Raw genomic sequence first — 144,179 nt, forward strand, 5'->3', positions numbered from 1 at the left:
GTCATGGACAACTCAAAGAATTGTAAAAATGCCAGTAAATTAATAAAGAAGTGCTTTCCACACATTTTTGCCAATGGTTGTAATACGCACAGCTTAAACTTGGTTCTGAAAGATTGGTACACTAGCGAAGAAACCACATGGTTCGCCAAAATAATTGATACAGCACGTCAGGTTGTGAAATTTATCTTGAAACGACAAAGAGTGCTTGATTTGTATAGGATGCGCATGTCAGTGATGTTGAAACTTCCTACTGAAACTCGGTTCTGCACACACTTTTATACCTTGGAATCACTTCTCCGTAATAAATGCATTGTGATTGACACATTCAATTGCGCGGCCTTTGATGAATGGTAGCTTGAGCAGAAAGAAAAAGTGAAAGATAAAATTACATGTCTACGTGGCAATGTAAACAAGGCTGCTTGGTGGAGGAGTGTAATGGATGCATACCATGTAATGATGCCCGTTATGTTCGCGATCCGCAATCTTGATCAAAGGGCATCAAACTCGTGCAAAGTGTGGATAACAAGGTGGTTAGTCCAACAGAGTCTTGAAAATCTTGAAGAGCTGAAAGAGTCTGTAGTAGAGAAGGAGTGGCGATTACCATTCTCTGGCAAATAGCAAAAACAATTGGCTAAGTATTTTCATACAAGGTGGAAGAGCGCTCATAGTCCACTCCATAATGTTGCTTACATGCTCGATCCACAGTATTGGAATTTAGATTTGATGTCCAATACAGAGGTGGTAAGCGATTTCAATCACGTGGTCAACACGTTTTACTCGAATGTTTAGGACCGAATTGATTGCATCAAAGAAATGAGTGCATTTAGATTAAAACAAGGTCCTTTTGCGAATGATTTTGTACAGGTAATGGCAAAAGAGCAACCTGCATGGAAGTGGTGGATGATGAATGGTGGAGAGCATTACTCTACCTTACATCCCCTTGCAATGAAAGTACTCGCACAATGTGCAACAAACTCAAGTTCAGAGAGAAACTGGAGTATGTACAAGTATGTTCATAGCACTATTCACAACAGATTGTCAGCAAACAGAGCAAAAAAATTAATGTATATGTTTTGCAACAAAAAGATATTGAATCACATCGAAAGTGCTGGCTACGAGGAGGAAATGCCAACCTAGTTGTATGATTGTCAAAACGAAGATGAAGAAGAGTTCAATGTTGGTGCAGTATCTCATTGCATTGTGTAGACGAGATAGAAAAGAATTTGATAATAGATGTGGAGGTTGAATTACAAGGAGAACCACAACACTCACACTTAGAACCAGATAACAACTTAACAGATTCAATATAGCTTGAGAGTAGAACGAGTAAATGTCAAAAACCATTGTAAAAGACCTTGTATTCAAATGTATTTTGAGTAATTCAATGCTTCATATTCGCAAGAGTACATAGTTTGTCGATCTCAATTGTGTTGCCCTGTAGCAGCATCTTGCTCATCAAACAGATTTCTAATTGTGCTAGAGGTATCTTGGCGTGCTTGCTTGAATTTATACTCGTTTATATATTCCTCATGGAATATCTTGTGAACAGATTGCACATCAACTACTATTTTGCATTAAACGAATAAGACAAACCAAATGATAGTAACGACCACATGTCAATGTATAATATCCACTCCATCCATCAAAATTCTTGTAGCAAACTGGACATTGGGAAGGTGAGGATGCATCTGATGTAGACAAGGGGACCAAATCCGGATGCATGACAAGGTGGCTGATGTGTGTCCCTTGTACAAGCGTTGGATTCAATCGCTGTTCAAATTTTGAACGTCCTGACTTAAGCGGTGAATGCTTTTCTTCGTCCGGACTTGTGAGGGTTGGCGTGTCTAGGTGGCTATAGAAAGACGGTTATTTCTGCATCTTTCTCTGCCAACTGTGTCATGTAAATATCCTTCTCACTTTTTAATTGTAGATCATGAGTGGCAACAGTTGTCTCCTTTGACAAGAAGTCTATTGTCGCTCTTGCACAAAGTGAACATATAACATTTTTGCAAAATATAGCGCACAATCTGCATTGTGCAGAGAATGGCCATAAACCTCCAAATAAATCCTCTCAGTGTTTCCTTTGATCGCATCATGGTTGCACTTCAAAACCTTCCACCTTCCTTTCTTAAACTCTGCGTCCTCACATGGCTATATTGTCTTGATCATGTCCTTTGTCACTTCTTTATTGATCTCTTTCCATTGCATGTGGTTTGGATTTGCCCATTTTGAGAGTCGTCGAGCAGTACGCATCACTTGTTGTGCCAACCTGCCATGTGCCAGAGACTTCATGCGCTGAAATGCATTAATAGCCGCATGTTGTTGATCATCGAGCAGTGATTGGGTGCCAATATCTTGTTCTTCATCTGCCATTTTCTCTTAGAGTTGTAGTCAACAGATAGACAAATATTCAACATCATTGGCAAATATATATGTTGGAATTAGGGTTGCAGAGAAACGCACACAGCTTGGAGAAGACGAAGGAAGCTCAAGGCACACAATAGAGAGTGTGCTACTTAGTGTGCAATGGAAAGATAGATAGCCCTAGAGTGATGGGCAAATATATATGTTGGAATTAGGGTTGCAGAGAAACGCACACAGCTTGGAGAAGACGAAGGAAGCTCAAGGCACACAATAGAGAGTGTGCTACTTAGTGTGCAATGGAAAGATAGATAGCCCTAGAGTGATGGACGTATATACAATTCTCGGGGGAAAAAACCTCCTAAAGAGGGAAAAAATGCCCCGGCGGTCCTAGTGTGTTCACACACATCACTACTACAAATATATGGTAACAATATATTCTCACGATTCAACAGTCTCATAGATGCAGAATATAGAAACTTCTCGTTCATAGGGAAAGTGTGCGGAATCCACTAAATTAAACCACAAAAAGTGCGACTAGTGGAACCATAAAGCAAATTTGAAATACTGACAGTTAAATGACAAATTTGACATGACTAAAGATAATTGACTCAATTAGGTGAACCACAACCAGTAATACACTTCAATAAAAAATACAATACCCTGGAAAAGACATGTATATCGTAGAAATGTTTAAATGGGATAAAATGATGGTGCAAGTTCTTACATTTGCACACTTTGTCCTCTTGTCCTTTTATGACAAAACCGCGAGGCTGCGTTACATAAACTTCCTCAAATATGTCACCATTCAAGAAAGCAGTAACAATGTCTGATTGATGTACATCCCAACCAAAATGAGCTGCCAATGCACATAGAAAACGCATAGTAGTCATACGACAAGTGGGAGCAAAAGTCTCTTCATAATCTATGCCTTTTTGTTGTGCATAACGTTTTGCAAAAAGTCGAGCCTTATGGCGATTGATCTCACCATCCGGCTTGCGTTTCAACTTGTAAACCCACTTCGTACCAGTGCCTTTTTTGCCAGGAGGCAAATCACATAAAGTCCATGTGTCATTTTCTATAAGTGCATCATATTCTGATTGCATGGCAGCCATCCAATTTTCTGAATTATGTGCTTCATCAAAAGACAGAGGCTCCTCAACATCATGTAAGCTAGACACAGCCAAAGCATAACAATCTGATGCATAATATGCATGGCGAGAGCCTGAACGAGTACGACTAGACAAAGGTGCATCCAATTTACTGTCACGCAAAGTGTGCACCAGCCATTTTGGCATACCTCTAGCCTGCTCATTTTCAACCCTTTCCTCATCAAGTACATCATGTACATCTGCATCACTATAATAGGCTGATCTGTAACATTTTCAGAAACCCCCATAGGCTGTACATTTGCCTCATTGAAACTTAAATTCGTATTTCCACCACTGAAAAGAGGCAACAAAGTGTCATAATGTCCTGTGAGCTTACATTACTGTCTCTAGTACATGACAGCAAGGGCTGAACAGAATCTTCCACAAACACTACATCCCGTGAAACCAGAATACGTTTTGTTTGCGGATGATACAACCTGTAACCTTTGCTTTCAGCACTATAACCAACAAAAATACATTTGACAGCCTTATCATCCAATTTTCTACGTTGCACTTGTGGCACCAAAGCATATGCCAAACATCCAAAAACACGCATGTGCTCAATAGAAGGCTTTCTATCATGCCATGCTTCATATGGAGTAATAGACTGCAAAGCTTTTGTAGGACACATGTTAAGTACATAAGTGGTACACATGATGGCCTCAAGCCAAAAAGAATGCGGCAAAGCTTGACTTTTGACCATACATCATGCCATTTCCGTCAGTGACCTGTTTTTTCTCTCAGCAACACCATTTTGCTGAGGTGTATAAGGCACTGTACATTGGTGTTTTATCCCACGACTAGCCAGAAATGCATTAAATTCATGAGACATATACTCCCCCCCTCGATCGGAACGGAGGGTGCCCATAGTACATTTCGAGACATTTTCAGCCATAGCCAGAAACTGTTTGAAGCACATAAAAACTTCGGACTTTGCTTTAAGCGGAAATACCCATGCATGCCTGGAGTAATCATCAATGAATGTCACGAAGTACAGGTAATTGCCCAAGGACGGAGTTTGCATGGGCCCACAAACATCACTATGCACAAGCTGCAACCTGCATGTGGCCCGAACTGAACCATCCTTTAGAAACTTAGAACGTTGCATCTTACCCAAAATACAGACTTCACAAACATTTTTGACAGGTGCTTCAAGAGGCGGCAAAGATGCAACCATATCAGATTTCTGCAAACGCAGCAAACTGGCAAAATTCAGATGACCAAAACGTACATGCCAAAGTTTTGCATCTGAAATAGCCCTTGAATCTACAACAGCATTTGCAAAATTTTGTCCACGCTTGTCATACAAAGTGAGCTTATACAGCCCACGGCACAAAAGGCCAAATGCAACAATTTCATCACCAAAACTGAGATCATGAATTGTACATCTGTCATCCACAAATTTGACTACAAGTCCAAGTCTAGCAAGTGCGGATACAGACAAGAGATTCTTCTTGATCCTAGGTACATAAAGTGCATCAACAAGTGTGAAAGAACTGCCATTAGCAGCAGTAAGTACAATCTTTCCAACTCCCTGAACTGGATAAGAGGCATTGTTGGCACAAGTGACTGAATTCCCATGAGGGACAGACTCGAGAGAGGTAAACAATTCACGATGTGAGGTAATGTGCTTTGTAGCACCACTGTCAAAATACCACACATGTGAATCTGCAGCAACTGACAAGCATGCATCATGGACAACAGGATTGTAAGTGCACTCTATGCTAAAAGCCCATTCTGCATCAACATCAGCAACACAATCTCCTTTCACAGAAGACTCAACAATGGTTGCATTTGTAGTGGAACCAGCATTTGCAGTGGAACCACCCTCTTTCTTCTTAGCCTCTTTGGCCTTCAACTTAGGACACGACTTGATCAAGTGATCATTGGATTTACAATAATGGCAACACATCTTCTTTTTGCCCTTATCACCAGAATTTCCAGAGGAATTGCTGCCAGCAGAAGCATTAGGAACAGAATTTTTTCCACTCGCAGCAGAACCATAAGAAGTGGTTGCATTGCTGTTACCACCCTTTCTTTGAGAAGCAATAAAAGCCTGTTTAATTGCACGCTGTCTAGTCCTGTTTTTTATGGAAAGTGACTCTTGCAACAGCAATGTGCATAATGCATCAAACTTGACAACTTCTGGATTTCCTTGGGTCATAAGTCTCCAAGTACTAGCAAAAAGTCTGGTAAGAATCTGGTAAGGCATCAAGAACAGTCTGCACAAGGGAACTGTCTGAAATAGCTTCACCTGCAGAAATAAGTTGCTCATTGATATCCTTGACACTAGCAAGGAAAGTGTCCATATCATCTTCCTCATGCATAATCTTCGATTCTAGCTCTTTACGCAGCAAAGCAATTTTAGCCTCATTACGGCTTGCATAAAGACCTGCTAGAATATCCCAAGCCTGTTTTGCAGATTTTGCTAAACGGATGTGAGGAACAATGGTGCGCTTCACAGACAACGCAATCAATGCATGAGCCTGCGCAACCTTAACATCCCAACGAGCTTGTTCTGTCATAGGCAAAACAACTCTAACAGCTGCAATCCTTGCAGCAAGACCTGCAACATCCTCAACATCGCCTACATCCTCAGAACCAGGACGTACATCAATGCCCTACACAATGTTCCAGACACCCTTTGACACAAGAACATGTTGCATCATATAAGCCCACATAGGGTAGTTGTCCCTAACCAACTTGTCCTCAGCACTGAACACATCTGTGTTGTTGTTGTCAGCCATGGTAAATGTTGCACCTGATGTGAAAACTGCCCAAAAATAGGAGAAACAGAGCGGGAACAACCTGTGCTATATAGCACAAACCGTAGAAGGCTATAAGGCACCTGTTATGCAGAAAACGGCACTGACAGAAATTGTGCACAAAATGATGAAATAGCCTGTGCAGTACTGCCTGTAGTGGAAACGGAGGCCGAAATGAGCCCAAATCAAAATGCCGAAATGTCGACCTGCGAACGCTTGCCAAAGCTCACTGAAATTGGAGAAAGTGAGTAGGCGTGTGCTGGAGCAGCTGGCAACTAAGCCCGGGAGGACGTGACCTGCTCTGATACCAATTGTTGGAATTAGGGTTGCAGAGAAATGCACACAGCTTGGAGAAGACGAAGGAAGCTCAAGGCACACAATAGAGAGTGTGTTACTTAGTGTGCAATGGAAAGATAGATAGCCCTAGAGTGATGGGCGTATATACAATGCTCGGGGGAAAAAACCTCCTAAAGAGGGAAAAAATGCCCCGGCAGTCCTAGTGTGTTCACACACATCACTACCACATGTATATGGTAACAATATATTCTCACGATTCAACAGTCTCATAGATGCAGAATATAGAAACTTCTCGTTCATAGGGAAAGTGCGCGGAATCCACTAAATTAAACCACAAAAAGTGCGACTAGTTGAACCACAAAGCAAATTTGAAATACTGACAGTTAAATGACAAATTTGACATGACTAAAGATAATTGACTCAATTAAGTGAACCACAACCAGTAATACACTTCAATAAAAAATACAATACCTTGGACAAGACATGTATATCATAGAAATGTTTAAATGGGATAAAATGATGGTGCAAGTTCAACAAGGGGACGTTGGACAGGGTTAGGATCTATCTTTTGAAAAATATCAACACATCAGAAGCATTCCTTCTTTGTTCCCGCTCTTTTAACTTCATCCAACTATCTACTTTAATTCGAATAGCCCTCATAACATCTTTGTCCTGGTGGTGAAAAACTTCTTCTGGAAAATCAACTTTTTTGGGCGCTGCACTCCAAAAATCTGTCAGCATGTCAAATAGGTAGCCCAATGCATAAATGTCACTCGCTTTTGTGTATGAATCTGCACACCGTGGATCGTATAGTTCGGGAGAAATCCACAGTCACTTAGTCATCTCGGCATTCCCTGCTCTCTGTGCATCCAAAGCTGCTTCGTCCGACTGTGCGCTTGGATGCAAATAATTAATTATTGCACACTTAGCTGGTGTTCTCAGCATCATAACCCAACCAATGATGCCAACGCGCGATTTATTGGCACGAGTAAAGTCCAACATTATGTTGAATGGGTGCAGGTCACTGCGCACTATACCGGCCGAGTGGGCAGCCGCAATGCCGTCGATTAATGCATGACAAATGGCTGGCATTTGCTCGATCACTGCTTTGATCCACACCGTGTCTATCTCGCTTATAGGAAGATTTGCTACAGGCAATGACCTCCATCCGTGTTGTAGCCTATGCATGTGTCGTTTGAACAATCCATGAGCGAATGGTAAGCGGCACATAATGCCGCCCACGGTACCCCCATTGTAGTATGTGAATATTGTGATCCAAGGAGCTTCTGTAGTAAACCCAATGCACCTTACAATGGAGGGGTGAAGCGTTTGCATTCCTTGCTCTGTCTGAAAGCTATCAAACTTCGCCTCACTCCCTCCCTTGTAACATTTTTCCACATATGTAATGTGGTCTGGAAAAAATGAGATGTCTTTGATGGTGTACAATGTGCACACACCAAAGGAGCCTGCTCCAATCCTCATACCTTCTACGAAGGCTTTGTGAGGGATGCCGACAAGATGAGTGCACTTTGCATTCAAAGCCGTGCATGATTGTGTCGGTGCCACTGGCATCGGGTCGAAATCCCAAAGCTGTTTGCGCATCTTGGGCCATCTTCAATCTCTTGGGTAAGGCTGCTTGGTCCTGCGCTTTTACACGCTTCATATTTACCTTCTGCTCTTCCCACAATTTATCCGAGAGCTGTAATTTTGATATGTCGCAGGCAGGTGGGATATCTTCCTTTAAGTCTCTGCAACATACTTTCATATTGCCCAACATTGTCCTAAAGGCTTGTGGTGGGGGTCAAATTCTCGAATCCCTGCTGGAATCAACAACTCGTATTGGCCTTCAAGTCACAACCTGTGTTGTGTGTTCTCCCATATAGCGCTAGTGATGTCTTTGATGTAGACATTGCTTTCACTAATCTGTTGTATGCGATCATTTGTACATGATGAGATTGCCAAAATACATCTTTACAAATGGCACGCATAATACTTTTCTTTTGATCTGGCGTCATATTTTCACTAGACAATAAAAAATAGCATATCAAATACAAATTCATGGTTGCGAATGACACTAACACTCTCACACTATTTCAGGTAAACCCTTAACCACCACTTGAAGACTTTAAGAAATGTGTAAGGAAATAATGATAAAAATTAAAAACAATATTCACTAAAAATTGCAATCTGTTACACGTGTAAAATGCAAATCAAGCAAGTGGTTTATAAGAACTTAATTTAGATCAAACAATACATGTTAACAGTCTGGCACATTTCAACATATATTGAATTTTTAACTTATATTTTTCTCCGTGCGCACATACTAATTCAAACAAAGCACACACTGACTTAAAAACTTCAAAAAAAATTAAAACATTGGAAGTATACAAATTGGACTAGCAAATTGTGTTCACACACTTTTTTACATAGAATTTATGTAAATGTAGCAATCAAAAAAGCGATGATAATTGATGCTCTTTAAAAAGATACAAAAGAATATTTAACATGCAAATTGTGTGCATTTAGATTTTTTCTAGAGAATTTATGAAAATGAAGCATTAAATATAGCAATAATGCTTGAGAGTCCTTTAAAAAGATAAAAAAAGAATATTTAACATGCAATTTGTGTGCAATTACTTTTTTACATATAATTTATATAAATAGAGCATTTAAAATAGCGATGATTGATGAATAAAGTATTCTTTTGAATATGATTAGCTAGTATATAATTTCAAATGGACAGTTAAAAACAACAAAATCAAACAATTCATACATTTTGTATATGAAATACTCTTCATAGCCGCGTTACCGACCAAGTATTTCATATACTTAATGCTTAAAAAATTAACTGCACATGCACATACAAATTACTCAAAATGTCTTGAAATGTACTATGGGCACCGTCCGTTCCAATCTAGGGGCAGAGTATATGGCTCATGAATTTAATGCATTTCTGGTTAGTCATGGGATAAAACACCAATGTATAGTGCCGTATACGCCTCAGCAAAATGGTGTTGTTGAGAAGGAAAAACAGGTCACTTACGAAAATGGCAAGATGTATGGTCAAAAGTCAAGCTTTGCTGCATTCTTTTTGGCTTGAGGCCATCATGTGTGCCACTTATGTACTAAACAGGTGTCCCACGAAAGCTTTGCAGTCTATTATTCCATATGAAGCATGGCAAGATAGAAAGCCTTCTATTGAGCACAAGTGTGTTTTTGGTTGTTTGGCATATGCTTTGGTGCCACAAGCACAACATAGAAAATTGAATGATGAGGATGTCAAATGTATTTTTGTTGGTTATAGTGCTGAAAGCAAAGGTTGCATGATGTATCATCCCCAAACAAAGCGTATTTATGTTTCACGAAATATTGTGTTTGTGGAAGATTCTGTTCAGCTCTTGCTGTGATGTACGAGAGATAGTAATGTAAGCTCACATGACATTTATGACACTTTGTTGCCTCTTTTCAGTGGTGGAAGTACGAATGTAAATTCCAATGAGGCAAATATACAACCTATGGGGGTTTTTGAAAATGTTATAAATCAGCCTATTACTGATGCAAATGTACATGATGTACTTGATGAGGAAAAGGCTGAAAATGAGCAGGCTAGAGGTATGCCTAAATGGATGGTGCATACTTTGCGTGACAGTAAATTGGATGCACCTTTGTCTAGTCGCACTTGTTCAGGCTCTCGCCATGCATCTTATGCATCAGATTGTTATGCTTTGGCTGTGTATAGCTTACATGATGTTGAGGAACCTCAGTCTTTTGATGAAGCACAAAATTCAGAAAATTATATGGCTGCCATGCAATCAGAATATGATGCACTCATAGAAAATGACGCATGGACTTTATGTGATTTGCCTCTTGGAAAAAAGTCCATTGGTACAAAGTGGGTTTACAAGTTGAAACGCAAGCCGGATGGTGAGGTTGATCGGCATAAGGCTCGACTTGTTCCAAAAGGCTATGCGCAACAGAAAGGCATATATTATGAAGAAAATTTTTCTCCCACTTGTCGTATGACTACTGTGCGTTTTCTATGTGCATTGGTAGCTCATTTTGGTTGGGATGTACATCAATCAGACATTGTTACTGCTTTCTTGAATGGTGACATATTTGAGGAAGTTTATGTAACGCAGCCTCTCGGTTTTGTCATAAAAGGACAAGAGGACAAAGTGTGCAGATGTAAGAAAACTTTATATGGGTTGAAGCAATCTCCTCGTGCTTGCCGCATTCTTTTTGGCTTGAGGCCATCATGTGTGCCACTTATGTACTAAACAGGTGTCCTACGAAAGCTTTGCAGTCTATTACTCCATATGAAGCATGGCATGATAGAAAGCCTTCTATTGAGCACATGCATGTTTTTGGTTGTTTGGCATATGCTTTGGTGCCACAAACACAGCGCAGAAAATTGGATGATAAAGCTGTCAAATGTATATTTGTTGGTTATAGTGCTGAAAGCAAAGGTTACAGGTTCTATCATCCGCAAACAAAACGTATTCAGGTTTCACGAGATGTAGTTTGTGGAAGATTCTGTTCAGCCCTTGTTGTCCTGTACTAGAGACAGTAATGTAAGCTCACAGGACATTTATGACACTTGTTGCCTCTTTTCAATGGTGGAAATACAAATGTAAGTTCCAATGAGGCAAATGTACAGCCTATGGGGGTTTCTGAAAATGTTACAGATCAGCGTATTACTGATGCAGATGTACATGATGTACTTGATGAGGAAAGGGCTGAAAATGAGCAGGCTAGAGGTATGCCAAAATGGCTGGTGCACACTTTGCGTGACAGTAAATTGGATGCATCTTTGTCTAGTCATACTCGTTCAGGCTCTCGCCATGCATCTTATGCATCAGATTGTTATGCTTTGGCTATGTGTAGCTTACATGATGTTGAGGAGCCTCTGTCTTTTGATGAAGCACATAATTCAGAAAATTGGATGGCTACCATGCAATCAGAATATGATGCACTTATAGAAAATGACACATGGACTTTATGTGATTTGCCTCCTAGCAAAAAGGCCATTGGTACGAAGTGGGTTTACAAGTTGAAACGCAAGCCAGATGGTAAGATCGATCACCATAAGGCTTGACTTGTTGCAAAGAGTTATGCATAGCAAAAAGGCATAGATTATGAAGAGACCTTTGCTCCCACTTGTCGTATGACTACTGTGCATGTTCTATGTGCATTGGCAGCTCATTTTGGTTGGGATGTACATCAATTAGACATTGTTACTGCTTTCTTGAATGGTGACATATTTGAGGAAGTTTATGTAACGCAGCCTCACGGTTTTGTCATAAAAGGACAAGAGGACAAAGTGTGCAGATGTAAGAAAGCTTTATATGGGTTGAAGCAATCTCCTCGTGCTTGGTATGAGAAAGCTGACACTCATTTGGTCAAACGAGGCTTTCGTAACAGTCCAACAGAAAGCACATTGTATGTAAAGCATGAGGGTGATGTACTTCTCATTGTGGTTCTTTATGTCCATGATTTGCTGATCATTGGATCAAATGAGAGACGACTGATTTGAATGCCACTTTCAAGATGAAAGATTTGGGGCTGTTGCATCATTACTTGGGTATACAGTTTAAGCAGTGTGATGGTGGTATTGCCTTGTGTCAGAAAAGTTACATAGAGACATTGCTTTGTAAGTTTGGACGACTTGAGGATTGAAAACCTATTGCCACTCCCATGGAAACAGGTTTGAAGTTGAGTCTACATGATGCTGGCAATCCTGCTGATGTCACTCTTTACCAAACTGCTCTTAGTTGCCTCATTTATTTATGCAACACGAGACCGGATATTCAGTTTGAAGTCTCACAGGTCAGCAGATTTATGCATAGCCTAGGGTCTAAGCATTGGCAGGCTGTCAAGAGGATTTTCCGCTACCTTAGTGGCACTTTACATATTAGCTTATTTTATCCCAAGGGGGGATCATTGCCGCCAGACTTACATGCTTTTTCGGACTCAGATTGGGCTGGTTGTTTTGACACGCGAGTGTCCACAAGTGGTTTTTGTTTCATGCTTGGTAGTTCATGTATATCATGGTTGAGGAAGAAGCAACCTATTGTGGCCACTTCGAGTTGTGAGGCTGAGTACAGGGCAGTCTTCACAGCTATGGTTGAGTGTGTATGGCTCAGACGCCTTATGGCTGATTTGGGTGTTGGACAGGACACTGCCAACACTATCTACACTGACAGTCATAGCGCATTGGCAATTGCGAGGAACCCAGTTTTTCATACTTGAACAAAGCACATTGAGGTGTGTTACCACTATGTCAGGGAGAGGCTCTCAACAGGAGATCAGCTTGGCTTATGTGCCAACACACGACAACCTTGCAGATCTTTTCACAAAAGCATTGTCTCATGAGAAGCTTGAAGCTTTCCGCAAAGCTTTGGGCTTACTCCCCTTTGTGGACTAATCATGTCCTCAGGGCATGGCACTTCCCTTTACTCATGTGCCATCTCTCGTTCACCGCATCACTCCAGGGGGGATTTGTTACCATATACATGTGGTAGTGATGTGTGTGAACACACTAGGACCGCCGGGGCATTTTTTCCCTCTTTAGGAGGTTTTTTCCCCTAAGCATTGAATATACGCCCATCACTCTAGGGCTATCTATCTTTCCATTGCACACTAAGTAACACACTCTCTATTGTCTGCCTTGAGCTTCCTTCGTCGTCTCCAAGCTGTGTGCGTTTCTCTGCAACCCTAATTCCAACAAAGTACACACTGAATAAACAAAAAATCAATTGCGTACCTTATCAAGTACTGTAGCCAATGTGTCTTGCCATCGATGTTTGAACGGAGCCTTGCTTTTGTTGTCCCAATGATGAACAATTATCGACCCTCTCGACCATTGGTCGAGGTGTTCGAGGTGCTCTGAGCTTGGTGGTTGATGTTTCGAATTGCCTTGATCTTGTCGGTCGATGTGTTCGAGTTGCCTTGATCTTGAAACCGATCATCAAGATTTGCCTAGGAGCCTTGCCCCATCCAAAATTCAACTTCCAAAGGTAAGCGGCCATGCCGAGCAGCTGTATACTTGTGCTCAGGCCTTGCCTTGCCAATAGTTTGAAGTATTCATAATCATCGTGAAGGCAGATCTATTGCCGAACACCAATATGATGATAATGTCAATCTTCTGTGAATAGCAATTGAAGCCTTGAAAAATTCTCCTGCAGAGGACCATGTCCTCATCAAGACTACGTTGAAGCAGTGATTGAAACGTCTCGTGTACAGATGAAGCCGTATTATCAATGTGTTAACCCTCTTTGGGACTCTTATCAAATTCTCGTGTCGAGGTTGGATCCTATTTGCTGTATCGCACTCATGCAATCTTTGCCGCCCGATATAGGACGACGTCAACAAAAACCGCCAAAAAGCAAGCCTTGTCAAAGAGAGGCGATAGTTGCTTTAAGGTCAATACGTATGCCGAAAGAAATCTTCAAAATCAATGTGGCCATGCCAAGAATTTCTGCAGAATCTGCGGTGTGGCAGGTTCATTGATGCAAATTGAGTTCGGAGATGCTTGTATAGATGCTCGTACGCAGGCCACAAGCCGAGTTCCGCAACAAGGCTATGAAAAAGGGGTGTGTGCCGGGTGGGCATGCACTCTTGCTTGACTTCAAGACCCAAAATAATCCCTTGGGCGGCCAATCCTCCAAGAGGATATGGCGACACAGCGCGCAGAACTCACAGGATGAGAGAAGACGAGGTCCCGCTCGCTACTGTGGTCGAATGACGGCCTTCCTGTGTTGAGATAGCCTTGGAATGCTAAGGCGCAGCCGTCAAGCCCGGCCTCGGCCGATTTCAAGCAGGTCGAGGTTCTGACCTCCCTCCTCGCAAGCAGTGTTTCCCATGAAGCTACCGGCAGTGGCTTCCCCTATGTAGAGCATCTTCACGCCTCATGCAACATGCAAAAGCTAGTGGTTGCTCTCTGCCCCTCAAAAATAGAACCATGCTCTGATACCAATGAGAGCCCCTTGGTGGGACTTCTTGAGAATGAGCCTCGCAACCTCCCATTAAATAGCCCCTTGGGCCTCATTCCCTATCCACACATGCAGCCGGCCCCTTGGGCCTGGCCCTTGACCACCGGGCATTGCCCTTGGCATGACAGACGACGTCTCTCAAATACCATGTAGAATCTGTCACTCTACTTGGGAGGTTGAAATGGACTAAAGAGCAGAAAATGCTTGCGGCAGCTATGTCTCCCAAGCACCAAATGGATTAGTCATCCATCTTGGAATGATGTCGTAGGGTAAAAAGGGATCCTCTACCCGCTAAGACAAATTGACTAATGACTATGGCTTTATCTCTTTTACTTCATAGTCGAGGACGGCTATGATTTCAAGAGAGAGGTAATGTCATAAAATCTAATATCTAACCAACCCAAATGGTGGATAGTAAACGGGAACAAGGGTTAGAATATAGAAATGTGCTTACGGATCTATCTCAACACGGGGCCAATGGTAAAGGGGTCCAAATGTTTGTCAAAGAGCAATGCTACTTAATGGAGCTTAAAATATCTTAGGGTTAGCTTCATTTAATTAAAGACCTTTAAGAGTTAGTGTTAAAAATTCCTTTGACCTTACGCAAGCTAGAGCTAACCTCGACGTGGGAATCCTACCCAAGCATGAGGTGCTAAGACGCTTAAAGTGGTTGTGGGAACCTTGCCCAAAGCTTGAGGTGATTTTTGTGCTTAAATGACTAAGGTTTTTGAAATGTTAAATTCAAAGATAAATTATGAAGAGGCATGAAAGTCCATGCTTGATTCATTAAGACTTGAAGTGTTCAATTCAAAACAAATGACTTGAGAAGCATAAAAGACACATGTTTTCTTGATTGACTAAGTCCTTGAAGTATTCAATTCAACCAAATGACTTAATAAACATAAAAAACACATGTTCAAATGATCCTCCACATGTGGCCCTCATGATGTGTTTGAATGCTATTGGTTAGGTTTTAAAGGGGTCCAATGAGAATTTAGATACATCAAAATAAATAATTAAGTTCTTTCTCTCAAAAAAAAAAAAGAGGACACATGTCCAAATGAAATAATAAAATAATGAGAGAGAGAGAGAGAGAGAGAGAGAGAGAGAGAGAGACCAAGCATGAGAGGGGGGGTATACTCTCCCACACACACACACATTCTCTCATTGTGTGGAGTGCAAAGTGCAAGTGCTCCATCTCCTTCTCCAAGTTTGTTGAGAAGTGGAGAGCCTACACCAACACTCTTGGCTATGGAATACAAATCCAACCAAGAGCCATGCTTCAATGCTTAAGCTTGCCATCTTCTTCATCTTCATTACTATGCTATTATGCTATGTTAAACAAGAAGAGTGATGATAAGTGAGGAACTATTTCTTTCTCCTATGAAATGTTTCTTCTTCCTCTTCCCTACCCTCAGTCCCCGCTAGCTCTCTCCACCTTCGAAGGTGTTTGAGGCCTTGGGCGTACTGAGGCTTGGGATAGTTAATGCTTTTTGCAAAGTTTATGTTAAGCTCGTGATGCATGAAGCTTTCCATCTTCATAGCATCACCAAGGTCACAAGGAATACAAAGATTGTATTGTAACAAAGTCTCTCTTGATGGGAGAATCTATAATACAAACGCCTTTTGGAGGGGGGACCGGCTCCAAGTAAATCCGGTCCTCATCTATTGTCATGTTCTTTAATACTCTCTCTCTTGCAAAAGTATTGTTTATGCCATGTTAATTAAGTACTATGTTTATGTTGCTACCATCAATTAAGTTCACCACCATCACTCTAGGGCTATCTATCTTTCCATTGCACACTAAATAATACACTCTCTATTGTGTGCCTTGAGCTTGCTTTGTCTTCTCCAAGCTGTGTGCGTTGCCCTCAACCCTAATTCTAACATCTTCAATATGTTTGGACGTTTTTTTTTGTGGAAGAGTACTTTTATATAATGACATGCATGATTCTTTAAGGCTTCAATCTCCCTAGCACATGAGATAGAGCAAGATGTATTGTAAGGAGGCAAGCTTTTAGATTCTTTTTGATGAGATTCTCTAAAAATGCATAGGCAAACAATTAATAGCTCCGAGTTTTTGTGAATTTCTAAGCTTTGTAAGTAATAATTAATTATTATTATTTTTTTTACTTTAATTTTTATGGCTGAAGTTTGCACACTTTCAATCATAATTAGTAAAAAACTTAAATTTTGTAAATCTGCCCTGTACATCAGGGACTAAGTAAAAGGTTTCTTTTAAACACTATCCTCTCTCTCTTTCTCTCTCTCTCTCCCCTTGTCGGAGATCATTATGAGTTTTTATCTTTTTAAAATAGATTTTTAACTCTCATGACCCCTCAATAGTCATTTTTTTGCCTTTTGAAGGCCCCTGTGAAGACTTCAGCTTGTTGAAATGCAGAAGAAAAACTTAAACTTGCTGGCTTGCTTGAGTTTTTAGAGGAGAAGAAGAGACGTTCTAACTTCGTGGGAACCCCTCATGTAGGCCAAAAAACTAAAGAGAAGAAATGGCGAATAAAACAGTCCTCCAGCGAGCGCCTTGCGAAGATGTCTACGACGTCAGGAAATTCTCCTCTATCTCTCTCTCTCTCTCTCTCACACACACACACACACACACACTCATTGGTGCCTCCCTTTCGTACGTGTGTGATTCAAGCGATTGAGAACCCGCTAGGGAAGACAGCAGGGACGGTGAGTGTGCCTACTTAGACAATGATCCTTCTTTCTAATTCGGCAACTGTATACACGGATAGGCAAGTTTTCTCCCAGACTGCGTTGTGGACGAGAAGCAGATGCCTCCAGCCTTGTGTAGCAGGCTTAAACAACAGTTCTACAGCAATCGCAAAACGCAGGTCTGTGCTTGTTCCGTTTAACATTTCTGAACTGACAAGAGGAGCTTGGCTTCATATAAATAATGTGGAAAGATTATTTCTTTGAGTAATGAGGCTTTCTACAGCAAAGCGCAGTCAAAAAGCTCGACATGAATTTGAAGATAAACGATGTTGACACAATGCCTTGGATTTAATGGATGCAGATTTGACAGAACAGGCATATGGACTTCTTTTGTATTTTTCACAGTTGATTTCGAACATTGCCTTCTAGAAACACAAATCAATGATCATCCAGAGAGACACGGGTTTGAGATTGTGTACAATAAGAAAAGTACACAATTGTGAATAGATGGGTTCCCAATCAACCCTCTCAAGGGCCCTCCACACGGTTACCGGGATGTGGTATTTGCTTTAGATTGTGTAATTGGAATGTACAACAATGCAATACCTCAATGAAAGACTTGACTAGACTTGCATGGAGGATGTGGCTGCAACAAGTCTTTGAAGGAAGTGAATTGAAAAATTCCAATTTAGTGCTTTTTGGCTCTTTATCCTCCATGTAGATTCGCAACTGAATTTGAAATTACTATAGAGGGCCGAAGAAATCAAATTGAGCAAGGAGGAGGATATGGCTGATTTTTCCACTGTGATTTGTGTTGTGAATTTTAGGGGCTTTACAGACGGCCGACTCTTACTCTCCTCAGTCTAATCCGGTTCCCAGTTATGCCACTCAATCACTTTGTGGCATGTCCTATCCGAAGCCGCCCACACCACACCACACCACTTCCATGCTTTGTATACCATCCACAGTCTCTGACGGAGGTACATCATAGAGGAGACTCTTCTTTTGATTGTGTATACTATGAAACCAAGATGACACTGATACTTTGTACATGGCTTTGTCTCATAGGCAAATTCTCTTTGGCCTCTACGAGACGTCAATAAAATCTCTCTCTCTCTCTCTCTCTCTCTCTCTCTCTAGCAGTCTTGGCAGCCATGAAACAAGAAATAATCAAGAAAGATGAACAGATTGTAGAATCGCAAGCACAAATGCAAGCCAATCAAAGTAGAGCAGTAGAAAGCAAGAGAACCCCATGCCAAAGACACTACAATAAGAAGTGACAAATCCAATATCATGGTAAAGGCTCCCCCGATATCTTCTAGGAGCAGACCAGGAAGTAAGGGCTGTTTTGTGGCTGTACCCAGCTGTATTTTTCAAATGTACCTTCTCCGGTGCTATGAGCCATGTATTTGCCCATTCTGTATGCTTGCTTGAGGTGGGCCCCTTGTTCCTAGGCTCTTGAAAGTGCACGTTTAGATGTGCCTATAGGTTGTACATTTGTCTCATTGGAATTTACATTCAAGCTTCCACTGGGTCAGAGTCTTTGTATATTGTAGTTTTCATCAGTTTGTCATGCTTATGATGTGGCATAAATATGCAAAGTGGCATTTTTTATGCCGTGTGGCAGTTTTATAATGATATAGCGTATAGCATATAGAACCCCCCCCCCCCCTCCCCGCGGGCAAATTCTGGGTTGTAGGGTATTTTGAGGGAGGTTGGGCATTGCCTGGTGGCCCCCTATATACCCTCGTATTTGTTTAGTGTTGTATAGCAGATTGCCAGCATTTTGGGTCGCACGCACACTGTCTCCCTCTCTTGAGCGTTTCCTCTCTTTCTCTCTCACGTTGCAATCTGCACTTTCGCTCATCACCCTCTCTCCCCTCATGTGTGTGTTGCACTTGCAGGTATTTCACAAGGGGGGGCTGCGTAGGCTGTGCGCCATTGCCACAAAGGGCTGCCCTTAGTTTGGGGCTGATTTGGATGAGGTTGATTGCAACAGTGCGGAGATTCATTGGCTGCCCTTGATCAAGTGAGTCCTTCTTTACTGGGTTGCAGACTCGGTCATCATCCCAATCTCCTTTTGTGCTCCACCTTTGACATGGTATCAAAGCTATGGTGTGCTCTCGAGTTGGATTGGTGATTTGTGTTGATTTTCAGTGCTAATTTTTTGCGACATAGGGGAGTGCACGGCTGGTAGCTGCTGTTTTTTCACCTCCTTGGGCTTGATTTAGTGCTGTTGTGGGCTGATTTGAAGAACCCTCTTGATTTCTACATGTCCTAGCTGCTTCACATGTCCAAGTATACTTCAGCCATGGAGACGGGTAAAGGTTCAAACAAGAATACCATCTCTAATGAAGAATACCTGTCCTAGCTGATTCACTCATCCAAGTATACTTCAGCCATGTAGACGGGTGAAGGTTCAAACAAGAATACCATCTCTAATGAAGAAGTACAAGGGTAGGTTTCAAAGGACGGGTCCGTGAGTGATGAGGAGTGGGAAGATTGGTCGTAGTTGTTCTCGACGTTGGAGACCAAGCAATCAAGATCCCTACTCTACCCACACTTCCTATGGATTGACAATTGAACGGCGAGAATTATGCTATTTGGAGAGCGACGATGATTGCAGTGTTCGACTCATACGAGCTTGGAGGCTTCGTCAATAGCGACTTCAAGAATCCAAAGGATCTAGTGGGAGTGAAGTTGTAAGGGCGTGTCGATGCTCAGAGTTGGTCCTTCATTATCCTCATGTCACGTGACACATCCAACCCTATGTGTCCGTGGACAAGCTACAACACGACCAGGGTTCAGTTCAGTCAAGTCAGTCTAGAATAAGAAGTGATTTGGCACTTTTATGAGTCTGTTTGCAGACCGTGCATGACCAGACACGTAGAGTAGATGCATATCCTCCGGTTGCACACAGCATGATCATCAGCATTCCCATCAGAATCCATCACGGGAATTTTCCAGTGCATTAAAGCCTATTTTCCCTATTTTTGACATTTTTCACTTATTTATTAAGCGACTTTTGTTGGGAATTAGGTAGGGAAATTTTGCAAAGATAATATATAAGTAAACAAGAGCTAGCACTTTCTGGCAGAAGAAGGAGAGCATCAGACACTCAGTGTAGCAGGCCTCTGGAGACCCTTCTCAGCAAGATGACCCTCCCCTTCAACCTGGCGTTTTTGGAGCCTAACAACCAGCATTTTTAGCCCTGCAATCTGCGTTTTCAGCCAGCCTATTCAGCGTTTCTGCACCAGCAAGATCAACGATTTCCATGGCAGTTTGACAACGTTTCCCATAACATTTTTACAGCAGCTTGGCAGCGTTTTTCAGCATTGGTGAATCAGCGATTTCAGCCATAGAAGACAAGCAATTTCAGCCCATGAACCTGCGTTTTTGAAACACCAACAACCAGCGTTTATAACAGCCTGCCTAGCGTTTTGGAACGAGTGCAGATCAGCGTTTAGGGAGAGCATTCCAGCGTTTTTGTCGCAGCATGAACTAGTGTTTTTGCAGTAGCAAATTCAGCCGACTAACCAAGAACTTAGCAGATAAAGAACACCCCGACAAGAAGCATCCCAAAGCATGCAGATTTCACCCATAGTCTCGTCCTCGTCATCCACACCATCGACCTCGACATAGCAAGCATTTAGACTCATTGCATCAACCATTGTACCAGATTGTGCAATCAATAGTAGACCACTCTCGCCATCGAGAGTGGGGCCTTTGGAGGACGGTTTTACGTCGTCTCTGGTGTCGTATTCTCTTCTTTCTCTATCTCTCAGTCTCAACACCTTCACGCACAGTGTCTATTCACTTTGTTTGTGATCACTTGCACTCTCTCATTAAAGCACGGAAGGCTCTCCCTTCCCTAAGAAAAGGAACCTTGAGCACAGTTCGAAGCACTCATCTTGAGCAAAGTTCAACATTCACTTCTGCTGCACCTTACATTGGTATTAGAGCTTTGGCAGTGTTCTGTATCACTCAAGGAAAGAACCACAGTATTTTTTTGCTTGTTGCGGTTGCACGTAACCCAAGTCCTCTTGGGCGTGTCGATTCCTAATCGTGTTTTTGAAGAGTGACAGGAAACCCAAGAAAGAAGGGCTTGTCCAGCCTCCCCTTGTGCCTCTTTTCACTCATTGAGAGCGGACCATGCACTTAGCGGCCGGCCAATCGAAATGAGGTGGAAAAAAGCAACCTTAGTGTGAGCGCAAGGCCGCCAAGGGGTGCGCCCGCGGAAAAGAGCAAAACTCGGGTGAAGAGAAGATCCTTCTCTAACACAGATTGCAAGCGAAAGAAGAACCTCAAGAACCCAAGAACCTCAAGACCCCCAAGATCCTCAAGACCCCCAAACACCCAAGAACCCAAGATCCACAAGAACCCAAGTTCCTCGTGAACTTAAGAACCAAAGATCACAGTGTATGGTCATCACCCGAAGCGGAATGGATACTTCGCATGGAGGTGAAGGGCATGAAAGTAGTGAAGAAGAGTTTCCTCACCATGGAGGTTTTCGTGACTCTCCCCCTTCGCCATCTACGCCAGGGATTGCACCAAATCCTATGGAGGCTTCTGGCCAAGTCGATGATGGACATGATGGCACAACAACAAGAAGCGAATCGTGTTGCGCTGGCACAATAAGAAGCGACTCGCATTACTTTGGAACGCGAGCGTGATGCACGAAAAGAAAGAAAAGCACAAAGAAAGGAGGCAGCCGAAGAAAGATGAGCGGCCTTGGAGGCCAATCGTGAGGTTGAGAGAGACCTATGCACACAAGAATTGGTTCGACAGGTTCTTGCCTCGAAGTCCGAACCAGCCAAAGATGTTGGTAGTTCCTCAAGTGGCGCAAGCCAAGATTCGGACTCCAACAACTCAGTCACAGAGAAGATCCAGTTCAATAAGTATGATGGTAAGATGGATGCCATGGTTATTCATCCTTGGTTGCATCAATTTAATGCTTATTTTGCAACAACTAAGAAGACAGGAAATAGCAAGGTTTTGACGGCAGCTATGTACCTTGCTGGTGATGCCATCAATTGGTACCACGCATGGCAAGAGGCACAGTTAGCCGCGCACCTACAGGAAGCCGACGAATTCACGCCCCTTTCCTTCAATTGGGCTGATTTTCAAGACAAGCTCAAGGCGCAATTTATGCCCCCACAGTACCTAGCACGATTGAAGGACGATTGGCACGGTCTCAAGCAAAATGGTATGCCGGTTATGTCTTTCTCTAATCGTGTTTTGCAGCTCGGCACTCAATTACGCAAATCGGATGCGGAGCGCAAGGAGGCATTCCTTTATGGATTGGACGAGTATATCAAGTACGATGTCGAGGTGCTCGATCCAATCGATCTCAACAAGGCGGTAGCGATTGCTCTTGCACAGGAGATGAAGCACAACAAGGGAAAGCCTAAGGAAAACAAGACTTCAACAAGTACCTCTCAGACTTCTCAGAACCCTCAGAATGGTAAGAGCGGTAAGAATGGTAAGAACGGTAACTCTTTTAACCAATCTTCCAATATTCTCTCAGAAAAGAACTCTTCCAATGAACCTAAGGGTAAGGCTAATACAATTGCTAAACCTAAGCTCACTCCAAATGAAAAGGTAGCACAAGGAAATTTAGGAGGATACATCACGTCGGAAGAGCAAAACACTTATTCCAAGGAAGGTCGTTGTTTTCATTGTCATAAGAACATGTCCTAAGCTTGAATCGAATGAATCTAACGGATCCACAGAACCCACTTTCTCTGTCAATGTAATAAATGACAACACGAGTGTGCCCCAAGTTTCTCATGACCCTCCCATTGATGAGTCTCTCATTAAATGTTATGGTCATATGATGGGGCAGCGTTTTGTTATATTGTTTGACCCAGGCAGTATGCATGATGTGATTAGTCCCTCTCTTGTTGAGAGAGCCTGCCTACAGGTTTGTCAGAAATCTCCTCTTGAGGTCTCTGGCTTCGCTCCCGGTATGGATTCTCTCATCACGAAGGAGTGCCTTGATGTGTTGTTTAATTCAACAAGCTGCTTTCCATAGAATTTTTTTTGTCTCTCCTCTCTCAGGATGTGATATGATTTTGGGCATTCGATGGTTTCGTGAGCATAATCCTCTCATTGATTGGGCGGAAAATACGTTCACTTTCAATGCCAAAAGTGACTCTCCCATTGTCATTCGTGTAGAGCAAGTTGTTCATTCTCAATCTCTCATTTCTAATGTGCAGGCGAAGATTGAAGGGATTCAGGAGAAGGAGACTCTATCGGTCTCGTCTTCTCCAAAGCATGATACACATGATTTGCATAATGATAAGCATGATGAATTCCATGATGATTTGGATGATAAGGACAAGCATGATGATTTGCATGATGATCAAGATGTGTTTTCTCACAAGCATGATGATTTGTATGATCAAGACGTGATTGTTCACAAGGATGATGGTTTATTTGATGCTTTTTATAGCGAAGCTAACCTCGTTGCAGATTCGATCAATCACGAAGAATCGATCTTGGCTTTCGAGTCGAGGTCCACAGCACCCCCCAAGCAGATTCGATCAAACACGACGAACCGATCTTGGCTCTCGAGCCTAGGTCCAAAGAACCCTTACATGAAGTACTGTGTGTGCGAATGATTCGTCAGCACGCATTGTTCGAGTGTTTCATTTGTGATCGTTTCTTGTATTATAGTCAGCGTCTTTATGTGATCCCTTTTCTTAGGCATGACATATTGTACGTTGAGCATGTTTCACTCATGAATGAGCACAGATGTATGCGGATTATTCATGAAAAGCTGAAAAGTATGCATTCAAGGAAGTCACATTTCATGTCTCTTCCTTGGCACGACACAGTTGTAGAAAGAGCACTAGAAAGTATGAGCACCAAGCATGGGCATTTTCGTTGTGAATTGCCACTGTTGATTGATTTAGATCAGCAAGACGAGTCGATCTCATTGTTTGCGTGTGTGTGGTGAACGGTTTGACACTCCATCTATTTGTTCATCTACATTGCATGCACAGTCTTTTAGGAAGACAAGATTTTTTTTAGTCACTTTACATGGCATAGGTATGTTCATGTTTTTGTGTTGGAAGTGGTTTTAGGAATTTTCATCCTCGGAGATTCTTGAAGAAGGTAGACGTATGGTTCTAGACGAAGTGGAAGCATTGAAGATGACTTTGTGTTGCTTTCGGCACGGCCCATAGAAGAAGACTTTGCAGACCTTTATGAAGTTCAAGTATCGCACGACCCACACATCAGAGTGGGCCAGCGAAGAGTCCTTTCGAGGATTCCGGATATTGTTGGCGATCTCCCTCGATGCCATACAGTTCAATATCAATACCTCACTTTGAAAAGGAGGGGATGCCACGTGACACATACAACCCTATGTGTCCGTGGACAAGCTACAGCACGACCAGGGTTCAGTTCAGTCAAGTCAGTCTAGAATAGGAAGTATCTGTCACTTTTGTGAGTTTGTTCGCAGACCGTGCATGACCAGACACGTAGAGTAGATGCATATCCTCCGGTTGCACACAGCATGATCATTAGCATTCCCATCAGAATCCATCAGGGGAATTTTCCAGTGCATTAAAGCCTATTTTCCCTATTTTTGACATTTTTCACTTATTTATTAAGCGACTTTTGTTGGGAATTAGGTAGGGAAATTTTGCAAAGATAATATATAAGTAAACAAGAGCTAGCACTTTCTGGCAGAAGAAGAAGGACAGCATCATGCACTCAGTGCAGCAGGCCTCTGGAGACCCTTCTCAGCAAGACGGACCCCCCCTTCAACCTGGCGTTTTTGGAGCTTAACAGCCAGCGTTTTCAGCCCCTGCAATCTGCGTTTTCAGCCAGCCTATTCAGCGTTTCTGCACCAGCAAGATCAGCGATTTCCACGGCAGTTTGACAGCGTTTCCCACAGCATTTTTACAGCAGCTTGGCAGCGTTTTTCAGCATTGGTGAATCAACGATTTCAGCCATAGAAGACCAGCAATTTCAGCCCATGAACCTGCGTTTTTGGAACACCAACAACCAGCGTTTATAACAGCCTGCCTAGCGTTTTGGAACCAGTGCAGATCAGCATTTTAGGGACAGCATTCCAGCATTTTTGTCGCAGCATGAACTAGCGTTTTTGCAGTACCAAATTCAGCCGAAGAACCAAAGACTTAGCAGATAAAGAACCTCGACATAGCAAGCATTTAGGCTCAATGCATCAGCCATTGTACCAGATTGTGCAATCAATAGTAGACCACTCTCGCCATCGAGAGTGGGGCCTTCGGAGGAGGGTTTTACAACGTCTCTGGTGTCGTATTCTCTTCTCTCTCTATCTCTCAGTCTCAGCACCTTCACGCACAGTGTCTATTCACTTTGTTTGTGATCACTTATACTGTGTCATTAAAGCACGGAAGGCTCTCCCTTCCCTAAGAAAAGGAACCTTGAGCACAGTTCGGAGCATTCATCTTGAGCAAAGTTCAACATTCACTTCCGCTGCACCTTACACCTCAATAGTATGCCATCGATTATTGATCAAAAAAGGGATGTGAAGATGATTTGGGAATGACTTGCTTCTTTATAAGATCGAATTTCATTGGTGAGGTGGGTTGCTTTGGAGGTGCAATTGTGTCAAAGTCTTTGGCCAGTTCTAGGAACGGTTTCTTTTTGGCGAAGTTAATTGAAAGCATTGACTTCTAGGGCTTTTTGAGCACCTTGTTTTTAGCAAAAGAGCTTCTGGGCGTCAGCTTTTGTATCCATTGCTTTTGGGCCTTAGTGCCTTATATGAGCCTACTCTGGCAGATCAGTGCATGATGGCACGAATTCCATTGCCGACCCACTTCCTGTCTGCTGGTAAAACTACCGTTCACATTGGCCATACAATGTCCGACCATTTGCAACTTCAAAAAGAGGGTCTCAAAAATAAAACAAAAATCATTGAAAAGAAACCAACAACTAAGGTTAGCAGTTGCCACGTCCTTGTGACATAGTTAACAGTTGCCACGTCGTCGTGACATACCGCCCTCTTGAAATCGTAGACGTTCTCGATTGCATACCATAAATACACGCCACTGATGATCTTGTGTTGTTAGCACTCTTTTATCATCGCATATATTTACAAGAAAGGTCGTAACACATAGATACAAATGACTTAATGAGACCTTCATACTTCTGTCATTTCCATCTTTTACACTGAATTCATATGTACATTTGATGTGCTAGTCCTATCATTACCCCTCCTTTGCACACGTTGGGTTGGGGCATAAGTAGGTTGTAACCCAGAGAATTCAAGGTAAAGCTGCAAGACATTTGGTGACTTTGAGAGTTCATGCTCTTCCATCCACTTTGCATTAATAGGTGGATAGTTTTTGAACTTCACCAAGTAGTGTCTTGCAACCTGTCCTTTAACTTTTCTGTCCTTATGTGCCAAAACTTGCTCAGGTAACACGATCTCATCAAGTTCCTCAACTTCTAGATCCTCAAGTTCCTCAACTTGGCTGATCCTCATCTTGCATATCTTCTGGCACATCACCCACGAAGGGTCTTAGAAGACTCACATGGAACGCATTATGAATCTTCCATGCATCAAGCAATTTTAGCTTGTAAGCCACATCGCTGATCTCAAGTACTTGAAAAGGCCCATAGTAACGCATGCTGAGCTTAGGAAACAGCCGTTTCTTGCCCTTCATCTTCTTTAACCTTGCCTTTTCGAACCTTAACAGAACCTAATCACCAAGTGATAACAACAATTCACCACGGTGACGATCAACATCCTTTTTCTGCTTTGCTCGAGTCTTCTCCAAAGCAACTTTAATTTTGTTGTAATTTCATCCATGTTTTCAACATATTGATCTGCCTCAAAGATCTTGTCCTTTGTATGCAGAATGGGAGGAAGTTTTTTGCCGCCTTCAACAATCTCAAAAGGTGCTTTGCCAGTCGACGAATGCACCGTATTATTGTACGCATACTCAAGCATAGGCAAATACTGTTCCCACTTGCCCTTATTATCTGACACACAGCATTTCAGCAGATCTAAGATAGTAGAATTAGCCTCTTCTGACTGTCCATCAGTTTGTGGATGAAACGAAGACGAGAACTTGAGAGTGTAGTGCCCATGTTCTCAAACAATCCTCTCCAGAACAAACTTGTCATGCGAGGATCACGATCATTCATAATCGATTGTGGCATACCATGGTACTTAAACACATTGCACATAAACAAGCGTGCCATCTGATCAGATTTTATCTTCTTCCTAACAGGGATAAAATGGGCTTGCTTGCTGAACCTGCAAATAATGGTCCATATACCATCATTCCCTGTCGGCGTTCTTGAAAGATCAAAGATAAAGTCCATAGCAATGCTTTTCCATGGCTTATCCGGAATCGGCAGTGGTTGTAACAACCTTGGTGCCTTTTGCCTGTCAAACTTGACCTTTTGGGAAATTATGCATGGTCGCACAAAGGCATCCACATCTCTCCTCAAGATAGGCCAATAGAAGAATGTCTCCACCGCTTTAAGTGTCGCATCAATTTCACGATGCCCTGCATACGGTGAGACACGACTCTCTTCCATGACCTATGGCCTAGTGACACAAAGTCTGCCATGCATCATCATAAAACCATCTCTGAGGAGGTAGTGCTCATGATGTTGCCCCTCTTGCAACTGCTCAAAAATCCTTGCAAAATCTTCATCATAACATACTGTTCCTTCATGTCATCTAACTCATGATGATAAGGAATTGACACAATTGAAATTTGTGGCTTCCTTGATAACGCATCAGCCACAACATTCTTCTTGCCTTCCACATGCATAATCTGGAAGTGGAACATAGAAAGAATGTTTGCCCATTGCATATGCTTTTCGGATAACTTTGACTGTGTCAAGAAGTATCGCAAGGTCCGATGGTCTGTTTGGACAACAAAATCAACACCTAAAAGGTAGTGCTTCCAGCTAGAAAGCGCATGAATCACGGCCAAGAGCTCTTTCTCATAGACTTGCATAGTCTTCTCTAGCCCTTGCAAAATTCGGCTTTCATAAGCTACTACCCGTCCATCTTGCATTAGCACCGGTCTGATGTTACTGCCACACGCGTCACACTGGACCACAAATGACTTCCTGAGGTCTGGCAAAACAATTACCGGATTTGAAGTCAACTTTTCCTTTAAGAGACTAAAAGCTGAAATCTCTTTTTGGGTCCATCTGAAAGTGACCTCTTTCTTTTGCAAAGCGTGAAGAGGTGATGCTATCTCTGCAAAATTCCTGATAAACCTTCTATAGTAGGAACACAATCCCAAGAAGCTTCTGACATCGTGCAGAGTCTTCAAGTCTGGCCATGTCTTAATAGCTTCGACCTTTGCGGGATCCATTCTGACACCATCCTTTGAGACTATGTGGCCAAGAAAGTGGATCTCTTCCAAGAAGAATTCATTTTTCTTAGGATTGACAAGTAGCCTGTGATTGCGTAGCTCTTCGAACACAATGGTCAAGTGATGCCTATGCTCCTCTTCATTCTTCGAATAGACTATCATGACATCGAAGAATGTCCCAACAAACTGTTGATGCGAGCGGAAAATCCGGTCCATCATTTTGTTGAACGTGGGAGGAGCATTTGTTAGACCAAATGGCATCACTAAGAACTCATAAAGACCAAATGTTGTTCTGAACGCAGTCTTGTGCACATCCTCTGGCCTTATACAAATCTGATGGTACCCACCCTTAAAGTTTTCTTGCTGAAAATTGCAGCACCCTCTAAACGATCGAGAATATCATCAATTCTAGGAATAGGAAACCTATTCTTGATGGTATTCTTATTCAACGCACGGTGATCAATACACGTGCGCCATGAGCCATCCTTTTTCTGCACTAGGAGCATTGGGGAGCAAAAGGGTGAAGAACTAGGCTGAATCAGTCCCTTCTCTAATAACTACTCAACTGGCCCATAATCTCTTTCTGCTGCGCCGCACTAATCCTGTAAAAAGATCTATTTGGTGGGCTACACCTTGGCACCAAATCTATCCGATGATCCTTAGGTCTCTCTGGCGACAATTGCGACGGTAATGAATTAGAAAAACAGTCACTAAACTTTTGCAAAAATGTTGACCTTTCTTTATCTAACACAGAGAAATTTGACTGACAATTATCTGAGACATCCCGTGCAAAAATCAAGTACATAGAAAGATGATTCTTTATTACAGAAGTGATAGGGGAAGCAGATACAATAGGGAACTCCCCTTTGAGCTCTATATCCAAAACATGAGTTTTGCCCCTATGCTGAAGGGTGATGGTCTTGCCGAAGGCATCCAGCACGCCATGCACTCTGAACATCCACGGAATTCCAAGTAGCGCATAACACCCTTCCAGTGGCATGATATAAAATTCTTCTGTATCTACATATGACTGAATATGCAAATGCAGCTTTCCAATAATGAGAGTAACACACTCTGAGTGGCCAGGACACGCCAACCCTGCCTGTGCTGTGTATCCTATCTCTTCAGCTCTGATGCCCAGCTTCATAGCTAATGTAAGGTGCAGTTGAATGAATGTTGAACTTTGCTCAAGATGAGTGCTCCTCAAGGTTCCTTTTACTTAGGGAAGGGAGAGCCTTCCGTTCTTTATGAGAGAGTGCAAGTGATCACAAACAAAGTGGATGAAGGTGCATGAGACTGAGAGATAGAGAGAATACGACACCAGGAAGTTGTCAAACCCTCCTCCAAGGGCCCCTCTCTCGATGGCGAGAGAGGTCTATGCTATTGATTGCACAATCTGATACAAGGGGCTGATGCAATGAGTCTAAATGCTGCTATGCAAGGTCGACGGTGCGGACGACGAGGACGAAGCTAAGGCGAATGCTGTGAGTTGGTTCTTGTCGCACCAAATTGGGGCTGATCTGTGTGCTTAGTGCCTTGCTGAAAATGCTGCCTTAGGCTGAGGAAAAACACCGACTTACTGTTGCAAAAACGCTATCTCTGCTGTTCAACAACGCTGAAATGCTGCCTTTCCAAAATGCTGGCCTGATGGTAGCAAAACTCTGGTTCTAATGCTGTCCACAACGCCGGTCTGCTGGACCAAAAACGCTAGGCTTGCTGGGTTAAAAACGCTGGTGCAAAGGCTGCAAAAGCGTCGTATAAGGCTGCTGAAGATCGCCAAGGTTATGGGGCTGAAAACGCTGGCTATGATGCTTGAAAAACGCTGAATTGGGGGGCCTTCAAAACTCTGCGCTTTGATGGTTCTTGCTTGAGAAGTTGCCTGTCGAGCAATGCTCCTGCTACCTCTTCTGCTGTGGAATGCTAGCCCTGGTTTCCTTATATATTATCTTACTCATTTTGCCCTAGCCAGTTTCCCAACAAAAGTCACTTAATAAATAAGTGAAAAATGTCAAAAATAGGGAAAATAGGTTTTTGGCTCTGTAAAATGATCCTGATGGAATCTAATGGGAATGCTGATGATCATGCTGTGTGCAATCAGAGGATATGCATCTAATCTAAGTGTCTGGACATGCACGGTCTGCGAACAGACTCATAAAAGTGTCAGATCACTTCCTAAGCTAGACTCACTGGACTGATTGAACCCTTGTCATGCTGTAGCTTGTCCATGGACACGTAGGGTTGGATGTGTCACGTGACATCCCCTCCTTTTCAAAGTGAGGTACTGGTACTGAACTGAATGGCGTCGAGGGAGATCGCCAACAGCGTCTGAAATCCTGGAAAAGACTCTTCGCCGGCCCACCTTGATACGTGGGTCATGCGATACTTGAACTTCATAAAGGTCTGCAACGCTTGCTTCTTTGGACCGTGCCGAAAGCGAGAGAGTCATTTGTGGCTCCTTCAATGCTTCAACTTCGTCTAGAGTCATGCGTCTACCTTCGTCAAGAATCTCCGAGGCTGAAAATTCCTGAAACCACTTCCAACACAAAAACATGAACATACCCATTCCATGTAAAGTGACTGGAAAAATTCTAGTCTTCTTTAAAGACTGCATGCAATGTAGATGAACATATAGATGGAGTGCCAAATCGTTCATCAAACATACGCAAACAATGGGGTCGAATCTTGACTTTCTGATCTAAATCAATCAACTATGGCAAATCACAATGGAAATGCCCATGCTTGATGCTGAATCCTTCCCGTGCTCTTTCTACGACCGTGTCGTGCCAAGGAAGAGACATGGAATGTAAATTCCTTGAATGCAAACATTTCATCTTTTCATGAATCATCTGCATACATTCGTGCTCATTGAACAATATGTCATGCCTGTGAAAAGGGATCACATAAGGACGGTGACTAAAACACAGAAAAGCATCACGAATGAAACACTCGAACAATGCGTACTGACTAATCATACGAACATAGAATACTTTCTGTGGGGGTTCTTTGGACCTCAACTCGAGAGGCAAGATCGGTTCTTCGTGATCTATCGAATCTTCCTGTGGGGGTTCTGTGGACCTCGACTCGAGAGCCAAGATCGGTTCTTCGTGATTGATTGAATCTGCAATGAGGTTAGCTTGACTAGACAAAGTATCAACTAAACCATCATCCTTGTGAACAATCACATCTTTTTCCTGCAAATCATCATGCTTGTGAGTAATCACATCTTGATCATGCAAATCATCATGCTTATCATCCTGCAAATCCTTTGTGTCATGCTTTGGAGAAGAAGAGACCGAGAGAGTCTCCTTTTCTCGAATCTCTTGCATCTGTGCTTGTGTCACAAGACGGGCACCACGTGCCAATAGAAAAGAACAGACTGAACAGACTTTTAGCACTTCAATAAGACCAGAACTGAGAGAGAGAGAGAGACGACACGCGACACAAAGTGGCGGAATTCCATCCTAGAGGGTATTGGCCCCAAACCTTGGCGCCCCTTTCGGTATTTCTTTATATTACTGCTAATTCACAAAGTACAACAGCCTAGGAGCACCTCCTCTGCAATCTGCACGCTGAAGAGTGCCAGAGAGGGCCCCCAAGGCTCATATTTAAAGTCCCAAAGCCTAAAAGCATCAAGTATGAAAAGCTGACCCCAAAAAAACACTTTCCTAAAATTTCGGGATTTTCCTAAAAATCCACCGCAAATTGCGGAACGTCCGTACAGGTGCCACATCATCATATTTTGATGTGCAAAGTCCTTTGAGTGTGTTCTGCTTTATTTTTAATGCCTTTATGTCACTTGGGGCCCCATCGGACAGGGTCCCCATAAGTTGGTAGGACTTCTTCTTTGTTACTTGTTCTTCTTAGGGTTTAGGCCCCTCGGCCGGCATCTGCAAGTTGACTCCATTCTTTAGGGCTTTGACACGTCAGCAGTTTGTTACATCTCCCCTTCTTGAAAGAGAGTAATCGTCCGCGATTACAACATATCTGCAAAACAACTCAAGTTAGCTCAAAAATTTCCGAGGGTCATTCTAAGGGACAATCAGTTTACTCTTTTTGTTAAGGAGTTAGCTTCTCCTTTCGGCTCTTTTGATCAAGGAGTTAGCTTCTCCTTTCGTCCAGATCGGAACTCTCGATATTCCGGCGTAGTAAAATTAGTCATCACACCCAGACCGTATTGATCTTCCACGGGTGTCTTGATGCACTAAAATTACATACCCAGGCAATCTCATCCAATTAGGAATTGTTAGGTGCAGCGGAATGATTGTTTGCACTTTGCTCAAGATGAGTGCTCCGAACTGTGCTCAAGGTTCCTTTTGTTTTGTTTTTTTTCCGAGAAAAAGATCCTTCTATTAGTTAATGAAAACTGCCCATAGGGCTACAACCACCTCTGCAAGAGAGGGCTACAACAAGCATGATGGGGAGACTCTCCCAATGAAAAAACAACATAAAGACAATGGGGCTAAATCAAGAGATGGGAGGAGGGAAAAGCCACACAGGTGGACAGTAGTGCCATATGAGCACCCCCTGGACTGTGGTGTAGAAAGGCCCAGGGCGCCAGAGTCGAAGGAAAGCCTCGCGGCGCTCCCGCATGCGGTCGGAGCTGCCCTGTAGTCCCTCAAGCTGTCCTCTGAGAGTATGGATCAGCTCTAGCCAAAAGTCACGAACAGTCTCTGCTGGTGGCACAGGGCGAGCCTCAAAGATGCGGAAACAGCGGGCCCGCCAGATGAACCAAAGTGTCAGGCCACTGATGAGCTCCCAACACTCCTCTCTCTCATTGCACCACTCCAGTGGAGTAAGCTTTGTAGCAGGCTGGAGTGTAGGTCGCCCCCCCTGTATCACTACCATCCTGCTGGTGGAAGATAGCTCAAACTGAAGTGCCGGGCCCGTGAGGGTGGACCAAGCCGCTGCCCCCCAAGTGTACTGGCGAGCTGTGGAGAGAGCAGGCATCAGCCGAAGAACTCGTAGCCACACCTGTTGGGCCGAGGGACAGTCCCAAAGACAGTGACGCTGACTCTCCACCAAATGGTCACAAGCTGCACATGTGGCCGAGAGACCACTATGCACAAGCCAGCTCCCTACCGCTGTGGCTCTATGTGCGAGCAACCACTGAAACAAGGTGACTCGCCTCGGCTGTCTGAAGTCCCACAGCCTCTGCCAAAAAGCTGCGAAGAACTCGACTGTGAGGCCCTCCTCCTGCCAATGACGTGCTGCAGCGGGGCGGGCCTCTCTCTGTGCTGCTAGTATATGACGTCCCAGCCGAACGGTGTACTGAAAGAAAGGGACTCCTGGGTGGTCTACAGAAGAGAAGGGGTCCCTCCATAGCCACTCACTAGGATCCCACTGTACTCGTGCCAGTGGACAACACTCCCAAGCCCATAGCCTCTAGTGTCCAGTCTCAAGAGCTGTTGGGTCAGGGTCTATGATGCAAGTCCTCCCACAGATGTCCACTACTCGGATCCTCTGAAAACAGCACTCTGCTACCTGCGGGGCCTCTACTGCAACTCACTGTAGTCGTCCCCCACCCTAAAGCTCGAAGAACAGGGCTGGGACAGTCTCTGAGCAGGCCCTGACTGAGATGAGAACCTCCAGTCGTGTGAAGGCTCCCATCCACCGGGGTGCTACTGGCTCGAGAGGTGAGCCACTCAGTTGGAACTGACTCTGAGATGTCCTGACACATGCTCTGCACCCCTCTCATGCCCTGAAAGCTGGAACCCCTGCACCTCCTATGACAAACCTGTGAACTCTAGCCAGTCACCTAGAGAGCGCGCTGGACCAGCTGCCATGGGACCCCAAGAAACATGAGGCCGACTCCCAACCAAGTGGCCTCTCTGAGTGCTAACCATGGGGTTCCAGACGAGGGGCTGCCGTAGGCGCTCCTCCGTGCACGTCGGCTGTCTCTGCTCTAGGCCACGCCGTAAGAGCTCCCAAGATCGAAGCAAACTCACAACAAATCGGTCCTCCAGTCTCCTGCTCAAACCAACTCGGCACAGCTCTGTAAAGATCCATCTGGTCGAAGGTTGCCAAGGGCCTCCTGACTGAGGCACCCTGGCACGAAGCCTCTGCAGCAAGAACTCCTTCCATGGCTCCTCGCCTGGAAGAAGTCCTCTGACGACGAACTTCCCAAGAAGGGCTCTGCTCTGCTGTGCTGGATCAATGATCCCAAGCCCTCCTTGAGAACAGGGAAGTGTGATGACCGACCAAGCCACCTTGGCTCGGGCAATCTGAGTGTCGCGACCTGACGAAAGGAAGTTCCTGATCAGCCTCTCTACCTGGCTGATACAAGAAATCGAGAAGATCCAGCAAGAAGTGATGTACCACATAGTCGCCAACAACACCTGGTTGGCAACTACTACTCTACCAGCCAATGAAAGTCGTGTTGAGCTCAAATGTAACAGCTTTCTCGTGATGGACAGGAGAAGAGGAGCAATCTGCTGCTCGGGGGACAAGTCCAAACCAACCTGACAACCCAAGTACCGAACTGCAGTCCCTGGAGGAATCCACCTGAAACCCTCTCCTGGCATCCAATCTGGCACAGGAGCACTGCCAACCGAGAAAGCCACTGTCTTTCTCCAGTTGATCAGTGCGCCCGATGCACAGCAGAAGGTCTCCAAAGCTTGCTCACATCTGTGTAAATTGGCCTCCTGGCCCTCTAAGTACAAGGCCAAGTCATCGACAAACTCAGCGTCCAGAAGCTCATCTCCCCGTATAGGGAGTGCTAAGCCCCTCAGACCAACCTTCTTTGACACCAAAAATCTGCTCATCGCCTCCGCATAGAACAGAAAGAGGAAGGGGGCAAGAGGACACCCCTGTCTGACCGATCATGTGAGCATGAAGCGCTCACCTCTACCTCCTGCCAAAAGCACCTGACTGTGAGCCTGTCTGTACAAAGCTGACACCCCTCTGATCGAAGCATCTGAGAAGCCCATCCTGCGTAGCGTGCCCTCTAGAAAGTCCTAGTCAACTCTGTCGTATGCCTTCTCAAAATCGAGAAGAAGAATCACAAGGTCCTCCCCACGGAGTCGTGCCAGGGCAGAAGCCTTCCAGAAGGTGAAGATGTTGTCAAGGATACTACGTTCCTTGACAAAACCTGTCTGAGTCCCATGTATAAGGCTCTCCAAAAGTGGCTGAATCCTCAAACTCAGAGCCTTGGCAAGAATTTTGTAGGCTGAGTTTAGGATTGTGATGGGGCGCCACTGTCGAATCTCATCCAAGGAGCCACCCTCCTTTGGAATGAGGTAAATCAGGCCCTCAGTCATGCTATCTGGCATCACTCCTGTGTGCAGAATGTACTGAAAGGCACTACAAAGATCTGGGCCAAGCAGGTCGCAGTACTCCAAGAAGAAGCTCCAAGAAGAAGCTGGGAGTCAGCCCATCCTCACCTGGACAGCTACCACGAGGGAGGGCCCTAAGAGCCGTGTGCAGCTCCTCAAGCTGAAGAGGTATCTCCAGCCTCTGGCGCATCTCCTCAGTCACAAGACAAGGGATCTGTGCCCAAACCTGCTCCCTTCAATGCATCCTGTCTCTCTGACTGGGGCTCAACCGACAGTAACTCACGGTAAAAGTCAGTAGCAACTGCACGCATATCCTCGGGCTCACAAACAACTGAGCCATCGGGTCTCCTCAACTGATTGACCTTGGCATGCGAGTGCCGAGGTCCCACTGTCTCAAAAAAAGCACCTGTCACTCTGTCACCCACCTGAGTCCACTGAGATGCCTGTCGGTGAAAGGCAAACTCATGGCGCCTCTCCTCTGTGCAAGCAAGCTCCTGTCGAGCCTGCTGTAACTGCTCCTCCAACCATGGACTGTCTGGATGCTGCTCCTGCATCCTCTGTAGTGAAGCAATGCCTCGTCTGAGACGCTGCGCCTCCTCTCTGGCTGCAGCCCGTCGAGCCAGAGACTCCTGGAGAAAAAAGTGGGTAAGCTGAGCTAGGCCTAAGGCCACTCTGTCTGCAGGTAGAGCCTGGCTGTCCATGCCCTCTGTCCAGAGAGCCTCTACCCTCTCTCTGAGTGTTGAGTCCAACAAGACCCGCTGTGGGATGCGAAGCATCGTGCTCCCACTCCTCTGCCTGTCTGCCACTGTGAGGATCATTGGTGCATTGTCCGAGAAGGATGTCCCTGCCAGGATGCCCATTGAGCCCCCCAAGTCACTGAAGTGATCACTAGTGTAGAAGCGATCTATCTGCGATAGATTCACTCCTCCCACTCTGCAGTCTGATCTAGAGAAGGCAAGACTCTCTGGAGGCCTCACAAAGCCAGAATGCTGCCATGTATCCGAGACCCTCAAAGTCATACACAACCTCTCCCAAGCTGCTAACTCGACTCCATGCATAGTAGCATGGCTGCCTCCGATCCTGTCAGAAGGATCCTCCAACATGTTGAAGTCCCCTCCTACACACCAATGGTCAACCTGTGGCAAAGACTCAACAATCTGTGACCAAAACTCTGCACGAGCACTCGCCACATTGGGCGGATAGATGTTCAGGAAGCCCACAAGGCCATCCTGAAGCTGCATAGTAATCCACTGAGCCCTGCCTGGCACAATAATCCCTCTGCCCACAATGGCCTGCTGCAATGAGTCCGCAATAGTCATACATACCCCACCTTGGATGCCTCCAGGTCCAAAAGCAGCTGACCAAAAGGTATCATAACGTCCACGCAAAATCTGACCACATCGCCGAATGCGGCTCTCAGACAAATGGTGCTCCTGAAGCATAAGGAGATCAATCTCTCCTCCCACAAGGCAACGCTGAAGCTCCTGACGCGATCGGCCCCGCTGTCGCTGAAACTGGGGCCCACCTAGTCCCTGCACGTTTCACGAGACGATCCTCATGGGGAGTGAGAGAGAACAGATGCTGCCGCAGCAGCAAGACGGGCTATCTTCGAGGCTGGCTTGGATGGGGAGTAATCCGCATCCGAGCGTCCTCTAGATAGGCGAGACTGCAGTGAGTGCCTGGCCCAAGCCCAAGCAGAGCGAGCCGTGCGTAAAGCAACCTCCTCTGTCCAGGAATCCTCATGAATGTATACATAGCAAGGCAAACACTGCGTATCAGCAAAAAAGTACACCACAATGTGCCTACATCCTGCTGAGTCTGGGGGTGTCACCGCAAACTTGGCCAGTGGCCACAAAGTCTGCAGCAAATCTGTAACTCCAAGTTCTCCCATGTGGTGAGAGAACTCGAGAACCTGTGTATGCAACCATCCCACCACTGAGTCGAGGGACCACTCTGTCTCGGTCCTACCACAGAGGGGGAAGGAGAAACCAACTGCTGAGTCCAAGGCCTCTGTTCCCCTAGCGGCGAGGAACAAAGCGTGGACCCTGAAGCAGGCTGTCTCGTGGTCTGCTGCGGAATCGCCGAGGAGGCGAGTGAACCCGTAGTCGAAGAAATCCTAGCGGCGTCGTAGGTCAATGCTCGTCAGACCACGAGGGATAGCTGCAAGGGAAGATGTCTGAATTTGCAGAGGGGGCCGCAAGAAGGGCTGACCCTCTCTCGCTAGGCGACTCGTGGCAAAGGCGCTGCCAAGAGATCTCCTAGCCGCCGGTGAGGGACCAGTCTCCTGAGTCGACTGTGGTACTGGAGCAGGAGGAGGGGGAGAAGGAGCTGGGGGGAGGGGGGGGCGGAGAAGAAGAGAAGCGGGGTGGGGCGACAGAGACAGGGGGGCGAGGAGGGGAGTAGGCGGGAGCAGAGGGCGGGGGAGGGGATGAGGAGGAGGAGGGGCAATCTGAAGGTGGGGCGGCTGGCGAAGGTGAAGCTGAGGTGGAGGTTGGCGTAGGGGGCTCCTCTTGCTCGAGAGGACCAAAGCGGTTCCCCGTGGGAACCCACTGTTGCGGAGTAGGCACCTGAGGGCCACTCTGAGTGCCAGGCTGTTGCTGTGGCCCCTGGCGTCGACGGCCACGAGCCTGCTGCCACCCCTCCTCCGCTGGAGCCCCGGGCTCGGAGGGTGGCTCTGAATTTGTGCGTTGTGCCGCTGGCTGTGGTTGCGGCCCAGCCTTGGCAGGCTGGGGTTGAGGCTAAGGTGCAGGTCGTGGCCTCCTCCATGGACAGGCCTTCGCTAGGTGGCCCATCTGTCTGCAAATGAAGCACTGGTTCGGGAGACTCGAGTACTCCACACTCTGTCTAAACCAACCCTCACTCACCCGAGGTAGAAGGATGACCTTTGGGAGCGTGTGGGTATCTCTGACCAAAACTCGAACTGAAGGGATGTCAGCCGCCTTGGCAGCTACTGATGCTGCCGTAGGAGGTGTCTCCAGGACAGTCCCGATGGTGGAGCCAATCCTGGAGAGAAGTGGAAGGTACTCCCTCCGTAAACCCGGAAAGCAGACTGAGATGGGGATGTCTGCCTCCTCTACTAGCACATCCGAGGTCGGGTCAAAACCATGTCGCCACTGTCAAAAGTGGGCGCGTGATGCTCGGATGGCCGGTGGACTCATAGCTATGACCTTGGAGGCCATCTCGGAAGTCTCGAACTCGATCTGGTAGTACCCCCGTCCGAGAATCTGGACATCCAAGATCTTGCCCACCTCTGCGAGAAGGCGGGCCTGGAGAAGGTCTCGCAGCTCTCCTCTGCTAGGACGGGTGCCGAGAACCTTGCAGATGACAGAAGTCGCCTGCAAGCGCTCTACCTCTGCGGCAAGGCTCGCTTGCTCTGTCGGCGAAAGAGCAAGTCGAATGGTGGGCTCAGCGGTGTCGGGCGAGGGGGCTTCGGGTGAGTCCCTGTGTGGCGGAGCTGGAGCCTCCATCTGTGTCTACTGCTGAGTCGAAGAAGCGGACGGTGAAGAAAATCTGCAACCGAGCACGCCGAGCACTTGTCCGAAGAAGAAGTGTTGCAGAGCCAGGTGCAGAAGACCTTCGGGAATGATGAGGACGGGGGGGGGGGGAGGGGGGACGGATAAAGCGGCGAACGAGAGTTCAAAAGGCTGCGGGGGGGCCGAGGGGGGGGGAGGGAGAAGCGGCCAGGGGATGGGGAGCAACGGCGGGCTAGGGGGCAGCTAGGGGCGCGGGCGGCGGGTAGTAGAGGGCGAGGGTGGCGGGTAGCAGGGCTGGGCGAAGGAGGCAGCACGAGGGCGAGGGGGGCAGCGCTAAGGGGCTGGAGGCAGCGCGAGGGCGAGAGAGAGAAGGGGGGGGGAGGGGGGGGGTGCAGCAGCAGCGAGCCCGTCTCGATCTACCAAGAAAGTTACCTTCTACCCAAGGTTCCTTTTGTTCTTATGGAAGGTAGAGCCTTCCGTTCTTAATGGAAAGTGCTATGATCACAAACAAAGTGAATGGACACTGTGCGTGCAAGTGAATGAGACTGAGAGATAGAGAGAGAAGAGAGATACGACACTAGAGACGTTGTAAAACCCTCCTCCGAAGGCCCCACTCTCTTCGGCGAGAGTCGTCTACTTATGATTGCACAAAGTGGTACAGTGCGGATGCAATGGACTGATGCAACTTGGGACTATGCCGATGATGACGACGACTTTAGGGCTGAAATCTGAGGTCTTTCTACTGCTGAATTTCGGGGCTGTTTCGGTGGCTGAAAATGACTGTTTTGGCTGCGTTTTCGAGGGCTGAAATTGGGAGTCTTCTGCAACCAACTAGGGATGAATCTGCTGCTGTCCAATAGGGCTGAAAACACTGACCATCTGATGCGACAATGGCTGAAAACCAAAAACGCTGCTGCATCTGCTAACGCTAGGGAAAAACGCTGGCCTTTCTGGGACTGCTGGCGATCAAGGGATGGCTGAAAACGCCAGGGAACTGTGGAGGTGCTGAAGGTTTGCAAAAACTCCAAGGCTTAGTGGGAAACCCAAAACGCTAGGGCTAGGTATCTGCTGCGGTAAGGTATTGCTGAAAACGCCAAGCAAAGGTGGGGGCTGGCGATGGCAAAACTGAAAACGCTAGGCTTGGGAAGGGAGGTCGCCAAGACTTGCGGGTGCTGAGGGTACTGCGGGTTCGTGCTGAGAAGATGCCCGTTGAGCATGTGCTCCTGCTGCCTCTTCTGCCATTTAGTGCTAACTTGGGTTTGCTTATATACAAACTTAGCAAAATTGCCCTACCTACTTTTGTTGGAAAGTCACTTAAAAATAATAAGTGAAAAATGTCAAAAATAGGGAAAATAGGCTAAATGCACTGGAAAATTCCCCTGACTGAATTTGATGGATTTTGAAGGGAATACTGATGATCATGCTGTGTGCAACCGGAGGATATGCATCTATGCTTAGTGACTGGGCATGCACGGTCTACGAATAGACTCACAAAAGTGCCAGATCACTGCTAATCTAGACTTGACTGGACTGACTGAACCCTGATCATGGTGTAGCTTGTCCACGGACACATAGGGTTGGATGTGTCACGTGAAATCCCCTCCTTTTCAAAGTGAGGTACTGGTATTGAACTTATGGCGTCGAGGGAGATCGCCAATAGCATCCAGAATCCTGGAAGGGACACTCTTCGCTGGCCCACTCTGATGTGTGGCACGTGCGGTACTTGAACTTCATAAAGGTCTGCAATGCTTGCTTCTATGAGCCGCGCCGAAAGCGACATAAAGTCTTCTGTGGCTCCTTCGATGCTTCAACTTCGTATAGAGTCATGCTTCTTTCTTCTTGAAGAATCTCCATGGCTGAAAATTCCTGAAATCATTTCCAACACAAAACCATGAACATACCCATTCCATGTAAAGTGAGTGGAAAAAATCTTGTCTTCCTAAAAGATTGTGCATGCAATGTAGATGAACAAATAGACGGAGTGACAACCCGTTCATCAAACACGTGCAAACAATGAGATCGAATCTTATCATTCTTTTGATCTAAAGCAATCAATTGTGGCAAAACACAATGGAAATGCCCATGCTTGGTGCTCATACTTTTATGTGCTCTTTCGGAAACTGTGTCATGCCAAGGAAGAGACATGGAATGTGACTTCCTTACATACATACTTTTCAGTTTTTCATGAAAAATCTGCATACATTCGTGCTCATCCATGAGAGAAACGTACTCAACATACAATATGTCATGCCTAGGAAAAGGGATCACATAACGATGCTGACTAAAATACAGGAAACGATCGCGAATGAAACACTCGAACAATGCGTGCGTATCAATCATGCGAACACATAATACTTCCTGTGAGGGTTCTTTGGACCTAGGCTCGAGAGCCAAGATCGGTTCTTTCTGAATGATCGAATTATCCTGTGGGGGTTCTTTGGACCTCGACTCGTAAGCCAAGATCGGTTCGTCATGATTGATTGAATCTACAACGAGGTTAGCTTCGCTAGAAAAAGCATCCACTAACACATCATCCTTGTGAACAATCACATCATCTTCATGCAACTCATCATACTTGTGAGAAATCACCTCTTGATCATGCAAATCATCATGCTTGTCTTTATCATCCAAATCATCATGCTTATCATTGTCAATCAAATCATCATGCAAATCATTGTCCTTCAAATCATCATCATGCTTCACACAATCATGCAAATCCTGTGTGTCATGCTTTGGAGAAGAAGAGACTGAGAGAGTCTCTTTTCCCGAATCTCCTGTATCGGTGCCTGAACTTGAGAAAAGAGTCGCAACATCTCTTGCAATCGTGCCTTGTTCTCGCGATAAAATCTTGCTTCTCTTGCTTTGATCGCTGCTTGTCTTTCTGCTTCGTCTTCTGCGTGTCTGTGTTAGGGAATAAAGGCCTAAGTGCCTTGTACTTATTAACTTATAAGTTAAAAAACTTATAAGTGAGGGGGCCCAAGTGTGAATGGCCCCCTAGTCACTTACTCATATACTCAAAGGTCAAGCCCAAAATGGATCTATCGTGACTTTTCCCAAAACTTCTACGAGTTCTCTCTCTCTCTCTCACGTATTTTCTCTGCGTGTGCTTCTTCTGCGCCACTCTCCTCTTCTCCTTCACTCTCATTGCATAGAGTAGCAAGTGGGCTCTCTCTCCTGCTCCCCCACACATGGTATCAGAGCATTAGGGTTTCCAAGAGAGCCATTTTCGCAACACAGATCAGAATTCTGTTCTTGCTCGCTGCGGGAAGGATATTCAACCGTTTTCGATCACTCTGTCGCGAAGGGATCCTCTCACCGTGTAGAATCGACCTCCGGTGACAGTTTCCCCAAAATTAGGGTTTCAAAAACTGGCGAACAGCAGCCTATTTCTGCTGAAATTGACCAATTTCGGGGTCAATTTGATGCAATTTCATTAGGGCAAGTCTCACAGGTCAATCTTACAGGTGTTTCCACCAACGAGGTTCTGAAAATTCAGCAAAACAGGTGTTTGCAGGTCTGATTTTTGCCCTAAAACAGGGAATTTCAGCAAGCAAATGATGTATACACCTTGTGGAAACCTTTGGTAAGGGTTTGGCAGTGAATATACGCCGTTTTGGGGTGATTTCGCGTGAAATTTGCTCGCTGTTTTTCTGTAACACGCACATTTGGGCGTGTTTAGGTCGGCAAAACAGGGTTTCAGTGTTTGCAATCACTCAGAATGGCTTCTAGCAGTGAAAGTGGCAATTTGTTGCAGATTCGCAAGCTTGAAGGGGCCCATAACTTTGCTATATGGAAGAAGCAATGTTATAATGTGATGTTGCAGAAGAAACAGGCGAAACCTATTAAGTTACAGGGTGAAACCGGATGATATGGAGGTTGAAGAATGGGAAGAAGTGGACGAGTTGGCTCGCTCCACGATCATGCTTTCGGTGTCTGACAATTTACTCTTCAATGTAGAGAATGAGCAGACAGCATGGGGCATGTGGAAGCGTTTAGACGAGTTGTATGCACAGCAGAGTGCTGCCAGTAAAGTGTATTGGCTTAAGAAGCTTATGGATCTCCGCATGAAGGAGGGCACGCACATGTCAGTGCACCTCAATGAATTCAATTCTATTTTCAGCCAACTGACAGAGCTGAAATTCACGATTGATGAGGAGTTCAAAGCTACTTTTCTGCTATGCACATTGCCCGAGAGTTGGGATGTATTCCGGACAGCTCTTAGTAACTCAAGTGTGTCACTTAAGTATGCAGATGTAGAGAGTTCTCTCTTGATGGAAGAGATGAACAGGAAGAACACCACAGGTGGGTCTTCTAATGCATTGCACTTGAGAGGCAGGTCTCAACAGAGGGAGAAATCTGACAGTAAGGACAGGGCACGCAGCAAATCTCGTAGGAAAGATGTTGTGTGTCATCATTGTGGAAAGAAAGGGCATTATAAACGGGAATGCTATGAGTGGAAGAAAGAGAAGAACAAGGGTGCTGAAACTGATACAAAGGACAAGGGAAATGCCAAGAAGAGCACTATGTTGATTGAGGAAATCAATGTTGCTAGTAGTTGTGACAGTGACAGCAGCACTAATGTACTCAATGCCTCTTCTGTGGATGCACATACCCTTGCTATGGGTTCTGATGTGGACATGCATACTTGGATTCTTGATTCAGGTGCCTCCTTTCATGTAACACCTCATAGGGATTGGTTTACACAGTACTCAGGTGAGGTGCAGGGCACTGTTTATTTGGGAGACAACTATGCATGTGACATTGCAGGTATTGGCAGTGTCCAGTTTTCCTTTGCTGATGGTATGACTTTTGTTTTGCACAAAGTGCGCCATGTGCCACAACTCAAGAAGAGTTTGATTAGTACAGGGCAGCTAGATGATGCAGGCTATCACACCACTTTTGGTGATAGCAAGTGGAAAATTTGTAAAGGGGCCCGGATTGTAGCCAAGGGTTGTAAATCGGACACTTTGTATCCTTTGCATGTATCTAGTGTGCGTGACCATGTTGTCGCCGTAACCGAGCAGCCAAGTGTTTCTTTGTGGCATGGCCGGTTGGGACACATGAGTAAAAGAGGAATGGAAACTCTGTCTCGTTGTGGTTATTTGCCGTGTTTGAGGTATGCTGATTTTTATCATTGTGAGCACTGTATTTATGGTAAGCACAGTCAAACACCGCACAAAAGGTCTCTTTCTTTGAAGTCTGACAGGTTAGACTTAGTGCATTCTGATGTATGTGAAATGCCACAGTTGTCCTTAGGGGGAAAGAAATATTTTGTTTCGTTTATCGATGATGCTACACGTAAGGTGTGGGTGTATCCAATACGTGCTAAAAGCGATGTTTTGGATACTTTCAAGAAGTTTCTTGCGTTTGTTGAGAATCAAACTGACAAGAAGCTTAGGTCTTTGCGCTCAGACAATGGGGGGGAGTATGTATCAAAAGCATTTATTGACTTTTGTGCTACTAAAGGTATTAAAAGAGAGCTCACGGCTCCTTTTAATCCCTCTCAGAATGGAGTTGCAGAGAGGTTGAACCGGACTATCCAAGAGAAAGTTCGGAGTATGCTGTCACATGCTGCATTACCTCATGGTTTTTGGGCAGAAGCTGTGCAAACAGCTATTCACTTGATTAATCGCTCACCTAGCAAGGCTTTGGGTGGAAAGGTGCCTGAGGAGGTGTGGTCTGGCAAGCCACCCTCATATGCACATTTAAGAGTGTTTGGTTGTGAGGCCTATGTTCACATCCGGAGTGAACTGCGCACCAAACTAGAACCAAGGTCTCATAAATGCATTTTCCTAGGATATGGTGAGGATCGTGAAATGGGGTATAGATTATGGGATCCCGCATTACGGAAAATCATACGCAGCAATGATGTCATCTTCAATGAGAATTGCATGCACAAACAGCCCACAAAGGTCGAGGAAGTGCGCCGGGTTGTTTTTCGTGAAGATGTTACATATGGACAGCCAAGAAGGCCCAATGTTCAGCAGCCTTTACATGCTGAAAATGGTGCTGAAAATCAGCCATTAGCTGCTGAAAATCAGCCCCAACAAGTTGCCATTGATGCACCACAGGTAGGGGAACAGGTTGATGCTCCTAGACCGCCCGTTGTTGCGATGCAACCAGCTGAACAGCCTGCTGTTTTTGATGGTTTACATGCTGAAAATCCACCTGTTATGGATCATTGGGTGCGTAGGTCTACTCGGGTGACAAGGCCCCCCGATAGATATGAACCGTCTTTGGACTATGTCATGCTTACTGATTGTGGTGAGCCGTCTTGCTATAAAGAGGCTATGCGACGGGAAGACAGTAAGAAATGGTTCAAAGCAATGGTTTCGGAAATGCAGTCTTTGGAGAAAAACCATACATGGGACTTGGTTGATTTGCCTAAAGGGCATAAGGCTCTGCCATGTAAATGGGTTTACAAGACCAAGGTCACATCTGATGCTTCTTCTAAGTACAAGGCACGTTTGGTTGCTAAAGGGTACAAGCAAAAGCATGGTGTTGATTTTGATGAGATTTTTTCTCCTGTTGTAAAGCTTGCCACATTACGTCTTGTTTTAGGCCTGGTTGCTTCTGAAGATATGGAGTTAAAGCAAATGGATGTCAAAACAGCGTTTTTGCATGGCGATTTGCTTGAGATGATCTATATGATGCAGCCAGAAGGTTTTGTGTCAAAGGGGCAAGAGAAGAAAGTATGTAGACTCTTGAAGAGCTTGTATGGTTTGAAACAGTCTCCCCGTGCATGGTATCACAAGTTTGATACATTCATGAGGTCTCAAGGATACAAAAGAAGTAATTCTGATCACTGTTTGTATATCAAAACGGCAAGTGATGGATCTCTTCTATTGCTGATTTTGTATGTTGATGACATGCTTATTGCGGGTAAAAATGTCACGGAGTTGGATGCATTGCAGCAAAGCTTAAAGAATCGCTTTGACATGAAGGATCTTGGTGATGCTAATCATATTTTGGGCATGCGTATCTCTCGAGATAGACCCAATAGGCGTCTGTATCTATCTCAACGAGATTATGTTAATAAGGTGCTACATCGTTTTCATATGGATGGGGGAAAGGCACTTGGTACTCCGCTGCCTACATATGTAAAACTAACTGCACATGACTGCCCAAACACAGATGATATGCGGACTGAAATGGCCAAGATTCCTTATGCATCAGCCGTTGGCAGTTTGATGTATGCTATGGTTGCTACACGTCCGGACATTGCATTTGCGGTGGGAGTGGTAAGCAGGTACATGAGCAATCCTGGCAAAAAGCATTGGGAAGCAGTGAAGTGTATCTTGAGATACTTGAAAGGCACTAAAGACTTGTGCATTTGTTTTGGGAAGAGTGAGACATCTGTGCATGGCTTTATAGATGCAGATTTTGCTGGACATCCAGATTGCAGGAAGTCTACCTCTGGATATGTGTTTACATTCACAGGAGGTGCAGTTTCTTGGATTTCTAGACTACAAAAATGTGTTGCTTTGTCTACCACTGAGGCTGAGTATGTGGCTGCCACTGAGGCATGCAAAGAAGCTTTGTGGCTCATGCGTTTGGTAGAAGAGCTTGGCATTAAGTCACCGGTTCTTGTGCTACACTGTGATAGTCAGAGTGCTATTATGCTTGCAAGGAATCCTGTTTTTCATGCCAAGACAAAGCACATAGAGGTGAAGTATCATTTTATCAGGAGTGTGCTTGATGACAAGAGCATTACACTTGTCAAGGTGCACACAGATGACAATCCTGCAGATCTTTTGACCAAGAGTCTTCCAGCAGAGCGGTTTGCATATTGCCGTCAGATGATGGGTGTTGGATGAGTAAGTGCATGATCAGCTGATGTATCATAGTTAGCTGATTCTTTGATCTCCCAAGGTACATTGCCTTTAGGTGGGAGGTTGTTAGGGAATAAAGGCCTAAGTGCCTTGTACTTATTAACTTATAAGTTAAAAAACTTATAAGTGAGGGGGCCCAAGTGTGAATGGCCCCCTAGTCACTTACTCATATACTCAAAGGTCAAGCCCAAAATGGATCTATCGTGACTTTTCCCAAAACTTCTACGAGTTCTCTCTCTCTCTCTCACGTATTTTCTCTGCGTGTGCTTCTTCTGCGCCACTCTCCTCTTCTCCTTCACTCTCATTGCATAGAGTAGCAAGTGGGCTCTCTCTCCTGCTCCCCCACAGTCTGCGTTCCATTTCTGCTTTTCTTTCTTTGAATTCACGATCCAATTTGGCTTGTCGTTCTTTGGCTCCCAAGCGTACTTGCTCACGCTCACGCGCACGCGCTATGGCTGCCATTCGTGCGGCATTTCTTGCTTTGCGTTGTAAATTCTGTTCCATAAACAACAGCTCCAACTCCTCCATTGGAAGCAATCGGTGTCGTAGATGGGAAAGGGGGAGGGTCGGAAAAACCTCCCGGTGGGGAAAATTCTTCTTCGCCTCTCTCATGCTCATCACCTCCAAGCGAAGTATCCATTCCGCTTCGAGCGATGATCATTCTGAAGTCGTGGGTTCTTGTGGGTCTTGGGTTCTTAAGTTCACGAGGAACTTGGGTTCTTGGGGTTTTTGGGTTCTTGAGGTTTTCTTTCGCTTGCAAATCGCGTTTGAGAAGGATCTTCTCTTCACCCAAGTCCTACTTCTTTCTGCGGGCACACCCCTTGGCGGCCTTGCGCTCACACCAAGGTTGCTTTTTCCCACCTCACGTCGATTGGCTGGCCGCTAAGTCCACGGTCTGCTCTCAATGAGTGAAAAGAGACACAAGGGGAAGCTAGACAAGCGCTTCTTTCTTGGGATTCCCGTCACTCTTCAACAAAACACGATTAGGAATCGACACGCCCAAGCGAACTTGGGTTCGTGCGACCTCAACAAGAAAAAATAAAATTCTTATGGTTCTTGTGGTTCTTTCCTTGAGTGATACAGAACACTGCCAAAGCTCTGATACCAATGTTAGGTGCAGCGGAATGATTGTTTGCGCTTTGCTCAAGATGAGTGCTCTGAACTGTGCTCAAGGTTCCTTTTGTTCTTATGGAAGGTAGAGCCTTCTGTTCTTAATGGAAAGTGCTATGATCACAAACAAAGTGAATGGACACTGTGCGTGCAAGTGAATGAGACTGAGAGATAGAGAGAGAAGAGAGATACGACACCAGAGACGTTGTAAAGCCCTCCTCCAAAGGTCCCACTCTCGTCAGCGAGAGTGGTCTACTTATGATTCACAAAGTGGTACATTGCGGATGCAATGGACTGATGCAACTTGGGACTATGCCGAGACGACGACGGTGATGACGACGACGACTTTAGGGCTGAAATCTGAGGTCTTTCTACTGCTGAATTTCGGGGCTGTTTCGGTGGCTGAAAATGACTGTTTTGGCTGCGTTTTCAAGGGCTGAAATTGGGGGTCTTCTGCAACCAAGTAGGGCTGAATCTGCTGCTGTCCAATAGGGCTGAAAACGCTGACCATCTGATGCGACAATGGCTGAAAACCAAAAACGCTGCTGCATCTGCTAACGCTAGGGAAAAACACTGGCCTTTCTGGGACTGCTGGCGAGCAAGGGATGGCTGAAAACGCCAGGGAACTGTGGAGGTGCTGAAGGTATGCAAAAACGGCAGGGCTTAGTGGGAAACCCAAAACGCTAGGGCTAGGTATCTGCTGCGGTAAGGTATTGCTGAAAACGCCAAGCAAAGGTGGGGGCTGGCGATGGCAAAACTGAAAACGCTAGGCTTGGGGAGGGAGGTCGCCAAGACTTGCGGGTACTGAGGGGTACTGCGGGTTCTTGATGAGAAGATGCCTGTTGAGCATGTGCTCCTGCTGCCTCTTCTGCCATTTAGTGCTAACTTGGGTTTGCTTATATACAAACTTAGCAAAATTGCCCTACCTACTTTTGTTGGAAAGTCACTTAAAAATAATACGTGAAAAATGTCAAAAATAGGGAAAATAGGCTAAATGCACTGGAAAATTCCCCTGACTGAATCTGATGGATTTTGAAGGGAATACAGATGATCATGCTGTGTGCAACTGGAGGATATGCATCTTTTGCTAAGTGACTGGGCATGCACGGTCTACGAATAGACTCACAAAAGTGCCAGATCACTGCTAATCTAGACTTGACTTGACTGATTGAACCCTGATCATGGTGTAGCTTGTCGACGGACACATAGGGTTGGATGTGTCACGTGACAGGAATATTCAGTGGTTGGCACATCACAATGCAACACAAATGCTCACATATGCATGTTACAAGACATAGAAACATAAAGCCACCGATGAACAATCCCCCTGCAAATAACCATCCAGGTCCGGGCCATGAGCTGTTCAACGACTCCCTCAGCACTCCTCCCGCACATAACCTAAAAAGGTCTGGGCCATGAGATATAGAGGCCTTTTACAACCAAACGCCCCCCAGACCGCAGCCTGCGTCGTTTGGAGGTGCTGAGAGTAACCACTGCTCAGACTTCTTAATACTCCTCCCGCATAACCATCCAGGTCCAGGTCGGGAGTCACAACAACAATACCCCCCCCCCCTCCCCCGTAAATAACCCCAAGGGTCCGGGCCATGAGTAAAAAAAAAACAGGACTTTTCAATTATTCAATACTCCCCCCGCAAATAACCACAAGGGTCCGGGCCATGAGTATGAACAAGCATTCTCAAACATCATTTCTCACTACTCCACCCGGGAGTAAAATCACCAATCAATGAAACCAGTATTAAAACCAGAGTCAAACATTTCAAATCGGCACCAAAACAGGTTCAAAACAGATACCATCCATTTCAAACAAATTCCAACAGGATCACCAAAGAAGTTCTCAAACAGATTTCAAACTTTAAAAGCAATCTCGATATCAGTCAAGCTCGAAAAATCGGTTGGCTTTCCATCCTTGAACTTGCATCAAAAATTAGGGTTAGGTTTATTCCATAAGGTCGTAGCCAAGCACAACATGGTCCATCAGCTCTTGGACAGATAGTGTTTCTTTGGCGGCGATGGTAGTCCCAAGATAGCAATCGCACTGGAGCTCCAAGGTCATCTACTCGTGAAGAGACATCTACTGAGAGATGTCGAGAAATTTCAAGTTATAATCTGCTAGGGTTTCCATGGCAAGCATTTCAGGATACCCCACTCTACCAGAAGTTACACTCCGAAGGAAGATGTCAGAAACCATATAGCTTCGGGCAATTTTTTTTTTTTCTTGAAAGCTTGCCAAGTACTTGGAAGTGTGCGGCTTGGTAGCTACAGACATCTACATGGTACTGTCTCTGAGAAAAACAGCAGCTCGAAACAAATCTTGAATCCTTCTCTTGCAAGTGATCTTAATGGCTCATGTCCTGTAAGACATGAGCTGTGAAGACGGGAGCGCGCCCGATTCGCGATGAAGTAAAGGTGGGAGTGACTAATAAGCCCGGGTTGGAGGGCGAAGATACTGTCACAAAGCGGGAGCGTACACGAGCACTTAGAAAATCTGAAAATTATAATTCTTTGAAAACATGAGAGAAGGGAGAAGATCGACACAGTATTGGGGACCAGAAGATGGGCTGGTCCCCCCCGTTAAGAGTATTCTTTTATTCAGGGAGAATTCTTATACAAGCACGAGAACCCGAGGAAACCCCTCCGTTCTGTAGTCTTAGACCCGAAGGTCGTGCTTTCCCATAAAGGGCTGGGCACAAGGCCGTCCTTCCCGTAAGGGACTTAGGCGGGAAGCCATACTTTCCCGTAAGGGACTTAGGCGTGAAGCCGTACTTCCCGTGAAGGGCCTTCCCGTAAGACGGGAGATTCCTACAAAACAAACCACATGAAGCAACAATTCTCAATGCGTAACAACACCTTATACCTGTCGCTCCTTGCTCAGAGAATCGACCTCCGTACTCAGTCGTCACGCGAACACTTGCAAATTCTGTCACCAGGCTCTACTCCAGAATCCTAGTGCAAGTACTTCCTGTTGCTCGCGACGTATCAAAACTGGAACGCTTGTTGCCCTTTATAGGCTCTGGCACCTGGCGGGAATAGCGGCCCAGAAAGCAGAGCCAGCGCTCCTAAAGAGAGGAGAGAGAAAGATCGCAAATTCAGCCCCCCCCCTCTGCGTAGCTTTTCTAGTGCTGCCTTTTTTTGAAGTACTTGTTTTTTTTTAAAATTAATAAAGGCACGGTCACTTAAAAGTGACCGGCCACTTTAATAAAATAAAGTGTGAACCTTTTTAAACTTTAAAAACTCACTTAGTCAATGAAAACAATGCTACACGGACACATTCCAGGCGTCCCCGGGTGCAGGACACGACACAGATGCAATGCAGACACAGACTCCTCGCGGGAAAACATCTGTCCTCCCGCGACTGTTCCTGCTTTTCGTAAAAAGCTTCATTGAACCCATCTTTATTCTTGTGCTTGCGTTCTTACGCGTATTTTCTTACTCAGTTCGGATTTCCTCCTTAGCCTACGGGATGCCCCCTTACCGATGCACCCGTCACCCATCATGTGACGCATCAGAGACACTCGTAACCCAGCCCTTTCCACCGAACTTACGGAAACTCCTTCGCGATGTTTACCGTCACCCATCAAATGACACATCAGAGTTGTCCGTTCCTGATGGCATTTCCTGTAGCTACAATCTTTTAACAGTTCTTAGTGTACACATTAAAATATCCTAATTTGATAAAAAGAAATTAATCATTAAAAATAAGAAATAGTCCAATTAGCAACAGATACCTCAAATAAAAATCCAATAACTTTGTCTCCTCTTTTGTAGGACCGTTATGCTTTCAGAAAAGCACACGCATGATGCTCTGATACCACTGTCACAAGACGGGCACCACGTGCCAATAGAAAAGAATAGACTGAACAGACTTTTAACACTTGAATAAAAACAGAAACTGAGAGAGAGAGAGAGACAACACGCGACATGGAGTGGCGGAATTCCACCCCAGAGAGTATTGACCCCAGACCTTGGCGCCCCTTTCGGTATTTCTTTATATTACTACTGATTCACAAAGTACAACAGTCGGGGAGCACCTCCTCTGCAATCTGCGCGCTGAAGAGTGCCAGAGAGGGCCCCCAAGGCTCATATTTAAAGTCCCCAAGCCTAAAAGCATCAAGTATGAAAAGCTGACCCCAAAAAAACACTTTGCTAAAATTTCGGGATTTTTCTAAAAATCCGCTGCAAATTGTGGAACGTTTGTACAGGTGTCACATCATCATATTTTGATGTGCAAAGTCCTTTGAGTGTGTTCTGCTTTATTTTTAATGCCTTTATGTCACTTGGAGCCCCATTGGACAGGGTCCCCATAAGTTGGTAGGACTTCTTCTTTTGTTACTTGTTCTTCTTAGGGTTTAGGCCCCTCGGCCGGCATCTGCCAGTTGACTCCATTCTTCAGGGCTTTGACATGTGAGCAGTTTGTTACAGCCTGCACTTGAGAAAAGAATCGGAACAAGGCGGCTTTCCTTTCGTTGTGCGCATGCTTTATGGCTGCCATTCTTTCTTTGTATTTACGCTCAATTTCTGCTTTTCTTGCTTCGCGTTCTAACTTGCTGTCCATAAACATCTGCTCCAACTCCTCCATAGTAGTCAGTGCAATCCTTGGCGTAGATGGGGAAGGGGGAGGGTTGGAAAAACCTCTTGGTGGGGAAAATTCTTCTTCCCCACCTCCATGCTCATCACCTCCATGCGAAGTATCCATTCCGCTTTGGGTGATGACCATACGCTGAAGTCTTGGGTTCTTAAGTTCACAAGGAACTTGGGTTCTTGTGGGTCTTGCGTTCTTGGGTTCTTGAGGTTCTTCTTTAGCTTGCAATCTGTGTTAGAGAAGGATCTTCTCTTCATGCGAGTTCTGCTCTTTTCCGCGGGCGCACCTCTTGGCGGCCTTGCGCTCACACCAAGGTTGCTTTTTCACACCTCACGTCGATTGGCTAGCCGCTAAGTGCACGGTCCGCTCTCAATGAGTGAAAAGAGGCACAAGGGGAGGCTGGACAAGCCCTTCTTTCTTGGGTTTCCTGTCACTCTTCAAAAACACGATTAGGAATCGACATGCCCAAGAGAACTTGGGTTACGTGCAATCGCAACAAGCCAAAAAAAATTCTTGTGGTTCTTATGGTTCTTTCCTTGAGTGATATAGAACACTCCCAAAGCTCTGATACCAATGTAAGGTGCAGCGGAATGAATGTTGAACTTTGCTCAAGATGAGTGCTCTGAACTGTGCTCAAGGTTCCTTTTACTTAGGGAAGGGAGAGCCTTCCGTTCTTTATGAGAGAGTGCAAGTGATCACAAACAATGTGGATAAACACTGTGGATGAAGGTGCATGAGACTGAGAGATAGAGAGAGAAGAATGTGACACCAAGAAGTTGTCAAACCCTCCTCCAAGGGCCCCTCTCTCGATGGTGAGAGAGGTCTATGCTATTGATTGCACAATCTGATACAAGGGGCTGATGCAATGAGTCTAAATGCTGCTATGCCGAGGTCGACGGTGCGGACGACGAGGACGAAGCTAAGGCGAATGCTTCGAGTTGGTTCTTGTCGCACCAAATTGGGGCTGATCTGTGTGTTTAGTGCCTTGCTGAAAATGCCGCCTTAGGCTGAGGAAAAACACTGACTTTGTGTTGCAAAAACGCCATCTTTGCTGTCCAACAACGTTGAAATGCTGCCTTTTTAAAACGCTGGCCTGATGGTAGCAAAACGCTGGCTCTAATGCTGTCCACAACACTAGTGTGCTGGACTTAAAACCTAGGTTGGGTGGGTTAAAAACGCTGGTCCAAAGGCTGCAAAAGCGGCGTATAAGGCTGCTGAAGATTGCCAAGGTTATGGGGCTGAAAACGCTGGCTATGATGCTTGAAAAACGCTGAAGTGGGGGGCTTCAAAACGCTGGGATTTGATGGTTCTTGCTTGAGAAGTTGCCCGTTGAGCAATGCTCCTGCTGCCTCTTCTGCTGTGGAATGCTAGCCCTGGTTTGCTTGTATATTATCTTACTCATTTTGCCCTACCCAGTTTCCCAACAAAAGTCACTTAATAAATAAGTGAAAAATTTAAAAAATAGGAAAAATAGGTTTTTTGCTCTATAAAATGATCCTGATGGAATCTAATGGGAATGCTGATGATCATGCTGTTTGCAATCAGAGGATATGCATCTAATCTAAGTGTCTGGACATGCACGGTATGCGAACAGACTCACAAAAGTGCCAGATCACTTCCTAAGCTAGATTGACTGGACTGATTGAACCCTTGTCATATTGTAGCTTGTCCACGGACACATAGGGTTGGATGTGTCACGTGACAACTAACTCTGGTGAGATAAAGTTTGATTTGGCACCTGGATCAAAGAATATGAGTGCCGTCTGATCCCTAAGTTTACGCCATGCCCTGCATAACTCACTGGCATCTGTACTGGGCTTGTCACCCACCATATCTGGCACCAAACCTGTCGTGGGTTTAGGCTTCTTGCCTTTCTGGTCTTCTTTATCATCTGAGTCAGCTGGTGATTTCCTTTGTGGACAATTGGTAGCGAAGTGACTAGGTTGCTCACATATAAAGCATTTGTTTTCAGCCATTAGGACCTTTTTCCTTGAGCGACTTACGCACAAAAGGCTTCCTTTTCTGTTTCTTTGCCTGTGCTCCAGAAGTCCCGTATGAATTCTTGTCTTTGGTGGCCTTTTCTGACCCCTGTGACGCTTCAGGAGCCGTTTTCACAAAGGGCTTCTTCGCTGAATTTCTCTTTTGCTGCCCTCCTTTCTCGTTGCTCGGAAACCCACTGTCCTCTTCTTTCAACAAGGCAAGTGTCACCAGGAGGTGTATTTATCCTGTTGCCTTCCGTAAATAAGTACTAGATATTTTTATTTATTTTTATTTTTACTTGTTTTCCCCGGAACCCTTGAAAAGGTGCAAGTGGACATTGCACGGCCAGTGTGAAACGGCTGCAGCCGAATAGGTTTCTCACAGCGGGAGTCTGGGTCGGTTAGTCTGGGACTGGTCGGGCCAGTTAGCACTGAATTCTGATGAGTATGGAAGCCTGTGTGCGCCAAATGAAGTCTGGGCTACTCGAAAAGTCACTTATAACTTTATAAGTCAGTGGGAACTAGAGAATTAACTCAAAAGGGGCAAACTGGACACATGGCGGCTCCTAGCAGTTTTGCTACTTCCAGCTGAAGAGGGGGCGCCCAATTTGAGAGAGGAGGCTGATTTTTGAACTACAAGTGACCTACAATGTGTGTGTGAGTAGTGGGTGCAGGTCTACAGCTTTAATGGAAAGCTTGCCTTCTCCTCTGTCTCATGTAGCGCGATGACTTGGTCTCGTGCATCTCTCTCTCCCCTTTGGCACATATGGTAATGCCCCACTAGTTGGGCTACTCAGTTGAACATGTACAGTTCTGGGGGTTTATGCGCGTTTGCCAAGGCAAGAGCCTTCTGAACAGGAACCGGATTAGCTAATTGCTAATCCCCCACAGGTACGCATAGTTCCATCGCGAAAGATTGTGAGTTCGGAGAGTTTTCTCGCGTGAAAACTCGTCCAATTCACAAGGGAACTGTCCCATTGCGTGCGGGAGCCCTTGGGACACGCGTAGGCGTGTTCGCTCCGCTAAAAACGATCCGAAACAGCGAATTACAGCCTGCTGTGTTTTTCTGCAGGTTTAGGGTTTCGCACCTAAACTGCAAGGGAACACCGGGGGAGCCTCGTGAGAGCCTTGGGATGCGTGTACAGGCTTTTGGGCACCCGGCAGTGAAAAACAGGGAATTACAGCCTGCTGAAATTCTGTGACAGCTCACCAGAAAGCTTCCAGATAGCGAGGGAATCCGTCCTAGACAGGTGCTTTTGACCTACAGGGGTTTTTTCGCTGTTATGCTGCCAAAATCAGGTCGAAAACCTGCGTTTTCAGCCCTCGCCAGGTTTGGACAGCTTTGTGAAAGCTTGTGCGAAGTGGTTGGATCGTCTACTTTAATTTGAATAAAGAAATACCGAAAGGGGCGGCAGTCTTTGGGGCCTACAGGGTGTCGGTCTCGTGTGCGCAGTGACATCTAGTCGCTGGATGCAATTGTGTTCTCTTCCCTTCTCAGTGCTCTGTGTAAAGTTAACAAGTAATTAAAATAGTACCGCCCTCTACGTTGTACAGGCCGGTTATAGCAAGACCAGTGTTAGCAACTTCCATGAGCTGGGTGAGGGTATCGACTCTGTTCTTGGTACAGTAGTCTCGAAGCCCTTTAGGCAGCCCACAACAATACTTCTCTATCTGCTCTGTCAATGGTACAAATCTATAGGAGGTCACTGAGAGTAACGCTATACAAAACCTCCGATTATACTCCAGCAAGCTATTGCATGTAGCTGAAGTAAGCTGGCGCCAATCTGTCATGACGTTGGCTTCAAATGCATTTGACAGCCAAGCAGATGCAAACATTTGCTTGAAGTAAACCCAAGTGGCAGGTGCCTGTCCTTGCATTAACAATGTCGTCCACCATGTAAGCGCATTGTCCTTTAAGAAAGTGGCAGCTTTCCTGACCTTAGAGGTCTCTTTAAAATTCCCTCCTGCATAAGCTGTATCGAACTGCTGGAGGAAAGTGAGAGTCTTTGCTTTATCCTCGAAGCCACTGAAAGTGTTGAACTTTACAGCTGCACCACCTTCTTTGTAAGCTTTCGGCTTCTCCAGTGCCCCCAAATTGTCATAAGGATTAGTCTGCAACATGGGCACTGTAGTAGGCATCATCGGCATATCTTGGCCATTACAGAGGTGCCGTATCTGACTGCTGTCTAGAAAAACCGGCCATGTCACGGCACCTCAAACTGACCCTGGTTGCTCTGAAAACCCTGCTGCATGTTGATGCTACCATACATGGGGTTTGTCATCATGCCTTGTAGCGCCCAAACACTGTTCCTAACATGTACGGCTGACTTCGAGGCTCATAACTAGCCATACTTTGAAACACAGATCCACCCCCGAAATACCCAGGATGTACCGTGGGTGGTGGAAAAACTGGATGCATTGCTTGGTAACCAGTTCCCTGTTCATTCAAGACAGCATGCGGGCTCTGAAAGGTGGCAGGCTGAACTGGCATAGCCTGTGGAATAGGCGTTCTAACCACCTGTTCAAGGACGGGAGGAACCTGCTTTGGAGCCCCTGACTCCGCAACATGGGAATGTTCCCTATCCTACTGAATTGCATGAAGTACTTGGGCTTGAGCCTCAACAAGCTCCGTATGTGGTGCAGGTTGCCTATTTTGCTGTAGCACTGGTGGCACTTGCAAGAACTCCATAAACCTTGGGTTTTGCACCAGCTGCGAAAACGCATTCACCGCGGCAACTAACTGAGTCCTGAACGCATCATCCTCAAGTTGCCCAATCATAAAGCCCTGTACTACTGGAGGGACATTCATATCAATAAAAGGTACAGACTGACGTAGCTGTGAGCTCTCGCCAATCTCGAACACCATAGGGGTTTCCCGTCTGTCCTTCGAAGAGGAACCCTCTTTCATAATGCCCTTCCCTTTGTCGGCCATAGTGTAATCCCGCGTTCCTGTACTCTGTGTCTTTACCCAAAACAACCGAGGCTCACTTCTTGAGGAAAAAGTGATCGATGTCCCGGCAATGGAACCTTGAAACCGGCCCGTGGGGCGGTAGGCTTTGGCTTTCACCCGAAATTCTTTACTTTAGACACAGACACAGAGCACTTTAGAAAGGTAACGTGCGACGGGAAGTAACACTTAAGCACACACGGGGCTCGGAAGCTAGAATGCTTGGAGCAGACGCCGACAACCTGTAGGCCCCAAAATTGGTGCCCCTTTTGGTATTTCTTTATACTTAGAGAGGGTAAATTACAAAGTAGAGTCCTAGGAATTCTGTATCCAGCTAGATACCACCTGCTTTGGCCAAATTTCGACAGCATAACAGCCTCAAAACTTGCGCGAAACTTATTCCCTTGCTGGAACTCACTCCACTGGCATAAACCCTCTGATTCCTGCCCAAAAACAGTAAATTCAGCATGCTGTATTTATTGGTTTTTCATCTGTTTTCAGTCCTAAACAGCCTCCGAACTATCGTCTAACAGTGGGGCACGGTTCCCATGCTTCTGGCGTCATTGCGGTTGCAAAACAGTCCAAAAACAACGCACCTGTTTGGTGAGGTTATGACCCTCACCGGTGCCTGCTTTGGAGTAGCAAGTAGCTACTCCTGTTCTTGCTCAAGGAGGCTCTCGCCTCGGCACAAAAGCATGAAACGCACCAGTCAAATGAAGAGCCCTCTTGTGGGGCATCACATAACTGCACGTAGAGGGGAGAGAGAGCAGTGTGAAGTGTGCAGGTCATCACTCCTAGCACCACACTGTACATAGAGTGGAAAGAAAGCACTCCATAGCTCTTAACCTGTGACAAATTGCAAAATGAGGCCTCTCCCAGCTTAAAAATCAGCGCCCAATTTTTTGCAAGAGGAAAGTGCACCTAACCTGGCGCGATTACAAGCATTTTCCTGTTTCGGGGTTGTCGCCTAAAAATCTCCCGGCTTGTTGCCCAGTTGACTTCGCGGCAGAGTTGTAAAATGTTCCCCTTGTCATTCCGAAGGTAATGATGCGAACACATTTCACGGCCCAAAATAGCAGCTCCTTGATATTTAGGAGATGCTTCCGTTGGGCTCCCACTAGTCTTCTGACCATCTATCCTCATTGGGACCGCATCCAAAAGTGCAATGTGGCCCAATTGTCGGATACTTTCTGTTGGTGATCCCACCTTGACTTTATGCCTTTATTGAGTTCACTTCCTAGTATCCACTAACTTGCTAAGTGCGATGGGGGGACCTACATGACCTTGGACTGAGCCTAGACATCCTCTTACTATAAGAATTCCAGTGTCGACCCACTTCCCGTCTGCGGGTGAAACTACCGTTCACATTGGCCATACAATGTCCAACCATTTACAACTTCAAAAAGAGGGTCTCAAAAATAAAACAAAAATCATTGGAAAGAAACCAACAACTAAGGTTAGCAATTGCCACGTCCTCGTGACATAGTTAACAGTTGCCACATCCTCGTGACAGCGATCCATCGGTAGTTGTACTCTCGTGATTATGAATATATGAAAGAAGTACCGAAAGGGGTGCTTGACTTAGGGGCCAATGCTTCTGGTAGTGGAACTCCACTATTCCATGTCCGTGATTGTTGCAGTGATTCTACCGCCTTGCCAGTGGCTTGCCCGTTACATATACCGTGCTAGGCTATGTCTGTCCGTTGTTTACGCCAATACATAAATCCACACATCAACTTTGTGTCAGTAGCATAAGAAGATCAATCTCTCCTTCCACAAGGCATCGTTGCATCTTCTGACGCAGTTGGCCCCTCTGACGCTGAAACTGGGGCCCACCTAATCCCTGAACGTTCCATGAGACGATCCTCATGGGGAGCGAGAAAGAACAGATGCTGCCGCAACAGCTAAACGTGCTATCTTCGAGGCTGGCCTGGATGGGGAATAATCTGCATCCGAGCGTCCTCGAGATAAGCGTGACTGCAAAGAGTGCCTAGCCCAAGCCCAAGTAGACCGAGCCGTGCGTAAAGCAACCTCCTCTGTCCAGGAGTCCTCATGTATGTGAACATAGCATGGCGGGCACTGCGTGTCAGCAAAAAAGTGAACCACAATGTGTCTACATCCTGCTACGTTTGGAGGTGTCACAACAAACTTGGCCAATGGCCAAAGATTCTGAAGCAAGTCTGTAACCCCTAGGTCTCCCATGTGGTGAGAGAACTCTAGGGGCTGTGTCTGTAGCCACTCCAACACTGAGTCGAGAGTCCACTCAGTCTGGTCCCTGCCGCAAAGGGGAAAAGAGAAGCCAACCACTGAGTCCAAGGCCTCCATCCCCCTAGTTGCAAGGAATAGAATATGAACCCTAAAGCAGGCTGCCTCAAGGTCTGGTGAGGCATCGCCGAGAAACCGTGTAAAGTCGTAGGCAAAGAAGTCCCACCGAAGTCGAATGTCGAAGCTCGTCAGACCACGAGGGACTGCTGCAAAGGGAGACGTCTGAACCTGAAGAGGGGGTCGCAAGAAAGGCTGTCCCTCTCTCACTAAGCGACTCGTGGCAAAGGCGCTGCCAAGAGATCTCCTAGCAGCTGAGGATGGCCCTGCCCCCTGGGTCGATTGCGGGATTTGAACGGGAGGGGGGGTTGCGGGAGCGGGGGGAGGGGGAGGAGAGGGGGGACGAGGGGGATCGGCAAAGGTAGGAGGGTGAGGTGGAGAGGCGGAGGGGAGGGGGGGGGGGGGGGGGGGGGGGGGGGGGGGGGCGTTGAAGAGGAGGGGGGGAACTCGGGGGGAAGGGGGGTTGTCGAGGGTGAGGTTGAGGTGGAGGCTAGAGCAGGGACTTCGTCCTGCTGAAGAGGGTCGAATCGGTTCCCCGTGGGAACCCACTGCTACTGGGCAGGCGCCTGAGGACCACTCGGAGTGCCAGGCTGTCGCTGTGGTCCCTGTCGGCGTTGACCACGAACCTGCTGCCATCCCTCCTCTGTTTGAGCCCCAGGCTCGGAGGGTGGCTCTGCCTGTGTGCTCTGTGTCTCTGCCTGCTGTTGTTGGCCAACCCTTGAGGGTTGGGGCTGGTCCTGTGGTGTAGTCCGTGGACAGGCCTGCCCATCTCTCGACAAATGCACCACTGATTCGGGAGGCCCTAATACTCCACGCTCTGTCTAAACCACCCCCCACTCACCCGAGGAAGTAGGATGACCTTCGAGAGAGTGTGGGTGTCCCTAACCAGAACACGAACTTAGGGAATGCCGGCCGCCTTGGCAGCTACTGAGGCTGTCGTGCGAAGTGTCTCCAGGACAGTCCCAATCACTGAGCCTGTCCTGGACAAAATTGGTAGGTACTCCCTCCTCAAACTAGGAAAGTAGACGGAGATGGGAAACCTCCTCTACCAGAACATACTGTCGAAAGTGGGGACGGAGATGGGTCAAAGCCATGTCTCCACTGTCGAAAGTGGGTACGTACTGCTCAGATGGTCAGGGGGCTCATTGCGATAACCTTGGACGCCATCTCGGAGGTCTCAAACTCTATCTGATAGTAGCCGCGTCCCAGGAACTGAACGTCCAAGATCTTGCCCACCTCTGCGAGAAGGCGGGCCTAGAGAAGATCACGCAGCTCTCCTCTGTTGGGTCTGCTACCGAGAATCTTGCAGATGACGGAAGTCGTCTGCAATCGGTCCACCTCTGCGGCTAGGCTCGCTTGCTCTGTCGGTGAGAGAGCAAGTTGAATGGTGGGCTCAGCGGAGTCGGGCGAGGCGGCTAGGCTCGCTTGCTCTGTCGGTGAGAGAGCAAGTCGAATGGTGGGCTCAGCGGGGCCGGGCGAGGGGGCTTCCTTGGAGTCCCTGTGTGGTGGAGCATGAGCCTCCATTTGTGTCTGCTGCTGTGAAGAAAGCAGAGGAGCGTCGACGAACGAGGGAAAACCTGCTGGACTGAGCACGTCGAGGGTGCCGGCGAGACCTGACAAGCAGGAGAGGTAAGGCGATGGAATGTAGTCGAATGCAAGTGGACGAGGCAAAGGGCAGGCAAGCGTGGGGCTGGGCAGCGGTGGACAGCGGGCTGGCGTGCGGGATTAGGCAGCGGCGGCAGGTGGAGCGGGCAGGGGCAGCGGGAGGACAGCGAGTGGGGCAGCGGGTGGAGCTGCGGGCAGGAGCAGCGCGTAGGGGGCAGGCTGAGGTTGCACGCAAGGGGTGGGCTGAGGGCTACGCGAAGGCAGGGGGCAGCGATGGCGAGAGCGGGGGGGGGGGGGGGGGGGGGGGGGGGGGTACGGACATCAGCAACGAGCTCGCGTTGAGGGCTGTATATAGTCGAACAACTATAAACAGCTTTTCATAGGCCAAGGGCCTTTAAATATGTACTACGGGCTCATTCTCTGATATGCTTCCTGGAGAAGGTGCAGAGTTTGGAGTACCGGCTTGTACTGTGTTGATGCAATATAAAGAAATACCGAAAGGGGCGCCAAGGTTTGGGGCCAATACTCTCTGGGGTGGAATTCTGCCACTCCGTGTCGCGTGTCGTCTCTCTCTTTCAGTTCAGTTGTTATTGAAGTGCTAAAAGTCTGTTTAGTCTGCTCTTTTCTATTGGCACGTGGTGCCCGTCTTGTGACAGTGGTATTAGAGCATCAGGCGTGTGCTTTTCTGAAAGCATACCGGTCCTACAAAAGAGCAGACAGAGCTTTTTGAAAGCATACCGGTCCTACCAAAGAGCAGACACAACAAGATCGCACTTCCAAAGTTCATTGGAAATTTTGGCTTTGTGCTTCGACCCCGGACTTTTACCGTTCCGGTCCCTGTTCCCGTTCCGCCTTTTTTTTGGGGGGGGGGGGGAGCGTTTCGGAGGCCCCCGTTCCCGTTCCGGGTAACTTTGGCTCGCGTAGAGATCGCGGCCGTTTTTCGTGTGTTTTTTTTTAAAAAATAAAATAAAAATAAATTTTGCGCTGTTCTGCCACAAAAAGAAAGAGAAAAATCGCTGGTTGGTCTTTACTGCTTTATTTAATCATAGGCTGCTACTTATGAAGTGGGCGGTCGGTCACCTTTAAACATGGTCTGAATTTGTCCAAAAACTCAATAAAACTTTTATAAATAAAAAACAATGCTTTCACAGCACTTCCAAGGTGTCTCTGGATGCAATTACATGCACAGTTGCAATGCAGACATAGACTTCCTCGTGAGAAAGCATCTGCTTTTCCGTAAAGCAATCCCACTTTCTCAAAAAGCATCTGTTTTTTCTCAAAGTTTCCTCTGAACCCATGTGCACAATTCCAACATAGTTCATAATTTCCTCTCGACTATGGATACCCCCTTTCCGATGCACCCGTCACCCACCTTGTGACGAATACCCATCACCTCGTCCTTTCCTACCAAACTTACGGTACAATCTCCTTCACGATGCTCTATGTCACCCATCCTATGACGCATCAGAGATGTCCGTTCCCGGATGGTCGGATACTTCTTCCCGATGCTCCCTGTCACCCATCCGATGTGACGCATCAAAAAGTACACGTTCCTGGTGGACTTACAGATATTCCCGTTAACAATGCTCCCGTCATTACTTTGAATGATGCACTAGGAATACTCTGTACTCGCATGTCTCCAATGAGGAAAACCCTCTCACTTAAAATTCCAATAATTCATCTAGAATTATTATTTTTCCTTGGTATTCCAAGCGAGAAAACCCTCTCACTTATAAATCCAATAATTCATTTAGAATTATTTTTCTGTCAGATAAAGCCAATTTAGCAACAGGGAGTGGCGGAGTTTCACCCCGAGAGAGCACCGATATCAAACCTTGGCGCCCCTTTCGATATTTCTTTATATTGCTTGAACTCAGTGCAACGCCGGTGCTCAGCTCTCTGCACTTACACGCGGAAACATGCCAGAGAGTATGAGTCCATGGTGCATATTTAAAGTCCCCGAGCTTATCCAAAAGCAGTTCATGAAAAGCATTCAACTCTAAAAGCATCTGGCCTCTAGTACATGTGCGTCAACACTGCTAGTGCGATATGTGGAATTCCGTATAGGTGCCACATTAGCACTGTCAGCGTGATTTGCAGGCTCTATCTATACATCAGCTGCCACATCAACATGAGGCCACACAAGTGTGTGATGGTGGGTCCTGCTTTATTTGAATGTTTAGGCCCCATCGGACGGGACCTCATAAGTTGGGAGGGTTAGGATTTTTAATCATAACCCTTTTTTGAAGTTTAGGCCACTTGGCAAGACTCTGTAAGTTGGTAAGACTCTATAGATTCTACTCGTAGGGTTTAGGCCCCTCGGCCAGGATCTGCAAGTCGGCTCTGGTCTTCAATGGCTTGACACGTCAGCAGTTTGTGACAATCACAACGGAGAAGGTTGAAATCCATGGAGTCCTTCCACCCAGAAGCATCTAGAGGAGATACATGCTCAATACGTGGTTCAACAATTGGTGTACCTGGCCGAGCAACAAAAGCAGAACCCGACGGATGATCGGATTGATTTGGAGACTTTGCACCATTATTTGGGCTCTCTTAATCCTGTTACCCTTCTATCCCTCAATAGCCTTCTCAGATCTACTTTTCTGTTCCTCCCGCCCCTTCTCATAATCCCATTGTTACTTCTTCACGTTAGAGCTCTGGAGATGTTTCATAGTGCTTGGGAGGCATCTTCAAGCATATGGCTTTGAGAGAATGTTTACATGTCGCTTTCGAAGTACCACCACTATTGTCTTATGCACCTCACCCTATGTTGCACCACCACCACCTTTGCTCATCCTTTGCCTTCTTATTCATTTGATCATCACTATTATTATAATTCGGCACCTCGACGGTGGATTCTCGTCCCAAGGATGGTGATGCTACTATCAAATTTTTCACATTCTCAAGTGTCCAAGATTCTCACAATGCTCTCAAGTTTCTACAACAGTTTGACGACCTGTTTAGCAATTGAAACTTCTCGGAGGAATCCAAGTTGTTGCGAATCACCTCTTTCCTCAAAGATAGCGCCTTGACATGGTGAGCTGCCCTAACCAAGAAACCTGATAGTCCCAAAATGTGGCATGACTTTAAACTCGCCTTTTATGTGAGCTTCCATGATGAAACCTTTGACGTAGACATACTTTCAACTTGGTCTGGCCTTAGGATGTACCCCTCGGATACCCTTGGAACATATAACCAAATATTTTGGGATGTTCATCTATCAGTTCCCACCTTGAAAGACATTACTTTTGGAGATTAGATTGAGAAGTGCACAGTGGGTTTGAATTTTGTGGGATTACTGCATAGGAAAAGTCGTTTCAAATATGGGTCAACTTATGTCCATGCAAGAGTGGGTTATCACATCATGAAGAAATAGCTAGTCTTTACAAACATTGCTACGACTTCCCAGAAAAGAAACCGAAGCTCTCGATCTTCCACTCAGAATATCTCACACCTACAAATTATGTGATTTGATTGAATGTGACTGTCGTCTTTGTGCAAGTGCTAGATTTGTGTCGTCTAGTGTGTCGGTACTTAGAGTCAGTGTCTATTGAACTAGTTTATGGCTTATGCCTGATGTTGCAAGTGTAATCGAGGGCGATTACAATTCTTTCAAGAGGGGGGTATGTCAGAAACTGATGGCGTGGCAGTCTCAGAATTCACGCTGAAAGGGCTGACGTGGACAGCTTTATGGACATCCGAAAAACCCGCTGACATGTTGACGTGGCAGGCCGCACGAAATCCCGTGAAATGCGCTGACATGTGCTGACGTAGCAGCGTACGGATTTTTGCGTTTTTCGCTAGCAGCTTTTGGGCCAGTAGCTTTTGAGTTTGAAGCTTTTCATGTACTGCTTTTGTGAGAGGCCGTGGGCCTTTAAATATGTAAGAAGAGAGCTCCCTCCACTCAGACTGGCTGATGGACAGCTGAGCAGAGAGGACCCTCGGACTCTCTACTTTGCCCAAGCATTTAATATAAAAATAAATACCAAAAGGGGCGCCAGACTTTGGGGCCAATACCTCTGGGCACAAAACTATGCCGGGGCCGTGTCAACTCTATTTAACCGTGATAAAGTTAGTGAAGTGTTTTAAGTGATTCTCTCGTGTGTCGTGCCAGATTCCCGACGGGGTGTCCAAGTCTGTTACACACATAGGCTCCTGCACCCTCATGGCTTTTTCCCCGCTTTCCCCAGGACCCTATGGACCAGTATACATGTCACGTGCACATATAACCTTTTGTGCTTGTGGACAAGCTGTTCCTACTTCTAGGGTTTAGGTAGCCTAGGAAGTGCTCTGGCACCCTTGTGAGCCTGCATGTAGGCCGTGCATGTCCAGGCACTTAAGAGTAGTTCCATACCCTTTGAGTGCACAACCGATAGAATTAGCATCATGACCCAGTACCCAGCGTGAGCATGTCCCACTGCATTGACCCAGTTTTGCAGCAGGTGATTAATTATCAGAATCGTGGGGGGACTGATTATAGCACTACTCGCCCATCAATTGGAAGCTATGTAAGGAAGTCCAGGGCGCTCAGTAGAAGGCAGAAGAGGCAGAAGGCACAAGGAGGTTCAATGCTTTGCAGACCTGAGGATCTTCAAGCGTTTTTCTCAAGGAGAACCAGCGTTTTCAATTTTCAGCCCTTAGCCTCGCGAGAACCCGCAGCATCTGTTGCAGATCCTCGCCGTCACGACCCCAGCACCTAGATCAGCCTAGCGTTTTCCGTTTTCAACAAAAACCAACCAGCGTTTTGCAGATTCAGAGCGTTTTCTGGTTTTTGCAATTCTCAACCTTGCAGGCCTTCGCGGTAGCAGATCAACCCTTGCCTTGCAATAGTAGCAGATCCACAACATTGAATCTTACCATTTTCAGATTTCAGCCATTGACAACGTCGTCGTCGTCGTCGTCAAGTACCACAACATCTAGAAGCATTGTACCAGACCTTTGTGCAATCTAAAGCAAATACCTCTCTAGCAATAGAGAGGGCGGCCCTTGGAGGGGGGTTTGGGACCCCATCTGGTGTCGTCTCTTTTCTCTCTCTCTAGCACTCTCATGCACTTGCACCCACAGTTTCCACTCTCTTTGTTTTGGTCATTGCACATTCGCTCATTAAGGTACGGAAGGCTCTCCCTTCCGCTAAGTAAAAGGAACCTTGAGCACCATTGATCACTCATCCTGAGCCATATACCATATTTCACTTCCGCTGCACATTCCATTGGTATCAGAGCTCTTTCAGTATTCGGTATCATCACTCAAGGAAAGAAGCACAAGAACCACAATAATTTTTTTTGATTGTTGTGATTGCACGTAACCCAAGACCACTTGGGCGTGTCAATCCTTAATCTGTGTTTTTGAAGAGTGGCAGGTAACCCAAGAAAGAAGGGCTTGTCCAACCTCCCCTCGTTCCTCTTTTCCACTCAATGAGAGCGGACTTTGCACTAGTGGCAAGCCAATCGACGTGAGGTGGGAAAAAGCAACCTTGGTGTGAGCGCAAGGCCGCCAAGGGGTGCACCCGCAGGAAGGAGTTGAGCTTGGGTAAGAGAAAAGCCTTCTTAAGCAGAGGTTGCAAGCCAAGAACCCCGAGTACTCAAGAACCCCAAGAACCCCGAGTACCCACGTACTCAAGAACCCAAGAACCCATTACTCAAGAACCTAAGAACCCAGCGCATGGTCATCACCCGAAGGGGAATGGATACTTTGCGTCAAGGTGATGAGAGTGAAGTTGGAGAAGACGAAGTTTCTACACCAAGAGGTTTATTCCCCGATCCTCCCCCGTCCCTATCTATGCCATGGATTGCACCAAACCCTATGAAGGCCTTGGTCAAGTCGATGATGGAGATGATGCTACAACAAGAGGTGCAACGCGCCACCATGGATTGCGACCGTAAAGAAAGAAGTGCAGCTATGGAGCTGGAGCATGAGCAAGCACGCGAAGCTCAATGCATGACGGCCGAAGAACAAAGGGCAGCTATGGAGCTCGAGCGTGAGCATGCACGCGAGGCTCAACGCATAGTGGCCGAAGAGAAGCGAGCGGCTATAGAGTCAGAGTGAGAGGCGCAGAGAGACCAACACATGTAGGAGTTGGTCCTACAGGTACTCTCCTTGAAGACTGAGCCACTCAAGGAGGTCGGTGAGTCATCACGTAGCACAGGTAGAGACGAAGATTCCAACAATCTAGTCACTAAGAAGTTGATGTTTAGTAAGTATGATGGTAAGATGGATGCATCTGTGATTCATTCTTGGTTGCATCAATTTAATGCTTACTTTGTGACTAACAAGAAAACAAGCAAACAAGCAAACAATAAAGTTTTGACTGCTGCCATGTATCTAGTAGTTGATGCACACTTGGCTGAGCATCTTGAGCATGCCGAGGAAGACGTACCCCTCTCTTTCAGTTGGGTCGACTTCCAAGACAAGCTCAAGGCTCGCTTCATGCCACCACAGTACCTAGATCTGTTAAAAAGAAGATTGGCGTGGTCTTAAGCAAAATGGATCCTCTGTTATGTCTTTTCTAAAAGGTATTTTGCAGATTGGCATTCAATTGCGTAAGTCGGATGAGGATAGCAAGGAGGGTTTCCTCTTTGGGTTAGACGAATACAACAAGTTCAATGTGCAAGTTTTCAGCCCTAAGGACTATAATGAAGGCGTCAGAATCGCCTTAGCACAAGAAATGAAGCACAACAAAGGCAAGCCGAAGGAGAACAAGTCAAGTACTCCTCAAGACCAACCGAATGGTAAGCACGGTAAGACCATTGGTAAGCATGACAGTAATTCTTCTTCTATACCTAGAGTACAGAATTCTCACAATGATGATAAAGGAAAGGTTAAAACTCAGGTAACCCCTACGTTGACACTTGATGAAAAATCTGCTCAAGGAATTGTGGGAGGTCGGTTAAGTTTTGAAGAATGCACCAAGTACCAAAAGGACGGAAGATGTTTTCAATGTCACACTAAAGGTCACGTAAAACGAGATTGCCCTAAGAATGCATCGACAGAACCCACAGAATCCACATCATCTATGAATGTACTCAATGAGAATACCGATGTGTCCCCAGTTTCTCATGATCTTGTAAACGAGTCTCTCATGCAGTGTTATTGTCATGTGAACAGTACACGCATTGTGATCTTGTTTGATTCGGGTAGTATGCATGATGTGATTAGTGACTCTCTCGGGAAGAGCGCACGTTTAGAAGCTCTTCCAATAGATCCGATTGTGATCTCCTGGCATGCACTCTTCGTTCACGCATAATGTCTTGATGCGACAGTGTTAGTTCAAAATGTCGATTTTCGTCGTAGATTTGTGGTTTCTCCTCTCAAAGGATATTATTTGATTGTTGGCATCAAGTGGTTTAAAGGTTATAATCCACGCATTGATTGGAAAGAAAACACTCTCTCTCACAGTTGAAGGAGCACCTCCTGTGGTCCTTCGCTGTGACAAGAACATTCTGTCTTTGCCACTAGTCTCTCACTCATGTTTTGAAAGAGGATAAAACACGCAGTATCATTGTCTCTCTCAGTACATAGTCTAGAAAAGCATGAGTCATTGCATGAAAAAAACTCTCTTGCTGTCGTGTCTTCTCGGAAGCACGACATGCATTTTTTGCATGATAAAGACGTGATTGTTCGTCGGGATCACGAAGCCTTCACGTTGCTCCATTCTGTACCGCGAGTACACCTTGGGGTGACCGTCAAGCTAGATGGGTCCAATCTTGTGAGCAAGTTGGTGGTTTGGATGATGATGTTTCTAGTGAAGCTAACCTCATTGCAGATACGATCAGTCACGCAGGACCGATCTTGACTCTCGAGTCGAGATCCAAAGAACCCATTCAGGAACTTTTTCTTGATCACATGATTAGTCAGTATGCATTGTCCAAGTCTCTCATTTGTGACGGTCTCTTGTATTTTTATCATTGTCTTTATGAGTTCCCTTTTCACGGGTATGTCGTATTGCACGATGCACATGATTCACTCATGGATGAGCACGGATGTATGCAGATCACTTTGGAAAGGATAAAGATTTTGCATTCAAGGAGCTCACAATGTTTCACGATTCACTAGTTTATCAGTCCGTTTTGCATGTTCACTGCTTGGCATGACACAGTCACAGAAAAAAGCACAAGCACGATTGTTCATCAAGCATTGGCATTTCCGTTGTGGTTTGCCACAGTTGCTCGCTTTAGGACAAGTTTCGATCTCACTTTTGGCATGTATTTGGTGAACGGTTTGGCACTCCGTCACTTTGTTCATCTGCATTGCATGCACAGTCATTTAGGAAAATTAGTCTTTTTTCAATCACTCTAGATGGAACATATATGTTTATTGTTTTGTGTTTCAAGTGGTTTCAGGGATATTCTTCAGCAGAAATTCTTGAAGAAGGTGGACCCGCGACCATAGATGAAGTTAGAGCATTGGAGCCGTATCAGATCATTTTGTGTCGCTTTCGGCGCGGCCCAAAGAGGCAAGCATTGCAAACTTTCATGAAGTTCAAGTATTGCACGACCCATGCAGCAGAGTGGGCCGGTGAAGAGTACTTCGCAGGATCCCAAGAGTTGCTGGCGGACTCTACAGACGCCATACAGCTCGTTACTAGTACCTCACCTTGAAAAGGGGGGGATGTCATATGCACATCTAACCCTATGTGCATGTGGACAAGCTGTTCCTACTTGTGGGGTTTAGGTAGCCTAGGAAGTGCTCAGTAACCCTTGTGAGTCTGTATGCAGGCCTTGCATGTCCAGGCACTTAGAGTAGCTGCATACCCTTTGATTGCACAACCCATAGCATTATCATCATGACCCAGTGCTAGTATGGGCGTGTCCCATTGCATTGACCCAGTTTTTCAGCAAGTGAAACATTTCTTATGAAGTCAATTATTTATAAGTGACTTTATTAATTATCAAAATCGTGGAGGGCTGATTATAGGCCCGACCCATCTATTGGAAGCTATATAAGGAAGTCAAGGGTGCTCAGTAGAAGGCACAAGGCACAAGGAGGTTAAGCATTTTGCAGACCTCAGGATCTTCAATGTTTTTCTCAAGGAGAACCAGCGTTTTCAGTTTTCAGCCCTTAGCCTCGCGAGAATCCGCAGCATCTGTTGTAGATCCTCGCCGCCACGACTCCAGCACCCAGATCAGCCTAGCGTTTTCAGTTTTCAGCACAAACCAGCCAGTGTTTTGCAGATTCAGCCCAGATCAACTAGCATTTTCTGTTTTCAGCTTGAAGCAGTCAGCGTTTTTGCAGTTCTCAGCCTTGCAGGCCTTCATAGTAGCAAATCAGCCCTTGCCTTGCAACATTAGCAGATCCGCAACATCGGATCTTAGCATTTTTATATTTCTGGCATTGACAACGTCGTCTCGCCGTCGACACCGTCTCGTCAAGTACCACAACATCTAGAAGCATTGTACTAGACCTTTGTGCAATCTAAAGCAAATACCTCTCTAGCAATAGAGAGGGGGACCCTTGGAGGGGGTTTGGGACCCCATTTGGTGTCGTCTCTTCTCTCTCTCTCTCTCTCTCTCTCTCTCTCTCTCTCTCTAGCACTCTCACGCACTTGCACTCATAGTTTCCACTCTTTGTTTTGGTCATTGCACATTCTCTCATTAAGGTATGGAAGGCTCTCCCTTCTGCTAAGTAAAAGGAACCTTGAGCGCCGCTGATCACTCATCCTCTACCATACACCATCATTCACTTCTGCTGCACATTACAATACCCCACTTCTCTATTTTCCCTATATTAGGGTATTTGATCTAGGTCGTGGAGGTATAGGGCTGGGTCGGACAGGCTGAGGTTGCCTATATATATAGGGGGAGGGTCACCTCTTACATCATTGCAATATAGCCCAGAGGGGGGCGCCCTCCCTTGGCTGTCCCAAGGGGACTTGGGGGCAGATGTAGGGCAGCCAACGTTTTGTTGCAGATCAGCGAGTGTTTTTGGCTTGGATCAACCCAGCGTTTTGCTCAGGAGTTCAACTCCAACGTTTTTCATGGGTAGCAGATGCAGGGCTCGAAGATCATCTCTACTGTGTAGTACCACCTCAGGGCAGCCTTTCATAGCCCTTGTGACCATGCAGTGGCAGGTTTCCTCGACCGAGATCTAGATCCACATCTAGATCTAGCAGGAAGAGATGCACTAGATCTACGCTCTCAGAGCATGTTGGAGGTGATGCACATGTCGAGACCGTGTCAATGGTCTTGTGTGCAGGAGTAGTTGGCAGTGTCACTAGCAGTGTAGTTGTGTGCACCTCGGGTCTATCCATTGGCACCACCCTTGGTCACTTGTATGAGAAGATTGTTATGAGCATGGAGTGCCTTTTCCAGATCCTCTCTCTCTCTCTCTCTCTCTGAGCGAGCCTGGATCAGGGCTGAGGCGGAGAAAGAGGCAGGGTCAGGCTGAGGCAAAACCAGAGTCCAGCCCAGTAGACAGATGTGCGTGCGACCATGATCAGCGAGCAGCGAGCAGCGTGCAGGTCAACACCTCAATTACGAGAGCATCAGAACCTTTGATGAAGTGGCAATTCTCTCTCTCTCTCTCTCTCTCTCTCTCTCTAGCGTCCAACCAGCACTTAGGATCATCTTCAGCCAGCGATACCAGGTGGGAGTTGATCGCCATCAGAATCTAGTAGCCCAGTGTTGAGTTGATGCAGTTCCAACATTGGGAGAATTCAGCCCTAGTGTTTTCTGTACATCAGCCCTAGCGTTGTCAGTAGCAGTACCCTGAGCATAGCAGCATCATCAGCAGTAGTGCCCACAACAGAGCATCAATATTCAGCAGTCAGCCATTGCATCAACATCCAGCATCATTATGAACAAACTGCAGCGCTGATGGCCACCTGTTGCGAAGAGCGCGCGCAGAATGCTCTGGACAGCCATCTCGCGAAGGTTTCAGTGGCGCGCAGGTGCTGAAAACTGCGCAGGTCTGAAGTTCGCACAAGTCAGAGGGCGAGCATGAGTAGTTTGGGCAGGGGTGGAGCTCTCTCTCTCTCTCTCTCTCTCTCTCTCTCTCTCTCTCTGTCTCTCTCTCTCTCTCTCTCTCTGTGCATGAGCTACTCCAGCCAGCCCATCGCGTGGAACTCCAACAGCTCTCACACTTCGCAGCAGCTCATGTGTGCGACATCAGTTCAGCCCCTTGTGCATCCAGCCTAGCCAGCCCATCACGTGGAGCTCTCAGCATCAGCCATCGCTCCACTGTTTCCAGCCATCGCATTCTGTTTAGTCAGTGCGGGTTGAACAGCAGAACCCCATTAGTATTCAGCAGTGTTACTAAACACGAGCAGAACTGAGGGCCTGCGCAGCAAGGGCCATTATGATGGAGATCATGAGATCTTCACCAATTTGCAAGTCCCGTACAAAGGCAACCTTAAGGCTTACAAACAAGCGGATAACACAAGTGGAAAGGGAGATGAAAGAATGGAAAGCAGAGATGGAAGGATGGTGGAAGGAGAATGCCAACCTTCTTCAAATGTTCCTCAACGAAGGCACGCAATGGAAGAAGGAGAAAGAGGATCTGCACGCAGAGATACAAGCACTTAAGGTGGATTCACAAGCACTCAAAGAAGAGGTTTCAACCCTCAAGCGGGAGCTTGCTGATAGAGCAAGCAATGGACTAGAGAAAGGTGAATTCCAGCCCTCGATGATAGAGGAAATGAAGGTCATCAAGGAATAGGTACGGATGATCAAAGAGGAAGAGAAACAGAATGTGGCAAAGACATCTTCGTGGGTGGATGTAATCACGAAGACACAGAAGAAGGCGGATGAGGCCGAGAAATGGATAGAAGTCGCTAAGAAAGGAAAAGGGAAAGAAACCACATCTATTCCCACTCATACAATCGTCAACATGACTTAAGAAGAAGAGCAGCGAAGGAAGACTAGAGCTCTGCATGTACGAATAACCGGTCTAAAAGACCGAGATGATGTGGAAGGGGAAGTCAAAGAACTCCTCTGCATGATGGATACGGAGGCTACTCATACAAAGGCATGGAGGGTAGGGAAGAAGACACAAGGAAATGGGGAAACTTCAAAGGAGAGAGCTCTAATCATGCGTTTCCCATCCATGGAGGCAAAGGACTTCTTGAAGAAGCGTCCTACACTAAAGAAAACGGGCATATTCCTGCGAGATGACCTCACACTCTCACAACTTGCTCATATGAAAGAAGTTATGCCTGAGATAATGACAGCTCGAGAGAAGGGGAAAGTGGTCTTCTACAAGGATGGACGAGTGGTTATTCTAGAGAAGCGCCCCGCATGACGGCGCGATACGTGTGGGACCACACTCAGAGTGGCTACATGGAATTGTAATGGATCTTTGCGCCTTGATATAGGGGCCTTTGAGGATAGTTTCACAAGGAGAGAGATCATTTTCTACTCTGAGACGCATCAGGCCCCGGGGCAGTCTATGCCACATGTGAGCGGATACAGATGGGAGACAGCTTGCAGCAGGAGACTCGATCAGAGCACAGAGGACGAGGTTCATGAGAAGTGACAATCTTATTCAGGGAGGAGCTACAGCCTCTGATGCATATAGCTCAAAGGGATGAGCATGCTAGGTATATGTGGGTGAGACTGAAGGCAGAGATAGGCAGATACCTCTACATCACTATTTGCTATTTCCCTCCCAGTAGGTCAGTATATGCATCACCTAGAGGACAATCACCCTTCTCTATTTTGGATGAGTTTTCCAGGGTTGGTGACATTATTATCTTGGGGGATCTCAATGCTAGGACTGCCCATCACCAGACAGTATTCTATGATACCTCAAAGGAGTTGGTGCGGCAGCTTGATATTACAGAAATGGGCATGTCTAGATTATCATAGGATGAGGAGCACACTAAGTATGGCAGATACTTGATTGAGATGGAGACTGCACATGGATTGGCCATTTTGAATAGCCTACAAGATTCCCTGCAGCAGGTGGTTTTACATGCTTTCCACTTTGGCATGGCGCTAGTACAGTGGATTATGTTATGGCTCCGCCAGGACTCATTCCTTCCTTTCAGGATTTCATGGTGGGAACTAGACCGGTTGGGGTAGCAGTCGATCATGCTATCTTGTCTTTCACTCTATCGTTCCAGTTCAACACAGCTCCATTTGGAGAGGCCTCCACACATACTCGGTATACCTTCACGAGGGAGACGAATCCCGTGTACATTGATGAGATATACTGACAGCTATGCACTTAGGAGCCAGGACGGCCACTAGATGAGCTCACCCAGATTTTGATAGAGACGCTTCATGATGCTGTCACAAATTGATGACGTGGCAGAGCAACCCGGACACACACACACCCACAAAGTGATGACATGGCTGATTGTATGGACACCTGCAATTCACACTGACTCGCTGACGTGGCTGTTGTACAGAATCCCGCAATTCCGCTGGCCTGTTGACATGGCAGAATGTACGGAACTCTGTGTTTTACGCTGGTGCTGATGTGGCCTGGCTGTACGGATTTTCGCAGATTATGTTGCTGCTTTTTACTGGCAGATTTTTAACAAGATGCTTTTGGGGCCTAAATTGCTTTTGAGTTTAATGCTTTTGGGGCTCTGCTTTTAGCATCCCTTGTAACCTTTATAAGTGACCCAAGGGACTCACTCTGCAGAGCATCTGGATGCAGAGTCTGAGAGCGAGCAAGTCGTATTTTGCTCAAAGATTAATATAAAAAGAAATACCGAAAGGGGCGCCAGTCTTTGGGGCCAATACCTCTGGGCACGAAACTCCGCCGGGCCGTGTCGACTCTCTTAAATTTGTAAAGTGTTTTGAAGTGAAACTCTGATGTGTCGCGGTAGAATCTTGACTTGGGGTGTCCAAGTCTGTTACAGTGGTATCAAAGCTCAGAAAGATTCTTCTTCTACGGAGGATCCGATCCTTTTTGCAGCCACTCCCACCCTTCATACATCGCGCATCGGGCGCGCTCCCGTTGTGGAGTGCAAACGACAATGAAAACGAATGCCCCTATAGCCTTGCACCGATCACACCGTCGGAAAGAACAACAGCTAGACCGTCGAATTCACCTGTGTTAAACACCTGTAAAGCTTGGAGAAGAACAGCTCTAGCGGAAACCACACTTGGAATTAGAAGAATTAGAGAACATGAGTGTGTAGATTGGCTCGCGTAGATGTCCGTAGAGCATCCATATGCTCGATTCCAATAAGGAATGAGCAAATTACAAGCATTTGAAGTTCGGGGGTTTTCAAAAAGCTCCAAAAAGGAGGTCTCTGGAAAGTGTCTGCAGGTGTGTAGAGAAATGCAGCTATTAAAGAGGGATTTTTTTGGCACTTATCCCAAGGGATTTTCTCTCCCCTCTTAGCCGACCTCATTTCCCCCTTTGGGCACCTTTTAATTGGTCCATTTTGAGCTTTTTTTGGGTTAAAAATGGCAGCCACTTTTTGACCAAGGCAAGTGGGGGGGGGACAATGTCCGGGGACCAAAAAATGGACAGGGCGCCTGTCCATGCAGTGGGAACACAAATTGGGCGCCCCCTCCTCTCCCCAAAGTCCACGAGCCCGCACAAGCAAGGCCAAGAAGCTTCAATAACTCCTTTGATACACCCTTAGGGGGTACCCACTCCCCCCCCTTATACCCTCCAATTTTCACTTGCTCCCCCCTATGTGGGGTTATTCCATTGCCACTTGGCACCATCCTCCCACCTCCCCAATTGAGCTAGTAAATTTCCTGTTTTGCTCCCCACACCGAGCAATCTTGGCGGAGGCGTCGCGGGTAACTCCGAGCATCGAATGCAACGCTGTAAAGCCCGGCTCGGAGCTTATCACTTAGGCTATTTCTAGAAATTCTCGGCCACACTTTTTCTAATTAAATCCATCAAATCAGCCTACTTGCCTTTCCTCGCATGCATCCGCATCCACTTTCTGAGTAGGGTACTACCCACCTCCAATGCATGTAACTCATGATGTATGAGTACGATTCACCGACTATCAAGCACGACTGAAAGCACTTATTAAAAACCACCTTTTAGACGTTCGACCAACGCGAAACTCTTTCAAATGACTAAGCAGAACCAAGCCTTTATACATAAATTCTACGAGAGCACTTCGAAAACTCAAAGAATTATGTAGATCTATGTACTCGGGGCTAGTGAGCAAGCTTTTTAGCATGGATTAGCAACTTCATTTCCACCCAAAAAATGCCTGACATAGTTTGCCAAACCCCCCTTGCCTGCTTAGTCATTCATGACAAGCAGAGGTCCCTAGGATGAATAACTGCTGCATTTCATCCCCAGAAACCTCATCCACATTTTCAGATGTCTCCGCATTGTCTCCTTCTATTGATAGCATTTCATCAGTCACAATTGTCATCAAATGTGCCAGATACTTCTTCAATCTATAACCATTAACACAGTATTTATGCTCTGCACCATTTAAGTTTGCCAACTGATATGTGCCGTTTTCAAATTTGTTTACAACAGTAAAAGGACCTTCCCACTTAATCTGAAACTTTTTTTGGAAAGTATTGTCTAGTTTACTATTGTACCGCAACACAAGATCACCCTTTTCAATTCCTTTATCCTTGACGCATTCATTGGCCTTCATGTGAGCCTTCTTTGACACTTCTTCATAATGACTCAAGGCCAAAATTGTGTCTAACTGCAAGCATTGTAAATCCAACAACCTTTTCCGCCAAGCATCTTGCTGCTCTTCACATTCCAATGACAACCACTTAAGTACAGGGATTTTTACTTCAATAGGCAATAAAGCTTCCTTGCCATGAATCAAGTGATAAGGAGAAAACCCTATGCTTGTTTTAATAGCGGTTCTATAAGCCCATAGTGCACAAAGCAACTCTGAATCCCAAGTCTTCCCATGTGTGTGAGTCATTTTTGTCAAGATATTCACTAACTCTCCATTGAATCTCTCATTAAGACCATTGCATTGTGGATAATAAGGAGAACTGTACCTATGTTGTATATTAAGCTTTCCACAAAGGAAATCAAACAACTCTCCTCTAAATCTTGGTCCCCGATCAGAAAGTAGTTCCAAAGGCACCCCAAACTTGCAGCATATATTTTCGTACACAAACTTCCCCATTTCTTTACTGGTAATCTGTTTGATAGCCTTAGCTTCTGCCCAACGTGACAAATAATCCACTGCTGTCAGAATGTAAGCATTTCTTTTGCCAGTCATGGGTAAGGGTCCAATAGCATCAAGACCCCATTTTTCAAATACATCGAAAGCTAAAATCGTCTTTCGCAATTCAGGCTTCAAAATTCTCTTCCCCATCTCCTGGCAAGACAAACAAAACTTGCACCAATGGTTCACATCCTGCTGGACACTTGGCCACACATAGCCTGCTTGTAAAATCTTATGCACCATAATTTTCATGGCAAAATGTCCTTCACAGGATCCTTCATGGTTCTCTTCCAAAATCTTATAGATTTCTTCTTTCCAGGGCACACGTCGCAATATCAAATCACTTCCTTTCATGTAAAGCACATCATTAAGCATTTTGTACTTTTTGACTCTTCTCATAAAAGCATACTTTTTGGATGATGGCAAATCTTCAGGTAAAACACCTGTAAGCAGAAAATCCGCTTCCTTTGATAGCACTTCTCTTCCATGATATAGAGGGGCATCAGCCTTCAACACAAACACACACACACACACACAAATGATCATTTCTTAGGCAACATCATGAGCTTCTTCATTCTGAGACCTCTCAATATGCTGTAAACTCCATGCCTCAAACTTTTTAAGCAAATATTTCACTTTGAAACACAAATTTTTCAACTTAGGGTTCTTATTCTTCCACACCCCCAATACCTGCTTCACAACCAACAAGGCATCTCCTTTGACTTGCATGCGTTTAATTCCCAACTGTAAGCAAATGTGCAGACCGTCCTCAAGGGCCATGTACTCTGCTTCATTATTACTTTTCGTATCAAGCTTTAACCCTTGTTTCCTCACAAGATTTCCTTGCGCATCATAGACAACAATCCCTCTAGAAGTAGCTTCATGACTTCTTCGATAAGAGCCATCAAAATGTAACAGTGAAGCATTGGATATAGCAAGAGTTTCGACCTTCTTCCTTTGCACCACCTCTTCCTTGACCAAAACAGGAGTCTCTTCGTAAGTGAGTAAATCTGCCAGGGTATCTCGAGTACTCTCTTCCACCAAAAAAGTGAATTGAAATTCGTGCAATTGTATAACCCATTTCATCACTGTCTTTGATATATTTGAGTTATTAAACAATTGAGGCAGTAATGAATAGCTTTCATTACTGGTGAGAAAAGTGAACGACTTTTGCAATAGGTAATGCTTGAATCGTCTGCAAGCATAGACCATACTGATCATCACCAACTCAATCTCTGAGTACTCTCTTTCATGAGGGGTTTTAACCCGGCTAGCATAATAAACAGGCTTCATATACTTGGACTCCTTCCCTCTTTGCAATAGCATAGCCCCAATGACATCATCTCCAACTGACGGGTTAACATAAAATTCTTTCTCCTAGTCAGGAGCTTGTATAATAGGCAGTGTGCTCAAAACTTCTTTGACCTTATCGAAAACTTCTTCACGGTCTTGTGTCCACTCCAATGGATCATTTTTAACCACTTGTTGTAGTGGGTACAGTAACTGTGATGCCAAAGGTATGAATCGAGACAGATATTTAACCTTCTGAATGAAAGTAGCCAATTGTCTTGTATCCTTTGGGGATGACAGCAATAATAAGGCTTCCACTTTCTTTGGATCTGCCTCAATCACATGTTCAAGAAACTTCACCCTTGGCTCCAAATGACCTTTTTTGGGGTTTAATTGACCCCCCGCATTCATCATACCTTGCAAACGTCATTTTAAGCTTCTGAGCATGCTCTTTCCTTGAACTGTATACACAGAAATCATCTATGAACCGTTTGACAAATGGGGCAAGGACCCAGTCTACTTTTCTTTCAAAGGCTCCTGGCCCATTTGTCAACCCAAAAGGAAGGCAACAAAAGTAGAAACAACCCCATGGCGTGATAAAAGTAGTCTTTTTCTTATCTTCAGGAGCAAGGATAAGCTGAAAGTATCGTGAATACCCATCACAGACACTGTATCTCTCAAAACCAGCCACTGCATCTAGCAATTGATCAATAAAAGGCAAAGGGTAAGGATCTTTCTTGGTCACCGCATTTAGTGGCTTGTAATCAACACATACTCTCCAACCCCCATCTTTCTTTGGGGTGACTACTACAGGGCTTATCCATTCAGCATTATCCATTGGCACAATGAATCCTGCATCCAAAGGCTTATCCACTTCTTTCTTTAAGGCATTCATCTGCTTCTTGCCCATCCTCCTTAACTTCTGTCTGATTGGTTTTGCCCCTTCAACTAGCTCGATTTTCACAGGATCCCCAACAAAACCCCTTATTTTTTGATATGAGGTAATGAAAAGATTTGGAAACATGTCCAACATTGCTAAGTACTCCCTTCTTTTTCCTTGTGTCAAATCAACACTCGTCATATTTTGAATCAACTCTTTCTTCACTGGCAGTTCCTGTTTAGGTTGCATCAACTCTTCAAGTTGCTATAAACGGCTTGAAGCATTTATATTCCCTGATAATTGTAGCACTTCACTAACTTCTCTCTGTTCCTCGTCCAACAACAAGAATGACACTTCACCCTCATCATTGGAACTTGAAGTAGTGCTACTTTCTGAGTCTTCAGGACTATCATCACTGGTAGTTTCGGACTCATCATTCTCACTCACATCTTCAAGTGCCATAGGTTGCTTGGTAGTCATATCAAACACCCTCTTTTCACCCTTCTTGCCATGCACACCGATTGTGCCCTTGCCCCAATCTTGCACGGCACCAACAACTCTCAACCAAGGTTGTCCCAAAATGAGAGGAAAGGCTCCCAGACCAGCTGGCATAACATGAAAGTTCACCATAACTTCCGCGTTAAAGACTTCAACTTCCAAATTCTTGATCATCCCCAAACATTTCACCTTGGCATGGTTTGCTAGTCGAATCCGAAACCCAGAGCTTCCGCATGTGATGAGACCCAGTTTCTCGACACATGACTGTGTGATCACACAAACTTGAGCACCTCCATCAATGTAGGCTTCTCCCATGCCCACGCCTTTGTGCCAAGCGTTCACCACAGGACAGATGTCGGGTAACTCTCCCACGGACAACACTCTGACTTGTCCATGCTTCGGCTCTTTTTCTGGATTCACTAATGACTTCCGCTACCTTTTAAGTTTGGGCACCATATTCATCAACTGTCCAAAAGTACAATCTACTTTCCTCCCAATCAGGTCTTCCTTTAAGCTGTAAGCTGTTTGGCCTTCTCCCAAAGGCAAATCTGCTACTTCAAATCGTCTACGAGGCTTTCTCTTTCTCTTGGCTTTCGCATCTTCACCCTCCTTCTCCTTCCCTTTCTTTCGACTAGGCCCTGGTGCTGCATAGCCTTCCCTCTCTCTTTTGCCTATTGGCAACACATCTGCGTCTTTCTTTTCTACCCGCACAATACCCACATGACCACCAGAGGTTGAGGCTTGATTTTCTTGGTCAGTACCTTGATCTCCCCGTATATCCAATGCATAATCATTAGCTCTGTTAGGGATCTGCTGAGAAGTGGAAACATATCACCTCCCATCCTTATTGGTCCTGGACAATGAGTGCTGATATGACCAAGTTCCCCACAATTATAACAAGTTGGAATGAACCTTCCTCGTGGCTCAAAGTCACCCTGCCCACGACCTGCATTAGCATTAGGTTGAGCTTCATATGGCTGGGCCATTCCTCTACCACGGCCCCGACCACGACCACGACCACGACCACGACCACCTCCACCTCCCAGGACATCGAGCCGTAATTCCTGTATCATGTTCATCATGTCATGCATATTACGTTGCAATTGCTCAGGGTCTACAGCCCTTTGAGTGGGTGGGACTCCAGTCTCTGCCCGATTTCCTTCACCTTGGCCACCATTAGCTTGCACAGGAACCGCCTTGCCGCACTCATTGAGTCGTTGAGCCTTCCATTCTTTCTCCCTGGCAATCGTGACTGCCTCTTCGAAAGTAACGAGCCTTTTCAACTCAACTTTGAACTTCAGACCTTCCTTGAGATTGGCTACAAAACTGTCTTTCTTTAACATGGCCGGCGGAATTTCATTTCCCAAAGCACGGGCCCATTTATCCCATAAACGGGTAAACTGCATGACAAAATCATCCACGCTTTGATTAGCCTTCTGAGTGTACCCCAAAATTTCATGCCAAACTTCGTCAGGTGCTTCAATGCTCTGTACTGTGCCAGAAAGGCCTGCTTCACACTGTTGTAGTCCAAAACCAACCTTGGAGTTTGTGCTTGCATCACCTCTTCATAGTTATGTAACCAGACCTTTGCCTCATCCTGTAAACTATATTGCAACAATCGCAACAATATAGCTTGGTCTAATATATTCCGCAGTAAGCAATTAACTTCCAATTTCTCAATGAAAGTCTGCGCATTCTCATTAGGCAATCCATGAAACTGTGGAAACTCGTCTGCCATGTTTGATTGACTAAAAACTTACATGTGACGTTGTAAGCTCAAGGGATGTCGATGGATCGCTTTAGTACCTAATCCACCTCACACTGGGTAACCCGGCCCCCAGTGCTTGGCTTCACAAAACCTCACGACCCTCACAAAAGCTGCAATCCACTGCAATCCAAATTAAACGACCGTCTCAAATACTATCCACAAATAGCACATACATAGGCGGTTGTCCATAAGGACCCACATCCCCTTTACATTCTCTGCTTGCATAGTGGACAAATTTTGCAAAGATTGGAGCACATGATGATTTCTCCTCCGTGAGGGCACCAAAACGATGTGGAGTGCAAACGACAATGAAAACGAATGCCCCTATAGCCTTGCACCGATCACACCGTCGGAAAGAACAACAGTTGCACCGTCGAATTCACCTATGTTAAACACCTGTAAAGCTTGGAGAAGAATAGCTCTAGCGGAAATCAAACTTGGAATTAGAAGAATTAGAGAACATGAGTGTGTAGATTGGCTCGCGTAGATGTCCGTAGAGCATCCATATGCTCGATTCCGATCAGGAATGAGCAAATTACAAGCATTTGAAGTTCGGGGGTTTTCAAAAAGCTCCAAAAAGGAGGTCTCTGGAAAGTGTCTGCAGGTGTGCAGAGAAATGCAGCTATTAAAGGGGGATTTTTTTGGCTCTTATCCCAAGGGATTTTCTCTCCCCTCTTAGCCGACCTCATTTCCCCCTTTGGGCACCTTTTTATTGGTCCATTTTGAGCCTTTTTTGGGTTAAAAATGGGTTGTCGGCCACTTTTTGACCAAGGCAAGTGGGGGGGACAGTGTCCGGGGACCAAAAAATGGGCAGGGCGCCTGTCCATGCAGTGGGAACACAAATTGGGCGCCCCCTCCTCTCCCCAAAGTCCACGAGCCCTCACAAGCAAGGCCAAGAAGCTTCAATAACTCCTTTGATACACCCTTAGGGGGTACCCACTCCCCCCCCTTATACCCTCCAATTTTCACTTGTTCCTCCCCAATGTGGGGTTATTCCATTGCGACTTGGCACCATCCTCCCACCTCCCCAATTGAGCCAGTAAATTTCATGTTTTGCTCCCCTCACCGAGAAATCTTGGCGGCGACGTGGCGCGTAACTCCGAGCACCGAATGCAACGCTGTAAAGCCCGGCTCGGAGCTTATCACTTCGGCTATTTCCAAAAATTCTCGGCCACACTTTTTCTAATTAAATCCATCAAATCAGCCCACTTGCCTTTCCTCGCATGCATCCGCATCCACTTTCTAAGTAGGGTACTACCCACCTCCAATGCATGTAACTCCTGATGTATGAATCTGATTCACCGGTTATCAAGCACGACTGAGAGCACTTATTAAAAACCACCTTTTAGAAGTTCGACCAACCCGAAACTCTTTCAAATGACTAAGTAGAACCAAGCCTTTATACATAAATTCTACAAGAGTACTCCGAAAACTCAAAGCATTATGTACATCTATGTACTCGTGGCTAGTGAGCAAGCTTTTTAGCATGGATTAGCAACTTCATTTCCACCCAAAAAATGCATGACACCGTCTTCATCGCTCTGTCTTACAGGGCATAAAGCCATAAAGAATCCCAGATTACGCATGGGTTATCGTTGAGAATCTGATAGAGGTGACACCTCTTAATTGGAAGGCAAAGAAAAGTTGAAAATCCGGCGCGGGAACTGAAGAAAAGAATGAAGATTTGGACTTTTTTTTTTCGACGGACAAGTTTGCCAGAACGGAGTACAAACGCCAACTGCAGATTGGCATATGTGTAAACAGATTGATTAAGTACTCCAAGGACCCGAGATTGGCGAAACACCTGAAGAATCAACCGATTGATAAGATTTACTCGAGATGGTGTGTGGCCATTGCTTCTCCTCTCAAGTAGGGAGGAAAGCCGAAAGGACGGACGAGTGTAGAAAAGCGGAACCTGCACTCGCAAAAAGAGATGGACAAGAACTCTTGGAAAGAAGATGAACCAAAGGACCACCAGAAGATAAACTTGAGAGTTACAGAGCAGCAATCGAGAGTGGAAGAAAAGGAAAGATGAAAGCAGAACCGGTACCACATTGCGTGGGGCCCGATCCGAATCAGATGAACGAAAGTACAAAACTTTGCTGCTCATGGGGCAAAGTGAAAGATCAGGAAGCCCTCATTTTCTTTGATGGAGGAGCCAAGGCCAACTTCTTTTCACTTGAATTGGCAGCTCGACTTGGAATTACGCCCGATAGGCTGAGGCCATAGGCGGAGGCAGTTCTAGTGGCACCTCGACGGAATGTTGCCATTACAGTAGAACGCAGAGTTCCATACATTCTGCCACATCAGCAAGCCAACGTGAATTGCGGGATTCCGAACAGCTGCCACATCAGCCAGCTAGCGGTGGACGTCCGTACAGTTAGCCACGTCATCGCTTTGTGGGTGTGTGTGTTTGGGTTGCTCTGCCCCGTCATCAATTTGTGACATACCCCCCTCTTGAAAGAATTGTAATCGCCCTCGATTATGCCTGCAAAACAGACAGAGGCCATTGTCTTAGTAGACACTGACTGTTAGTACTGATGCACTAGACACGACACATCTAGCACTTGTACAAAGAGAAATATCCCCACAGCCAGCCTACATGCAAAGATCTGGGAGCATGCCTCAGAACAGCTGGTATGATGAGGAGTGTAGAGAGACGAGGATCAGATTACAGAGAGAGGTGCTCATGGGTACTACCACATCTAGACAGTCATGGATTATCTTCCACCGCCTAGTGCAATGAAAGAAGACGGCTTACCTATCTCAGTTAGAGCGTGATTTGTATCAGTTGTTTATGAGTCAGGACTGTAGTGAGACATGGAGGCTTTTCCATGAGCACTCTCCACCGCCAACCATCACTTCCACAAAGACATGGGGGGAATATGCTACATCTCTCTATACAGCATCGGGGCAGCCACCTTTGCCTGACCCTCCAGAGGCATGCCTAGAAACATGTACTTTCTTTATTGCTGAGAGGGTAAAGAAAGCCTTGACAGGAAGAGCACAAGATCATGATGGTCTGGTAGCAAAGCACTTCATTCATGCCAGAGATATGCTTGCAGAGCCTATTGCTATGATGTTTAATAGAGCCATGTATGAGGGTTTTCCTAAGACTTGGAGTATGTCATCGATTGTGCCTATCTTTAAGTCGGGAGATCCTATGCTTCCAGGGAATGACCGCACCATCATGGTTGGTCACATCAATTCTTGAGCATGAGTTGAGTGGATGGGCAAAGAGAGAGGGCATACAGGCAGCAGGATAGGTAGGATTCAGGAGAGGCTTCTCCACTCTTGACCAGATTTTGACACTTAGAGCCATTATTGAGAGAGGGCATACGTGCAGTAGGACAGGCAGGGTTCAGAAGAGGTTTCTCCACTCTTGACCAGATTTTGACACTTACAGCCATTATTGAGGAGGGTAGACACCATGGCAAGAAGATTTATTGTAGCTTTGTGGATTTCTGCAAAGCCTTTGATATAGTGCCACGAGCCAGACTCACAAAGCTGATTTGGGGGATCTTAGCTTTATACAGGACAGTGGTAGGACGGGTATGCACTACTCCGACATGGTTCACTCCACGATTGGGGTGAAGCAGGGTTGTCCCCTATCTCCGACTCTCTTTGGGATACATGTAGATGAGTTTTCAGATTATGTACATACAGAGGGTGATAGAGCTGCTCAGCTTGCAAGGACATGGATTCCGTTGCTATTATATGTTGATGATATTGTGCTGATCTCAGATTCTTCAGAGGGGATGCAACGTCATTTGGATGCATTGCATGTATTTGCATAGGACAATGGATTGTCTGTGAACCTTGGTAAGACCAAGGTAATGGTGTTTAACACTCCGATGCAATGGGTAAGGAGGTCCGCCCCCACTTTTACATATGTTCGAGAGACTGTGGAGTATGTAGATACATACATTTATCTTGGGGCAATTTTCAATGGTCCAGTATTTTCCCTGAGGCGTGCAACAAATACGCAATTGACCAGAGCCTATGTATCATTGGGGTGACTCGAGAGGATATGTTCGCAGGTTCAGTTCCAAGAATCTCAGACAAAGCTTTGGCTCTTTGACACTTTGGTCACTTCAGCCATGCTATATGGAGTTGAGATATGGGGCTTTCTCAGTTGATCATCATAGTAGAGCTGGCAGTACTTATGGATGGAGATGTATGGAGAGGCCCTTGGTGTCAATGATTTCTCGGATGATTAGGGCCAAGGCCTCAGTACTACATGACATTGTCAGGGCGGAGGTGTCTACTCCTCCATTGGTATTGGAGGCACTCACTCGATCAATTTCATTTATGCATACAACCTAGGCTCTCCCTAGAGACATATACGCTTGATTAGCACTAGAGTCTTCGCGACAGCTAGCATTGCAGGGAGATAGATCATGTTGGTATGCAGAGATGGCATCTTGGTTTTAGTTACATGGCTTTAGTATGGATCGGCTACCCCCATTTCAGTACTCTCTAGATGCACCCTCCATCTCTCTCACTAGGGCATAGATTACCAGGCTCATTAGACAGGACTTGATTCTGTTGGATACGAAGAGGACATGGATATAGCCTACACATGAGTTGGGTACGAAGCTGGCTTTCTATGGAGAGCATCTTCTCCAGCTCACGGAGGATGGTTTTGTGATCAGACCAGGATACATGGATACTCATCTATCCCACAGGATACGATGTGCTATTGGGTAGATATGCACATCCTCACATCAGCTAGAGACCGAGACAGGCAGATTTAGAGGAGTACCCGCTGAGTCCAGGATTTGTCAGATGTGCCAGATAGAGCCCGAGACAGAGCTACATTACATATGTCACTACCCATATACTATGAGATACGAGGCCGCTTTCACTGTCTATTCAAAGATGGTTTTGGACCACTTTCTAGAGTCAAGAGATACCAGGATTAGAGATGCCTCGGATTATACTTACTGGAGATTTGCAGACACAGAGAGGACCCTTGAAGAGGGGCACAATGAGAGAGATCTAGCGACAACGGCAGATTACAGATTTCTTTCAATCACTGACAGAGGAGTTCGAGCAACCCCCACAACATAGCAACCCCACAGGCACCAGAGGCATACTGCTTGATCGGGCGATAGAGTTGGGGCAGTCCCGTCGCTCACGGATGAGGGGGTCCTCTCGACATCGACACAGATTGCGATAGAGGATCCATACCATACTTGTGCAACATAGGAGCCGTCCCAACAGAGTGCCTATCTTGGAGGACATTGAACCTCTATAGCCTTTTGGATACTGATGTATATGTATATGGTGCCTCTACTGTCAGAGAGCTCCATTGTATCAACTCACCCTTTGTATTCCCTTTGTATCAGCTTTCACCCCACCCCTACCCACTATTTTCTTTTCAGTTCTTTGTACTTTTTGTACCCAGACCTGGTATTAGATTCATCACATGTAACCTTTTGGTCTCATAGGTCATTTTGGCCTTTTGAAGACGTTAATATTACATTTCATTTCATCTCTCTCTCTCTCTCTCTCTCTCTCTCTCTCTCTCTCTGTGTGTGTGTGATAGATCTTTGAGGTCTCTTGGGATAGCTTCCTACGACGTTAAAATTCTCTTCTTCTTCTTCTTCTCTTCTCTCTCTTAGATGTCGTGTCTCTTTCTATCTCAATGATCTCTCTTCTCCACATGTATATCTTGTTCATGTGTTTGGCATCGCAGGTGTTCTAGATCGGAGTACAAGCCAGTTCTTGTCTTTATTGTATCTTCTGCTGCCACCGTTGACAAAAAAGTGTGGATTCTTTGCTATATCCTGCAATCGAGGACGATTGCTTTGATTTTTAGTGGGTGGTATGTGACAAATTGTAGGGTTAGAGTTTCTGCGTCGAGGTCATAGATGCAGCTGATCATTGCTCTCGTTTGGCCAGTCACAAATTCTCTCTCTCTAGAAAGGTGGTCCATGCCAATCTCTTTGTCAAAGCTAGAGTCCTTTATGTTGCACATTGTTTTTCTCTCTCTAAACTTGAAATGCTTTTGCTTTTGGTCTTTTGTGATTTCATGAGTAAAAGAACCCATCTCCGACTTATATGCAACTCCCTAGAGGTTCAAGTCATAGTTTTGCAACGCCTTGTAACCTACATCCAACCATTGTTTACCTCGTCATCACTCTTTTGACCCTTCCCTCTCCATAAGGGATGCAAGACAAAGCCTACTAGTAGCTTGCAAGAGAAGTTATCCCCATTGCCTCCTCCATCAGCCAATGGAAAAATTTACAAGATTGGAGCACAAATGTTCACAATTTGCCTTCATTTCTCCAACAACTGGGATCTGAAACAATGGTTGCTCTTTGCCTTTCCATGTCAGTTTTCCTTCCATTTCATCCATTCCTCATGAACAACTGTTGTCGTCATAGCCTTGGACACTCTATTGCCCAGCTCTTTTCTTCAACCAAAGAAACTTACGAAATGTTTAAAATGTATCGTAACTTATCTTGAAACGTTTCTAAGGAAAATACTTTCTATCAGTGTTTTAGTCAGGTGGTCTTGTCTAAAGCGAAGTTTGTGGTTGAAGTTTTCAACTTTGAAGTGAGTTTTGAATGTCTCAATCTTTTTATGTTAATTTGGGCGTACATGTATTATGAGTCTAAGCTCCATGCATTCGATGAAACCTCCATTGTGGTGTTTCATAAAATAGTGAAACTGTTTCTAAACTTTAGAAACTTGTTTCTTGCAAAACGTTTCAAAACTTTATGGCTATTATCACAAAGTGATGACGTGTCTGCCCGAGAGCATGCGGGAAACCCTAGCCCTGACTGCTGCTGAAAACCCTAATTCTGCAAACCCTAACCCTAAAACCTGCAAACCCTAAAATCTGCTAGAAACCTTAACCCTAACCCTAACCCTAAAACCTATCCTAAACCCTAACCCTAACCCTAGCAGCAGAGGATAATTTCCGGATAATGCGTTGGCATGATGATGTGGCAGCATTCGGATTTTGCGGCGCTTTTCCAGCTTTTGAGCGACGGATTTTTGGCTGCTTTATTCTTCCACGCAAATTTGTGTGTGTGAGAGAGAGAGAGAAAGAAAGATTACCTGCTTTATTTTATGAAAACTCTCTTGTGTGAGAGAGAGAGAGAATTTTGCTTTTGGAACTGAAGCTTTTGGGGCTCTGCTTTTGGCATCCCTTGTAAACTTTAAATAAGCGGAGAGGGTTCTCACTCTGCAGAGCATCTGGACGCAGAGTCTGAGAGTGTAACCCTAACCGCTCTCTTGTACTTTGACATTGATTTAATACATAAAGAAATACCGAAAGGGGCGCTAGTCTTTGGGGCCAATATCTCTAGGCACGGAACTCCGCCGGGCCAGTGCAAATCTATTGTGATCTGTGAATTGTTTTGAAGTGGTTATTTGGTGTTGTCGTGATTGATTCTTGACTAGGAGTGTCCAAGTCTGTTACAGTGGTATTAGAGCACGGCCGATTTCTCTTCTACGGGAAATCCGATCCCCAACTTTTTTTTCCGTAGCACCTATGGCTTCACGGAAGGATCAGTCGACTCCCTCTGCATCTGGAGATGCGGGCAGGGATCACAATGAAGATTCCGGCAGAGAGTATGGCCTGCCTCGGCCTACTCAGGCGGAGCGACGAGAGATGGAGCGTCGTCAATTGATCGGCGATACAACAAAGATGATGCTCAATTTTGCGAAGGACCCAAAATTTGCAAAATATATGAGTGAGACTTCTTTTCAGGAAGTGCACGAGCAGTGGCAGAAAACCACAACACCACCCCCGAAACCCGCTCTCAAGAAACCTTCTGCTCACAAGAAATATTCAGAGAAGGAATTAGAAGAGGTGGTTAATGCATAGATTGCTCAGCTTTTTGACGCGCAAAAGAAAGCCAAAAAGCACGGCAAAAAGCAGAAGAAAGGCACTGACTTCCCGGGTTATTTGGGTCATCAATCGACATTTGACAAAGCAAAGAAACAGAAGAAGCGTGTTCGCTTTGAAGGAGTACCCAGTTCTTTTTCTTCTTCTTCTTCTGACAATTCTTCTAGCTCTTCAGATTCGAGCGAAGAAGACAGAAAAGGCAAAAAGCGAAGCAAGAAACAACGCTTCGGAAAGGGCAAGAAAAAGGCAAAGAAGTCTAAATCTCGCCCAGTGAGTGACAGTTCTATAGAGGACTCATCTACAGACAGTTTAGACTCCAATGACGGAAACTTTCATGCGAACAAGAAGAATTTTTATAAAGCCAACCAGTAAGACTTTCTGGAAGATAAAAGCAAGAAAGTCCGAGAGTTTAAGGAAGGTGGACAGTCGATCAATTTGACATTTTTTTCAGGATACAAAGAGTCTTCGAAGGCTGTCTTTTATACAGCAGATTAACATCGCTTTCGCGGGAGGACGCTACGGAGAGCACTCCAAGATTCGGAGAGCTGTCTCTTATTTTAAGGGGAATGCTCGAACTTGGTGGTCCACGCTTCTTTTAAACAAGACTGCGCCAGTTAAATGGCTGAAATTTAAGAAACTTTTTATTTCTTCTTGGTTGACGCAAGAGTATGAACGTGGTATACGAGCTGCTTGGAACCATCTTCGGATGACCAAGAGAAATATAGTGGATGCTTACTGTAAGAGATTCTAGAGCTCTTTTCTACCCTCCTCTTCATTCAAGAAGATCTCGTTCAGAGAACAGATTGAGCGGTTTACCTTGGGTCTACCTACAGAGATCCGAGATCACTGCTTGGAACAGAAGTCAGCTTCTATTCAGGAGTTGATGAGTCATGCGAAGCGAGGCTTTGCCATTCACTCTGGCTATCTGACCTACCCCACAGATGAGGTCATGACAAAACGACCCGGACAGACTTCTGGGAATGAAAGTAGAAAGAGAAAGAGCAACCCAACGAGAAAGGATGCACGACCCAAGCTTACTCCTCAGGAGAGAGCTCGCTTCATCAGGGAGGGGAAGTGCTTTGGATGTGGGGAACTTGGACATATCTCCGCGAAGTGCCCTAAAAAGGCACAGAATGAACGAGATGAAGAAAGGCCAGAAAGTTCTAAAGCAGCTGAGAGACGTGGCAGAAAAGGCAGATAAAAAGCAGAACTGGTACCACATGGCATGGGACCTGAACCGAATCAAATGAATGAAAGTACAAACTTTGTCGTTTTTGCGGCAAAGTGAAGGATTAAGAAGCTCTTTTGAAGGAGCCAAGGCCAACTTCTTTTCACTTAGAATTGGCGGCTCGATTTGGAATTACGCTCGACAGGATACGGGGTGTTGCCATTACACCGAGCATTGGCAAACTTCGTTTGCAATGACAGGGGTGTTCAGGGCACGTGAGTGACGTTCTACTCGGAATATCTTGGTACCACAAGAACTACGCCGTGGTTGACTACCGGGCTGAGAAAGCGACTTTGACAAATTAAGGGCTCAAAGATTGTACTTGATGAACTTCAGTTTCTTTACTCATTCTTTTGGGAGAGAATTGAACGATGGATAAAGGTTGAATATGTTTTGACCTGAACAAAAGAACGCCAAGATTTTTCTCCACACTCATGCCGATTGCTTTTTCGAGGGCCTAAAGATCATACCATTGATCTGATACCTGGAAGCACACCATCGAACCGGCCACCTTACTGTGTGAGCCGAGCACAGAATGAAGAGATTATGAACCAAGTGAAAGACCTCTTGGAAAAGGGTCTTGTCCAGCCTAGTACTTCACTATATTGCTCTCCAATGTTGTTGGTTTTGAAGAGAGACAGATCTTGGAGAATGTGCATCGATTATAGAGCTCTCAACAAAATCACCATCAAGAATAATAGATTTCGGATTCCTAGGATCGATGATATACTCGACAGGTTACAAGATAGAGACTATGTCACAAAGTGATGACGTGGCTACGGACAGCAGAAACCCTAATTTCTGCCAGAAACCCTAAAATTCCTGCAAACCCTAATTTCTGCCAGAAACCCTAATTTCCGAAAATCGCGGAGGTATTATTATGATTATTATTATTATTTTTTGAGCGACGCAAATCTCAGCTTTTTGCTATGATTTGGGAGAAAGAGAGAGAAAAAGAGAACTTGCTTTTTATTGACTCTCATTGAGAGAGAGAGAGAGTTTGCTTTTGCTTTCAAGCTTTTGGGGCTCTGCTCTCGCGCATCCCTTGTAATCTTTAAATTAGTGGTGAGGGCCTCACTTCTCAGAGCATCTGGACGCAGAGTCTGAGAGTGAAACCCTAACCGCTCTCTTGTACTTTGATGATTGATTAATACAAAAAGAAATACCGAAAGGGGCGCCAGTCTTTGGGGCCAATATCTCTAGGCACGGAACTCCGCCGGGCCAGTGCAAATCTATTGTGATCTGTGAATTGTTTTGAAGTGGTTATTTGGTGCTGTCGCGGTTGATTCTTGACTTGGAGTGTCCAAGTCTGTTACAATGGTATCAGAGCACGGCCGATTTCTCTTCTACAGGAAATCTGATCCCCAAATTTTTTTTCCGCGGCACCTATGGCTTCAGGCAATGATCAATCGACTCCCTTTGCATCTGGAGATGCGGGCAGGGATCACAACGAAGATTCCGGCACGGAGTATGGCCCGCCTAGGCCTACTCAGGCGGAGCAGCGAGAGATGGAGCGTCGTCAATTGATTGATGATGCAACAAAGATGATGCTCAATTTTGTTAGGGACCTGAAGATGGCAAAATATATGAACCAGACCTCTTTGGAAGAGGTACAGACGGAGTGGCAGAGAACCACAACACCACTCTTGAAACCCGTTCTCAAGAAACCTTCTGCCTCCAAGAAATATACGGAGAAGGAACTGGAGAACGTGGTTGATGCATGGATTGCTCAGCTTTTCAACGTGCAAAAGAAAGACAAAAAGCACGGCAAAACGCAAAAGAAAGGCACCGACTTCCCGGGATATTTGGGTCGTCAGTCGACATTCGACAAGGCAAAGAAATTGAAGAAGTGTGTCAAGTTTGAAGGCTTACCCAGTTCTTCTTCTTCTTCTTCTTCTTCTTCTGACAGTTCTTCTAGCTCTTCAGGTTCGAGCGAAGAAGACAGAAAAAGCAAAAAGCGAAGCAAGAAACAACACTTTGGAAAGGGCAAGAAAAAGGCAAAGAAGTCTATGTCTCGCCCAGTGAGTGACACTTCTATAGAGGACTTGTCTACGGACAGTTCAGACTCTGACAACGGAAACTTTTATGCGAACAAGAAGAGTTTTTACAAAGCCAACCAGTATGACTTTCTCGAAGATAAAAGCAAGAAAGTACGACATCTTAAGGAAGGTGGCCAAGCACTCAAGTTTGATACTTTTTCGGGATACTCCGATGCTTCGAAGGCTTTGTCTTTTATACAGCAGTTAGACATCGCTTTCGCGGGAGGACGCTATTCAGAGCACTCCAAGATTCGGAGAGCTGCCTCTTATTTTAAGGGGAATGCTCGCACTTGGTGGTCCACGCTTCTATTAAGCAAGACTGTGCCAGTTACATGGCTGAAATTCAAAAGGCTTTTTATTTCTTCTTGGTCGACTCAAGAGTTTGAACGAGATATACGAGCTGCTTGGAACCATCTCCGGATGACCAAGAGCGATACAATGAATTCTTATTGTGAAAGATTCTGGAGCTCTTTTCTACCCGCCTCTTCATTCAAGAAGATCTCGTTCAGAGAACAGATTGAGCGGTTTACCTTGGGTCTACCTACAGAGATCCGAGATCACTGCTTGGAACAGAAGTCAGCTTCTATTCAGGAGTTGATGAGTCATGCGAAGCGAGGCTTTGCCATTCACTCTGGCTATCTGACCTACCCCACAGATGAGGTCATGACAAAACGACCCGGACAGACTTCTGGGAATGAAAGTAGAAAGAGAAAGAGCAACCCAACGAGAAAGGATGCACGACCCAAGCTTACTCCTCAGGAGAGAGCTCGCTTCATCAGGGAGGGGAAGTGCTTTGGATGTGGGGAACTTGGACATATCTCCGCGAAGTGCCCTAAAAAGGCACAGAAAGAACGAAATGACAAGGACGACGAAAGGCATGAGAGTTCGAGAGCAGCTGAGGATCGTGTACGAAAAGGCAAGATGAAAACAAGATTGGTTCCAGATTGGGTGGGTACTGATCCCGACACCATGGATGAGAGTACAGAACTTTGCCGAGCTTGGGGCAAAGTGAAAGATCAAGAGGCCCTGATTTTCTTTGATGGAGGAGCCAAGGCCAACTTCATTTCATCGGAATTGGCGGCGCGGCTCAAGATTACTCCCGATCGGATGGGACCACTTGCAGAGGCAGTTCTAGCGGCACCCGACAGGGACGTAGCCATTACACCTGTCATTGGCAAACTTCGGTTGCATTGTCAGGGGTATTTGGGGCATGAGGACTTCTTCATTATGCCTTTGGAGGGTTGTGATGTTCTCTTAGGAATTCCCTAGTACCACAAGAACAACGCCGCGGTCGATTATCGGGCGAGAAAAGCGACTTTGACTAGAGAAAAGGGCAGAACAATTGTACTTGATATTAAACTGAAGGGCGAGTCTGTCCCTATTATATCGGCTTCGGCCATTTCAAAATTAATGAAATCAAGTCTGTTTGTTTACTCGATCTTTATGAAAGAGTTGAGTGATGATGATAGGACAAATATGTCTAAACTTTTTTTTTTCCGAGAAAAAGATCCTTCTATTAGTTAATGAAGACTGCCCATAGGGCTACATCCACCTCTGCAAGAGAGGGCTACAACAAGCATGATGGGGAGACTCTCCCAATGAAAAAACAACATATATACAATGGGGCTAAATGGAGGAGGGAAAAGCCACACAGGTGGACAGTAGTGCCATCTGAGCACCCCCTGGACCATGGTGTAGAAAGGCCCAGGGCGCAAGAGTCGAAGGAAAGCCTCGCGGCGCTCCCGCATGCGGTCGGAGCTGCCCTGTAGTCCCTCAAGCTGTCCTCTGAGAGTATGGATCAGCTCCGGCCAAAAGTCACGAACAGTCTCTGCTGGTGGCACAGGGCGAGCCTCAAAGATGCGGAAACAACGGGCCCGCCAGATGAACCAGAGAGCTAGGCCGCTGATGAGCTCCCAACACTCATCTCTCTCACTGCACCACTCCTGTGGAGTAAGGTCTGTAGCAGGCTCGAGTGTAGGTCGCCCCCCCTGTATCACTATCATCCTGCTGGTGGAAGATAGCTCAAACTGAAGTGCCGGGCCCGTGAGGGTGGACCAAGCCGCTGTCGCCCAAGTGTACTGTCGAGCCGTGGAGAGGACAGGCATCAGCCGAAGAACTCGTAGCCACACCTGCTGGGCCAAGGGACAGTCCCAAAGACAGTGTCGCTGACTCTCCACCAACTGGTCACAGGCTGTACATGCGGCTGAGAGACCACTATGCACAAGCCAGCTCCCTACTGCTGTGGCTCTGTGTGCAACCAACCACTGGAACAAAGTGACGCGCCTCGGCTGTCTGGAGTCCCACAGCCTCTGCCAAAAAGCTGCCAAGAACTCAACTGAGAGGCCCTCCTCCTGCCAATGACGTGCTGCAGCGGGGCGGGCCTCTCTCTGTGCTGCAAGTATATGACGTCCAAGCCGAACAGTGTACTGAAAGAAAGGGACTCTTGGGCGGTCTGCAGAAGAGAGGGGGTCCCTCCAAAGCCACTCACCAGGATCCCACTGTACTCGTGCCAGTGGACAACACTCCCAAGCCCATAGCCTCCAGTGTCCAGTCTCAAGAGCTGCTGGGTCAGGGTATATGACGCAAGTCCTCCCACAGATACCCACAACTCGGATCCTCTGGAAACAGCACTCTGCTACCTGCGGGGCCTCTACTGCAACTCGCTGTAATCGTCCCCCACCCTGAAGCTCGAAGAACAGGGATGGGACAGTCTCTGAGCAAGCTCTGACTGAAATGAGAACCTCCAGTCGTGTGAAGGCTCCCATCCACCGGGGTGCTACTGGCTCGAGAGGCGTGAGCCACTCAGCTGGAACTGACTCTGAGATGTCCTGACACATGCTCTCAACCCCTCTCATGCCCTGTAGCTGGACAGCCTGCCCCTCCTCTGACAAACCTGTGAACTCTAGCCAGTCACCTAGAGAGCGCGCTAGACCTGCTGCCATGGGACCCCAAGAAACATGAGGCCTACTCCCAACCAAGTGGCCTCTCTGAGTGCTGACCATGGGGTTCCAGACGAGGGGCTGCCGAAGGCGCTCCTCCATGCACGTCGGCTGTCTCTGCTCTAGGCCACGCCGTAATAGCTCCCAAGAACGAAGCAAACTCACAGCGAATCAGTCCTCCAGTCTCCTGCTCAAACCAACTCGGCGCAACTCTGTAAAGATCCATCTGGTCGAAGGTTGCCAAGGGCCTCCTGACTGAGGCACCCTGGCACGAAGCCTCTGCAGCAAGAACTCCTTCCAGGGCTCTGCTCTGTTGTGCTGGATCAATGATCCCAAGCCCTCCCTGAGAACAAGGAAGTGTGATGACCGACCAAGCCACCTTGGCTCGGGCAATCTGAGTGTCGCGACCTGACCAAAGGAAGTTCCTGATCAGCCTCTCTACCTGGCTGATGCAAGAACTCGAGAAGATCCAACAAGAAGTGATGTACCACATAGTCGCCAACAACACCTGGTTGGCAACTACTACTCTACTAGCCAGCGATAGTCGTGCTGAGCTCCAATGTAACAACTTTCTCCTGATGGATAGGAGAAGAGGAGCAATCTGCTGCTCGGGGGACAAATCCAAACCAACCTGACAACCCAAGTACCGAACTGCAGTCCCTGGAGGAATCCACCTAAAACCCTCTCCTGGCATCCAATCTGGCACAGGAGCACTGCTAACCGAGAAAGCTACTGTCTTTCTCCAGTTGATCAGTGCGCCCGATGCACAGCAGAAGGTCGCCAAAGTCTGCTCACATCTGTGTAGATTGGCCTCCTGGCCCTCTAAGTACAAGGCTGAGTCGTCGGCAAACTCAGCATCCAGCAGCTCATCTCCCCGTATAGGTAGTGCAAGGCCCCTCAGACCAACCTGCTGAGACACCAAAAATCTACTCATCGCCTCCGCATAGAATAGAAAGAGAAAGGGGGCAAGAGGACAACCCTGTCTGACCGATCGTGTGAGCATGAAGCGCTCACCTCTACCTCCTGCCAAAAGCACCTGACTGTGAGCCTGTCTGTACAAAGCTGACACCCCTCTGATCCAAGCATCTGAGAAGCCCATCCTGCGTAGAGTGCCCTCTAGAAAGTCCTAGTCAACTCTGTCGTATGCCTTCTCAAAATTGAGAAGAAGAATCACAAGGTCCTCCCCACGGAGCCGTGCCAAGGCAGAAGCCTCCCAGAAAGTGAAGATGTTGTCAAGGATACTGCGTTCCTTGACAAAACCTGTTTGAGTCCCATGTATAAGACTCTCCAAAAGTGGCTGAATCCTCAAACTCAGAGCCTTGGCAAGAATTTTGTAGGCTGAGTTGAGGATGGTGATGGGGCGCCACTGTCGAATCTCATTCAAGGAGCCACCCTCCTTCGGAATGAGGTAAATCAGGCCCTCACTCTTGCTATCCGGCATCACTCCTGTGTGCAAGATGTACTGAAAGGCACTACAAAGATCTGGGCCAAGCAGGTCCCAGTACTCCAAGAAGAAGCTGGGAGTCAGCCCATCCTCACCTGGACAACTACCACGAGGAAGGGCCCTAAGAGCCGTGTGCAGCTCCTCAAGATGAAGAGGTAGCTCTAGCCTCTGGCGCATCTCCTCAGTCACAAGGCAAGGCATCTGCGCCCAAACCTGCTCCCTGCATGCATCCTGTCTCTCTGACTGGGGCTCAGCCGACAGTAGCTCACGGTAAAAGTCAGTAGCAACTGCACGCATATCCTCGGGCTCACAAACAACTGACCCATCGGGTCTCCTCAGCTGATTGACCTTGGCATGCGAGTGCCGAGGTCCCACTGTCTCAAAAAAAACACCTGTCACTGTGTCACCCACCTGAGTCCACTGAGATGCCTGTCGGTGAAAGGCAAACTCATGGCGCCTCTCCTCTGTGCAAGCAAGCTCCTGTCGAGCGTGCTGTAACTGTTCCTCCAACCATGGACTGTCTGGATGCTACTCCTGCATCCTCTGTAGTGAAGCAATGCCTCGTCTGAGACGTTGCTCCTCCTCTCTCGTTGCAGCCCGTCGAGCCAAAGACTCCTGGAGAAAAAAGTGGCTAAGTTGAGCTAGGCCTAAGGCCACTCTGTCTGCAGGTAGAGCCTGGCTGTCCATGCCCTCTGTCCAGAGAGCCTCTACCCTCTCTCTGAGTGCTGAGTCCAACAAGACCCGCTGTGGGATGCGAAGCATCGTGCTCCCACTCCTCTGCCTATCTGCCACTGTGAGGATCACTGGTGCATGGTCCAAGAAGGATGTCCCTGCCAGGATGCCCACTGATCCCCCCAAGTCACTGAAGTGGTCACTAGTGTAGAAGCGATCTATCCGCGATAGATTCACTCCTCCCACTCTGCGGTCCGATCTAGAGAAGACAAGACTCTCTAGAGGCCTCACAAAGCCAGAATGCTGCCATGTATCCGAGACCCTCAAAGTTATACACAACCTCTCCCAAGCTGCTAACTCGACTCCATGTACAGTAGCATGGCTGCCTCCGATCCTGTCAGAGGGGTCCTCCAACATGTTGAAGTCCCCTCCTACACACCAATGGTCAACCTATGGCAAAGACTCAACAATCTGTGACCAAAACTCTGCAAATATGTCTAAACTTGATAAAGAACGCCAAGATTTTCTACACTCTCACGCCGATTGCTTCTCAGAAGGCCTGCCAGGTGAGTTACCACCTGCTCGTCCTGAAGATCATACCATTGATCTGATACCTGGAAGTACACCACCGAACTAGCCACCCTACCGTGTGAGTCGAGCACAGAATGAAGAGATTATGAACCAAGTGAAAGACCTCTTGGAAAAGGGTCTTGTCCAGCCTAGTACTTCACCGTATTGCTCTCCAGTGTTGTTGGTTTTGAAGAAAGACGGATCTTGGAGAATGTGCATTGATTATAGAGCTCTCAACAAAATCACCATCAAGAACAGATTTCCGATTCCTAGGATTGATGATATACTCGACAGGTTACAGGTATCCTCGTGCTTTAGAAGGATTGACTTGAAGAGTGGATATCATCAGATCAGGATAGCGCCGGGAGACGTCTACAAGACAGCTTTTCGGACGACTTTTGGGTTATTTGAGTTTTTGGTGATGCCTTTTGGCTTAACCAATGCTTCTGCGACATTTAATCGGATGATAGACAGGATTTTTCGAGAGTACAGGCTATTTGTTGGCACTTTCTTTGACGACATCATTGTTTTCTCCAAGAATGAGGCAGAACACAGAGATCATTTGCTTCAGGTCTTTCGGGCATTACGAGATCACAAGTTAGTGATTAATGCAAAGAAAAGTGAATTTTTCCTACCAGAGATACACTTTTTGGGACACATTGTGTCAGCAACAGGAGTGCAAATGGATCCGGCCAAGATAGAGACTATCCATGATTGGCCCGACTTGAGGAATGTCCATGAAGTTAGAAGCTTCTTGGGACTGTGTTCGTACCACATGCGGTTCATACGAAAGTTTGCAGAGGTTGCTTCCCCTTTGCATATCTTGACACAGAAAGGAGTACCTTTCTCGTGGGGACCCACAGAGGTGACTGCCTTTCAGACATTGAAAGAGAAATTGACTACAGGACCTATTTTGACTTTCCTGGACTTGTAGAAGTCATTTGAAGTATATTGTGATGCTTGTGGTTGTAGTTTGGGTGCGGTCTTGATGCAAGAAGGCCATGTCATAGCTTACGAGAGCCGTTTGTTCTCTAGGCCGGAGATGACAGCACAGATTTATGAGAAAGAGCTTTTGGCGGTTATCCATGCTCTTACTCAGTGGCGGTGTTTACCTACTCGGAGCGGATTTTACTATCTTTACAGACCATCAGAGTTTGCGCTACTTCTTGTCATAGAAGTAGCTTTCGGAAAAGCAGATGCGGTGGGCGAACATCTTGTCACAGTTCCACTTCTAGATTGTCCATGTGCAAAGATAGAAGAATGTGGTGGCAGATGCTTTGTCTCGGAAACCGTTGGTTCTGGCTATTTCCGCGATACATCATAGGAGCTTTGAGGATATGGTCGATCAGTATACCACAGATACAGATTTTGCAGATATTTTCACACGGATACGGGATGGGGAGATAGTAGCGGGATACTCCCTTCGGGAAGGCTACTTGATGAAAAATACTATGTTGTGTGTTACACAACCGTTGAGGCAAAAGGTTATGACTGAATGCCACTGTCCACCTTTCACGGGTCACCGCGGCATTGCTACCACCATGAAAGGGGTAGAGAGATACTTCTTTTGGCCGAGACTCAAGAAGGATGTGGAAGAGTTTGTGCGCAGTTGCTTGGTATGCCAGAAGGTCAAGTTTGACAGACATGAGGCACAGGGATTTTTACAGCCTTTACCCATACCCACCAGCCCCTGGGAAAGTATAGCGATGGATTTCATTTTTGATCTCCCGAGAACACAGAGTGGTCACGATGGTATTTGGACTGTTGTTGACAGATTTAGCAAACAGGCTCATTTCATTCCAGTGAAGAAAACAGTCAAGCCAGATCATTTAGCAAGACTGTTTGTGGCCCAGATTTTCAGATTACATGGCATGCCTGAGACGATTGTCTCTGACAGAGACCCCAGATTTACGAGTTTGTTTTGGAAGGCAATTTGGGAGAACATTGGCACGCGGTTGCAGTTCTCGTCATTGTTCCACCCGTAGACTGCTGACGGGCAATCCGAGATTGCCAATTCAGTGATTCTAGATTTATTGAAGTCTTATATCTCAGATCAGAAGACTCAATGGGAAAGATATTTACCTTCGGTGGAATTTGCCTACAATAACACGATACACTCTTCGACGGGGAAGGCGCCATTTGAGATTGTTGAAGGTCCTGCGAAGGTTCCACCCTTCCTGAGCACGAAAGATAAGATTTTTGAAGCGGATGAATATACGCGAGACTTAGAAACGGCTTTTGCCAAGGTTCGCGAGACTTTGCAGAAGTCTCCAAAACGACAGAAAAAGGTAGCGGATCGCCATCGTCGCGACATGAAAGTGAAGGAGGATGATTGGGTGCTCTTACGTTTTGAGAAGGCATGCCTACGAAAGAAAAAGGGAAAGGAGAGGCTTTTCCCAAAGCTTAGTATGCGATACTACGGACCTTTCCAGATCACTGAAAAGATAAATGATGTCTCCTTCCGACTGAAACTGCCTGATACTTGGAGGATTCACGATGCATTTCATGTGAGACTCTTGAAACCTTTTAAAGGTTATGTGCCTGATGATGGGGAGCCTGATGAGCAACACGAAGTGGAAGAAAACGAGGAGATCCTTGTTCCTGAACAGATTATGGCACATAAGGATACGAAGGAAGGTAAAGTCCGAAGGCGGTTCTTGGTTAAGTTTAAGAACTTTCCTGCATTTGATGTGAAGTGGATGGAGGAGGAGGACCTAGTAGATACTCCTCGGATTGTGAAACTTTACCTCGATGTTTTTGGTTTAACATAGTTTACTCCAAATGGAACCCAAAATTCAGCTTGGCCGGAGATCTGGTGCAGTGGGATGCACAAGAGGGGAGTTACTCCGCTCCTTTGTCAACAAATGCCTCGATTTTGATACTAAAGTCACTGATGTCTCTTTGAGCTTCAGGGATACTGAGAGCGCTGACAGTATTCTACTGGATAACTTTATGAAATGGAATTCTTGATTATGATACTGATTTGTTCTTGACTTCTTTTAAGTGCAGGAACTGATAGACGAAACGACTGCAGCATTTTGGTTTGATTGATCTGGAATAGACATGGTTGCAATAGGGGTTAGTCAATCGGACATCGATGAGGTCCCGATTGGATCTAGATGCGATTGCTAGCTACATTGCCGATAAATCATGGTCTAAGATCCGAATGAATGTTGAATGTCATGTGATGCCCTGTGATGTCTAGTGATGTCCTGTGATGTGACTGTCGATTTGGCGTAATCGAGGGCGATTACAATGCTTTCAAGAGGGGGGTATGTCACAGAGTGATGACGTGTCTGCCGGTAGCCGGCTTCAAAAGCTCCTTTGTGCTAAATTGCGTGTACAAAGCCAGAATGGTGTGCTTCTTTGTGATGCTCACAATTTTATTATCCTCATCTAGCACAGTTGAAACCAAGGCAATTTCCCAATGTTGTCAAAAGAGAAAATCCAGGCAAGGGCATGTGCACCTAGTGAAGAAGAAGGAAGGCCAGTTGGCTTCAATAAGAGACCGTGGAAGAACACAATTGCAGCATTGTCCTGCACAACATTCGCAGGATCCATGTCCATTATTACATCTTTCAAAATGCCAAAAATATGCTCCCTTAATTGCCCACTCGTGTCAATTGACTTCAGAAAAACTGATTTGTGGATAGAAGTAGCCATTAGATTTATAATAAGCCTTCACTTAGTCTCTGACCAACCATTGCATGCAATTGTACAAGTCTTGGTCCACACACTTGACCTCTTCTTACAGCTCCTTTCCTTGCAATTGATTGTAAGTAGGAGGCTTAAAGCTTGCTTACTTTTCAACTGCCCTCACAAATTTGAATTCTTCCTTGCTTGCAAATTCCAAGATTGAGCCAAGCTCCCTTGAGTGCCATGCACTTGACTAGCTCTCAGCTTCTTTGATGAAGAGCCAGCTACATTCAAAGAAGATGAGAATCCACCTGTAGCATCATAACCTGTAGAGGTGTCTCCCCAATCCCCCAATCCTGCAACCTCAACATCAATTTCAACGCTTGGTGCTTTTGCTTGCAAGCCCACATGCAATCTTTGCACTACATCGTTTACATCTTTTGGGGAACACTTGCATTTATCCACACCATATTTCCTCAATCCCAAAATATGTGCCCTGATATGTGCGGGACCCCCATCCCATTTAATATCACAGAACTTGGACTTTATCGTGCATGCGCCTTTTCCAAGCTTCTTGAGCACAATCACATAGTCCCACTCCTATGACATCTGCAGAAAACTATGGCTGCATCCATGGTTTGTTGTTGAATTCTGATCGGACGCTCGGTAGAAGAAGAACCTACTAATGCTCTAATCCCACTGTAACTGGCAAGCCACTTGACAAGGCGGTAAGACAGACAACACCATGAGAAACTGAACTGAAAGCAACAAATACTTGAACTTGAAAGAGAACTGAACACTTGAGACAAGACACAGTGGGGTGGAGTTCCCAACTTAGATGCACATGCTCCCAAGGTAGGCACTCCTCATGGTACTTTTTTTATTAGCTCTTGGAGTATATGATTGCCGGGAAGAACCAACTTTGCAAAGGCAGGAGTCCCAATGGCTCTCCCTAGGCACTAATTTATAGACCCTAGGCCTCAGATTTGCAAGGCGGCCTTGAAAAGCACCTGCCAACAAAAATTGACGCCCCAAAAGCTCTAAAAGTCAATGCTTTCAAGCATGTTTGAATAGCACACAAGTGGAAGTAACACATCAGTAGAAGCAGGAATGTATTTGCTAGATTCTTTCTTCTCATTGCTTTTGGTCGAAGCTCTGTTGAACCTTAAATAATTGTTAAAATATGAGTTTCATGTAAACTAGTACTTTTCTAGATTGTGTCTAATGCTTGTAGGCCCTGATATTAAGGCCTCTTTTAGCTATTGTATATGTATCTCACTTGTGCGCTTGTCTTGCATCCTTGGGTGGTAACATTGATGCCATTTCAATCTTTTTTTATTAGCCATTAACTGTATCTAGCCATATTTCTTGCACTCTGACACAGTTGTTTGTACTGATCCTAAGAACGTGTTTCGATCACACCTTTTGTTAACCTATTTGGGTATCCATACACTATTCATGCAAATAGGGCTCCAGGCATAGATTGTGTTTTTGTTTTGGGCCCTAATATGTATAGATGGCAAGAGCAGTTTGTGTAGAAATGAACAGTTTGAAGTTTACTGTTTTTTTCTTTCTTATGTCAGCATGTATCCATTTTTTTGTCTAGTTGTTGAAAAAGCTGGCATTGGTACAGATGTGAATGCTACGATCTATATGACCAGTGCATTCCATACATGAATGCATGGACATGGCAGAAAGCTTTGGTAAAGAAAAACACACAAGCGATTCAAGAGGGTCAAGATGTAGATGATGCACTCATCATTCTGCAGCACAATCCAGTATACACATTGGGAACTCGAAGCTCAGAGCAGCACCTACTTTTTGATAAACATCAACCTCCTTGTGATCTGTATCGCACAGAACGTGGAGGGGAGGTTACATATCATGGTCCTGGACAGGTGAATTCTATCTTCTGTTACTTCTACATTTTGTCAAAACTTCAGGTAGATTAGCAATACCCTGGTGGTTTCTCTTCATTGCAATCAGCGCATTAGCATATAGGCTGAAGTCAGGCTATGAGACTGAGCAATGTAAATGTGCGCGTCCTTTGGGTATTCAGAAAAAAAGACAGATTGATGAAAATAAACATACTACTGAAAACAAATATAGACTGATGTGGGGTGGTGTATACATATGTATGAGGGATGAGGGGATGGTGCTCTAATGCTAAAGGATGTGAAACTATATGCACAGGGAGTACAATCATGTTATGCAAAAGACTAGCTAGCTCTACCTGGTACCAAACTAAGAGATTAATATGGCATCCATAGGCAGGTAGGGAGTGAATGGTCCCTGGAGCATAGTAGCAAGGTCTTAGAAAGCCCGCCGTAACTCTCTTTGTGTGGACTACTCATGTCATAGTCAAATCTCTGGGATGGCCCTGTGATATACTCTCTGGGCTTGGGATCATGGTGCTCTGGGGTGTCTACGGGGCCGGAACAATCTTTGTGTGTTGTAGTGTGACCCCTCTCACAATGGTATTAGGTGATATTGGAGCAACTCTCTAAAAGGAGTTTTTCAGCTGTGACTGTCACCCTTCACTAGGGTGTGCGGGTGATCAGGGGAGAGTCTCCCTCGGTGTCTAAATATCTAGTAAGAAGCGACCCAGCTGTCTCTGGTCTCTTGACTCCAACAGCACTCAGTGTGGGCTGTCCTTTGAAAAGGGTTGTATAGTGGCCCTGCGTATGCTGCCATGTGCTGGATCTTCATACACAGGTCTCCTCGCTCTCCACCCCACCTCTACATACCCTGTAGGTCCTCTGGTCTCTGTCAATCTGGGCTGCCCACTCGCCACACACTGTGTTTATATATCCTGGCCGCTGGATGAAGCCATCCTCTGTAATGGTTACGAAGTGATCTCTGTAATACATCATCTTCCGTGGAAGAGGCTTCCTGGGTGTAGTCCACGTGTGTCAGATATATTATTGCCATAGATCCTGTCAGAGGTTGGTTGCAATAGGCATATAAATGGCGAGCCTGGTTCGTAATTAAATGGCGGGAGCTACTCTATATCCAGACCATGTGTGCTGAACCCCTGTGACATCTGTGCATACAAGGATCTACTTCAACTACCTCTGCCAGCTGCACAGAGGCCTCAGGAGCTTGGTATGAAAGCCTGTCCTACGGTAGCTCTCTCAATCTCTGGACGAACCGTAGAGTTTAAAAGAGAGCCTCCACTAATGTGGGCGTCGCCCAGCTCTGCTCTGATAAATGTTATGAGGATGGAGGGTTTGCTGCAGATGATGCGGGAGATCATCATAACCTGTGGTCTCTCAGTCTGTGTTCACCATGAGGCTGTAAGTCCAGGTTCCCAAACTGCTGCTGCATACATCATGGCAAGGGTAACTAAGGTGTCAAAAAGAAACCCCTTTGTGTGGGGCTCCTGGAAGTGCGCCTAGTGGCTGTGGTTCTCTAGCATCTAATGCAGCACTCTGCACACCCTCTAGTGAGCCTGTCTCTGGCTGTACTAGCCATGGAGAAACGGCCTGTAGTCGATTGTGAAAGTAATTTTAAGGTATACATATGAGTCTACCACCTCAACTCGCCCTCCACCTGTGTGAATAGGGTTCTACTCCTGACCTGTCTGGATGTATGAAATATTAAAAAGGTTGGTCTTCCCAAGGTTCACTTTGAGGCAGAGTTACAGGAATGGCCATTTTACGGGTCTCCATTCCCCGTTCCCATTCTAACTTCCCGTTCCGAATCCCCGTTCCGTGTTTCAGAGGCGAGGGTATGGCATTTCATGCCCGCTGCCATTCCCCGCTCCCCTTTCCGATTTCCCGTTCCAGGTAACTATGCTTTGAGGCCTCTAGCATCAAGGGGATGTCAGTGAGAAACAATTAGAACAGTAGTGTAAGGGTTACCCACCTGCCTAATTTGGGGGGAATCGCCCACCCAAGTGGTCAAGTGTCTCGAGGCGCATACACAATACCCTAGTCATATAGGCTCCTCCTGGCGATGCACTCCCCACTGACAGTGGCATCCACAAGTGGTTTCAATTTTGGTTTCTATATTTAATTTTTTTGATCCCTTCTGAAACTTTAGGCATATATTGACTTGGTGATTGTAATATGTTTGAGTATTAGTAAAGATTTATTGAAAGTATTGTTCTAATTTTCAGCTAGTGATGTACCCGATCTTGAACCTGCGACATTTTCAAATGGACCTTCATTGGTATCTAAGATCACTTGAGGAAGTGGTCATCCGTGCTCTTTGGAATGCATGTGGCATTGAGGCTGCAAGAGTTGAGGGATTAACAGGCGTTTGGGTTGGTAAGCTATCTATGTGCCTTGAGTTACCAAGATTCCTTTAATGGTTTTATCTGTGTATAGTTACTACGTGTTAACCTTATATCAGGGACTGAGAAGGTTGCAGCAATTGGAGTTCGAGTTTCACGGTGGGTGACTTATCATGGACTAGCTCTAAATGTGACAACGGACCTTTCTCCGTTCAATAGGATTGTGCCATGTGGCATAAGCAATTATTCGGTGGGATCGGTTGCTGAGATTTTGGAAAGGCAAGGCTATTTTCAGATGTTTCAAAGACAATCACCCATTGATGACTTGGTAGATCTTTTACATAAAATGCTGCTAGATGCATTTTCTGAGGTGTTTGGGTTGAATCTCTCACAGGTTTGTTGTCAAGATGCATCCATTTTCAGTACTGATTTTGATATGTGACGTTTATATACTGTAGCTTGTATTTGTAATACCTTGAGAATGGCTGATTACTCTAAGCAGTCCAGAATTATTTTAGTTTATCAGATTTGTATTTAATGTTTAGCACATTTTATGTACAGAAACCCTGAACCCTAAAAATTTTAGAAACCTCAAACCCAAAGCCTGAACCCTAAAATTTTTAGAAACCCTAAACCCAAAGCCTGAACCCTAAAAATGTACATTTTATGTAGAGAAACCCTGAACCCTAAAAATTTTAGAAACCCTAAACCCTAATGTTTTATATATAGACTAAATCTTAAACCCTTAACCCTAAAATTTTAGAAACCGTACACCCTAACCCTAAACCCTTGCATTTTATATACAAAACCCCTAACCCCTAAGCCTAAATCCTAAAGTTCCAAGAGTGAACCGACAATGCGATCCTAGAGGCACACAATCATCTTGCTATTGAAAATATTGTTTTTGTCACGTGTTTCTCATGGAAAGACACACCTAGTTAGCGAGTGTGAGTTATTTCTGGCAATTGCTGAATGCCAAATATTGTATGGAGCACTTTTTTGGCCAAGCTTTGATCATTTTGTTGTTGACTTGTCAAGAGCCCCCAAGGAACTTGTTGGGTGTATGAACATAAACAAACTGTCACCTAGTGATGATGAGAATCCATGAAGGCATACGGCAGGCTTGCTTTTAAATTAACTCGATGGTATCTAAAATTGTCATCAAGCTAAACATCATCCAGATTAATTAGGTTGTCCTCATTTCAGGCAAAAGAATTGGAAAGGATGAGCAATGGTCAATCCTCATCATCTTGAAATTTTCCTTTGCAATTGAATAGGTGAAATGAACGGAATATGTTACTTGCCGAAGAGTTCTCATCTTTTCCTATTTCTTCTGGAAAGTCGAAACTGTGTTTTTCCAGGGCTATAGAGGGAATTGGGCTTATTCTCCACTCGTGTTGAAGTGATTTTTCTCATATTCATATTGATCGTTGCCTTGGTCAATGCATGGCGAAAGGAGTTGTTTTGCAGTGAGGCTTCTCATGTAGCTCAATGAAAACTTTTTAGAACAAAATTCTCCCTGTATGCAGTGGTAATTATGATGATAATTATTCTGGGCATGGACTTGGAATAGAGGGCTGGCTGGTTTAAGATGGGTAATCGAGCTTATGGTATGATGTTATTTGCATCTACTAACATAATATGGCGGAAGAGGGAGCCCTTTACACGTGTCGCAATCTGCGACCTGAAGGCTAAAGTCCAAAACTAAAAAAAGCTCCTTTGCACGCGATAAAGAGGGGAGAGAGAGAGGCCGGCCGCCGAAGCTAGTGTAGCTTAAAGCAAAAGCGAACGGTGATGCCTCTCTTGCAGACAAAGATATGGAAGTAGATACAACTGGAGAGACTCGCCCTGAAGTTTAACATTGAGCACAAGCTCTTTGCCTCTATGTTGCAAATGCAGCTTGCAATCATCTTTTTGTAGCATTTCAAATATGTGATATTGTTTCAGAATGGTGATATTGAATAAATTCTGAAAGTGAAAGGTAGAAAGTAGTATGCCACATACTTGGTCAATTCTACAAAAATCGTCGAAAGCGAGAATCTCCAGGCGATGCATTTTTGAAAGGTATGTTCTAGCTACTTAAAAAAATGCCGATTAGCCCATTTGATCAATTAGCAAAGGCAAGCAGAGCGAGGCGATGAGCAGGCAAGCAGCTACGTAGCTGGTAGCGATACAGTCGCGCGAGATTTTCGTATGCAATGCTCATCAGGGGGCGTTCCTGGCCAGCGCACGAGTTTGACCCTGTCGCTTCGTTTTGTAAAATGTGTGAGAGAGACCCTTTGCAGATGAAGAATCTCCATAAGATTCTAGTAAAATGAAAGTAGGGCTAGCCTTGGCACTAAGTAAAACCCATATTAAATGCGGGGTGGAGTAATGGGATCGACGGTCCGAGTTGAGGGGTGAATCTCGGGGCGTACTAAACACAAGCGTACAAAAAGCGAGGTGCAGTAAACTCGGCCAGCAAGAAAAACGAGGTGTGCTGTTGGGTTTTGAATCGGTGGCCTTGCAGTCCAGGTTGAGGGTCGCATAGATTACCCACCTCACCCACGTGCACATCATGTATGCTTAGTCGTTTTTATGGCCTTACATGGTGAGGTGATATGCATTTCCTAGGTTGTCCAAGCTTAATGTCCGTCCAGGTTTAGTTTTTGATTTGACTACTACGAGTATGATCTCCTCGGCTTTCGCGCGTGAGTTTTTTTCGCCTTTGATCCCATTGCTTCCCCCTCTTAAATATGGGTGTTACTTAGTACTGAGGTAGAGCTAGTAGTATGTGTCGGTAGGTATGTGTTGCCAATTTTTTAAAAAAATGTCGAAAGCTAGCATCCAATTCGACTTTTTAGTGGTTGCTCAGGTGTGGCTCTCTCTCTCTCTCTCTCTCTCTCTCGCGTCGGATAGATCTTTGAGGTCTCTTGGGATAGTTTCCCACGACGTTAAAAATTCTCTTCTTCTTCTTCTTCTTCTTCTTCTATCTCTCTCTCTCTCTCTCTCTCTCTCTCTCTCTCTCTAGGACGTCTGCGTGCCATGCGGCTCTGAAAGGGTGGGCGGTGGGCGGAAGAATCCACAATGAGATTGCGCAACAGATGATGGATGGTCTCTCTCTCTCTCTCTCAAACCCTGTTTGGGCGGCGGTACGTACCGGCAGTTCTCGGGGACCTTCGACAAGCAGATTGTGGTATGTGAGCAGCCGCAAGAGGATCGGAGAGCAGACATGAGTGTGGCCTCTCTCTCTCTCTCTCTCTCTCTCTCTCTAGAGCCGCCTGTGCAAAGGGTTGAGCAAGTAGGGGGCGAGAATGGATGAGGCGATGGAGGTGGGGAGGCAGGTACACAGAGGTGTCCAGTGGAGCTTCCTGCCTAGGGTAGTGATGTGCATGTGTGTTGCTCCGCCACCTAGCCAGGACCTTGCTCTCTCTCTCTCTCTCTCTCTCTCTCTCTTCTAAAGTGTGCACGACGTCGGAGAGGAGCAGCTTGCAGAGGGTTCAAGGGAGGTCGAGCACGCGTGGAAGCGTCGTAGAGGAGCAGGCGAATGGGGGGGGGGGGGGGGGGGGGGGGGGTTTAGAATATTCACATGGTGCTTCTTTGCCAGCACCTCTCTGCCAATATGTATGAGTTGGGTGCGCAGAGGCGAGGGGACAGAGATCAAGGCAAAAGCAGGGGGACTAAGGCAGACTCCACATAGGAGCACGGCGAGGGAGGACGACAGAGGGGGCAAAGACCATGTAAGCAGGAGGCGGAGGAGGGGAGAACAGAGGCACCGAGGTCGCGCAAGCAAGAGGCGGAGGTGGAGGGGACAAAGGTGCGAGGGGGCGTGCAGGTAGGAAACGGAGGGGAAAGTGGCCAGCATAGTGTAATAATGTGAAAGCCTAGCAGTGTATGGCCGCAATGACCCTTGTGGGACAGGGTAGCGGAGGTAAAATCCTTGTCACCTATACCTGGGTTCAAACCTCTGAGAAACAGGGAGCACTTAACAATGCAGAGGAATTTTTGGAGGATTCCTTGTAATAAGTTGAGAACTTGCCACTATGTGTGGCCAATTTTGAAAAAATTACCGAAAGCTAGCATCTTGGTCAGATTCGACTTTTTAGTGGTTACTCAGGTGTCTCTCTCTCTCTCTCTCACAGATGTTTGGGTGCCATGCGGCTCTGAAAGGGTGGACGGCGGGCGGAAGAATCCACAATGAGAGTGTGCAACAAATGACGGATGGTCTCTCTCTCTCTCTCTCTCTCTCTCTCTCTCTCTCTCTCTCTCTCTCTCTCTCTCTCGCGCGCGCGCGCGAACGAGAGGGAAGAAAATGTTGGGGACGGTGGGTGGAAGAATCCACAATGAGAGTGAGCAACAGATGACAGATGCTCTCTCTCTCTCTCTCTCATTCTAAAACCCTGTTTGGGCGGCGGTACGTACTAGCAATCCTTGGAGACCTTCGACAAGTAGGTTGTGGTATGTGAGCAGTCACGCAGGTGGATCAGAGAGCAGACATGAGTGTGGACTCTCTCTCTCTCTCTCTCTCTCTCTCTCTCTCTCTCTCTCTCTCTCTCAGTAGAGCGGCCGAAAGCTAGCATCTCGGAGGATTCCTCGTACTAAGTTGAGAACGTGCCAGTATGTGGCCAATTTTGAAAAAATCGCCGAAAGCTAGCATCTTGGTCAGATTCGACTTTTTAGTGGTTGCTCAGGTCTCTCTCTCTCTCTCTCTCTCTCTCTCTCTCTCTCTCTCTCTCTCGCACGCGCGCGCCAGGACCTCTGGGTGCCATGCGGCTCTAAAAGGGTGGACGGCGGGCGGAAGAATCCACAATGAGAGTGCGCAACAGATAACGGATGGTTTCTCTCTCTCTCTCTCTCTCTCTCTCTCTCTCGTGCGCGCCAGGATGTCTAGGTGCCATGCGGCTTTGAAAGGGTGGATGGCAGGCGAAAGAATCCACAATGAGAGTGCACAACAGATGACGGATGGTTTCTCTCTCTCTCTCTCTCTCTCTCTCTCTCTCTCTCTCTCGCGGACGAGAGAGAGAGAGAGAGAGAGAGAGAGAGAGAGAGAGAGAGAGAGAAGACACGGCCACCCACCATTTTCTTCCCTCTCGTGCGATCTCGCGGACGAGAGAGAGAGAGAGAGAGAGAGAGAGAGAGAGAGAGAGAGAGAAGAGACGGCCACCCACCATTTTCTTCCCTCTCGTGAGAGAGAGAGAGAGAGAGAGAGAGAGAGAGAAGGGGGGAGAAGAAAAAGAGACAGGGACAGGCGGAGAGAGAGAGAGGGAGAGAGAGAGAGAGAGGGGAGACAAATAGATTTTATTATCATTCTTAGGGGGGAGAGAGAGAGAGAGAGAGAGAGCGAGAGAGTGGAGGATAGAGAGAAAGAGACGAGAATAGAGGGAGGAAGGAATAGGGATTATATAGTGATAGGGAAAGAGGAGGATGAAGGAGTACGAGCGGAAGTGCGACGCGAGAGAGAGTGCGAGAAGAAGAGCACGACGATATGGTGAACTCGCTCTACTGTAATGTGTAGAGCATAGTGAGTTCTTATTAGGTTTTAACAAAAGAATATGTGTACATACCTGGCGGCCCACCCACTTACCTGGGCGACCACATTGGGCTTTATACCCCAACAACCTCCCACTTAAAGTCCAATGTGGTACTTTAAGTGTGAGAGAAGCTACTATACAAGCTAATATACAAGAGATGTAGAGAAGTGATGTATTACGCTACACCTAACTGCTTGCGAAAATGCGCAAAGCTCTCTGAGGGAAGTCCTTTTGTAAGTAGATCAACAAGATTTTCTGTGGTGTGAACTTTGACAAGCTGAAGTTGCTTATCCTTGAGCATTTCCCTGATGAAATGATACTTCACATCCACATGCTTTGTCTTTGAGTAATAAACTGGATTGCGAGCCAATTGTATAGCACTTTGACTATCACAATATAACACATGCATCTCTGCTTTGATTCCCAAATCTGTTACTAGTCGATTTAGCCAAATTGATTGTTTGCATGTCTCTGATGCTGCAACATATTCAGCCTCTGTAGTAGACTGAGTAACACAATCTTGTAATCTAGAACGCCATGATACTGCTCCACCAGCCAATGTAAAGACATACCTTGACGTAGACCTTCGGTTGTCTAAGTCACCTACATAATTTGAGTCTGTAAAACCCTTTACACTTAGCTCCTGACTCCCATAGCATATACGCATACTCTTTGTAGCTTTCAGGTATTTCAATATTCCTGTCACTGCCTCCCAATGTTTCTTGCCTGGGTTTGATATGTATCGACTTACTACTCCCACTGCAAATGCAATGTCTGGGCGAGTAGAAATCATTGCATACATCAAACTACCCACTGCAGACGCATATGGAATCTTATCCATTTCAGCCTGTTCTTCCTCAGACACAGGACAATCTTGTTTGCTAAGTTTCACATATGGTGGCAATGGAACACTCAGTGCCTTTCCCTTCTCCATATTGAAACGTTTCAAAACCTTGTCAATATACTCTGTTTGAGATAACCAAATCAACTTCTTTGATTTGTCTCTCTCAATGCGCATACCAAGTATATGACTTGTCTCACCCATGTCTTTCATGTCAAACGATTTTGCCATCTTTGACTTCAAAGCTGAAATTTCTTCCAAGTGCTTGCCAGCAATCAACATGTCATCCACATACAAAATAAGGATCAGCCAACTACCATCCTTAGCCTTCTTTGTATATAGACAGTGATCGAACTCACTACGTTTGTAGCCTTGAGAAAGCATAAACTTGTGGAATCTATGGTACCATGCCCTCGGTGATTGTTTTAAACCATAAAGACTCTTTAACAACTGGCATACCCAATCTTCCTTGCCTTTCTCAACAAACCCTTCTGGCTGCTGCATGTAAATTTCCACATCTAAATCACCATGCAAGAACGCTGTCTTGACATCCATTTGGTGCAACACCAAATCTAATATGGCAACCAATGCAAGAAAGCATCTCAATGTAGTCATCTTGACCACCGGAGAGAAGACTTCATCAAAGTCAATGCCTTGTTCTTGCTTAAAGCCCTTGGCAACAAGCCTTGCTTTGTACTTTGGCTGACTATCATGAGCGGTGATCTTATACCTGTAAACCCATTTACAAGGTAGAGCCTTTTTGCCCTGTGGTAATTTAACTAGCTTCCATGTCTTGTTTTTTTGCAGAGCTGTCATCTCTGACTGCATGGCCAATTGCCAATTCCTGGAGTCCTTCATTTGCACTGCTTCCTTGTAACATGAAGGCTCATTGCAATCAGTCAACATGACATAGTTCATAGATGGAACAAACCTATCAGGAGGTCGCGTGACACGTCCAGATCTACGCACAATAGGTGGCTCAGGCTCAGCCACAACCTGTGGTTCCACTCTATCCTGTCCTCGCTCCTCTTGAGCCCTGACATTTTGTCTTGCACGTGCAGGTCCATCTTCTTGGAAGACAACTCTTCTAATCTCCTCAACCCTCTCTGGTTTAGAATGATATTTGGATTCATTAAAGTGAACATCATTGCTGCGGACAACCTTTCTGGATTCGGGATCCCAAAGTCTGTACCCCATCTCACCAGAATTACCATAGCCTAGAAAGATGCACTTTCTACTCTTTGGCTCAAGTTTGTTCCTAAATTCCTTTGGAACGTGAGTATATGCCTCACAGCCAAAGACTCTGGAGATGCTTGTATGAGGGCATTTTGCCTGACCATACCATCTCTGGCACTGAATCCTTCTGCAAAACCTTGCTAGGAGATCTATTTACAAGATGAACAGCTGTTGATACAGCTTCAGCCCAAAACCCATTTGGCAGATGTGCATTAGACAACATACTTCTGACCTTCCTTGTATCCTATTCATCCTCTCAGCAACACCATTTTGAGGAGGATTGTAAGGAGCAGTAAGTTCACGTTTTATACCTTTTGACTCACAAAAGTCCTGAAAGGCCTTTGAAACATACTCTCCACCATTGTCAGTGCGTAAGCATTTAAGCTTCTTGCCACTCTGATTCTCCACAAGTGTCACAAACGTTTTGAAAACACTAAACGCTTCATCCTTGTGCTTGAGAAAGTAAACCCATACTTTCCTCGAGTAATCATCTATAAATGTCATAAAGTAAGAAGCTCCCCCTAGAGATAGGTTAGGCATAGGTCCACACAAATCACTATGAACAAGTGCCAACTGTGTATCTCTTCTACTGCTTCTATGCTTATGTGGCTGCTGTGTTTGCTTACCATACAGACAATGTTCACAGAATTCAAAATCATTAAATGAAAAGCCAGGCAAATAACCAGAACGAGACAAGATTTCCATTCCCTTCTTGGACATATGTCCTAACCGGCTATGCCACAAAGAAACGTTCGGCTGCTCGGTTACATTGATTACATTTTTAGAGACATTTGATACATAAATCATGTAAAGTCCTCCAGACTTTACTCCATGTGCTACTGTCATAGAACCCTTGGATATCTTCCACATGTTCTGTCCAAAAGTGGTGACGTAGCCAGCATCATCAAGTAAACCTGTGCTGATCAAGCTCTTTGTAATTGCGGGAACATGTCTCACATTCTTCAGCGTGAAAGAAGAGCCATTCTGAAACTTCAATTGAACATCTCCAACACCTAAGATCTCACATGTCTGCCCATTGCCTAGCCGAACATGATCTTTAGTGGTCACATAAGAGGTAAACCACTCCTTGTTTGGAGACACATGAAGTGATGCCCCTGAGTCTATAATCTAGTCACTCAGTGCATTTCCATCAGATGCTGTAAGAAGAGCTGAGTCCATTGTATTCTTCAAGAAGTAGATGTCTCCTGACACTAGACTGTCATCCTCTGCAACAGTGTTTGTCACATTTATTTCTTGAATCTTCATTGAGGACTTGTTCTTCTCACCATGGTCTTCAGCTTTCTCTTTGCCTTTTTCTGCTTTCCATTCTCTGCAGTCTCTTTTCATGTGACCCTTCTTGCCACAATGGTAGCATTCTATGTCACTCTTGCCTTCAGCACTGCGGGACTTGCTACGAGACTGATTCCTCTTTCCACCTTTGTACTTTTCTTTGGTCCTTCCCCTGACAACTAAGGCTGTTCCTTTGCCTTTGTCCATTGTATTTCTATTGGTTTCTTCAGTAAGCAGACTTCCTTCTACACGTGCTATGTTCAAACCATCTGGAGGTGCAGAATTACTCAAAGCTGTGCGAAAAGTGTCCCAACTTTCCGGCAATGTGATCAACAAGAACATAGCTCTAACAGGTTCATAAAACTTGACACCTTGAGCTGACAACTGACTATAGATTGTGTTGAATTCATTCAGATGATTGGACATAGGTGTCCCTTCTTTCATCTTCAAGTCAAGAAGCTTCTTAAGACAGTATACCTGTGAAGCTGCACTCTGCTTCTCATAAAGATCACTCAGCTTTAACCATGCTTGATAAGCCGACATCTCGTCTGCTACATTGAAGTAAACGCTTTCTGCCAAAGTCAGCATAATGGTAGAAAGTGCCAATTCATCCATTTCGCTCCATTCATCTTCGTCCATATCTTCTGGTTTTATCCCCTTGAGCTTTATAGGTTTTATCTGCTTCTTTTGTACCAACACGTGCCAAATCTGCTGCTTCCACAATGGGAAATTGGTAGCTTCTTGATATTGTAAAGAGCAGTGTCCTGTGATCCAGCCATAGCTACGCTTCAAAGTAGTTTACTTTCCTAGGAAAAATTCGGCAGAGTTTCCCCTGTAAACTGACCTCTGAACCAATATCAACCTGTCAAATGAACCAAGAAAGCTTCAGATTCTGCATAAATTTCGACAGAGTCTCCTTTGTAAAATGGCTCTGGTGTACTAAAAAACAGACCCAAAAACAGCTCAAAAAACACTCTCTGACACTGTAAGCTGTGGGTAAAACTGTCCTGCACATGTACTGTCTCTAACTATCCTGTCACTGTCCTGTAAGCATAGACTGCGACAATGCCTCAACGACAGTAAAGCAAAGATGCAATCCCAACTGTCTAACTCACAGTCAATACATCCTAGCTGCCTATCTAAGGGTGCTCGAGGGATCGGTCCAAGACCTGTATCACTGAAAGGATCTCAACATTCGAGAATCCCCTAGCTCAATAAAACCTCACTCGACCCTCAACAAAGGCTGCAGTAAATCTGACAGTACATAGACTTCCCACAAAGTCATACATCCACAAATTTCCCACTGTATGCTGTAACCGCTGCGGCGGTTGTTTGCTGCGTGACTCACAGCCAGCAAACCCTCAACAGACATACATCATCTCTGACAATACATCCCATGTGGAAGTACCTGCAATGTCAAGATGAAATCTGGAATATCAAGCAGCAAACACAAGCTATCTGATGAACTAGTGGATGTCGCCTACAGTCTGTGTAGATGCGTACGTGTCGTATGTGACACGCCTCCAAGAACTGTGAGCCGTCCTTCGATGTGTAGACAGCCACAAATCAACACTCTGGGAGTGTCGATATCCTCAGCACCTGCAGTCATAGGCCGAAAACCCCAAATTTGCAGAGTCGGATCTGCACCCGCTGAGATCACGTAGTCGAAAATGGCCTGCGCAGAACTTTGTCGAAGCCGAACGGTAACCGAGATGACCTTAGAATGAATTTCTGAGAACACCAAACCCTACGGGCTTTCCCACAGGATTTGGGGCCGTGTCTTCGCCTGTCGAATTTCACTCCAATTTGAGCTGGTGACTCTACCTCCTGCAGTGCTGCCCCGAGCCTCGATCTGAGCTCTGATACCAGTTGAAGGAGTACGAGCAGAAGTGCGATGCGAGAGAGAGTGCGAGAAGAAGAGCACGACGATATGGTGAACTCGCTCTACTGTAATGTGTAGAGCATAGTGAGTTCTTATTAGGTTTTAACAAAAGAATATGTGTACGTACCTGGCGGCCCGCCCACTTACCTGAGCGACCACATTGAGCTTTATACCCCAACAGAGGACCTTGAGGAAGGAAGGGCAATTGTTGGAGGAGGAGATGGAGGAAGGCAGGACGGCTTGAGGAGTAGATAGAGAGAGGAGGTGGAGGAGAGGGAAGAGGAGCAAGGGAAGAGAAGGAATCACATGGATAGCGAGAGGAGGTAGGGAGGGTGATCCAAAAAAAAAAGGTCGCTCCGTTAAGCTCGCTCGACGTAATCAAAGTCTACCACCTCTTAATATGGACACAAAAAGTCTTTCGACTTTCCACCTTCGTAGGTCTTTGCATTAATAGGAGGAAGTTCGAAGGTGGAAGAAGGATTAGCTATTTCTAGTAGAGCTATTTTTGTAGTAATAGGAGGAAGTTCGAAGGCTGAAGAAGGATTAGCTATTTCTAGTATTTATTGTCATTTTAGTTGGCTTTGAGGTAGGGGCCGCTGGCTGAAGTTTATTGAAGTAATGGTTGGAATCTTTTCAGATATTGAAGGCGAAACGCTTACATAGGAGGGCTAGGAGATGGAAGGCAAGGTGGCGAGGGGCACACTAAGAGATATGCAGGCGGGGAGGAGTAAGAAGAAGAGAGGGTCCAAGGTGCACATATGACCCAAGAAGAGCAAGTAGATGAGGGCAGACAGAGCTAAAGTTTCAAAATATACAGATCTGCAAAGCCGTCGCCATCGCCTAGCTTCATGTGTCTTTCTCAAGTAGTCACTACCTGCGGCACTGCGACGACGGGCAGAGGACCAGGGCCGTGCAGAGGTTGCATGTGTTGTTTTTATTATGGCTTGAGTTCCCTCGTAGAGCACTTGAGCGAGGGTTCTGAGTGGTTACTGGAGTAATTCGAGAGGTCGCTATTCTACTGATTTGCATTCGAATCCCAACGAGTGCTCGAAAAAAACTTTTTTCCAAAAACTTGGCAAGCCTGCATATGTGAAACAACATAGGTAAATTGATAAAATTTGAAGTTTTTCAAAAAATTTTAGGTTTTCTCACCTTCAAATATAAAATTTAGAGGTAAATTTCAAAATTTGTAGGTGGGATTACATTAAACCTAGGTTTTTTTCGAGCATTGATCCCAACATCCCTTTTGAAAGGGGGTAGCATATTCACAAGGGCATGACATAGAATCCCAGGGAATCTTGGGGATGAATTGAATATAATATACGATCGAGCCAATAGGGGACAATATATTTGGACCCCAATCTTAGAAAAATAAAAATCTTTTCAAAACATCTTTAGAGCATAAGTGAAGGGTGAGTTTAGGAGATTAAAAAACCATGGAAGTGGAAAGTCAAAGGACTTTCATGGACTTCTAGAGGTGGTCGATCGAGCACACATTGATAAATTTATGTTTTTATAATGTTTAATTTTCCCTTCACCATTTCCTTCTCTTCTCTTCAGAGTGTCCTTGCACTTTGCACTAGTAAATAAATTTTTTTTGAATCCATTAGAATACCTTTCATTATTTATTGTCATTTTACTGGGCTTTGATTAGTGTAATCAATATTTTATATGTTGTCATTGTAGACTATAGTGGGCTTTGAGTAGTGTAATCAATATTCTCTTCCTTCCTTTTGATTTCTTAAAAGAACTCTTCTCTAGAAGCATCAGTTGTGAATACCTTTCATATTTCTTCTCATTTTTTACTAGTGTAATCAATATTCTCTTCCTTCCTTTTCTTTATTATTAAAAGAACTCTCCTCTAGAAGCATCAATTGTAAAGAGTGCTTTGTTAGTTGCTTTTAGCAAAACAAAGCCGAACAACGTAAGCAAATTTATCATATCTTCACCCAAAAAATAGTGTGAGCAAAAATGGATGTCAAATTTATTCATTTTTTGGCTTTCAAAACAGTATCATCTCGTTGAGTTGATCTCACTAGAACATGTGTGCTCCTTTTGTTTGTGTGTTTGGTACCTTTTCATGGTTGTGATGTTTCCATGTTCAACAAGTATATTTTGCAAAACACGAAGGGAGGGTGATGCTTCATCATAATTATCCGTTTTGAGTGATGTCATTTGCATAATCAACCAGCTAAATGTAGAGAGAGAGAGAGAGAGAGAGAGAGAGAGAGAGACGAAATGAAAAGTTTTTACATTTGAAAAAGGCCTTGAAGACATATGAGACCAAAAAATCACACCATGTTCATGTGATTCACATGTCGAGTCGAGATAAAACAAAAGATAAACGAAACCAATGCTAAAATGTGAACAAATAAGTGCGTAAGTAGATCTAGCTTGTGGCGTATCTACCAAAGCCGATCTCCTTAGCGAGCTGCCTTTGTAAATACCATCATATGATCTCTCTTGTAGGTTGGTGTCTATCTCCTCCTTTATAAAGAACCTCACAAGAGTTACTCTATGTCCCTCAACAATCACTTGGATGTGGCGATGATAAATATGTCAATGACGTAGTTTGTGAGAGGTTGAGATCTACCAATCTTTGTAACTCTATTTAGGCCGTTCAATAAGCTGAAAATTGGTGTGTCCTAGAGTCTTGATGGGAGCTACTACTCTAGAAGAAATTTGTCTTCTGTCCCTCAATGGGTCCTTTGCTAGGGCCTGTACAAGTCCTTAATAAAGCATGTTTGTGCTTACGATGCTCCAACAAGAATAGCCCAAGGTATCTTTGATAAGTGTGATCAATCACCATGGACAGAGGCTCGAATCTCTTAATAAAAGAGAATAAATATAATGACTCACTAGGAGACCAAAGAATAGATCTAGCCTTTCACTCTTGTGAGAGAAGGTAATCATGGATTGCTCAGGATAGCAACTTGAAGAAAAAGCCGCAAGCCATCACTAGGAGACCAAAGAATAGATCCAGCCTTTCACTCTTGTGTGAGAAGATAATCATGGATTGCTCATGATAGCAACTTGAAGAAAAAGCGGCACGCCATCAATTTCTTCCCATCCATTCTAAAGCCACCAAACCTTCAACAAACAAATATGATTAAAAAATTCTCAAACTATGAAAGAATCTATGTTGGAGTACTTGACTTCTCTATGCAGTTTTTAAGTTCTTGTGGGCAATACATACTCTTTTGAGAAGTTTTGAGGAAATAAAATATCCCACCTATCCTCACATAGGTTCAACCAAATCACTCTAGGCCGATGGTGAGCTTTTGATGAGTATACAGATGGCAAGGTTATGCCTGTCTACTTTTCCTAAAGTATGTATATGCTAGCTAGGTTCAACCAAATCTCTCTAGCCCTATGTTGAGCTTTTGATGAGTATACAAATGGCAAGGTTATGCATGTCTAGTGCTCCTAAAGCATGTATATAATAGCTACTTCTTGGAGGCTTTGGAGGAAACAATAGAGACCGTGCTCATTGATATATTGGGAAAGCCATGCCTTTAGCTAGACTCTAGTGTTGATGGAAAGGTATATTGAGCATTAGTGGCTAGTAGATTCAACTCCCACTATTTTTAGGAATGGATGACCTAAATAATAAGAAGATACAAGAAAGTTCAATGAGAAATTGCTAGGAAGATATTCAAGAAGGAATTTAGGTCTTTGCACAACTGATGAGAGATCTATAATAAGAGGTTTATGAGATGCACTAAGAGCAAGATTGTGCGCGTATGTCGCACGTGTCAATGCAAGGAACTTGCCGATACACCGTGTGCGAGCCACAAATGGCTCCAAGCACACAACAAGCCTAAACTAGTAAGCTCAAAGAAGGCGATGGTGTGTCACTCACCGCTCTACGCTTGCTTCGTGGAGGATTCCTCGCTGCGAAGAAGAAGGAGCCGCCGCGCTCAACCGCTTCGTCGCCGCCGTGCCGTTGTTGCAATGCTCAATCGCACTCTCTCTCTCTCTCACGCACACACACACACACACACACACACACAAGGAGATGAAGAAGAAGAAGATGGAGATGGAGCAAGAGCACTCTTCTATTGCACAAATGAGAGAATGAGTGAATTTTAGGTTTAGTTGACTTTTATATGAGCTCACCCCATTCACACTTGGGCGCCCATGCTTAGCCAACTAATCCCTTGAATGTTCCAGTTAGAGTGCGTCTCTCATCGGCGATCACTCTTACCCTTTTCCTATTGGACGGACAAGCCCGGTACCTGACTCTACCAAGTAAATAATACAACGTCCGTTGTAGGTGATAGGGTGTCCGTGAGTTGTGAGGGTTAACATGCCCCCCTTCCTGATGTAGATTCCGTCCTCGGAAGCTATTGAGTTGAAGCTCGTTCGTCGAGGTGGAAGAGCATCTGAGATGAATGTCCTTAGCCTCCTTCAGTCACTGCAAAATCAAACAACATTGGCACAGTAATTGCATTCTCATATACAATTAAAAAGCATATGCAATTTTAGGCAGACAAATTGATTGGTAACAAAATTTTAAACCATTTGTCAGCAATAAACATTAAATTGCAATATAATCAAATGCATAAACAGATATAAAGGTAAAAATTAAATAAGTATGGGGTCGCTAATTTAACGGTTGAAAAGCACTAGAGATCGACTATTAATACCATGGGTAAGCTTCTTAATTTTCTATGGTCAATTATGTTGTTTAATCACGAGAGCCAAGTATTTCATGTTCGAGGGCTGACTAGAGGCTATATACCTAGAAGACCTTGTAGTTAAGCTACGATAAAAGGAATTTCTCATGAAATCATCGCCTCATTGATTACTTTTTCTTTGACCCCCCAAAAGTTTTTTCACATTGATTCAATTTTGATGTGTGTGCTTATTTTGTATACCTTGGGTTTTTTGCTTCTCAAGGAAAAGCGCCCACACTGGGAACCTCTAGGGCTCTAGTACCATAGGCGATACATGTGAGTGAAGTACCCAATCAAGCTGAGATTTCTCTTCCAGCTTAAGATTTTACAATGTGGCACTTTGATTTTTTATTTGTTCATTTTCAGCATTTTAAATTTTGTAACTTTGGAGGGTCATATAACACTGATACACCTCCCCAGGCTCATCACACAAGTAAACTCCCTTTATAATACTTAAGCTATAGGTCAATAGGGTCAAGTCCACTAAAAAGCCCTAGTACATTTCACACAATGCTGCCTAAATAGGATTAAGAACCTAAGTAACCATTGATTATTAGGAAGGCATTCCCCATGGTATTAAGAGAAGATCTCTAACACCTAACTTGGTCAAACTAGCTTAGTCGGACTGCTTGATTTTTAAATCTAGACAAGTGATTATGACAAAAAATTCATTGAATTTAATGTTTCGTACTAAGCAAATGTGCTGAATATTATGCTACCAATCACAATCAAAGCAGACAAACATGGATGCAAAAAGATAAGGGGCAATGCTAATGGACAAAAAACACATGTTTGTGTCGATGGTCGCGCTTGATTTGAAGTGTGAATGAGAGAAAGATCCCATGAAGGTCCAAATCCTAACAACAGCAATACGTTCCTGTACACACTAAGAAACACAAAGAATACCTCTAGGACGCACATCAGTGGGAAAAGGTACCAACACTTATTGAACACAACAAAAAAAACATAAGGAATCTTAATCTAATTATTTACACTCCCCCTAGAGAGTCAAGGGAATAGGATATTGTAGAGATTGTGGGGAAACCCTAAGGCTAAACCCCTATCCTCGTCGTCGAGATAAACAAAGTCATCATCCATGAGACCATATGTGCCATCCGTGTAGTCATGTAAATCTTCTTCTTCATCATAGGTACCCATGTTTACTAAGAAGGTCACTAGACGCCTATAGTCATCTTGGTCAAAAGGATAGGCTTGTGCAATGGGAGAAACGCTCTCTACTAAGTAGGGATCAGTCGTGGTCAAGAGACGTATCAACCACTCTAACTCCTCAAAATTCCTCTCACATGCTAGCGTACTTACCAAATCCCATTCACATGCAAGCACCGGAAAGACCATGTGAAACATTTGTGAAAAGTAACGAGGGTACCTCTCACCCAAGGCTGGAGTGGATGACTCTAGCGAACTAGCCATATCTGTACACGCAAATAGATGATGGTTAGAGTGCAAAATATTACAAGGGTCGTGTTCTTGTGCATAATGTGTTTTTACGATTTTTTGTTATGGCTCTTGCTCTTTTACTTTTTTATCTTGTTTTTGTGAGTATAAGGCTTTATATATACATTCCCTAAGATTGGAGATTAAGAGGTCAGGGAGAAAGGTTGAGAGGGAAGCAAGTGAATGATGGATGTCAGCAAACACTCCCCCCTTCCTTGGGTAGATCATGCCATTTGAAATGTGCTCGCCACCCTTTGAAACCAATTGTTCCAGTTGGTACTAGGTGAGGATTTTTGCTAGTAGTTTTCTATTACCTTAGGTGCCTCGTCGTGTTGCAAGGGTGGTAAGGTACTCTCCCGGGATCGGACTTGAAGTGGTTCATCAGGTGATTCTTGAACACTGGGAGGTGTGGATTCCTTATAGCTTCATGAAGGTCCACTATTGTAGGTGGAAGCTGTGGAGAAGCTTTTACCTCTATGGATGCATTATATGAGGAGCTAGAAGCTTCATGGGACTCCCCCCTTCCTAAGCTAGGTCGAACAAATCGTTCTTTCTTTGGTACCCAAACTAGCTCTGAAGTGGGTGTGTAGCATTCTGTGATTTTTTTCTTTCCACGATCGTTGATCTGTTTTGGAGCTACGGGATTGGGCTCACATGTGTCAGGTGACAGGTAAGAACAAAATCTACGTTTTGGTACCCATATTTGATCATTTCCTTGATAGTAGCCTTGGGCTTTCAATAATCGTTTAGGAATCCAACGCAACATTTTCTTACTTTTCTTGGAGCGAGTGGTACGTTTCTTACAAGGCTTCTGTTTTTTAGTACTAGCCATGACCGCTAAAGAATCTTGAGGGACCCACTTGTATGTTTTCTTTGTTATATGAGGATGAGTCTTGTCAGAAGCTATATGCATTGCTTGTAGCATATTTAAGGGTATGGGCATTTCATCCCCCTCAGGTGTTACCCAGGTCGTCCCCCTGTTTCCCCAAGTGTCTATGGTTGCTCCTAGGTGGACCCAATCCACATTGTCTGACTCAGTCATCCCAGGTAGTACATTCATATAAGGAGAATCTTCCCCAACATCAGTGTCCGCTTTACACGTGTAACAATACTGTAATGGGGCCGAGTGAAATGTGGTGTCAGATCTATGATCAATTATAAACTTGTTTCCTAGAGGATGTGCTCGACCAGTCACAAGATACACTCTAATGACAGAATCTTGGAATTGCAGGTAGACATGGTTTTTAGACTAGTCATGCACCATTTTTGCTTCCCTCATGAAAGGACGTCTTAAGATCATCTCCGATGCCATAGTGTGCTTGGAGAAATCCATAACAATGAAGGTAATTCTTATTTTATGTCCAAAGACCTTGATCTTGAGATCTTCTAGCATCCCAATAGGTTTAACGATAGACCCATTGGCCATCATCACTACTATGGTTGTGGTCGCAAGGTGAGGTCTTCCCATAGTTTCCCATCAATTTTTAGTCACAATGCTAACCCCAGCGGCACCATCAAGGATTCCCTTCACAGTTAGTCCCTTAGTAGTGATTGGTATGGTCGCATTGGATTCATCACCCTCAAAGTATTGTCCCAACTTGTTAATAGGTATTTCTATAACAAGGTTCTCATCTAGGTTGGGTTGTGGATCTATGTATTCCTCCTCTATTGGCATCTCCCCATCTCCATCCATCCGGGCAAATTGTAGTAGCCCAAATTTTAGTTCTCCATTGAGGAAGGCTCGAAGAACTGAGACTAGCTCAGGGTCTTTATATAGTTTGGACATGATGGTGGTGCTAACTTCTGAAGACATGAAATCCATCAATTTGGCAATGTTTAACGGCACCTTTTGGCCTTGAGTCCCTTGACGTGGGGAAGATGGGATCTCCATTTCTTCGATAGGATCAGGTAGTCCCTCTGTAAACATCTTTCCATCAAGAAGTGAGTACGCCCACTTTCCCATGACTTTAAGTCACTTTCTTCTTGGATGACACTAGGTATGTCCAAGGGTCTATGGACTTGATGAGGTTGTTGTTGCGTAGGGAGCACGGTGTCTGTAATCTGGATCTTCCTAGGTGCTGGTTCTAGATCCCTTTGGGTATCTTCTACCAAACTCCTTAATTGCTTGACTCGCTCAATCTCCTCTGTAGGGTTTGGGTAAGTTCCTATCTTCTTTTTGAATCCTGGCCATTGTGGCTCATGAAGATCTTCCTTGTTGGTTTCTATGTTAGTGGTCGTTTTGGTCTCCATGGTTTCACTTGAATCAGAATCTTCTTCAATGTCGTTCATATATACGGGGTCGCCACCAATCCCTATGTTGGTCTTTGAACTGGGGTCTGACTTCGCTGCTTCTTGCAATCTCTTTCTTCGTGTTTTCTTCTTTTTCTGAGATTGGGCAATTGATGCTGTGTCTCTTTCCTCAAGAATATAATTTTGTTTTTGGATCATCGATCGTGTGAGTACGTTTACTGGTACCACAGGTGTACTTTGTGATGGCTCCTCGGTAACTTCAATCAAGTTTAATGGCATGATCTTCGGTGCATTTGGATTATTTGGACATTGGGCAATCAAATGATCTATGCCACATCGATTACACATGAGTATCGGCATTGTAGACGTGCTCGCTTGATCGGTTTGCATTAGTGTGGCGTTCTTTTGTAGCCTAATAGGACACTCGGCTACACGATGTGGGCCTCCACACTCATAGCATTGAAGAGGTGGTCTTTTAGCGGTGTAATTGATATTTTGGCCTCTTGCCGCAAGAGCAGCTACTTGATATACAGGTTTGACTTGTCCCCAATAGTCCTCCATGTAGTATTGTGAACTTTCTTCAAGCACATCCATCCCATAGGCGATATTAGGATCTATATCTTCCTCATAGCCTTCCAAACAAGAAATAGATGACTCACAACCCACTTGATTCACAGAAGTGATTCTCGAATGTGGCGGTTGCGGTCCTAGCACTGGAGGTGGTAAGGGTGTTGTTTGAACAACATTTTGGGCCTTAGGGACCATGTGTTGTGCTGTTTGTTCAAGAGGTGGGGCCGGCATCAATGCACGCACTCGAGGTGTGTCTGTCCATGCTAAGGTTGGTCTATTGGCCATCACGCGCTTAAATACTATGCAATCCTTAGCTTGATGACCATACCTTCCACATGCATTGCAGTTCCCATTGAATTTTACTCTAAAAGTAGGGCATTCACTGGTACTATGCGGTCCATAGCATACTGAGCACCATTGCTGCTCCCTTCTTAGATACATATGATTGTTTTGCGGAGCACGATTGTCTCTAAGACTCTCTTGAATAGCCTTGGTGAGATCTGTTAATGTCATCTCATATATCTTTGGCTCATTAGTAATAGGCTTTAGGGTCATTGGTTGATGCCCTGATGCTTGCGAGCTAATAGATTTAGTCATTGTATCCAAGGCTCTTGGATCTACAATGGCCTAGTCATTAGAGGTATCACCACTTGGGAAGCAATCACCACCAATGCGATCCAATTGGAGGATAATTTAATGATTCAAGGAGAAATTAGCTCGCAAGCATCAGGGCATCAACCAATGTAGCCTTCCCTGTATCCAAGAATCTCATGAGACCCGTTGAAGGCATGTTGATCCCCTTGTTCTATCTCTCTAACTCAATGACCCTATGGATGCCTCACAAACTCTTTGTTGTTGATCCTCTACACTAGTAGCACCCATTGTGGATTGTAGGCCATCTAACCAACCCACATGATAGGTGTGACCTGTGTATAGGTCGGTCAGAGTCTCTATTTGTAATTCGTACTCCCCGTTCTCATTTAAGAAAACTCCATCTAGGATTGAGGTGCTAGGGGTGTCCTTTGAGCTAGATGCAATGTTGCTTTCTAAGGGTTGGCCCTTAGCGGTTGCTAAATCAGGAGCACTTGATTGCTCTCTTAGCAAGGATATTGACATAAGAGCTTTCGCTTTTAACTCTCTTCGTTGCTCCGCCTTGCGTAAGCTCTCGACTTCCTTTTCCCTCGCTGCAAGGATATATCGCTCAACCTCTTGCACTTCGGCAAGGCTTCTACCATCGGGTAATATGACCTCGGAGGGAAATAACTCTGAAGAGTCAGGAGGTGCAGTGAATGAAGTATTCATGTGCACATTCTCTAATGGTATAGGGTCTACGTTTGTCACGAATGGAGAATTTACTTCCCCACCCCCCTCATTTACATCATTAGCTCCATGTTCGGAGCGAGTGGCTCTACTAAAGGTTTCAGTCAGGCGGCTAAGCACACTCGGCCCAGACCGAGGATCCATGGCATGCATGTCTTGGCTCGAGCTATCGGGATTAGTCATTGGGAAACCCTCCATGACATCGTAGTCAGAGGAAGAGTCACTAGCTGCTATGTTCGGGTCTTGGTTTGTACTACCCTGGGTCCCCGCCAAGGGTCCAGAACCTAAAGTAGGTGGATATTGAGAACTTGCGTAAGTCGAAATTCTCTCTAGTTGCTCCGTCTCTAGCACACGACTAGAGCGCAGATGCATGTGCCTTTGGAACCCTACAAACGTCGATGAATAACCTTGAAGGTTAACCGCTTACCTTTTTTAAGCGTCCGTTCTCACTCGTGTTTTTTACGTTTTTAATGTTTCTTTTAAAAAATGTTTTTTAATGTTTGATTTTTTTGATTAAAGTGTGTGATAGCTCGAATGAGCGTATCACTTAGAGGGTCGCTGTGTGCTTTACAACACAATTTTCGGGCATCTGACGTTCCGTTGGTCCTCAAAAAATCGATTTTAACTACGTATGAAGCTAAAATTCGTTTTTTTAAAAGGCGACTGAGGCCTAGGCCTGAGCGTGAGCTTGGGCTTGGGTCTGGGAGATATTCCCGATCCCGGTCTTACCTTTAATTTTTTTTAATTTTTTTTTAATTTTTTTAATTTTTTTAAAAAGGATAAGGTCGTCGTGGCCTGCGCGAGAGTACACACACACACTCTATCTACCTACTTCTAACTAATACACCTACTGTTACACACTAACACACTCTATAACTCTCACAAATCTACTTCCTACTTACTGTACACAGAAAACTAACAACCTTAGTACACAGAGAATAAACACAGTACCTTTGAAAACTCCACTAACAAAGAAAACTAACAACCTTAATACACAGAGAATAAACACAGTACCTTTGAAAACTCCATTAACAAAAAAACACACAGTATAACACCAAATCCCTCTTCTCAACACACACACACCCTCCTTCCTTACCTTTCCTACAATAGAAATTGCACCACGAAGAAGCACAGAGTGCTACTCTAGCTTAATGCACGGCATTCCCCGGCAATGGCGCCAAAAATGTGTGCATATGTCAATGCAAGGAACTTGCCGATACACCATGTGCGAGCCACAAATGGCTCCAAGCACACAACAAGCCTAAACTAGTAAGCTCAAAGAAGGCGATGGTGTGTCACTCACCGCTCTACGCTTGCTTCGTGGAGGTTTCCTCGCCGCAAAGAAGAAGGAGCCGCCGCTTCGCTGCGCTCAACCGCTTTGCCACCGCCGTGCCGTCGTCGCAATGCTCAATCACACACTCTCTCTCTCTCTCTCTCACGCATACACACACACACAAGGAGATGAAGAAGAAGAAGATGGAGATGGAGCAAGAGCACTCTTCTATTGCACAAATGAGAGAATGAGTGAATTTTAGGTTTAGTTGACTTTTATATGAGCTCACCCCATTCACACTTGGGTGCCCATGCTTAGCCAACTAATCCCTTGAATGTTCCAGTTAGAGTGCGCCTCTCATTGGCGATCACTCTTACCCTTTTCCTATTGGACCGACAAGCCCGGTACCTGACTCTACGAACTAAATAATACAACGTCCGTTGTAGGTGATAGGGTGTCCGTGAGTCGTGAGGGTTAACAAAGATGTTGGGATCATAAGCCTTAGGGTATGACCACTGTGTGTGTACCTTTTCTAGCCACATTTGTATTCTAGTCATGCTCCCAATCATGAGCATAATTCACCTTGGACATGTGATGTAGTCAATGATGCATTACCCCATGATGTGTCCCATGATATCACCTAGCTTAATTGCTATATTAGAGTGCCAAGATATAATGATTTCTCGTGCTAATAGAGAAAATTCTAGTATTTTTTTCCAACAATTTTATTCTCTCTCTCTCTCTCTCTCTCTCTCTCTCTCTCACACACACACACACACACACACACACACACACACACACACACACACACAAAACAAACGCTCAACAATCTGCAAACAAGAAATAGGCTACACCAAAAGGCAAGAGGAACAGGTGGATTGTGATACATGAGAGAAAACCTCCCAACATGAAAGACAAAAATGAAGAACTTCCCAAGAAAGATAAGCCATCTTGCAACTAACTGGTGCATGAGGATGGGACACCAATTTAGTAGGGGCAAGCTATGCAATCACAAAACTCACACACCCTATTTGGGGCTAAGAGACCCAAGAAAAGCATATGAAGTTATTACATAAAAATTGCCTTTTTAGAAAGAATTAAGAATACATGAAGCTTAAAGAGAGTATTTGAGGTAGTAGCTCCTTGATAGCCTCTTTCCCTGGGCTTCTTAATCCAAGAACTACCAAATAAGGGGAGCTTTATATTCACCAATGGAGATTAATTGTAGATTCATATCTACAATAATTGTTGCATTTCCACTTCTCTATTTTGAATTAGTCTTTTGTAATATTCTCTTCTTCATGCTTGTGCCAAAAAAATTCTTCATCATTTTTCTATTTCTATTAATTGTGATTCGAATGCATGAAATTTTGTGAATGCTACTTAGCTTGTGTGCATATGCTTAATATCATACTTATTTCTTCTAATTGTCCTTGTTTGTGCAAGGTCTATATGAAGTTTAAGTTGAACTTTGAGGGCTAGTTTGGGATTAAGGGAAGCATCTTTAAGCTTAGGAAGGTGCTACATCACCTTGGGCATGTAGGTTGAAGATTTCACTATGCTTGGTATCAAGGGCTATTGAATAGATTGAGAGAGGTGAATGGGGAGGGGGAATATAGGGTGTTTGAAATACACTAAGTTGTGTGAGGTAGCTTTCTTATCCTCATTTCTCATGTAAGAGAGAGGGATTGCCATAGGCAAGTAGTTGGGGTTGCTAGAACTTAGGATTTGGGTAGAAAACCACGAGTGTATACTATGCTAATTGGTGGCAACTCCCCAGTGGGAATTGATGAAGTTGAAAAAATTAAGTATAGTGCATAGAAAAAGTGGCAAAGTCTACAAGTTTAAGGAAGTCTACCCAATTTGAGATGATCAAAAGAGGCAATGTATATTAACAAGAGGAGAAGGGCTCATCCTTGTAATTTTTTTTGTTTTTTTATGAATTCCCTGATCATTTTGTGTTAATGATGTATCCAGATCAATTGATAGTAAGTTAGAGTTAGCTCTTGCCGATCAATGATTCATCAAAATGAAGATGTCAATCATGGACATAATTTTCAGGAACTCCATGTGAAAAAAATCAAGGTTTTGTGTGGCCTTTTGGATGATAACTTGTGTTTGTTGTGTACAAGGGTCATTTTTTTAAGCCAACAACTAGACTGAGGGTGAAGCACGATGGAGCATTTTTTCCTATTCATGATATGCTACTTGATAAGAGATATGACTTTAGCTCTATGATGGAATGTTTTTGTAGGCCCATCCTCAAACAGATTTGCTGCTCTCAACTTAAACATTGGCATCCCATCACGATGATGTCAGTAGCATACAAAATTATTGCCAAGGCGATACCTCTCAGACTTGCCCCCCTCTCATCTTTCCCCATCAACACGGGTTCATTAAAGGGAGATCTATATATGGTTTTTGTAGGCTCTCTTATCTTATGTCTTGGAAGATTTGATATCTCCTACATGTGGTTCATTTTTTTTGGAATTACCATTGGCTTCTTTTGTGATTACCAATACACATAGAAAATGGACAAAGCATACACTGACTCATGTTGATGAAGTTTTCTTTGCAATGTTCTCACAAACTAACTTTGATGATATGTTTGTGCTAAAGAGATAGATATTTTGATGGGAGGTTGCATGGTTATGAACATGGCTATGAAGTTAAACCTTACATTGTTAGATTTAGTGAATTTGTTATATCCTTGTAGGTATGCTCATGATAAATGTATGGTTCCATATTTATGTTGTATGCCCTTTTTTGGATGCACTTATACAAGATAAATTTCCAATCTTGGTTGTTTGACTTTCATTTCTGCACTTGAAGTTCACTTATTTAGTTGTGGAATGGCACTTATCTTGGACTTATCTAGTAGGCATTGCACTTTACACTTTGATGAATGCTTAGTTGGTACATGGGTGGTTTATCATGATGTGTCATGGTTTATTTTTGTACCTTGGAAACTCAGCAATTTCTTAATTTCATTGAAAATTTATTAACTCAAGATTTTAACTAATCACACATAGGTTTTCTACGAATTGAATGATATTTTTTCATGCATTAAAACTAGTTTTTTATGCATTTATGATTATTTTCTTATTTTCTCTCTCTAGAGCTTAATGAAGGCTCTAATCATTGAGGAAACAAAAAGGGTTGCATCATCATTAGATAAAAATACAATAGAAATGGAAAATTATAGAATCACAATATTCATTTACGATTATGCTTGATTTATGAACAATTTTCTTAAAAAGAATCCATTTTAATGCATAATTATGGTTATTAATTCATTAAATGGTTAATACATGATGCAATTCTTTGGTTTTTGAAGAGAAAAATAGATTTGATTAATTATGTCAGCAATAGTCAATTATAAGAGTATAATTGAGCAAAGTACTAGATAATTTAAAATCTGATAATTACGTTGATGTCTCCTTTAGTTAATGGTCTCAAAGGAGCTTGTGCACACCCTCTTAAGAGATGTAAAAATTGTAGATTTTTACTTGCAACACTTGGGAAAGTGTGTGTTCCAAATGAAAACATGAACACTATATTTATAGCTTTTGCTGATGTTGCTCCTTGCTCAGGCCCAAGGCATGCTCCAAGCTACCCCCCTTGCTACAACTCATCCCCCTATTGCTAGAACCATATGATGAGGCCCTCACCCTAGAAATCCTACTTGTCTACCCTTTTGCATAGCCACATAGCTTCATTCTAGTTTTAGTGATTCTAATGCCGTGTTTGTATACCCACCTCATGCGGATTTGGAATATTTATAAGTACCCATGGTCATAACCTTATAATTTTTAAGCCTAAGAATAGAGAAGCAACCCCCTAAGTTAAATTATGAATACACTAACTAAGCACACATAACCTTACACTAATTGGTTCACAGTTAGGCACACAACACCTTACAAATAGGAAAAGGTAGACAGGTGGAAATAAATTGAAGAATTCATGGAAATTGCAAAGGCATTCCACTAGAATTATGAAAAGTGAAATTGAGTATTTGATAGTAGGCTTAAGCTTTAGGTTAAGGGTAGAGACCTTACATTCTCCCCAAACAAGAGTATATGATGCCCTCATTTCAAGGATAATGTCATGTCATCTATGGCATTGGGGTCATGGAGCACATGTGGCACGCACAGGTAGGGTCCCTAGTGCATATTGCTTGTGCATAGCTTGAGGGTGGAGTCCACACGGGGTCATAGGAGGCCTAGGATGGCAATACAAGTGTGTATCCTGGCACACCAAAGCCTTGGGTCTTGTCCGGCCAAGGCCTAGTCTTTTAAAAGGGACTCCTTTGGTTGGGTGGTAATTCATTAGCAATGCTCCCATGCAGTGAGCTCACTCTAGAGCTCTACAAGAGAGGCGTATGACACCCAAGGATTTAGCCTATGTTTAATTAACGGAGTTCAAAGTTGAACTGAAGCAAGAAGAGTTTTTACCTTATGGTTTTCTCTCCTCATGGATCCAAGGATGTACGAGGACATAGACTTTGCTTTAGAGGGAGACAATGTCACATCGTCTATGGCATTGGGGCCATAGAGCACACGTGGCACGAGTAGGTAGGGTGCCTAGTGCACACTGCTCGTGCATAGATTGGGGATGGAGTCCACATGGGATCACAAGAGGCCTAGGATGGCCATACGAGTGTGTAGCCCGGCACATCAAAGCTTTGGGTCTTGTCCAACCAAGTGTGAATGGCTAAGGCCCAATCTTCTAAAAAGGATTCCTTTGGTTGGGTGGTAATTCATTAGCAATGATCCTATGCATTGAGCTCACTCTAGAGCTCTGAAAGAGAGGTATATGATGCCTAAGGATGTAGCCTACGTTTCATTAGAGAGGCATATGATGCCCAAGGATTTAGCCTACGTTTTAGATAAGTTGGTTAATTTTTTTCCAAGAGTGGATTCTTCTTCCCATGTGGCATCTTCTATGGAAATCCTTCCATTTGACTAGATGCTTCTATTCCTTAGCTTCCTCTCTCGTGTTTCCAAGATGCAATTGTGGCTACATCTCTAAGATTCCTTGGGTTAGAATGGTTATCTACTCGGAGTCGATAATGTGTTTTGGATTGAGAACGTTAGGCTCAATAGTCTATTATGAAAAAAATTATGAACCATACAGTTAAAGGGTAGATTTAAAGTTTAAGTTTGACTACACACTACATGAAAAACTTCATAACACCCCACCATATCTAGAGCTTAGGTTTTTGTACTTTCCCAAAGGATAGGTTACTTTTCTTGGGTCTGACCAAAGAAATATTTATCACCCTCAAAAATTTGATATGATCTCTTCATATTTGCATTAAAAAAAATTATGTCTTGGGAAATGTGAATGTCTTTTTGGATTGGTTTAATTTAAGTTGTCATTTCCTTGAGTATTTGCTTTGATGCTTCAACTCGGATAGTGTGCTAGGACTTCTTGACCATAAAGATCATTGAATGTGGTCATAACCTATCCTCCTATGTACCGATGAGCTATAAGAAAACTCCACCAAAGGAAGATATTAAATCCACTTGTGATGTTTATGAGAACAATAAGCTCAAGGATGTCCTCAATGACTTGATTTAATCTCTGATCAATGGTTTGCTAACTATCAATTTGAGGATGGTTTGTTGTACTAAAATATACCTGTGTTCTAATAGCTTCAAAAATAAAGTCCAAAATTTGGATTTAACTTTTTCATTTCTATCACTTACACTCATTCTTGGAAGATTGTAAAGTCTAGAAATCTATTTTTTGCATAAGTGGCTAATATCAAAAGCCAAAAAAAGTTTTATTGATTAGAATTAAATGGGCTTTTTTAGTAGCTCCTTGAAAACTAAGAATTTTAGTCACAAAATTCATACTGGTGCATTTCCCCTTTGTTTGTTATGTCCAGAGGTTGTAACTTCTCTATACTTGGTAAGCTCTAAATGTGTGTCCATAGAAGTGATGTCTAGAGGTTGTAACTTCCCTACACTTGGTAAGCTCTAAATATGTCTCCAAAGGTTGTAACTTCCCTACACTTGGTAAGGTTGTTAATAACCTTATTTACAAGCTAACCAAATCAAGATTAGGATTTCTTTTGAATATCAAAACATTGCGGGCCTTCTTTGTCTGCTTGTCTCGTGGATGTGGGCTCAAGAGAAAGGCATTATTCATGGTAGATAGGGTGAAATTAAAGAGGAGAGAAAAGAGGTAAGGGGGGAGAGAGAGAGAGAGAGAGAGTTTTTACTATGTACGTGTCTTGAGGTGAGGTGTCTTTTAAGGTTAGGTCAATGTATATTTTGTGTTAGTGGGTTAGTGGTTAGTGCTAACAATCACTAAAAAGGTTAAAATGGGTACAATGAGGTGGATGGTTGAAGGAAGATGGGTAAATGAAGTGAGGAAATCCTTGTGATCGTGAAGCTTTGAAGAAGTTTTGAATTTACTTGTGTAGGTTCTCAAAAATGATTGTCGATCCTCTTGTTCTTCTTCTCATCTTATGTTGTCCTCGCCAAGGTTGAATCACCACGATGAAAATGCTGATATTGGTTGATGAGAATCCCCAATTAGCAAAGATTAAGAATGGTCCTACATGCTGAATTTTATGTATATAGAGAAGAGGTAAGAAAGAATTGTAAAGGGTGAAACTAGAGAGTTAAGGGAGAGAGAGAGAGAGAGAGAGAGAGAGAGAGAGAGAGAGAGAGAGATTGAATTATTGTCCTCGGACGTCAAATATGACCTATGGGACCAAACACACATTAGAAAGGGTGTGTTTTTGTGGCAAATTGCACTGATACATATTAGTTAAGGACTGAGGGTCATTCAGAAGATGAAAGGGGGGAAGACAAAAACCTAGGGGGAGTCATCTGTGGGGGGAGCCGGTTTGGGATTTCAAAACTTCTGGATGATAGCTTTACCATCTCTGTAGACATCCCATTTGCCTTGTTTGCGGGCTTCATGTACCTTCTTGAGCTCTTCAGTTTTGCATTTGAGTTGTAGAGGAGTGAGTTCTTCTACGATCCAAAGCTTGGTACCTTTGAGAAGACGTGTTTGTTGGATAAGCTTGAGCCAACCTTCCCTACTTTTGAATTCAAGCATGGCTTGTCAGGGCCTCTAGAGGTGATACAATCTACTGCATTGTAGTCAAGCTTGATTGTCTTGAGAGTCTCATTGAGGAAATTGATGTGCTCCGAGAAGTCGTTCTTGGTTGTTTCCCATGCTTGAGGTAGCCCACCAATGCGGACCTTGAGGGTATTTTCTTCTTGAAGTCGTTCTCGGAGCTCTACTGTCACACATGTCTTCATCTTTGCAAGTGTTGCCGAGTGTGTTTCGATGGCCTTGGCTTCGACTTATTTCACTTTGTTGGTTGTAAGATTGTCCATGGACTCAAATCGGGCCTCAAGCTTGCTAAGGCGAGCTTTGAGATCGCGGTTCTCTTCCATGAATCGATCTATATCTGCTTGGAGACGTTCGATTCAATTGGGTTTGATCGGTTCCGCCATGACGGCACCAAAGCTTGATCGTGTTCGCCCAGCGGTTTTCAAGGTTTTTTCATTGGTCGTCATGCTTCTAGAGGAAAGACTCTTTCCATTGAGTGTTCATGCAAAACCGTGAACTGTGGGAACCCCTGCTTATGTTAGGGTTTTTTTTTTTAAAGCAAAAAAGGTCAAAACACTTACTCAGGGGTGTTGTGGGAACCTTGCTTAAGGTAGGTTACAAAGAAAACGGTTTGATTGGAGTACTTGGGCTGGCCAACAACGGCGGTGACGACTATAGGACCTGGCACTCAGATGACGGTGTTGATAGCCGACGACTGCACATACGAAATGCGGCGGCAAGGCGGCGGCTTGTTTTGTCAACATAGGGCCGACTGCAGAAACGATAACACTGCGGCAGAGCTGCGACTGTTTTTGGGTTGAAGAGAGCAAGGCTGGAAGCTAACGCCCCCCACAGGGCCGCCCTCGCCCAGGGGGAGACAGGGAGGGGAGCAAGCTAGGGTTAGCTCACATAGAGAGAGAGAGAGAGAGAGAGAGAGAGAGAGAGAGAGAGAGAGAGAGAGAGAGAGAGAGAGAGAGAGAGAGAGACTCAATGTACATGTCTTGAGGTGAGGTGTCTTTTATGGTTACATCAATGGATATTTTCTGTTAGTATGTTAATGGTTAGTGTTAGTAATCATCAAAAAGTTAATGATATATTTTCAATAGGTAGAATGAGGTGGATGGTTGAAGGAAGATGGGTGAATGAAGTGAGGGAATATTGGTGATGGTGAAGCTTTGAAGAAGTTTTGAACTTACTTGTGTAGGTTTTCAAAAATGAATGCCGATCTTCTTCTCTTCTTGCATTGTCTCCGCTCGCCAAGGTTGAATCGCCATGATGAAAATGCCGATATTGGTTTATGAGAATCCCCAATTAGTAGAGATTAATCATGGTTTTACACGCTGAAATTTATGAATATAGAGAAGAGGTAAAAGTAATTGTGACTTAGAGGTAATAGAGAGAGGCATAGAGATGGTGTATGTACATATAGAGTTCATATGAGAGCTATGGAAGTGAGAGGGGAGGTTAATGGTGAAGAGGGTGAGAGAAACCACGGAAGGTGCGAGTTTGAGTGAGGTATTGAGAGTAATGAGTATGTGTGTGTGTGTGTGTGTGTGTGTGTGTGTGTGTGTGTGTGTTGTGGAAGTGAATGGAGGTGAGAGAAGACTAGGGTGACTTTTGAAAAAAGTGGGCAGCAGGCTAGGGTCCACCAAAAAAATCATATCTCACCGGTGGAAACTTTAAAACTATGAAACATTTTGAGGTGATTATTCAGCTTTTGAGCTACATTTTGTCTTTTCGGTGACATTTCCAGATTTGGAGTGGAGGTGGACGCAAAAAATCTCACCAAAACACCTATTTTTCCTCCATGCAAAAGTCTTCAATGGCCCTCTCTTTTGTTGAATTTCCATAATCTTCCCAGAGTGAGCCTCTCCTTGTATGAGAGCATGACCTAATAGATTGTTGAGGGTTTGAAAATATGCATGGATTAGGATTATTCACAAATATGATACACAGATATGATGGAAAAAAACAGGTTAGTATATAAACAATTCATAGAATCTGGAATAGTGTCAACTGTATATAAAATGGAAAAAAGCAATATATGAAAATATACGGAATCAAATGAGGGGCCCTCATTTTTTTAATTAATTTATGACTATTTACAAGAAGTAAAAAAGAATACATGTAGAAAAATGGTAATTAGGTGAAATGTGGTATTTTGTGATTTTTTCTCGGAGTGGTTTACACCAAGATTTACAGAGAATTGCATGAAAATATTTATTTATAAATAGTATGTATAATGGTAAGAAAAATTGTGGTAATGGTGAGTCAATGTACATAGCATACTTAGGTAAGTAACGTACACCTAGGTAAAAATATTTAAATAAATACCAAAATAATTATTAAAAATCTATATTTAAATCCTACATACAATGAAATATTTACATATAAATGGTCCATAATATATTTTTATATTTTATGTTTATTGATTTTTTTTGCTCAACTAGCCCAATGACTAGCTAGCTAAGGGTTTTAAAGAGATATGGGGAAAGTCCCCTAACTCACACACGCTTATGTACAATGAAGTGTGAGGAAAGCCACAATATTTGAGTGATTTTGATAGGTAGAGGTAGCTTAAACGACTATCATTAGCTCCCTAGATAATGGTACATTCATGTACCATTTATCCAATTGATTATTTACACATCTATAACATGTAGATCTTATAACGTCTGTCTTTGTCTGCTTTCATCTTTGAAGGACCTTTGGTGTATGATTAGAAAACCTTGTGTGCTAGCTCTCTCTAGTTCCAATAACATGATGTAATGAAGTGGTTGAGTAAACCTCCTCCATTAAAAATATTTTCATAAGCACCCACCAAGATCAAAGATCTTGAACTTTCTTTCCCAGAGACAACTGTATGGAATGGAATCACTTCTTGAATTCGATTAAATAAACTTGTAGCTCTTATTGCTATCATAATTTCTTCCACCACTATACATGTGATATAAAATATAGGTTTCTCTTCCTCCTAGGTAAAGTTGATGTATCTGCCTACGATCTTCAAGAGCTTGTATGACCATATCTCTGAACTCTAGCTCATAAAAGTCATTCAACCTGGGTAGGCTCATCAAGTCAAAAACTCCAAGACCCTCATAATTTAGAAGATCTTGAGCCATGCCTCCAATTGTAATCGGAAGGTGTTGCAAAAATTTTACCACATAAGTAGACAATAGACCAAGGTTCCTATTACTACCAATGCCTTGGACGAGAATAGATTTTGGTAAGGACCTACATAAGATCCACAAGTAGAAATATGAAAGTTTTTCATCTATGAACAAGACCAAAAGCATCATAGTATGAGACCTTCATACACCAAAGAACCAAATGAAAAAAGTTTGGAAACATCCGTTCATCACCAAGTATTCATATCCTCTTCCACTTAAGAAGGTATGGTGCCCACGATGAAAGGTATAGATGAAGAGAGGAGAAGTTGACTTTGAAGAGGTGAAACCCAATGTGAAGCTGATTGGGGCTTCAAAAGATTGGATTTTCTTCTAAGAGACTGTCCCATGAATAAAAAGTTACCCAGTAATGCACCATTGGAGAGAATGATACACTTTTAATAGTTTCCTTTTATGATCCTATTTTTTGCTACTCTCCCATGTTCTTTATCCCCTTCTAAGCCCCCCCCCGGCAAGGTTGAAACTCCTCACATTGTACTAACTTAAAAGTTGATGAATCACTTTCTAAACTTGTGAAATCCTTCACTTCTTGTATGGTAGGGTTGTCCATGCGTAGCACACATGGTTCATACAAAAGATTTTTGATGTCCTCACACACTTATTGAAGATCATCCTCATATGAATCCGCTTTACACTCTTCCACTGTGTTTTGGAATAGGCAATCTATGTCCACAGTCTTTTCCCTATGATCAATGTAGTCCATGATCTCCCCACCTATGATTTTCTCTTCTTCTTCACTCTCTTCTTTTAAACAAGACACACTCTCATGAGAGCTTTCCCTAGGATCAGAGTTACCTTTAAGGTCTTCATTCTCCATAGAGTTACATTATTGCACAAAAATTTCCTCTGCTCTGAGTAGAAACCGACCCTCCAGAAAGTTGGATGTATCCATTATTGAATCATTCCCAACACCATTTGAGATATCTTGTGCCGATTGTTGCATGGCTTCTTCTTGAACGTGGGCATGAGCATCACTGGCAACAGACAGGGCCTCTCCTGCAGCGCCGCAAGGTCCATTTTCCCCGTCAAAAATTTCAATGGCAATGCTTGCGGCAGCCACAACCGCGACAACCCCACGAGCACCTATGCCCAAAACCTGCAAGCCGACTGCCCCAACGTCTTCAACTATTCCGGTGACAACACCAAGGACCACGACACTACTTGCAGGCTTGTGATAAAGGTAGGAGAAAGAGATGCCACATCTGAATCTCTATCACACACATTAGTACTTGAATCATCGGTTGCCATGTAAACATAATCTTCAATATTTGTCGGAGTAGAAGGAAACAAATACGATAAAGGAGATTATTCCTTGATTGAAACACTTTCTTGATGGTTGGTTCTTCCAACATGATGGAAACCATTTTCTATGTAGAAGTACTTGTGAAACTTCCTTTGGGCAATAGTCACGATTGCTTCTTTAAAGGTAGAGGGTCCATTACAAGTAGCCTTAGTCTTTAGGAAAGGAGACAAAACCAAAATAAATTGATCCATTGATTGCTTCTTTAAAGGTAGAGGGTCCATTACAAGTAGCCTTAGTCTTTAGGAAAGAAGACAAACCCAAAATAAATTGATCCATTTTTACATAATTTGGAAACATAGAATTAAATCCACATCTTGCCCATTGACAAGAAAAATCCTCCTCATAAGCATAATAGTCTTCACCATGTTGATGAAGTCTCCTCAATGAAGCCCATGCTTTCTACGTTGTTGGAACTTTAGAGATCTAGTCTTCAAAGATTTGGAAATTTAGATATATCTCTTCAATCTGAGAAGACATACTCCAAAACCATTGCTCAGCGTTGCCTCTAAGACATAGAAACATAAAATCCCCTTTTTCAATGTCATCCCTTTTGCCAAGGATATGGTAAGCCATTCTAAAATCAGCAAGAAAATCATCCACATCTTCTTCTAAATTCCCAGAGAAGATTGGGATATCCTCAAAAGTATAGCGTGTCATAGTCTCTAAATGCTAGAACCACACAAAGGTTAGTTCCAAACAATCATTTTTGCTTATGACATGCAATTAACCACATAGAGTCTTGAAAGGAATTCCACCATAAATTCTAGATGCTTGTATTAAAATCTTTTTTCTTTTTTATGTTATGCCAATCCATACCATATTTTACCTCAATTTTTGTGGTCTTGAAATCAAACAATCCACTCAAAACTATTTTGCTAAGTCGTAATAAAACAAGATGAAAACATGCATGTCAAAGGATGTGTGATAGTTAACAAGAGGTAGGATGACATGGTTTGGTGATGCTAGGATTTCTCCTACTCTTTGAGCACCAAACATGAGCACCATTTGTTGTTGAGAATGGATCTTCCTACTAATTGCAATGTTTATTCTAATGTGCGGAGTAAAATGGAAGAGAAAAGCTCTATTCCTTGGCTATTATACATGGTCTATGCATGACCTAATGTTTAAAACAGAACAAAGATTATATGTCCAAACTAAGATCGTACTTAATGAGAGGCAAAATAAAAGGATTTATCGAAGCGATTATTTTGACCAACCTAAGAGGACCTAAAATTTTACAAATTACATGTTGAAATTGCAACTTAGTACTAACAAATGATGTGTACCTTTTGCCTTGCAATGGGAATAAAAGAATCATACAAATTCTTGCGATTCATGTAAACTACTTAATTATTCTAAACTTACACAAAAACATACACAAGCCGTCCTCTATGGGGGCACCAAAATTGAGACGGCCCGGGGCGGGCGACAAGAGAGGCGACCTCTAAACACCCGTCAAGGCTCCCGTGTTGCTCAATTGGGGCTAGGGCAATCACAAGTAAGAAAAAGAAATAACAAATCCAAAACCAAACAAGTGAAGGAGAACCACCTAGTTATGGGATGTGAAGTAGGACGCAAGAGAGATCTTGTCACGATCAAGAGGAGGTGCAACAAAACACACAAATAATCTCACACCAAGACACACACCAAATGGAGCACGAGAGAGCTAGAGGAAAGGGAGAGAGAGAGAGAGAGAGAGAGAGAGAGAGAGAGAGAGAGAGAGAGAGAGGGATGAGACTTGCATAATACCCCATTTGTAACTTTCAAATGGAGATGGCTCATTACAATGGCAACACATACACAACCACTATCTTAGGGTGTGGGAGCCCTCTCACCACAATACTCTCTTACAATGGACACAAATTCGACAATGAAAACACACTGAGCACTTTTTCAAACAAGCTCAAATGATAAAATGTAAAAGACACAAGTCACCTTGCATTTGCCAAAGAGCTTTACATAAGTAAAAGGACGAAGATCCTGAAGTGAAGCACGCCTTTGAAGCACCAGAACCTCAATTGTTGATAATGAAAGACCATGTACAATAGTGGTTTGAAATATGACACTCACACTATCTCACTTTGCAATGTGTAGCATCAAAGCTTCTCTCACACCAAGTGTGAAGCTCACAAGGTAATGACTACACCTAAATCTCTCCTCACACCTTTAGTGTTGGGGGTGCTATGTGAGAGATCTTGGGGATGATTTAAAAGAAGGAGAGATGCCTACTTTTAGGTTGGAGACCCCTCATTAAGGTAATTAATAACCTTTTTCACACGCTAATAAAATCAAGATTAAGATTTCTTTTGAATATCAAAACATTGCGTGCCTTCTTTGCCTGCTTGAGTCATGGATGAGGGCTCAAGAGAAAGGCACTATTGATGGTAGATAGCATGAAACTAGAGAGTTAAGGAAGAAGAAGGACTGAGAGAGAGAGAGAGAGAGAGAGAGAGAGAGAGAGTTTTCCATGTACATGTCTTGAGGTGAGGTGTCTTTTATGGTTACGTCAATGGATATTTTGTGTTAGTATGTTAGTGGTTAGTGTTAATAATCACAAAAAAGTTATACAATAGGTAGAATGAGGTAGATGATTGTTGAAAAAATATGGGTGAATGAAGTGAGGGAATCCTTGTGATGGTGAAGATTTGAAGAAGTTTTGAACTTGTATAGGTTCTCAAAAATAATTGCCGATCTTCTTCTTCTTCTTCTTCTTCTTCTTCTCTTTTTGCATTGTCGTCGCCAAGGTTGAATAACCATGATGAAAATGACGATGTTGATTTATAAAAATCTCCAATTAGTAGAGAGTAATCATGGTTTTACATGCTAAATTTTATGTATATAGAGAAGAGGTAAAATGAATTGTGATGTAGAGGTAATAGAGAGAGGCATAGAGATGGTGTATGTATATGTAGAGTTCATATGAGATCTATGAAGTGAGAGGGGAGGTTAATGGTGAAGAGGGTGAGAGAAACCATGGAAGGTGCATGTTTGAGTGAGGGATGGAGAGGAATGAGTGTGTGTGTGTGTGTGTGGAAATGAATGGAGGTGAGAGAAGACTAGGGTGATTTGTGAGAAAAAGTAAGCAGACTGGGGTCCACCAAAAAAATCATATCTCATCGGTGGAAACTCCAAAACCTATGAAACATTTTGAGGTGATTATTAAGCTTGTGAGCTACATTTTATCTTTTGGTAACATTTTCAAATTCAGATAGAGGTGGACGTTAAAAATCGCACCAAAACACTTTTTTTTTTCCATGCAAAAGTCTTCAGTTGCCCCCTCTTTTGTTGAACTTGAATAGTCTTCCAAGAGTGACCTTGACTTTAAAGACATAATATCAGCCCTTGCCATAGGGAAGAAAGAGGAATCATTCACCTTGCAGGATGGTTATCTTCTCCATGGCAATAGGCTATGTGTTACTCATTCCCTTAATGAGAAAGTTATGAATCCCATG

The 144,179-nt window shown here is 44.8% G+C and overlaps 1 protein-coding gene across 1 annotated transcript; it reads left to right on the forward strand.

The window, feature by feature from the left end:
- Positions 1-17,066: 17,066 nt before the first annotated feature.
- LOC147429640 (octanoyltransferase LIP2p2, chloroplastic-like) lies at positions 17,067-107,375 on the forward strand. Its single transcript, XM_086495211.1, has 4 exons — positions 17,067-17,417; positions 104,250-104,514; positions 106,737-106,887; positions 106,973-107,375. The coding sequence occupies exons 1-4, from the start codon at positions 17,278-17,280 to the stop codon at positions 107,293-107,295; spliced, it is 879 nt and encodes a 292-aa protein (XP_086351337.1). The 5' UTR covers positions 17,067-17,277; the 3' UTR covers positions 107,296-107,375.
- The last annotated feature ends 36,804 nt before the right edge of the window (positions 107,376-144,179 follow it).

This window comes from Adiantum capillus-veneris, chromosome 22 (genome assembly GCF_014529385.1).
Source record: "Adiantum capillus-veneris isolate H3 chromosome 22, ASM1452938v2, whole genome shotgun sequence".
Classification (NCBI taxonomy): domain Eukaryota; kingdom Viridiplantae; phylum Streptophyta; class Polypodiopsida; order Polypodiales; family Pteridaceae; genus Adiantum; species Adiantum capillus-veneris.

What these genes read in the sequence shown, in the direction of transcription:
- LOC147429640 (XM_086495211.1), top strand. Translation starts at nt 17,278, where the DNA reads ATGATCCTTCTTTCTAATTCGGCAACTGTATACACGGATAGGCAAGTT. An exon ending in CATATCATGGTCCTGGACAG is followed by an intron (nt 104,515 to 106,736) that starts GTGAATTCTATC and finishes TCTAATTTTCAG; the next exon opens with CTAGTGATGTACCCGATCTT. An exon ending in ATTAACAGGCGTTTGGGTTG is followed by an intron (nt 106,888 to 106,972) that starts GTAAGCTATCTA and finishes ACCTTATATCAG; the next exon opens with GGACTGAGAAGGTTGCAGCA.